The sequence below is a fragment of the Cololabis saira genome, chromosome 7, assembly GCF_033807715.1.
Source record: "Cololabis saira isolate AMF1-May2022 chromosome 7, fColSai1.1, whole genome shotgun sequence".
Classification (NCBI taxonomy): Eukaryota; Metazoa; Chordata; class Actinopteri; order Beloniformes; family Belonidae; genus Cololabis; species Cololabis saira.
In genome coordinates, this window is record NC_084593.1 from 6,246,641 (window position 1) to 6,375,068 (window position 128,428).

At 39.0% G+C, this 128,428-nt stretch overlaps 3 protein-coding genes across 3 annotated transcripts in view; 2 read left to right on the top strand and 1 right to left on the bottom strand.

Moving 5' to 3' along the window:
• Nucleotides 1–677: 677 nt before the first annotated feature.
• Nucleotides 678–63,628, top strand: sec24b (SEC24 homolog B, COPII coat complex component). Its single transcript, XM_061724757.1, has 24 exons — nucleotides 678–919; nucleotides 3,428–4,207; nucleotides 5,759–5,920; nucleotides 8,648–8,782; nucleotides 24,367–24,450; nucleotides 25,424–25,587; nucleotides 26,746–26,930; nucleotides 29,136–29,238; nucleotides 33,023–33,149; nucleotides 33,847–33,956; nucleotides 38,014–38,126; nucleotides 38,274–38,392; nucleotides 41,492–41,547; nucleotides 42,528–42,734; nucleotides 43,734–43,857; nucleotides 45,904–46,062; nucleotides 46,162–46,335; nucleotides 47,101–47,211; nucleotides 48,269–48,444; nucleotides 50,002–50,139; nucleotides 50,229–50,333; nucleotides 52,196–52,288; nucleotides 54,189–54,292; nucleotides 62,731–63,628. The coding sequence occupies exons 1-24, from the start codon at nucleotides 856–858 to the stop codon at nucleotides 62,840–62,842; spliced, it is 3,705 nt and encodes a 1,234-aa protein (XP_061580741.1). The 5' UTR covers nucleotides 678–855; the 3' UTR covers nucleotides 62,843–63,628.
• A 24,396-nt stretch (nucleotides 63,629–88,024) lies between these two features.
• On the top strand, nucleotides 88,025–101,146 carry hopx (HOP homeobox). The gene is made up of 2 exons (XM_061726118.1): nucleotides 88,025–88,382; nucleotides 100,848–101,146. The coding sequence occupies exons 1-2, from the start codon at nucleotides 88,233–88,235 to the stop codon at nucleotides 100,923–100,925; spliced, it is 228 nt and encodes a 75-aa protein (XP_061582102.1). The 5' UTR covers nucleotides 88,025–88,232; the 3' UTR covers nucleotides 100,926–101,146.
• A 26,312-nt stretch (nucleotides 101,147–127,458) lies between these two features.
• Nucleotides 127,459–128,428, bottom strand: part of LOC133447760 (sperm microtubule associated protein 2-like) — a 3,281-nt gene continuing 2,311 nt past the window's right edge. The window contains exons 3-4 of the mRNA XM_061726487.1: nucleotides 127,925–128,059; nucleotides 127,459–127,645 (exon numbers count right to left, since the gene is read on the bottom strand). Coding sequence (XP_061582471.1) covers nucleotides 127,514–127,645; nucleotides 127,925–128,059 — 267 coding nt within the window. The 3' untranslated portion in view covers nucleotides 127,459–127,513. The remainder of the gene's footprint in view (nucleotides 127,646–127,924; nucleotides 128,060–128,428) is intronic.

Sequence of the window (128,428 nt, forward strand, 5' to 3'; positions counted from 1 at the left end):
GGAGGATTTCCCATCGCTTTTTTTCTCAACATTTCGACTTTTTTCTCAACATTTCGAGTTTTTCTGAACATTTCGACTTTATTTACGAATTTTTTGACTTTTTTCTCAACATTTTGACTTTTTTCTCGACATTTTGACTTTTTTCTCGACATTTTGACTTTTTTCTCAAAATTGTACTTCAACATTAATCTCGACTTTTCTACCATTTTTCTCAACATTTCAACTTTTTTCTCGACATTTTGACTTTTTTCTCAACATTTCGACTTTTTCTCAACATTTTGACTTTTTTCTCGACATTTCGACTTTTTTCTCAACATTTCAACTTTATTCACGAAATTTCGACTTTTTTCTGGACATTTCGAATTTTTTCTGGACATTTCGACTTTTTTCTCAAAATTTCGACTTTATTCTCGACATTTCGACTTTTTTCTCAACATTTCAACTTTATTCACGAAATTCTGACTTTTTTCTCAACATTTCGACTTTTTTTTTGACATTTCGACTTTTTTCTCGAAGTGCATAATGAAAAAAAATCCTCCTCCTCTCACTATTATGTTTATTTTCCTCCTGCCTGGTCTTGATTCTCTTCCTCACCCTCTTAATTCCCCCTGATGTTTCTCCACCCCCTGCCCTTCCCTTCATCTCCACCAGGGGGCGTGATGGAGCAGGTCTCCGCCTGCTAAGCTGCTCATCCAGCCTCCCTACCGGACCGGAGGAACTTCCCACCGGGGGGTGAGGTGTCGGGCGGGGGGGGACCGGCCAGGACCGGGTTAGGACCAGGCTAGGACCAGGAGCAGGTGAGGACCAGGACCCTCCAGGACCCTCCGGGGACCAGAGCGGACCAGAGCGGGAGTGATGTCCGGCCAGGGCTTCACCAGCCCGGGCAGCTGCAGCCAGGACTCGCCGCCGGTGCAGAACGGTAACCCGGGGGGTCCAGGGTGCCCAGCCGGCCCCCTCCCGGCTTTATCACGCTAGACCGGTGCAAATGTGCAGATTAGACTCGTAGCATTTCATCTTGTTGCGTATTTAAGTTTAAATCGTGATGAAAACACGGATAAACGAGGATGAGTGTGTTAGCAGCAGCGGAGCTAACGGAGCTAACACCTGCTAACAGCAGCTCAATCTTCACCAGGACTCGATCTACGGGTTCATTAATGCACCAATCTGAGCAGCATTTTATTAGATTAAAATGAACCCAATGCTCGTGTTTTCCCGATCATTTAAAATAATAATAATATTCAGTCGCAGGTTTAGCTGGGAATTATCATGTGACATCAGGGGAAGTTTAAGTTTTATTTTTATCTTAAATAGTGATCATATTTAAGCCAAACATATCCATTTGACCTATTTTTATTTTTTTAAATTTTATTTGATAACCAAACAAATCAATAAACACACACACACACACACACACACACACACACACACACACACACACACACACACACACACACACACACACACACACACACACACACACTACATTCAATACAATTCAGTGAAAATGTTTTTTTATGATATTTGGCAACCAATATCATATCGTATTATTTATATTATTACATATTATTTTCTTTTTTGTATAGATGTCTTTATTGAGGGCATTAAAAAAAAGAAATAAGATTTACAATAACAATATAATTATCAATATTTTCCCCCCTTTTTTACTTTTCATACACCAAAATAAATAAATAAATTAATAATAATAATAATAATAATAATAATAATAAACAACAGCACACCCTCTCCCCTTCCCTCCCTCATATGGTCATTAGATTACATCGTTCAAAATTATTTAACATATGTCTATCAATACTGGAACAAAAATGAATAATAAATTAAATAATCAAGTCCTGCGTAAACACATTCATTAATATAGTAGATGATTCAGATCATTAGTCCAATAAAGGCAAAAAATCCAAAAAAGGTCCCCAAATAAGGTCAAAGTCTCTAGTTTTTTTCTAACGGAAAACAATATTTTTTCTGGAGTACTATATGATCCAAGTTCATTGATCCACTGTTTGGGTGCTGGGGGTTTTCTGACTTCCAGTTTTTTAAAATACAATTTTTTGCTGTGGTGCCGCCGGCAAGCAGAATGAAATACTTTTTATGATAATTCATATTTAATTAACTGATATCTCCCAGTATCCAGACTTTAGGATCAAGAATATGGGATTTTAAAATGTCAGAAATTGTTTTGATCACGTATTTCAAGAAAGCATCTATAATAGGACAGTTCCACATATTATTTTCTTAAATGTAAAAAAATATATACTCTATATGTATTTTATTTTATGTACACACTTTGAAACCCCACCTGTTGTCTTGTTATGTGTGTATATTTTGGTCTTTCTTATTTTTTGTGTATTTTTCATGTTGGTGATAATCAGAATCAGCTTTATTGGCCAAGTATGAACATGCCAGACAGGGAATTTGACTCCGGTTATTTCGCTCACTGTACCCATATTTAAATAGTCGCAAAAACAGTAAATAGACAAAGGACGGCTCTTATTAACATGTATACAATTTTTATTTATTTATTTTTTTTTTAAAGTGAAAGAAAAAGTGAAAGGTGCAGCAGTATGAGGTAGTCATGGTTATTGGAAGGAGCATCGTTACAGCATATGATTGTGGTTATTATTATTATTGTACAGTGATTGATTACTCTGAGACTATGAGTGATGAGATTCATCAGAGCAACAGCTTGGGGGAAGAAACTCTTCCGGAGAAAAAGAAATGAAAAAGTGATGACTAGGGATGGGCGATATGGACTAAAAAATGTATCACGATAATTTCTGGCATTTATCCCGATAACGATAAAAATTACGATTTAAAAAAAAAAAAAAAAAAAAAAACAATTCAACTCCACCTTTGTAACTATAAATCTATCACCACATTCAGTCTTTGGAGCCCCAAAACACTGCTCTAAAAGAATACTAAATACTACTAAACTACACCAATTAAATTGAATTAATAAAAAACAATTAAATGAGTTACACCTGTACTGCAAAACTGGAATGACTCAGATCTGCCATGTTTGTTACACAAACACGTATCAACGGGAATTTATCCTTTCTTTCTTTCTTTCTTTCTTTCTTTCTTTCTTTCTTTCTTTCTTTCTTTCTTTCTTTCTTTCTTTCTTTCTTTCTTTCTTTCTTTCAGGCTCATAGCCTTCCTTCCTTCCTTCCTTCCTTCCTTCCTTCCTGCACACGTACGTTGTGCGTGGATTTAACGCAGAACCATAAATCAGCTTTACACAAAAACGTTATCAACAGGAATTTATCGTTTTTACTGCGAGTTGACAAATTCTTACTGTGGGGAATTTTTTTGACGGTATATCATGAACGGTAAAATATCACCCATTCCTAGTGATGACTTACGCAGAAGGGTAGTAGTGTTTTGACATGCCCCGTGTGTCCGTGTCCTGCAGGTCCAGTGCAGACTTACTCATCCATGTACCCGCCTGCAGGCTACTACGGAGCCCCACCTCAGCAGCAGGGCTACCCCACCATCCCTGGCCATCGCACCTCTGCCCCCAGCAAAGCACCGGCCCCTCCCGGGGCCCACGGTGCTCACTACTACCCCAACAACCAGCAGCAGCAGCAGCAGCAGCCGCCTCAGCGTCATGTTGCTCCATACACAGCTCCGCCAGGCTCTGCCCCTCCTCCTTCCCAGCCTTACGCTACCCTCACCTCTCCAGCAGCCCCTCCATCAAATGCCCACTACAACCAACAGCCTTTCCAGCAGCAGCAGCAGCAGCAGCAGCAGCAGCAGCAGCAGCAGCAGCAGCAGCAGCAGCAGCAGCAGCAGCAGCAGCAGCAGCAGCAGCAGCAGCAGCAGCAGCAGCAGCATCCCTATGCCGCTCCAGGGTCCTACTATGGACAGCAGTTGTACCAAACCCCCCCAGCACAGCACCACCATCATCCACAGCAGCAGCAGTATCCCAGTTTGGTCCCAGCACCCGCTGGTAGCCAGGGCAACACCCTCTGCCCCATCGTTTCATACCCATCCGCTCCAGGAAGTAGCCAGTACGGCACCCTCAGTTCATCCCAGAACGCGTCCACACCTGGAGTCATGCCCATCCAGATGAGTGCACCCTTGCATCAGCACAGCGCGGCGCCGCCGCCCTCGGTGGCCGGAGTGCAGCCCGGGTACGGAGTGAGTCCTCACGGGCAGGTGGTGGCGACAGTCAACGGTCAAGGAAGCACAGGTATGTAGGTCAACATTAAGAATGTTGTGTACACACAAATTCATATAAAATTTTTAAATTAAGGGATTTCAGAGTTTTTTGTCAAGATGAATTGGCACTAGCCTTAAAAAAGGTCATGTGGTGCAACCGTGATTCATATTAAAATAAATACATTTCCTAATATCTTGACATCTTTTTTTTTTTTTACAAGTTTTCAGTATTATACAAAAATTGTTGTTTTTTTAATGGTCGCACCACATGATATTTCATAAATGGAAATATAAATACAAATGTGTTGCAATCTTACACACTACAAGACACTTCGGAAATCATGCCAGATAGAAGAAGATTGATTTAAAAACATTTAGAGTGATTTCAAAACAAGAGTCCTGGTCGGACGGTCGCACCACATGACATTTTGACGCTTAGAACAACAACATAATCCCAAATAACTAGTATTTTTTTTGTAAAATTCAAGTGAGTCCATATGTGGGAAAGGTAGGTCATATATATGGTATTTTATATCCATTTAAACTGAAAATAAAATAATAAAATAAAAATATTTTCTGAAAAAAAATCAGTTTTTCAGAAAATATAGGCGTCACGTCATTGACCCATGTATGTCCTGGTTGGTCGATATTTGGGTTTATTTGCTTATTGCTGCAAGCAGAGAAATAGTTTGTTTTTTTTTGTTATCAGAGTAGCAGAAGGATGGAAGGAAATGAGCCAGAAAGAAAGAAAGAAAGAAAGAAAGAAAGAAAGAAAGATATGAGCCTGAAAGAAAGAAAGATAGGAGCCTGAAAGAAAGATATGAGCCTGAAAGAAAGAAAGAAAGAAAGAAAGAAAGAAAGAAATGAGCCAGGAAGGAAAGAAAGAAAGAAATGAGCCTGAAAGAAAGAAAGATAGGAGCCTGAAAGAAAGAAAGAAAGAAAGAAAGAAAGAAAGAAAGAAAGAAAGAAAGAAAGAAAGAAAGAAAGAAAGAAAGAAAGAAAGAAAGAAAGAAAGAAAGAAAGAAAGAAAGAAAGAAAGAAAGAAAGAAAGAAAGAAAGAAAGAAATGAGCCAGGAAGAAAGAAAAAAAGAAAGAAAGAAATGAGCCAGGAAGAAAGAAAAAAAGAAAGAAAGAAATGAGCCAGGAAGGAAAGAAAGAAAGAAATGAGCCAGGAAGGAAAGAAAGAAAGAAATGAGCCAGAAAGAAGGAAGGAAGGAAAGAAAGAAAGATATGAGCCTGAAAGAAAAAAAGATATGAGCCTGAAAGAAAGAAAGAAAGAAAGAAAGAAAGAAAGAAAGAAAATAGATTTATAGTTAAAAAGATGGAGTTGAATTGGTATTTTTTTATCGTTATCGGGATAAATGCCAGAAATTATCGTGATACATTTTTTAGTCCATACCGCCCATCCCTACTGTTGATGCAGTTTTTCACATCCAGATTGCCATATTTCTGGTGCAAACTTTACTTAGAAGCTAAACCTATGTACGTTTTGACTTCCGGCTTCAGAATATGTTTTATTTTAGTCGTCTCCCAACTGGATCTTAAAGCTTCTGGGGGATTTTTGTTGTTTTCTTCTGTGTAGCCCAGAAGACCAACCACCAAGTCTACAACCAAAGCCACCAGGTCCCTCACGGCTACGAATCCCACCGCGGGGTCACACAGAACAGTGGGGGTGCAGACGCAGACCGGCCGCCCTCAGGAACCCCCTCCACGTCGGTGCATTCCTCCCCGGGACACCACCAAGGTGAGAGGGCACTGAATCCTGACCGGGACAACAAATATACTTAAGTTGTTTGGTGTTTTACAGGAAAGTCCTACCTAGAGTGCGTGTGTGTGTGTGTGTAAAGATGGAAGTTACTAACGGTTGGGTTTTTTCTCCACCAATGTGAAAATTGGTGCTTAAATTAACTGCTTGTACTTGAATGGAAAGATTGTGATCTCCCTGAATATTTACGATCAACAAGATTATATGTTTAAACACAACAATGTTAGATTGTAGTTCTTCTGTTTAGGGCTGGGAATCGATTCAAATGTCAAGAATCGATTCGATTCCGATTCTTAAGATTCAGAATCGATTATCAAGATTTGATTCGATTCGATACCGATATTGATTTGGGTTAGTGTTAGTAAAACTGTTTTTTGAGTTGTTGCATGAATTATATGACTGTAGTTCTGCAACATATTAATACTAGTATTATATTGAGATTAAACAGCAAGTATTGCAGCTAATGATGCTGTAAGGACCAATCAGCTCCCAGAATGCTGATGGAACTGCTTTCAGAAACATCGTGGGTCAGAATTACCAAACAGATCCAGGAGGAAACAGAGACGGATGAAATCGCTTTTATTTTTTCCCACATTCCGTTTTGATTTGTTCCATTTTCTGTCTATTTTGGTTTTTAATTTTTGAGCATTAGGTTTTTAGCATTTTTTGCAAATGTAACCCCAAGACAGTATATAAAGTAATGAAATATAGACAATTTATGCAATTATAACCTAACACTTTAATGTTTTCATACCTTTAAACATATTTAAAGGCAAAAACATGGCACCAGTTATTCTCGTGTCCAACAAAACATTCCTTTTTTGGGGATAAACAAAAAAATAACCAAAAGTTGTAATGTAATGATGAAAAAAAAAAATACATAAATAAATTAAAAAAAAAAAATCGATCTTTAGACATATGAATCGATTTTTAGGAATTAATATGAGAATCGACTTAGAATTGGGAAATCGATTTTTTTCAACACAGGCCTACTTCTGTTCTCTGAGTTAGATTTTTTTCTCTTCCAGTTTTGATAATCCTAAATTTAGTTAGTCAAAGTAGCGTATGTCAACAGTTTACGTGTTAGCAGGTGCACTTGAAGAACTAAGGACACGTCAACTGTGTGTGTCTGTGTACATGTACACACACAAGCACTTTCTAAAGTGCAGGTGTGAGCTTCTATGCAAATGTACAGGTTTCCGGGTCAGGAACTCGCTGACGGTTTACTTTTTCAGTTGTGATCCATTTACTTTGCAACCTATGTTCAGTAGTATGTGTTTATATAATACAGCTGACTCTTATTGCACTATTTAGATCCAAAAACCTCAGAGGTTTTCTTCACGTTGTGAAAACTCTTTGTTCAGAAGTTTTGCCTCCAACTCTGTCCATGTCAGCCTTGGGCAGCAAAGACACATGTTTGATAAGATGGGCAGAGTAATGAGACAAAAGTGTTTTTATTGTTGTATATGTTGTAAAACATGCTTCCATTAGCTTTGCATGCGTCTTTAAACAAGTGTCAAGTATTTTTGCATGTTTGTTTGTGATGAGATAAATAAGGGTTGTTGTTTTTGTAAATTGTGACTAGTTTAGTTTATTTCGGTCATGACACAAAAAATAAAAAATAAAAGAATAAAAATTACAACAAGAAAACGAATACACTATTCCAAGAAAGCATTACAAAAAAGTTTCCAATATACAAATAAACAAATAACATCTAGACCGAAAAAGGTGTAGCTGAAGCAAAGCTTATTATTTGCTTACCCTCAAAAAGATTAATTAAATTAATGAAATAAAAGTAAGGAGTAAGAGAAAGACTGCCAGTAAAACAAATTGCCTCCATGCGGATAACAAAAATTCCTCAAGAAATAAAAAAGATTTTTAAAATAAAGGTGCAGTCTACATGTTTCCTTTATCCTTAAAAAAATCAAAGCAAATCACCAATTAAATAAATACCCAAATCAACATAACAAGCATCACCACTCATTAATTTAATATAAGGAAATCCTCCTTCTTTTCAATGCTTTTTTAAATAAGGTTAAGGTTCTACATAATTAAAAATTCCTATCTAATTTATTCCATACATCCACCAGTCGTCCGACTATGGAACAGCATTTTCTTGGCGGCTGTAATAAAACCCCAAAGCTGTAAAGTAGCAACAGCCTCTAGATATATTTATACTCTGCTGAACATTTATTCTGCAATTTTCTTTTTTTTGTCATGATCATGATTTTTTTGAATAACAGGTTGTGGTTGAGTTGATGTTAAAACCTCGTCTAAGCAACATTCAAGTCATATTACACTTTCACCCTCTTTGTCATTACCAGAGAATTCAAAATATTTTTGCTGGAGGGTCTTTTAGATGTTGAGCAAATAAATGTCACGAGTGCTTTTGTCTGTCTGGTTTTAAATGTGGTTTGTCCCACGAAGTGGGGCCTTGTCAGCTACATGGATGGCTTTTCCTTTTTTGTAAATACTTTTTATTTTTGACCGTTTTTATAAGAAAAACTGTCAAGTTTGAGTGAACAAATAATATTGTTTATAAAGATAACTTGATTGCGAGATGGGGTTGATTGATTGTGCTGTTTATGCTGGCTGAAAACCTTTCCTGGGAGGCGCGGAGCGTACGAGCTGATCAGCCCCGACGGCTGCCGTCGTCCAGTCTGGAGCGTTTTTCTTACGAACCTTTCCCACTCCCCCTTCCAACAGGCATGCAGTATGGATATGTTGCTAATAGTGGAGCTAGCTCAGCCTCTGCCACCACCTCAGGCCCGGCAGCAGCCCCCTCTTCATCCAGCTCTGATGATGATGAGGAGGAGGAGGAGGATGAGGATGAGGAAGCAGGTCTGCTTTAGCTTTTACCTCCCCCTTTAACCCCATTGTTAACGCTTTTCTCCTCCCAACATCAACTCATCTGGTCCTCCTAAACCTTGTCATGCAGTGTCCGTGTTGATCCTTGCCACCCTTCTCCTGTGTTTGATGGTCATTTCAATCCTGCTGTGCGTGCAGTCGCTTTTAATCAGTTCACCGCTCATTAACTCCACCACCGCCTTTTAAATAGGCTACGGTAATCAGATTTCTCCCTGTTCATGTGGCTCCCTCTTCAGTAGCTTTTATACAATTCATCTTCTCTGAACCCCCCCCCCCACTTTCCACACACAAAATCATCAGTGTGAACTCTTTGTTTGACGTTTATCTTTAAAATTCTATGCAGTGCACATTAGAGATGTATTGTTTTATCATTTAAAAATGGTCTCTCTGATAAAAGTGTTGGGTAAGTAGATCAGCGTTTGGTTGGGATTCCAGTAGGGCTGGGTTTCGATTCAAATGTCAAGAATTGATTCTTCTTAAGATTCAGAATCGATTTGATAAGATTTGATTTGATTCCGATATTGATTTGGGTTAGTGTTATTAAAACTGTTTTTTGAGCTGTTGCATGAATTATATGACTGTAGTTATGCAAAATATTACTACTAGTATTATATTGATATTAAACAGCAAGTATTGCAGCTAATGATGCTGTAAGGACCAATCAGCTCCCAGAATGCTGATAGAACTGCTTTCAGAAACATCGTGGGTCAGAATGATCAAACAGATCCAGGGAGGAAACAGAGACGGATGAAATCGGTTTTATTTTTTCCCACATTCCGTTTTTATTTGTTCCATTTTTGGTCTATTTTGGTTTTTAATTTTTGAGCATTTGGTTTTTATCATTTTTTGCAAATGACAGTATATAAAGTAATGAAATATAGACAATTTATGCAATTATAACCTAACACTTTAATGTTTTCATACCTTTTAAACATATTTTAAAGGCAAAAACATGGAACCAGTTATTCTCGTTCCTTTTTTGGGGATAAACAAAAAAATAACCAAAAGTTGTATTTTAATGATGAAAAAAAAAAAAATCGATCTTTAGACATATGAATTGATTTTTAGGAATTAATATGAGAATCGATTTTAAAATTGGGAAATCGATTTTTTTTTTTCAACACAGGCCTAGATTCCAGGCTTCCGACAAGTTGGGCAATAAGCCCTCCTCGCGTCTTTTGTTTCCTCTTTCGCTCAATAATGTTGAGGTTATGATCCGTGGGGTTTCTTTTCTTCACTTACCAGCAGCCGTCCATGCTGCTGGTAAGGGGAGGGGGGGGAGATAAAAAGATCAATAATTAGCATTTTTATTTCCGTTGGGTTTACAGCTGTGGGTTGTAGCAGTGCACTGAAAGCTTCACATATGAGTTGAAATCTGATCAGTTTGTCTAACTCGGAGCTAATTTTCAAGTGTCGTGAGTCATAATTAAAGATGTACCAGCTGATATATCGGTAAGAACCGCCCCTGAAACCCGGATGAGCCAGTGGCTGTTGACTATCAGTCCCACAGGGACCTGGGCCCTCATGTACAAAGAGTGCGTGGATTTCAACGTGAATCCGTGCGTGGAATTCTTGCGTATGCAAAGAAATAAATAAAAAAATCAGATGTTCAAAACTGTGCGTACGCCCAAATCCACGCACGATTCTTTGAACATCACAATCAACGTGGATTTGTGCGCACATGCAGGACCGCAACACTCCTCCCTGTCTCCTCCCTCAAGTAGATATATTTGAATATGATAATGAAGATAATTATCCATTAAAAACCGCTCATCCTAACAAGGAACTTGCAAAAAAAATAATTAAAACAAATAAAAAAAACGGCAAGGAGAACGATACACAATCACATTATGGGCACTTTTTATTATTTCACTTTAGTTTATAATTCATTTTCATTGTGGCATCATATAACACTGTTTTTAGTCATTTTTGTGCACTTTTCGGCTCATATTGTATTTTTCTACATATTTGGGAAGACGAGGTTGCATCCACATGGGATTACGTCAGGTTTGTTTACATCAGGGGCCGCTGTTATTGGTCCAGCGCGATCAAGTGACGCAGCCGCAGCGCTCCTTTACACAGGCGCCGCAGGAAAGAGTCCCGCTATTAAAATAACGATTGTGAAAATACTTCCTAGAAATCCGAGTTCAACTTTTTATCCTATGCTTAACATAAATATTTTTTTTTTTTAAAGTGAAAAGAATGTACACACCAGAGGTGGGAGCGAGATCCTCTTTCTAAAGACATTTACGTGGTTGACCTGACGTCCTATGAGAAGATCAGCAAGGATGCCTACATTTGTTCAAGAGTTAATAAAAGCAACGATGCTTTTTAAGTCTAACATTACCTACAATGGTTTAATTCCAATTGTTATGCAACCCGTGCCTCCGATAAGTAAACCAGCTTGGTTTTGTTGGATAAAAGCTTCTTATTTGACCACGTATGTATGAATCAGGGACACGATGCTGCACTTAAACCATCTCATGTTCTGCACGCTGGTGCTCTGCTCATGGCGATCCCCCTGGAGCTGTGTCATCATCCAGAGGTTAACAGGTGTTTAAATATAGCCACTCCCCTGCCGACAGGTCCAGGCTCGCTGCGCGCTCTCCTGCTCCTGATGAGAAAGCATGCTGAGCACTCCTGCAGGTCATTAGTGCATCTCTCGCTAAGATGAAAAGCATGTTTTTAGTTTTGTTTTTGTCCCTCATGACCCCCTCCCCCCCCCATTCCCTCCACTATTGGTCGAATGTGCAGGTTGCCTTTTTTTTTTTTTAAAAAAGGTATTTATTTGGCAGTAAATGCCAGTTGCTGATGTCTCTAAGCCTTTCTAATCAGATTTAATATTGTGATTTGAAAAAACAAAATCTCTGAGACAAATTACGTTTCCAATCTCAAATGTTGGTGATTATGCAACTTTCAATAGATTAGATTTTCTAAATATTATTTTGGCGTTTTTTTATTTTTAAATTCTTATAACAAAACATTATTGATTGAAATGACTTGATTTTTCACGTAAGCCTATAATTAATTAAAAAAACATACATATGATGAAATCAAAACAAAACATTTAAAATGATTCAAAGTCCCAGCTTGACCAGCCATAATCATTCACTCTGGAAAAATCTCATAAAGTAGGTGTCAATAGGTATTAGGGGTGGGTAAGGACCTCACGATACGATGCACATCACAATATTTGAGTCACAATATGATATTGCAATATCCAAATTTTGCGATATATTGCAATGTTATACATAGTTCACTAAAATCAGTAAAACGCCTTATGTATCTTAAAATCTGAGTTGCACGTACATCAGATTATCGTGATAATTCACGGGACAAACAGAGTCAAAATAATGTAATTCAAATTATCCATGCCGTTTTATTACAACTATACAAACTAAAGTTACAACATACTTGCATATGTTTTTCACATTATTTACATATTAGGAAATTAAGATTAACAATATTATTTAAGACCATGTATACAATAAAGTCATACTGGATTTACAACCCGTCTGAAGTAAGATTTATTATTTGGAAGAAAAACAAACATCTATTCAAATTTTGGATATCGACTCGGCCGGCAAAGTCTCACGATATATTGTCAAATCGATATTTTGGCCCATCCCTCATAGGTATATACCATTTTATAAATCATTCACCATCATTTGAACCAATTTACTGGTTGTCAAAATATTTCTGAGCCTGTTATTGTCAGTTCCCATGCTGGCAGGTCCAAAACTAAAATCTAAACTCACATAAAACCCCAAATTTAATTGGCTTTTTGCAAATGTTACCGTTTGAAGAAGGCTGTCAGTGAGTGGATAGATTTTCTTTTTTTTTTTTTTTTTTTTTTCAATTATACTTTTTATTGTTTCCTTCACAGACATTCATCACGACAGTCCAATGCATCCACAGGTGCATAATCAGAGCAGCAAAAATATGCAAATAAAGAGGTATATAAAAATAAGTAAAAAAAAAATAAATAAATAAAAAAAATAAATAAAATAAAAAAATAGCAGATACAGCTGAATTCACCAAAGGTTGACATTGATGATAGAAACTAAAGACACAGAAAAAGTGAAATAATACTAAAAGATCAAAATTAACTAATGACTATACATAAAATTCTATACCTAGAAGTACATATAACATATGCCTGCTTTACATATACATATGAAGACGTGAAAAACTAACCCAGTGAATGTTTGATCTGGAAGGAATTTTTTTTTTTTTTTTTTCTCCCATCCCCTGACCCTATCCCCGCCCCGCCAGTCGAACATGGTGCACTGTTGACTTTGTTTCTGAATCCTCATCAGTCATTTTTATGTTAGTTTACATTTCCCTGATCCATGATCTGTGTTAGAAATGGGTCCCAGATTTCATTATAAGTGTCTAATTTGCCATTTATTTTATATATCAGACGTTCGTATGATGCAGTTTCTGACAGAGCTGTGAACCATTCTGAGTAAGTAGGGTCGTTACCCCCCGCCCAGTGTCTCAGTATAACCCTCTTAGCTGTAGTGAGTGCAACCTTAAGCCATTGTGCTTTTTTCCCGACTATTCTCATATTTTCTTTTAGGCTATTCAGGAGACAAAGCGCGGGTGTGAGAGCGACATCGGTGTTCAGGCTATCATTGATCTTTTTCATGACCCTATGCCAATAAATAGCTAAATTAGGACAGTCAAAGAACATATGGGTGATATCCCCTTGTGCCGTATGGCATCGCCAGCAGATGTTGGAAAGACTCAGTCCTGCCTTATGCTTTCTCACAGGTGTCCAATAGAGTCTGTTGAATATCTTGAATTGAACCAGTTTAGACCTGGCGTCCCTCATTGGTGTAAGCATGTCCTTCACCAGTTTGTGCCACTCATCATCCTCATATGTGATCCCCAAATCCCTTTCCCACGCAGCTTTTAGGCCCATGATAGCGTTATTAAGTCCATCCGTGAGGTAGTTATATATTTGACCTGCCAGGTGTGGAAGGGTACTCAGCAACTTCAATTTAGACCACATGGAAGACTGAGTAGGCAGCCTGGTGTCCATAGGGCCTACTTTAGATAGACAGTCTCTAAGTTGTAGAAATCTCCAGAAATCTTTCCTTTGTAAATCATAAAGTTCTCTTAATTCTTCAAATGTTCTCAGTGCATTATTATGGTAAAGATCTCCGATGTGCTCAATCCCCTTCCTATGCCACTCTTTCCAAAAGAACATCTTCCCTCCTATTCTCAATTTTGGATTATTCCATATCGAGGCCGACTCTATCAAGAAAGGGGATGCTCCCTCCCTTCTGTGCATGCGATGCCAGGTATTCCTAGTATGAGAGATTATTGGGTTCTGACTATCAGTCTTCAGATCCTGACTTAGGTAATCTGTTGCTCTGAATGGGGCGTTCACTTCTTCCTCCAAGTCTACCCACAGAGGTCTGTCCTCCCTACACGAGAAAAGGGAGACTATCTGAGCCCCTAAGAATGCTTCCTGGTAGAGCTTCATATTCGGAAGTCTTAGCCCCCCATGTTCTATCTTCACGTGTAGTCTTGATAACTTCATCCTAGCCTTTTTACCTGCCCAAATAAACTGACTGAACATCTTATCTATTGTCTGGAATGTAGTCACTGGCACGCTCAGGGGTAGCATGTTTAAAAGATAGTTCAGTTTGGGAGCTACCACCATTTTTATAACTTGGATTCTCCCCCATAATGAAATCTGCAATTTATCCCATCCCTTGAGGAGGAGTTCTATCTTATACAATACTGGGTCAAAATTATCAGATATAATATTTTCAAGTCCGGGGTTTAAAAGTATGCCTAAATATTTCAGATTTTTTGGCACCCACTGAAATTTCCAATTTTGAAAATTGCTTCTATAACAATGCTTCGACAGGGGCATCACCTCAGATTTGGCCCAATTTATTTTATACCCCGATATTTCCGAAAAAGAGTTGACCAGATCCAGCATTGGGGGTACAGATCTCTGCGGGTCCGACATCAGAACCAGAATATCATCTGCAAAAATTAACATTTTGTTTTCCCGGCCACCCATTGTGACACCCCTCACTGATTCATTTAGTCTTATAGCCTCTGCTAAGGGCTCCAGTGCAATAATGAACAATAGCGGTGAGAGTGGGTCTCCCTGCTTAGTCCCACGTCCGGGGGAGAAAGCAGTCGACCTCAGACCATTGGTTGTTACCATAGATTTAGGTTGACTGTATATAAGCTTTATGATATCTTGAAACATAGGTCCAAATCCAAATTCTTTTAAGGTAAAAATTAGATAACTCCAACTAACGCGATCAAACGCTTTGTCCGCGTCCAGAGACAACGCAGCTATTGGGGTGTCCATATCTTTGGACTTCCAAATTAAATGCAGGAGGCGTCTGAGGCTGTCTGAAGAGGTCCTGCCTTTCACAAACCCCACCTGGTCCGGATGTATAATTGTCCTTATTATATTATTCACTCTCATTGCGAAAAGCTTTGTAAATAACTTGGCATCACAGCACAGGAGACTAATGGGCCGATAACTCCCACATTCTAGAGGGTCTTTTCCTTTTTTCAATATCAGGGTTATTATTGACTCTGTCATTGAGGGTGGGAGTAGCCCTGTGTCAATAGCAGCATTGAATGTTTTTAAAATCTCAGGGGCAAGTTCCTCCGCAAATTTCTTATAGAATTCACTAGGTATGCCGTCAATACCTGGGGTCTTCCCACTAGGCAGCATCTTGATTGTTCTAGTCAGCTCCTCTAGAGTTATTGGGCTATCTAGCTTCCTCATGTCCTCTTCTGACAATTTAGGAAGATTTAAGCGTTTGAAAAAATCTTTTGCCTTAATTAAGTCCATCTGGCCCTCTGATCTGTAAAGTTCCTCATAAAACTCTCTAAACACATTATTAATTTCTTTATGATTAGTGACAAGCTTCCCATTTTTGTCTTTGATCCCCCCAATTTGGCAGGCAGCTTCTCGGGTTTTCAATTTACTAGCTAGCAATTTACTGGCTTTGTCGCCTGACTCATACCATTTCTGTTTCAGCCTATATAAGGAATATTCTGCTTTTTTTGTAAAGATAGTATTTAGTTCATACTTAGCCTTAACTAGACTAGCTAGGCAAGTATTGTTAGGATTTTCCCAGTATTCCTTTTCCAGCTCCTTAAGTTCTAGCTCATATTTAGATATTTTTAATTTGTCCTGTTTTTTTATTAGTGCCGTTTGTTGTATCAAGACCCCCCGTATGTAAGCCTTAAAGGCCTCCCATACATTACTCTGATTAGCCGTTCCATTATTAATTTCAAAAAATGTTTTAATGTGGTTTTGAAGGTTTGCACAGGATGTCTCACTCTGTAGGATACTAGTATTCATCCGCCAGCCTTTAGATCTTTCTCGTGCGTCTCCAAACGTGATAACTAAGTCAATAGGGGCGTGATCTGTCAGAGCTATCGTGCCTATACTGCAGGCTTCAGTGCTTTCAATAAGAGTGTGTGAAATCAAAAAATAATCAATCCGAGAAAAGACAGAATGTCTGTTTGAAAAGAATGTGTAATCACGCGCTGTGGGATTTTGAAGTCTCCATATATCATACAGTCCTGTATCCTTACATAAGGCCCTTATAGAGTCCTGAGTCCTAGATGGTCTGATAATGTTGGACCCAGATCTATCCAAAAACCCATCCAGTACTTGGTTATAATCACCACCCATAATTACAGGAAAGTTGCCGAAGTCCAAAATATATTTCTTAAGTTGAAGAAAGAAGTCTGGGTCCTCCACGTTAGGTGCATATAAATTGCCTAAAATTATATTTTGCCCTGATAAATTAACCAGTAGTATCAATAACCGCCCTTCTTTGTCTCTAAATTCCTTCTCTACCTTGACCTTCACTTTTTTTGAAAATAATATAGATACCCCCCGCTTTTTTTGATTAAAAGTGTTATGATAGGCACAGCCAATCCATCTGTCATGAATTCTAATAGTATCTTTTTCCAATAAATGTGTTTCTTGGAGCATCACCACCTCTGAGTTCTTTTGTTTCAGATAACTTAACACCTTTCGCCTTTTTACAAATGAGCCCAGACCGTTCACATTCCAGGAAGAAATCTTAATACTAGTCCCCATGGCTACTTAACTATGTAAGATAGAAAATCTGACCTGTGGATTCTGAACCGAGTAACTTTAAACCATGAATTATCTATACAGTGCAAAACAAAACATGACTGGCGTTCCCTCCCCTTGTAAATAACCATGAACCCCTCATATACCCCAGATTCCAGCCCCCCTCCCCCCACAAAAACCATGGTCCCAATGATGTGTCCCGAGGTCTTCCGAGTAACGACGCTCCAACTACATTGTAAACATATTGATCACCAAACTTATGGTCTAATAAAAATCTTATCAAATTTTTTTTTTTTTTTTTTTTTTTATATTTTAATAATGAACTCTCAAAGAGGACTTTTAATATCCCCTCCGCCAGCAATGAAAGCACAAAGGTAATAAAACTGCCCAAATCAAACAGCATCTGAACTTTTCCAGAAGAAAAACACTTAGTTTACCAGTGTAAAATATGAGCCTTGTAAAGGTATAAGGAAAAGAAGAAAAATGAAAACAGGGCGTACCAACGAGTAACTTGCTCAACATGAGACCAAAAAGACTGCTTTAGCAGCTAAGTTAGATGTGCTTATATAAACCGAACCATATCAGGAAATATGTAACCCAACTAAAATAAACATTGTACTCACATTGTCCCCGTTTAGTAGCATGGGCTACAAGATATAAAACACTGTCCTGTCGGCATCAGCTCCAGTCTATTCCGCTTCTCCAGCCGGGTGATGATTATCAACGCACCGTTTTGCTGCCTCTGCGTCCTCAAAGCGGCGTCTCGTTCCCCCGACCGTAACCCAGAACACCGCGGGATATTGCATTGAATATTGCAGACCCCGTTTCATGCATGTGCGTCTGACCTCCGTGAATTTGCTCCTCTTGTCTTGCACATCCTTAGTAAAATCCGGGAAGAAATCCACTTTGGTGCCTTTCCATTGAAATGTTCCCAGCTCCCTGGCTCTGAGTCGCACTTTTTCTCTGTCAGTAAACCGTAGGAATCTCGCCAGGATGTGGCGCGGGCCGGTGATGAGTCCATCCCGTGGGGTGCGTCTCGTTGCGGGCGTCCGATGCGCCCTCTCAACGGTCATGTTATCCACGTTTTCTGAAGTGTCTGAAAACAGACACCGAAGCACTTCTTTCACACAATCCATCACTCCGCGCCCATCCTCCGTGCCTTCTGGTATTCCTCTGATCCGAACGTTGTTTCTGCGACTGTAATTTTCCTGATATTCCAGGCGAGCCTCGAGCCGTGTGATCTTACCATCCATGCTCCGCGACAGGTCGGCCAGGCGCATATTCTCATCCTCCAGCTGCGAAATCCTCCCCTCGGCCTCGCTGGTTCTGAAGCCCAGTTTAGCCACGTCCGCTTTCAGTGAATCCAGGTTGTCTTTAATCGTCTTCACATCATCTCCCACTTTCTGTATTTTCAGTTGCAAACCTTGGTTCATGTTACGGATTTCGTCCAGTATCTCCGAATTGCCTCCCGCCGTCCTGCCCGCCATGGCCGCGCCGTCAGCTTCACCATCAGCTTCACTGCTCGCTTCGTTGCTAATTACCTTGCTGGCTCGGGTCTGTTTCGAAAATACTTCGTTGATTTTAGGACCAGGAGTATTTCCCACTCGAGATTTTTTAGGTTTGGTCATAAGGTCCATCTTTTTAGCCACTTTGTGTATAAATATTAATGAGTTTGGCGAATATTATTAAGTTAATTCAGTTGAAGCGTCTCTGCCTCTTCAGTGAGCAGCCGCTCCTCGCCACACCATCACCGGAAGTTCCAGTGGATAGATTTTCTTAATAAATATAGCAGTTATCATCATGTACCATTATTTCATCATTATCATCATTTTTCCTTTTATTTTGCTCAGCCTGCATTTTAATAATATGATGAGATGTTTTTATGGACGTGGTGTTCCTGGATTGTTTTTGCAACCTAAACGGACTCCTTGCACCTTTTTTTTTTTTTTTTTTTTTTTTTTTTTTTTACTTCCTTTTCCTTCTTGATTTTTCTTATAAACACATCACTCACTGTGAAAGACTTTTCATTATCAGCGATCTTTAAAATGATCATGTTGAGTAAATTTCAAGAGTAGAACTGAAGTCATATTGTGACACTTGTTGCATGTGAAAATATGTGGCTCCTGGTTAAAGTCTGCTCATTGCTTAGAAACTCAAACTGGGGTGAAGAAGAGGCTCAAGAGTCTCTGAGAAGTAAAACGAGGAAGGCTTAGCTGTCGTGGTGTCGTCCTCTCTTCCGCAGGACATAATCCAGTAGGCTGTTGTTCAGATTTAGTGGGAGATAATTGGATCCCGCTCTGTCCAATGAGCTCTGAACCTGAAGCTGAACCGTGTTTGGTTTGCTCTTCTTGATCCCTCCCTTTGACCCACATGGATTAAACGGCTCCATTCAAATATTCTGTCCGTGTAATCCTTTAGAAAAACCTGCTCGGAAGTTGACGTGTGCACAGAAGGAAAAAAAAAAACCCGGGAAATGCTGTTCTAAATTTTAAAAGCATCATAAAATGCTTTTTAGTAATAGCTATAATAAAAAAAAAAAGCTTAATAAAACTGTAATGACTGTAGTGTAGAATCGGACGTGGTGCTTGGTCGGTCTGTGGTTGTTGATCGTAAAGTTCTGCCGGTTATTTTTCCAAAAGGTTGCAAGATACGTTTGTAAGTTTGCAGAGGCCTTTCTAAATTTAACAAGAAAAGCAGGATGTTCATAAAAATAAAAAAATCCGGCTGCGGTGTATATTAAAATCTGATTCACAACAGTTTCTGATAAAAAATATTTCCAGAGCAATTTGGGTTCAGCCGTACATCGTTTTCAGCAGTAGTTTTACCCGGTATTTCATCACTCTGACAGAAACAAGTCTAACAAGAGGATTTTCTTTTTTCTTTGTAGTTAAATGCTCTAGTTTTTTTTTTTTTTTTTCCATGTTCTCGTGTTCCTGACTCATGCTGCTGTGCATCTATAAGTTGCTTGTGACTCAACTTTCCTCATGTTTTGGGAATGTTAAGTTAAAATAAGCTCTCTCCTGGAGCGCCGGTACTCACTAGAATACTATTCTGTTAATCTGTTACTCATTGCAACCTGGATGCCGAGACGAGTTAATATGCACCTGCAGTTTCTGTTTAATAACGGCACTATGCTCTGTTTTTAGCCTTCAAAGCAACTGTGCACGGGTCTGTTGAACGTCTCATAGGTGTGCAACACTTCACCAGTCAGACACACGTGCGTGCTGGAATCAGCGGCAGCGTTTCTGTCCGCTGAGTGTGGTGACATGAAGCAGCGCTGGTCTGAATCGTGTCTCTGTTGCGTTGTCTTGACAAAATCTGAGAAGAGTAAAACTTTTCAGCCCAGCGAGCGCTGAGTGGTCGGGGGTGGTACAGTAGTCTAGTGGCTGCAGAGGAGGGCTCGGGTCTGGAGGATCCAGCTTAATGGCACCAAGATGAGCCACCTTGGTCCCTTGAGCCCTTAAAGGTATTGTGACATCATTTTTAACATGCTTTTAACACTATTAAAAGTCTTGGCCAACATCCCTCAAATGTGTCTAAAAGAGTGTAACAAGAAAAACTTCACTCTAGTACTCTTTTCCTGGCTTTTTATTACAGTGTTTTTTTGCGCCGTGAAAAATGCTTCCTTTCCCCCCTTTCCTGTCAATCATTGCTCCGCTCCTCCTCCAAACCTCCTCCAGCCCAGCCATACGCTCACAGCGGCGTCGGAGCGACAGGCGAAGCATGCACGGAAAAGCAGGAGGGCGAACCACAGCAAACAATCATAAAAATAAAGGCATGCAAGCAGCACTGTCCCCTTATCTTAAGTCCAGTCAGTGGCCGCGGGTCTTCTTAGCAGTTTTCCTCCGGTGATTAGAACAAAAGAGGCTCTAAACAGCTCCGTGTTAAGCCTCATTTATGGTTCCGCGTTAAATCGACGCAGCGCCTACGCCGTAGGGTTCAGCGTACGGTGCGCGTCGCCGCGTAACCCTACACCGTAGGTTCTGCGTCGGTGTAACGCGGAACCATAAATCAGCCTTTATGGTGCGCTGGAGAGGAGAGGAGGCAGGGAGCTGGGTGGAGGGGGCGGTGATTTAGCGGATCGTTACGTAACGGCCCGCCACCAAACCACATGCGCCGTTTTTGCACAGTTATGCGGAAAATCCCAGAAAGCACACAATACACTGAATGTTAAAAGTCCATTGTTTTTTGGGTGTAATTGATGTCAAGACACCCAACAAAACACAAAAAATCAAGAAAAATGTGTTTTTCATGTCACAATCCCTTTAACCCTAATTGCTCCATGGTGTGTGTGTCTCAGATGTTGCTTTGGATAAATCACTGGTCCCCAACCTTTTCTGCACCGCGGACCGGTCTGACAATATTTTCACGGCCCAATCTTATTATTATGAATCTTTATTTCGGCTTGTACACACTTTTTTGCAGAACAAGATGAAAAGGTAAAAAAAAAAAAAAAAACATTTCTTTTGCCGAAAAGGTGTAGGCAGAAGCCGTAGCTTATACCCTTTTATTCTTATGATCAGCATAAATATGAGACATTAACTTTACTCCGTGGAAACAAACAATACATAAAGAAGACAAAATATAAAATTGACGTTTCACATTCTAGAATGTTTTAGATAGTATACTTTATAATTATAGTGTTTTATATTTATTTACAGTATTTTCTTTAAACATTTCCTTAAACTTGAAGATAGAACTACACATTTTTAGGTCGTTCCAAATTTCTCTAGCCTTAACTGATGTACATCTCTTTTTAATATTTGTTCTTGCTGTCGTCATCTCAAACATGAGTTTCCCCCTCAGGTCATAGCGGTTTCTTTTATTTGGAACAATTCCTGAATGCAGTTTGGAAGCAGTTTCTGCTGGGCTTTAAAGGCAAATAAAACAGTTTTCTGCTCTACTATATCATGGAATTTTAAAGTATTATATTTAATAAAATGATTATTTGTTGGTTTATAATAGTCAGATCTATTAATTATCCTTAACGCTCTAACGATCTAAAGGTATAGCTGATAAAAACTAAATAAAATGACAAGATCGGCATTAAAAACGGTGGTATTTTCTCTATAGTAGTAATAATAATAATAATAATAGTAATGCATAATAATAAAACATAATTTTCGAAAAAATAAAATAATGAAAATTATATATTACCTTTTAATGAGTATTTTTATAAAAAAATAAAAATAAATATTTAGCGGTTTTATTTTGAAGGCGTCTCGTTGAGACCTCGTCACGGACTTTAATGGTAAAAGTTTAACAGCAGTAGAAAGTGTGTCTGCAAGACTAAACGAGACTGACACAAAAAGCACCTAAAGATTTGTTTTCTTTGCAAATTTTATGCCGTATTTATGTCCAGCTTGATTCGGTTGCCATGGTTACTCATGTATTGTGGTTAACTGTTAGCTGTTATTACCGACCGAGCGAGCAGCTGTGTCGGTCTGTATTTGAGTTAAATGAAACTTATATGAATGTAGAAAGACTAACTCTATTTTATTTTATTCCTTTATAGCTCTTACGGTGTGTTTGCAGTGTGTTTACATCCAAGAAATAAAAACATTGTGAACCATCAGTTTGAGAGTCAACCATCATCAGTCGGGGATTCTACAGAAATTACTTTTTCTTTCTGTGCGGGGGTTGGAGATCACTGCGCTAAATGACAATAGTACCGTATTGGCCCGAATGTAAGATGACCGTGATTATAAGACGACCCCCTCTTTTTCAAGACTCAAGTTTGAAAAAATACTTTTTTGTGTGCAGACAAAAAAAAAAAGACCTTTTGAACATCAAATTCAATTTTCATACAGAAAATAATTACAGTACATCTGAAACAAATGATTATAACAATATATTCAAGAGAAAAAGCTTGTTATTTTGCCTCATTCAAATCATCATCTTGAAATTTGCATCATAACTTCTCCTCAGCTGTCGGTTACCCTGCCGATCTTCCACCCACTTTTCTCGTGGGTTTCATCTCTTCTCTTATTTTCTTCTCTTTTCTCTCTTAGCGCTATTTTTTTATTTTTCTTCTTCGTGACAGGAGTTCACTTTGGCCTGGGGAGTTTAATTCAGCATTCGCTTTAAAAAGATATCTGGCGCCATCTAGTGTTGTGAATGGGTATAACGTCTAGACCCCGAATGTAAGACGACCCCCACTTTTTCAGTCTTATTTCAATGCAAAAAACACCGTCTTATATTCGGGCCAATACGGTACTAGTAGTAGTAGAGTGTTGAACTGGACTGTGTCAAAGAACCGGGCTTTCTCTGGCACCGAGCACGAGGGAATTTGAGTAGTTTGTTGGTGTGATGAAGGGTCTGAGATGACTGACATCAAGCGTTGTCACAGCGTGTGTGTGTTTGGGCATTCTCGATATGGTAAATATTTCCTTTTTTTTCTTCTAAGGTTTTAAAATGATTAATAACAGAAATCTAAAAGGTAAACGAGTGTGTAAAGTAGGAATGGGCGATATTCTACCGTTCACGATAAACCGTCAAAAAAATTCTCCACGGTAAGAATTTGTCATCTCGAGGTAAAAACGATAAATTCCCGTTGGTGACGGAAGGAAGGAAAAAATGAGCCAGAAAGAAAGAAAGAAAAAAATAGAAATGAGCCAGAAAGAAAGAAAGAAAGAAAGAAAGAAAGAAAGAAAGAAAGAAAGAAAGAAAGAAGCCTAGAAAGAAAGAAAGAAAGAAATAGAAATGAGCCAGAAAGAAAGAAAGAAAGAAATGAGCCAGAAAGAAAGAAATGAGCCTAGAAAGAAAGAAAGAAAGAAAGAAAGAAAGAAAGAAAGAAAGAAATAGAAATGAGCAAAGAAAGAAAGAAAGATCAATGTAATTGGTGTAGTTTAGTAGTATTTAGTATCTTTTAGAGCAGTGTTTTGGGGGCTCCAAAGACTGAATGTGGTGATAGATTTATAGTTAAAAAGGTGGAGTTGAAATTGTATTTTTTTTATCGTAATTTTTATCATTATCGGGATAAATGCCAGAAATTATCGTGATAAATGTTTTAGTCCATACCGCCCATCCCTAGTGTAAAGGTGGGAAAGTGGAGGCTACTTCCGATAGGTGCTCATCACGTCTTTGTAAACGCTTGCCTCCCTCATCGCTCTCTTGGCCACGTTTCCTCCGTGCTCCATTCTTCCCTCGGAGGCCCGAGACCCGCAGAGCAACACATGCTCACTTGTTTAATCCTGTTACGTTTTCTTAGAGTCACTGCTTCTGGGAGGCCAGGGGGAGTTCAAGCCCGGCGCTTTCATGGTCACATTTCAGTCCCCTCCCATTATCTCATTCTATCTTTTATTCTTCCCTCTCGTTCTCTCAGGCCTTCCTTTCTTTTCATTTGTACCTTGATGGTTTTATTATGTCGTCCTTTCAGTCACTCTTTACCACGTTGATCTCATGCCTCAGCTTTACAGTCCAGTGTTTTATTTTTTCTCCTCTGTGCGTCTCTCAGGCGGCGACACTTCCTCCTCCACGACCGGCACCGCCTCCCCGGTGCCGAACAGCTACGATTCCCTCGAAGGAGGCAGCTATCCAGGTAGTTCCTCCATCACAGATGCAGTGAATAATCTGCTGCTTGGAGTCTGAGCCACCCGTAGTAAAACGATGCAACTGTGTCCCGATGGGGGGACATGGGAACATTTCTGTCTTATGATCTGAGGTGTCAAAAGTATTCACATTCCTACTCAGGTAGAAGTATAGATACTAGAGTTTAAAAATACTCCTGTAGAAGTTGAAGTATCAACTCAAGTTTTTTACTCAAGTAAAAGTATAAAAGTACTGGTTTCAAAACTACTTAAAGTATAAAAGTAAAAGTAATGTAAGGGGGAAAAAAGCCATTAAGGACAAAAGCCATTGAAAATGAATGTATCTTAGTATAATGTAAATATATTAAAGAACCATATATGTGTACTATTGAGCATGAACATGTGTTTCAGAGAGCAGCAGATATGATGACTAGTTGCCTATAAGTATTGTAATGGTGCAAAAAGTCAAACTTCAGAGGCATGTTATCATTTATCCTAACCTTTATTGGAATGTACATCCAAGTTTAGTTGCAGGAATCTGAGGGAACGGATGTAAGAACAAAACTGGACAAGAACATCTGAAACAACCACAACCAAATTCACTCTATCCAGATGGAGCAATTTAACTGGATAGTTTTTATTTAAAGGCCGAAATGAAATAGAGAAACGAGGCTGTTTTTTAAAATGTAAGAAGTAAAAAGTACAGATAATTGCGTGAAAATGTAAGGAGTAAAAGTAAAAAGTCGTCTGAAAAATAATTACTCCAGTGAAGTATAGATAACCAAAATTTCTACTTAAGTAAGGTAACAAAGTATTTGTACTTCGTTACTTGACACCTCTGCTTATGATGCTCTCCCTCGATATAGTGAGAGAGTGCATGTTTTCCGCATAGTTTCCAATGCTCTTCTCCAACACAACATTGACTCATACCTGTGGTTTTAATGTACATAACGCCGCTTCATTCCTGAATTGCCTCTCCCGCAGACTCCATGCCTCCTTCCAACGATATGGGCGACCCGTCTCACCCCTACAGTAGCTACGGTTACCAAAGCATGCAGTCGGCCTATCAGCAGGGACCGGCTCCCCACGCAGGCGCCTCCCCGTCCCACGACCCGTACGGCCAGTCCGGCTACCAGCAGTACCAGCAGGTGAGGCCACAGTAATTAATAATTGATTAATTAATCACGATGCATTAGAAAATAAAGCTGAGCTTGAAGCTTCCCATTTTGCAGCTCCCGTATCAAATAATCAGCTGGAACCCATGGATGTATTCTATGCTACGGAAGAGTATCAGGGCCAGGCAGGAGAAAAATAAAAATAATATTTTAGAGGAAGTTTTTTTTTTTCATTATGCACTTCGAGAAAAAAGTCGAAATGTCGAGAAAAAAGTCGAGATCAATGTTGAAGTAGAATTTCAAGACAAAAGTCGAAATGTTGAGAAAAAAGTCGAGATCAATGTTGAAGTAGAATTTCAAGACAAAAGTCGAAATGTTGAGAAAAAAGTCGAAATGTCGAGGAAAAAAGTTGAAATGTCGAGGAAAAAAGTTAAAAAGTCGAGATTAATGTTGAAGTAGAATTTCACGACAAAAGTCGAAATGTTGAGAAAAAAGTCGAAATGTCGAGAAAAAAGTCGAGATCAATGTTGAAGTAGAATTTCAAGACAAAAGTCGAAATGTTGAGGAAAAAAGTTGAAATGTCGAGGAAAAAAGTTGAAATGTCGAGGAAAAAGTCGAGATTAATGTTGAAGTAGAATTTCACGACAAAAGTCGAAATGTTGAGAAAAAAGTCGAAATGTCGAGAAAAAAGGCAAAATTTCAACTTTATTCACGAAATTTCAACTTTTTTCTCGAAATTGTACTTCAACATTAATCTCGACGTTTCGACTTTTTTCTCAACATTTCGACTTTTTTCTCAAAATTGTACTTCAACATTAATCTCGACTTTTTTCTCAACATTTTGACTTTATTCACGAAATTTCGACTTTTTTCTCGACATTTCGACTTTTTCCTCGACATTTCGACTTTTTTCTCAACATTTCGACTTTTGCACAATAAATGCACAATAAAAAAAAATCTTCCACTCTCAATTTTTTTTTCTCTTGCATGGCCCTGTATTATGCTTTGTAGTTTTTTGGTATGAATGTATTTGTTTATGCTTGACGAGCTACTTTAAGAAACTGTGAACTGTCCTCTCAGAAGCTCGTGCAGTGCAGCGCTCGGACTCGTAGTTAGATCTCGGACATTTCCACCTGCACTTGTCCAGGAGCAAAGAGTCACTGCGTCTCTCTGACCCGTCCTTCCCTGCAGCCGTTCCCCAACCTGTCCCAGCTGTCTGCGGCCCTGGGGGGGCTGAGCGGGGTGCCGGAGCTGGAGGTGGAGGCTCTTCAGCCGATCAACCTGCTGCAGGAGACGGTTCTGCTGCCGCCCCGGCCCTTGGAGGGCCCGGAACCAAACCTCAGCGCCGACCTGAAGAAGGTCAACTGCAGCCCACAGTAAGACACTTGTGGGGAAACTAAGTGTTTTGAGAGGAGGGGGGGGGGTTAAAAAATCTGTAAAATGAAACCATTTTAATGTAATTTCAAGTTTAATATTTGATCTTTATATCTTGCTTTATATCTTGCTCACTTGGCAATTTAAAGAAACTGTGTCACATTTAGTAGTAGTAGTTTATTTGGTCGATCAGTTTCAATTGATACAATACATTACATTTCATTTCCTTTTGTAGGAAAGAAATAATAAAAAAAGAAGTAAGGAATAAACCGACCAAAAGATGTAGGCTGAAGCCTGACCTTATTGTGCCTTCCCTTTTTAACTTTGTTTACTTCATAGTTGATACTAATGCAACAAGGACAATCTACAACAACAAAAAAACAGCAAAGTAAACACACATGCAAAACAAGAAGGAAGACAAACGTAAATATGACCGAAAAATCAAGTAAAAAACAAACAAACAGAAGACGGATCTCAGAAAAACAACTAACAGAAAGTAAATAATCAATGCTTAGAGGAAACAAAGAAAAAAACAATCTCTAGAAGAGTGAAAACAAAAGGAAACCAAAGACCAGTCATTACATTTTTTGGTATATAAATATTTTTATTACAACAACAATTATTCTTATTATTGTAATTGTTTCATATAGTATGGAGCATAATATATGTATGTGTATGTATATGTGTAAGTATTTTCACCATTACATCTTAATTATTAACAAGTAATAACAACCAAAATACACAGAGTCCGTGTTCATCCTGCTTGTGTGTGATTTTGATACCGGGAGTGAGTCGCGCCCACAGAAAGCAGTTTTATTTTGAAAACCAACCAGATTTTCTTGCATTCCAAAAGTCCGACTTCCGGTCCGCCAAAAGAAAAGATACAGTCAGTCAAATGAATTAAAAAATGAAAAGAATCCAGAGCAGCATATCCTCATATTTTACAGGATCACAAGCAAAAATCCAGAGAAAAAATGCGACAGAAGATGAAACAAGATCTGACATTGCTGATTGCAGCTCCCATGTTTTCTGTTAAACTGATATCGAGAAAGAATTAAAAAGATATTAATTTTGTTTATCTATTTTTATTTGTCACATTTTAAAAACAGTATTAGGAGAAAATATTTCTGCAAATGCAGTGGTTCAGTTCATGTTCAAAATAGGCCTACCGCCTACGTTATGTAGCTTAAGTGTAAAGTTTACACAAGAAACACGTTTTCATATAGCCTATACTGTTGTGTGGTAATTTTTCTGAATAAAAATATTTCTCAAAATTACCCCCCCCTCTGGTTTTTTCACAAATCGCACCCTGTATATATATATATATATATATATATATATATATATATATATATATATATATATATATATATTAGGGCTGCACGATTAATCGTTAAAAAATCGCGATCTCGATTCATGCTTGAACGCAATCTCATTTCCAAATGACGACGATTTTATAAATTTTTTTTTTTTTTTTTTTTTTTTTTTTTTTTTTTTAAAGATGGCTGCATAAAAAAAGGACTAGGCCTATGTTCTAGGTTGTTGTAGTCCTGTCATGGTCAACTATCATGTTGTCATGTTTGTTATATTTTGTTAATGATTGTGGATTACATTTGGAGAAACATCTACCTTTCTCATCACCTGACACATATTGCACATAAATATTGTTAAAATTGTTATTGTTAAAATTATTTAAAGACAAGAGAGATATTTATTGTTTTTATGTTCAATGTCAGCTGTTACAGCAAAAAGCAGCCAGAGGAATAATTTGTTGCCTCAGAACTACAGGATCTGTTACAAGTCCCCTTTCTGAAAGGGTGTTCAACTCAGGGAGGAACAAATATTGTTAAATTGTTATTATTGTTTAAATTATTCAAAGGTTTGTGTAAAGAAGACAAGAGATGTTTATTGTTATTATATTTTTGTTCAGCTGTTGCAAAGTTAAAGTAATAAGTGCAATAAATTTTATATTGGAAAAAAATCGTGAGAGAATCGTGATCTCAATTCTAAGCAAAAAAATCGTGATTCTCATTTTGTCCAGAATCGTGCAGCCCTAATAAATATATATATATATATATATATATATATATATATATATATATATATATATATATATATATATATATATATATATATATATATATATATATGGGGCATTAGGACATTCCTAATTTCTGCCCCGTGTCGTCATCTCTCCTGCTCTCCAGGACGTTCAGGTCGACCCTGACCAGCATCCCACAGACCCAGGCTTTACTCAACAAGGCCCGGCTCCCTCTCGGCCTCCTCCTGCACCCCTTCAGAGACCTGCAGGTACGAACGTCAGTGAAACTCAGTGAAACATTACTGCTCAAACGTGGGGATTTTTCTCTCAGATTTTAAGGATCAATCGGTTTCTAACATTCAGATTTATTGGCTGCAAGATTTTTTAACTTTGCCACGAATGGAGAATCTGAACCTTTGCCCTCAAATTAAAGTATGTAGGAGCTTTTTTCACTGGAAAGAAAAGTCTGTTCTGCCAATAAACAAAATAGTTGTTGCATTGTTGAGTTTTAGGGGGAAATGAATCTAAATGGTTCATTATTTTAACAGAGCTGGCTGTGCAGAGCCGTAAAAGTTAGTAATAATTTTCAATGTTTCCATAACTGGACCTTCAGAGGATGACGGTAATTATTAAGGTATTAACCCTAAAGTATTAACCCTTGTACTGTGTTTGGGTCGAAATGACCTAATTCTCCTGTTGCTTCTTTCCTCCTGCTCTCTCCTTCCTTCCTTCCTTTTTCCCTTCCTTCCTTCTTCCTCCTGCTCTCTCCTTCCTTCCTTCCTTCCTTCCTTCCTTCCTTCTTTTTCCCTTCCTTCCTTCTTCCTCCTGCTCTCTCCTTCCTTCCTTCCTTCCTTCCTTCCTTCTTTTTCCCTTCCTTCCTTCTTCCTCCTGCTCTCTCCTTCCTTCCTTCCTTCCTTCCTTCCTTCCTTCCTTCCTTCCTTCCTTCCTTCCTTCCTTCCTTACTTACTCCCTTCCTTCCTTCCTTCTTTTTCCCTTCCTTCCTTCTTCCTCCTGCTCTCTCCTTCCTTCCTTCCTTCCTTCCTTCCTTCCTTCCTTCCTTCCTTCCTTCCTTCCTTCCTTCCTTCCTTCCTTCCTTCCTTCCTTCCTTCCTTACTTACTCCCTTCCTTCCTTCCTTCCTCCTGCTCTCTCCTTCCTTCTTCCCTACCTTCCTTCCTTCCTTCTTTCTTTTCTCCCCTCTTTCCTTCCTTACTCCCTTCTTTTCTCCCTTCCTCTGTTTTTTCCTTCCTTCCTTCCTTCCTTCCTTCCTTCCTTCCTTCCTTCCTTCCTTCTTCCTCCTGCTCTCTCCTTCCTTCCTTACTCCCTTCTTTTCTCCTTATTTTCTCCCCTCCTTCCTTCCTTCCTTCCTTCCTTCCTTCTTTTTTCCCTTCCTTCCTTCTTCCTCCTTCTCTCTCCTTCCTTCCTTCCTTACTCCCTTCTTTTCTCCCTTCCTCTGTTTTTTCCTTCCTTCCTTCCTTCCTTCTTCCTCCTGCTCTCTCCTTCCTTCCTTCCTTCCTTCTTTTTCTCCTTCCTTCCTTCCTTCCTTCCTTCCTTCCTTCCTTCCTTCCTTCTTTTTTCCCTTCCTTCCTTCTTCCTCCTTCTCTCTCCTTCCTTGCTTCCTTCCTTCCTTCCTTCCTTCCTTCCTTCCTTCCTTCCTTCTTTTTTCCCTTCCTTCCTTCCTTCCTTCCTTCCTTCTTTTTTCCCTTCCTTCCTTCTTCCTCCTTCTCTCTCCTTCCTTGCTTCCTTCCTTCCTTCTTTTTTTCCTTCCTTCCTTCCTTCCTTCCTTCCTTCCTTCCTTCCTTCCTTCCTTCCTTCCTTCCTTCCTTCTTTTTTCCCTCCCTCCCTTCTTCCTTTCCTCCGTCCTTGACCCGAACACAGACCAAGGGTTAAAGCAGATTGTGTCTGCAGAGACGGCGGGATGAGCAGAAACGATGGGGATGAGTTTCAGAAAGATAGACGTGTGTATTTATAGAGCTGTTTGAGGAGCGGTTGGAAGGTATGAAGTGATGGAGAGCAGGGATGCAGTGACAGGACGAGGAAAGGAACGCAGGAAGTTATGACCAGTTAAACAGATATAAAACTAAATATGGCCCGATGGAAAATCGTTGTCTGACTGCTCTGTTTGTTATGAAGTTATAGGAGATCTTTGAGGCTCGTTCAGGCTGATTAACGGCGGTTAGCACTCCGGCGCTGCTGCTGCTGCCGCCCTTTCTCCTCCAGTTTTTACAGCCTTCGCAGTACGGCTGGGCGATATGGACCAAAAGTCATATCTCGATATTTTCTAGCTGAATGGCGATACTCGATATATATCGATATTTTTTCTGTGCCATAATTGGGGTTTCCCCCAAAGCATTATAGCATAGCATCTCTGTTAGCTTCATTTTTTTCTGAGGCAAACCCTTAAAAAAACAGTCAGTTTTAAATCAAAGCCTCGTGCCAAATGTCACACAGGTTCCTTTATTAACAGAGGCCTGCACAATATCAAAATTAGTGATGCACCGATAGTTCGGTAACCGAAATTGTTCGGCCGAAAATGGCAAAAAAACACTCGGTGTTCGGTGGAATAAGTGGGGAAAAAAACCGAACAATGAATAACGGCGTTGTAAAATAAGAAAATAGACTGGCCGCTCCGTCCCGTAACGTTGCGCACCACATAAATCGTTGGCCAACCAAAAACTAACCCCATAAGAATTTACCTAACATTCACCAGGAGGTGGAACCAAAACAACATAATGCTGGGAAATTAAAAAAATTTCATTTTTTTATGTTCAATAAATATTTTCTACCTTTTTAATTTTGTAAAAGATTTTTTTCTTTGAAAAGCATGCCTAAATCAAATTTATTTGATTTATGCAATGGTGAAAGAATTGGCAAAATAAATGAAAAACTGCTGAAGAACCATGTTCGGTATTGTTCGGTATTCGGCCAAGTGTCTTTTATTATTTTCGGTTTCGGTTTCGGTCACAAATTTTCATTTCGGTGCATCACTAATCAAAATGTATAAAACAAATGAAATAAAAATAAACTGCCTGCATATATAGAATAAAAATGCCTCTTGAATAAAATAAAACAAATATCCCTTTCCTGCATAACAATTAAATTAAAATACACTGTGCAATTAATACAATGTAGACAGTAACAGGCAGACTTTTCCACTGAGGTTGACAGTTGTGCAAATAACAAAACATTTGTGCAAATCTCAAATAAAACATTCAAGTCAATTTGTTACAAAATAAGCTATATAAAAATCATTTAAAAAAAAAAAAAAGCTATATCGATATAAACGATATTGTCTCGTAACCATATCGCGTTTGAAAAATATATCGATATATATTAAAATCTTGATATATCGCCCAGCCCTACCAGTCACCTGTTTTCCTACCGTAACAGTCGTACTGACTGGATCTGCTCCAGTATTCCACGTGATTATATCATGTTTCCTGTGATTCAGTTATGAGAGAGAAGAATATTGTGTGTGGTGTCTGTTTCTCTCTCGTTATAGCTGAGAGGAGTTTTAGCGTCTCATGACCGGGGAGAAGAAAGAGTTTCTGATCCGTTTCTCTGTAGAAAGCCACATGCTGCACCTCCATGTACCCTCAGCAAGGCTACGACTCCAAAAACTCATACAATCGTCTCTTATGTTTTGCAAAATTGGCAGCACTAGGTATAAATAATACATCACTACTTCTTTCTTTTCTACTAAAATGATGCCAAAATCTCATGGAGATGGGCGCCATTGACGTAATTACCTCAATTCCAAGTAAAAGGTCCCATTTGTAAACTATCTGAGGCTCTTCTGAGCAAAATCCTAGAAAGAAACAAGAGAAAGAGGAGAAAAAAGCACTATACTAGGTCACAGGACTGCAGAGATTCAAGCACGTCCTCGAGGGCTGGGGAACAAAGTGCTCAGTCATCTGCTGAGCCACGAGTACAGGGATGCTTGTGAAGTTCAATGCAAGGAAACATTATATGGAAGCTCAAAAACTGAAAAGAAGCATGAAAGTTAAAATGTTCTTCCTGTTCTTTGCCGAACACTTTCTCTCCCACCTCTGCAGCAGTTACCAGTGATCACATCCAACACAATCGTGCGCTGCCGCTCCTGTCGCACCTACATCAATCCGTTCGTGACCTTCTTGGACCAACGAAGGTGGAAGTGCAACCTCTGCTACCGGGTCAATGATGGTACGACTAGGCCTGTGTTGAAAAGATCAATTTTCTGATTCTAAATCGATTCTCATATTAATTCTTAAAAATCGATTCATATGTCTAAAAATCGATTTATTTTATTTTCAATTTTTTTCCCATCATTACAACTTTTGGTATTTTTTCTTATGCCCAAAAAAATAATGTTTTGTTGGACACGAGAATAACTAGTGCCATGTTTTTGTCTTTTAAATATGTTTAAAAGTATGAAAACATTAAAGTTTTCAGTTATAATTGCATAAATTGTCTATATTTCATCACTTTATATACTATCTTGGGGTTACATTTGCATAAAATGCTAAAAACTAAATTCTCATCAATGGGAAATGGGATAAATTGATAATTCTGCCCATGATGTTTCTGAAAGCAGTTCTATCAGCATTCTGGGAGCTGATTGGTCCTTACAGCATCATTAGCTGCAATACTTGCTGTTGAATCTCAATATAATACTAGTATTAATATGTTGCAGAACTACACTAACCCAAATCAATATCTGAATAGACTTGGATCGAATCAAATCTTGATAATCGATTCTGAATCTTAAGAATCGGAATCGATTCTTGACATTTGAATCGATCCCCAGCCCTAGTACGACGCCATACAGCTGTTTTATTTACTTCTGTTCCATGTTAGTCCTGCAGATGTCATACTTTTCTTTGTTTTCCATCTTTTTCAGTACCAGATGAGTTTATGTACAATCCAGTGACGAGGTCGTACGGTGAACCACACAAGAGACCAGAAGTCCAAAACTCCACCGTGGAGTTCATCGCCTCCTCGGACTACATGGTAAAACACCCGCCTGCTTTCTGCTTTTTTTTTTTTCTTTTTTTTTTTTACTTTTTTTTTTTTTACTTTTTCACAAATAACAGAACCATTCCCCCTACACACATACAATCAAAAAGTGCATATTAGGTCGACATTAATACAGACGGCAAGATTAATTATTAAGACAATTCCCCTTCTTTTACCACAACCCATTTCCACATCTCCCCATCTTTGGTCAAAAGTGTCCATTTTCGGGCCGCTCGGTGGCGCAGTGGGTTAGGCGGCGGCTCATATACTGAGGCTACAGTCCTCCTCCTGCAGCGGTCGCGGGTTCGAATCCAGCCCGCGCACTAGGAATGGGCGATATTTTACCGTTCACGATAAACCGTCAAAAAAATTCCCCATGGTAAGAATTTGTCATCTCGCGGTAAAAACGATAAATTCCTGTTGATGACGTTTTTGTGTAAAGCTGATTTATGGTTCTGTGTTAAATCGACGCACAACGTGGAAGGAAGGAAGGAAGGAAGGAAGGAAGGAAGGAAGGAAGGAAGGAAGGAAGGAAGGAAGGAAGGAAGGAAGGAAGGAAGGAAGGAAGGAAGGAAGGAAGGAAGGAAGGAAGGAAGGAAGGAAGGAAGGAAGGAAGGAAGGAAGGAAGGAAGGAAGGAAGGAAGGAAGGAAGGAAGGAAGGAAGGAAGGAAGGAAGGAAGGAAGGAAGGAAGGAAGGAAGGAAGGAAGGAAGGAAGGAAGGAAGGAAGGAAGGAAGGAAGGAAGGAAGGAAGGAAGGAAGGAAGGAAGGAAGGAAGGAAGGAAGGAAGGAAGGAAGGAAGGAAGGAAGGAAGGAAGGAAGGAAGGAAGGAAGGAAGGAAGGAAGGAAGGAAGGAAGGAAGGAAGGAAGGAAGGAAGGAAGGAAGGAAGGAAGGAAGGAAGGAAGGAAGGAAGGAAGGAAGGAAGGAAGGAAGGAAGGAAGGAAGGAAGGAAGGAAGGAGTCAGAAAGAAAGAAAGAAAGAAAGAAAGACGAATCTGAGAGCGAGGAGTCATTACAGTTTTGCAGTACAGGTGGACTAATTTAATTGTTTTTTATTAATTCAATTTAATTGGTGTAATTTAGTAGTATTTAGTATCTTTTAGAGCAGTGTTTTGGCTCCAAAGACTGAATGTGGTGGTAGATTTATAGTTAAAAAGATGGAGTTGAATTGGTATTTTTTTTATCGTCATTTTTATCGTTATCGGGATAAATGACAGAAATTATCGTGATAAATGTTTTAGTCCATACCGCCCATCCCTACCGCGCACCTTTGCTGCGTGTCTCCCCGTTCTCTCTCTCTACCCCTTTCCAGTCTGCATCTCAATAAAGGGCCACTAGAGCCCAAAAAAATCTTTAAAAAAAAAAGTGTCCATTTTCATTTGTAGCCTTGCGGTCATCTGTTCCACGATGTATACCTGCTTCAGTCTCTGCTTCCACTGTGTTACTGTCGCTGATTTACTGTCCTTCCAATTCACTGTAATCATTTTCTTGGCAATCAGTAACAAAATCCGCAGTATCTGTTCTTTGCTACAGCTCCCAACAAGTACACCATAAGATCTAGAGCAGGGGTCGGCAACCCAAAATGTTGAAAGAGCCATATTGGACCAAAAACACAAAAAACAAATATGTCTGGAGCCGCAAAAAATGAAAAGTCTTGTATAAGCCTTAGAATGAAGGCAACACATGCTGCATGAATCTATATTAGTTATAACTGGGGGAAGATTTTTTTTCATTATGCACTTCGAGAAAAAAATTGAAATGTCGAGAAAAAGTCGAAATGTCGAGAAAAAAGTCGAAATTCGAGAAAAGGTCGAAATGTCGAGATTAAAAAGGAAAGGAAAAAGGAAGAAAAAAAGAGAAAAAAGGGAAAAAAGAAGAAAAAGGAAAAAAAGAAAAAAAAGAGAAAAAGTCAAAATGTCGAGATTAATGTTGAAGTACAATCTCAAGAAAAAAGTCGAAATGTCGAGAAAAAAGGTGAAATGTCGAGAAAAAAGTCGAAATGTCGAGAAAAAAGTTGAAATTTCGAGAAAAAAGACTAAATGTCGGGGAAAAAAGACTAAATGTCGGGGAAAAAAGACTAAATGTCGGGGAAAAAGTCAAAATGTCGAGAAAAAAGTCGAAATGTCGAGATTAAAAAGGAAAGGAAAAAGGGAGAAAAAAAGGAAAAAAAGAAGAAAAAAGAAAAAAGGAAAAAAAGAGAAAAAAAATAGAAAAAAGGAAAACAAAGAAAAAAGAAAAAAAAAAAAGGAAAAAAGAAGAAAAAAAGAAAAAAAAAAGGTCAAACATTTTTGAAAAAGCTTCAGGAGCCACTAGGGCGGGGCTAAAGAGCCACATGCGGCTCTAGAGCCGCGGGTTGCCGACCCCTGATCTAGAGGAACATTTACTTTGACAATACTTTTCATTTCTGCTTCGACATTTTCTGCTTTATGCTTTTAAAGGGATTGTTTTCCCACTAGAGGGCAGTCTTTTATTATTGCAGCAAACTATGAAAGTGACTCTAAATCAATAAAGAGGGTTTCAATGTCTGGGGACACTAAACCATCCTGGCATGTGGACACATGTTATTCAATTTTCAATTGTATTTATATAGCGTCTATTACAACAGAAGTTGTCTCTAGGTGCTTTCCAGAGACCTAGAACACGACCCCGGAGCAATTATTACATGAACATAACATAAACAGTGGCAGGTAAAAACTCCCCTAGTGGGAGAAAAACCTAAAGCCAAACAGTGGAAAAGAAAAACTCAGGCTCATAAGGCCATGGTGGTTATTTTTCATTTGAAAGATGGTTTTTCGCTTTTCCTATGTGATCGATTGACTTTCCAAGGAAATACATATATATAAATAAACAACCCTATCAAAACAGTGGCACAGTGCCTAGATTGGACCTACAGGACTGTCTCAGAAAATTAGAATATTGTTATAAAGTCCTTTATTTTCTGTAATGCAAAAATGTCATATATTCTGGATTCATTACAAATCAACTGAAATATTGCAAGCGTTTTATTATTTTAATATTAGCGTTCGTCAAACACAAAGAGTTTCCCTCGATAGAAACCCTCTGGGAATTGTTCCAGGTACTTGTGAATCCCACCTTTCAGCTGGTAAATCTCTTTACACACATTCTGCAGGCAAAGCAGGAGAGATATATGTTAACCAGAACGTACACAGAGGACTGCAAAATGCTGTCAAATTTCACTGCTAAAAAAGAGATTACAACTGTACTATGTTGAATAAAACAAAAACACTCATCTCACTTTTGAACGGAGGTAAGCGGAGCCGCGCTCGCAGCGGATCCCTCCCGTGCAGTACATGAGAACCCTCTTGTCTTTGAACAGTTCCAGGTTCTGGTCCACGTACGCTGGGAAGTAACTGAACTTACGGATGTTTGGAGCCAAACACTGAGTGAACTGTCCCTGTTGTGACAAGAAAAGGATTGAATAAATCCGTATTGATCCCACAAAATACTACACAACCTATCAACTTCACTTTTCATCTGACTAAAACATTAAAAGCTTATGAAACATGCATTCAAAACATACAGGACTGTCTCAGAAAATTAGAATATTGTGATTTTCTGTAATGCAATTACAAAATGGCTTACAGTTTAAGAAAACTCAAATATCCTATCTCAAAAAATTAGAATATTCTGGGAATCTTAATCTTAAACTGTAAACCATAATCAGCAATATTAAAATAATAAAAGGCTTGCAATATTTCAGTTGAATTGTAATGAATCCAGAATGTATGACATTTTTGTTTTTTTTAATTGCATTACAGAAAATAAAGAACTTAATCACAATATTCTAATTTTCTGAGACAGTCCTGTAGGTCCTTGAGACCAGAGTGCAAGGAAAACTAAATTAAACACTATAATTTTGATCAAAATCATTAAAACATGTGATTTAGTTAAGATTTGCTTGGGTTTCAAGTTAAACCAATGCAAATAACTGGATCATGATATAGTGGCCCCATGTGAGCAGGATTGTAAATGGCTCCTGAAAATTTTCTGGTGTGTTTGGTGGTTATTTATCTCCTCCGTCGTGTGTTTTAGTTACGACCTCCGCAGCCGGCCGTCTATCTGTTTGTGCTCGACGTGTCTCACAACGCGGTGGAGGCGGGATACCTGAAGTACTTCTGCGATTCGCTTCTTGACAACCTGGATAAGTAAGAGCTAATTATCAAGTCAAATGGAATTCCCAAAACATAAATAAATGGATTTCTCTGATAAATAATTGGCGAATGCAGATACTTTCAGCATGGCCAGAGTTTTCCATGAAAGCGAGCGCTGACTCGGAGCACGGTGTGTTTCAGGTTACCCGGGGACGGTCGCACCAAGGTGGGATTCCTCACCTTCGACAGCACCGTCCACTTCTACAACCTGCAGGAGGGCTTGTCCCAGCCGCAGATGCTGGTGGTGTCGGACATCGACGGTACGTACGCTCCGGATCAGGGCAGAAGACTCCCTGCACTTTTTTTTTTTGTAATTTGAATTTATTCACAATACCATAATCGTTACAATAATACAGTCGAATTAAGGGGGTAGAGTGAATGGGTCCCCCAAGGAAGCTAGGAAAGCTTCTAGGTGGGGGCCCATAGTTCATATAAGGGTAGTGGTACAGTCAATGGAATAAGCAGTTACCAAAATCTTCCTCTGCTCAGAAGAAACTAGTACCGTTTTGCGGTCCCGTTTTGAGCTCTGAACCTTTACTTATGTAAGGCTGGTGTAGAGTTAAGCCTTACCTTATTAAATTAAACCTTTTAGTAGGATAAACACGGGGACAACTTCTGCTGAGTTCCAGTGTACTTTAATGTCCCTCAACAGTGTAGGATTTTAGAACATCAACACAGCACCTAGTGCCGTACTGTGGCGTATCACTCCGCCCAATCTAAAACAGACTAATCACTACAGATAAACTGACTAGTGTCATTATAGTCCCTGATTTACAGAATATAAAGAATATATTTATAAAATAATGAACCCTGAATTACCAAAATAACCTTCTTAACAAAAATAAATCTCCTCTTGACACTTAAAAGGTGAGCATGAATCATCTTTTTTATGATGTAAAATTGTATGTAATTATTTACTTTTTATTTAATTTTAGTTGTTAAATTTCTGGAAAAGAAAAAAAGTCAAATCATACATGAGAGAAACTATTCAGTTTGAGGCAAAATATTTGTACTTGTCTGAAACTGAAGATCATAATGCAAACCTGACATTTACTTTTAGTTCAGTTTGTGGAAAATGGTTGGCCTGGCTTTCTCTTTAAACTTAAACAGTTATAAATCATTACAAACTGTAACAATAGGGCAAACGCACAGCATTATTTTGTATTTGTGTCTTTCAAATAAAAGACAATTTCCTCATGACTACCTCATTCAAGGTTGTTAAAAAAATACTGCTATAATATCGTATCGTATCGTTATCGTGACCTCAATATCGTGTATCGTACCGTATCGTGAGATTAGTGTATCGTTACACCCCCTAGTTATTAATATTAATCTATTGTGTTGACTAGTAACGCGCATCCGACCGCGTGTGCCGGCCGCGACTCGACCCGCGGACCAAAATCTGACTCCGCTCAGAAGAAACTAGTCCCGTTTTGAGCTCTGAAACTTTACTTACGGTATGTAAGGCTGGTGTAGAGTTAAGCCTTACCTTATTAAATTAAACCTTTTTGGGGTGGTGAGTAGGATAAACACGGGGACAACTTCTGCTGAGCTCCAGTGTACTTTAATGTCCCTCAACAGTGTAGGATTTAGAACATCAACACAGCACCTAGTGCCGTACTGTGGCGTATCACTCCGCCCAATCTAAACAGACTAATCACTACAGATAAACTGACTAGTGTCATTATAGTCCCTGATTTACATCAGAATATAAAGAATATATTTATAAAATAATGAACCCTGAATTACCAAAATACCTTCTTAACAAAAATAAATCTCCTCTTACACTTATAAGGTGAGCATGAATCAATCTTTTTTATGATGTAAAATTGTATGTAATTATTTACTTTTTATTTAATTTTAGTTGTTAAATTTCTGGAAAAGAAAAAAAGTCAAATCATACATGAGAGAAACTATTCAGTTGAGGCAAAATATTTGTACTTGTATGAAACTGAAGATGCATAATGCAAACCTGACATTTACTTTTAGTTCAGTTTGTGGAAAATGGTTGGCCTGGCTTTCTCTTTAAAACTTAAACACTTATAAAGAATTACAAACTGTAACAATAGAGCAAACGCACAGCATTGTTTTGTATTTTGTGTATTTCAAATAAAAGACCATTTTTTCCAGTCATATGTTCCTCATTCAAGGTTGTTAAAAAAATACTGCTATAATATCGTATCGTTGTCGTGACCTCAATATCGTGTATCGTACCGTATCGTGAGATTAGTGTATCGTTACACCCCTAGTAAAAGATAATTTTTTAGTTGTCTTTTAAACTTGGAGATAGAAGGCAACACCTTGATCATCATCAATCCTATTCCAAATCTGCGGCCCCTGCAAACAACACTCATACTGGCGCGCACATGTCGGCGACATTTCCCTAATATGAGTGGTTTGATTCTTGTTTGGTATGTACTGGTAGTACTGGTACTACTGGTAGTACTGGTATGTGTGCTGAGGACTGGAGATTGGCACAAGACTACTAAGTCTAGGGTTGAGCCTGTTGACAATTTGAAACATAAGACAAGCGTTATGATAATCGTTTAGCTCAGTCAGTCTTAGTAACTCAAAGCGGTGAAATAGAGGGTGGGTGGGGAGTTTATCTCTGACCAAGACAGGGCCCGTATGACTTAACAAACTTGATTACTACGACACATCAACATCAGGGTTTTGTTCCGTTTAGACGTAGATGTTATTTCTTATTCTGAATTTGGTGCTATTGAATTTGGCTGTAATTTATATTTTCCTAAGACAACATTTCTGTATTTTTAGACAGAATTATAACGCACGATAAACTGTCTAGCAGTATTTTCAGTGAGGACGGATGTGATGGAGGAAAAGTGTCACTGTTCTTGAGGCGCTAAAATGCTGTGTTTCAGTGACTTTAAGCATTTTTTTCATTTATTAGGGCCTGAGCACTGACCCTATTGTATTTATGTATTGATTTTGTTTTTTTTTCTGCACTCAAAATAAGGAAAAAAAAAAAATATTTCACTCCTTTTACAGACATTTTTGTGACATTGAAAATGGGTATATAAATTATAAAATCCATATCTTGGAAATTGAATCAAGTGAATCTTGATGTTTTGATTAAGTTAAACTACTGTCAAACAGTCAAATGGTCTTGGAAAAGAGAAGTAAAGATGTAGATATACTTTATTGATCCCCCTGAGGGAAATTCCAGTATCCAGCATACAAAAGAAAGAAATACAGGGTTGAAAAAATAAAAAATATAAATAAATATATGCCAGCCAGGAAAGAGAGATGATGTCACACCTTCAGATGTTACTCAGGGAGAAACTTTGATGAAGCTTTCTGCTTTGGTTTCAATATAACTTGTTTCTATATCTTTGCAGATGTCTTCATCCCATCACATGACAGTCTCATGGTCAACCTAAAAGAGAGCAACGAGGTACTTTACTTAACTCTTCACTTGTACTCGTCTCTTCTGCCTGACGTTCAATCTTAATCATACCCCGATACCGAGAAGTAAAATGAACTAGTTATAGTCAGTACTGGAGTTGAGGAGGGGATGAGGGGGGATGAGGGGGGATGGCATCCCCCCCTGAAATAAAAACACTCAAGATCATCCCCCCTGTAAAACTGCCATCCCCATTTCCATCCTTATGTCATTTCATCAATGAATGTGGTTTTACTGCTATTTCAACATTTAGAGTCATCACCAGAAAAATAACACCAGAAAAATAACTTATTTGACAATTTTCACCTGTTTCAAGTACATTTTCACTTGAAATAAGTAGAAAAATCTGCAGTGGGACAAGATTTATCTTCTTATTACAAGCAAAAAAATCTTGAAATCTTGCGCCACTGGCAGATTTTTCTACTTATTTCAAGTGAAAATCTACTTGAAACAGGTGAAAATTGTTGTTTTTTCCAGTGATGAGTCTTGTTTTAAGTGTAATGAGATTTTTTTTACTAAAATGAGACATTTTAACTAGAAATAAGACAAATATTCTTGTTATGATTTTGAGTTTTTGCAGTGATCCATTTTACTTATCCTGTGAAGGACAGAGTCATATTGATAAGTTCAGAAAAGTGTTTTTTATTGTTGTGTTTTGATGTATTTGATGTAAGCCCAGTGGATATTTAAAGCTTACAGAAGGCTGCATTTAACTGCTGCTATGTCATTCCTGCAGTATTTCTGCAGCTGTTTTGGTCTTGGTATTATTTGTAATACATTATATTATTTGTAATCAGCACAAATTATCTGTCCCCATATGATAAAATCCAACATCCCCCCTGATTTTCTTTTTTACAACTCGAGTACTGGGTATAGTTATGCAAATGTGAGATGGGAAGTAGTTAGTTTAAGGCTTAGTTGTGGCTCGTAATTTCCTGACGGGAACGTCCGATCTCTCCGTCCTCCTCCAGCTGGTGAAGGACCTGCTGACGTCGCTGCCCGCCATGTTCAGTCAGACCAGGGAAACCGATAGCGCCCTGGGTCCCGCCTTGCAGGCCGTCTACAAGCTCATGTCCAGCACCGGCGGCCGCGTCACCGTGTTCCAGACTCAGCTGCCGACGCTGGGCGCCGGGAAGCTGCAGTCTCGAGAAGACCCCAACCAGCGCTCCAGCACCAAGGTTCATAACGCCCGCTTCCTTTTCACTTCCAGCTTTTACTTCTGTTGTAGGGCTGGGGATCGATTCAAATGTCAAGAATCGATTCGATTCCGATTCTTAATATTCAGAATCGATTATCACGATTTGATCCGATCCGATTCGATATTGATTTGGGTTAGTGTTATTTAAAATGTTTTTTGAGCTGTTGCCTGAATTATATGACTGTAAAATAACTAGTGAAATAATAATTTCACAATAATTATTGTGAAATAAATAACTCAAATAGGCCTTTCAATATCCATTTAAAGTGCAAAAAAAAGAAAGAAATTGCAACAGTTCATGCAGTAAACAGATCATAAGTCATGACAAACTGTGTGTCCGACTACTGGGATTAAAGTTCACCGGGCAAAACTGTAATGATGAATAAAAAAAAATAAATCTTTAGACATAAGAATCGATTTTTAGGAATTTATATGAGAATCGATTTAGAATCGGAAAATCTATTTTTTTCAACACAGGCCTATTCTGTTGGCTCTGGGTTCGATTGGCCTGAAACCTTTTTTCTTCGCAGAGTTCTTGATTTTTACCATCAACATTTTTCACATAGACTTGCAGGTCCAAATGTGTCATCTCGTAGAGATTTATGAAGCTTAAACCACGCCTCATGTCAGACGAATTACAGCCAGACATCTGCTGTTATGTGGATTTATACTCTGACATTTTCAGTGCCCGTATATTTACATCCCTGCCACAGATACTTTAATTTCCATCCACAACTTCACACATTTCAGCTGAGACTCGACACCATGATGGTCTAAGGTCGATGATTTTATCAGCCAGAGATTTAGCATTTATTGATGCTAAGAAGTCGCAGCTTGAGTTTCTGAAAATTATAAATAAACTGAGAGCAGATGTTTTTGTGAAATGTTTTCAGGATAGCTCTGAAGAAGATCTCAGTCTGCAGGATTTTCATTTTAACCCTTAAATCCATGAGAGAACAAGTGTGCTTGTGTGTTTCAGGGCGTGCAGCACCTCGGCCCGGCCACAGACTTCTACAAGAAGCTGGCGCTGGACTGCTCGGGACAGCAGATCGGAGTGGACCTGTTCCTGCTCAGCTCCCAGTACACCGACCTCGCATCACTGGGTAAAAACACCTCCCTGACCAGCTCTCTACGTCTGCTTCTGTCCTTCCTAGGCCTGTGTTGAAAAAAACGATTTCCCAATTCTAAATCGATTCTCATATTAATTCCTAAAAATCGATTCATATGTCTAAAGATCGATTTTTTTTATTTTTTTTTAAATTTTTTTTGGGGGGGGGGGGGTTATTTTCATTTATTTATTTATTTTTTATCATCATTACATTACAACTTTTGGTTATTTTTTTTGTTTATCCCCAAAAAAGGAATGTTTTGTTGGACAAGAATAACTGGTGCCATGTTTTTGCCTTTTAAATATGTTTAAAGGTATGAAAACATTAAAGTGTTAGGTTATAATTGCATAAATTGTCTATATTTCATTACTTTATATACTGTCTTGGGGTTACATTTGCAAAAAATGCTAAAAACCAAATTCTCAAAAATTAAAAAAACAAAATAGACCGAAAATGGAACAAATAAAAACGGAATGTGGGAAAAATTAAAACCGATTTCATCCGTCTCTGTTTGGTAATTCTGACCCACATGATGTTTCTGAAAGCAGTTCTATCAGCATTCTGGGAGCTGATTGGTCCTTACAGCATCATTAGCTGCCAATACTTGCTGTTGAATCTCAATATAATAGTATTCATATTTTGCATAACTACAGTCATATAATTCATGCAACAACTCAAAAAACAGTTTTAATAACACTAACCCAAATCAATATCGGAATCGAATCAAATCTTGATAATCGATTCTGAATCTTAAGAATCGGAATCGAATCAATTCTTGACATTTGAATGGATCCCCAGCCCTAGTCCTTCCAACACGTTTACCGTACTTCTGTAAGCGTGTTGCTGCTCTCTGCAGTTTCTAGCAGTTACGAGTCGGCCGTGTTTCTGTACCTGTAATAGGACACACACAAACATTCATGCATGCTCACGATCACTCTGTCGGTTCCTTTTAAAACCACATATCTACCAAACATGCATACTTTTTGGACAGTGGGAGAAGATTCAGGGAAATATGCAAACTCTTAATTGCAATTTTCCAAATCAGACGCGATTGAAATGTCCTAATAAATGGTTTTGACCAAATTTCCACAACTGTGCCGTGATTCTTCCTGATAGTTGTGCGAGTGTCTTGTTTAGTCCTGAATAGGGCTGGGTATCGATTCAAATGTCAAGAACCGATTCGATTCCGATTCTTAAGATTCAGAATCGATTATCAGGATTCGATATTGATTTGGGTTAGTGTTATAAAAATGTTTTCAGTTACCTGAATTATATCATTGTAAAATAACTAGTTAAATAATAATTTTACAATAATTATTGTGAAATAACTAAGAAATAAATAACTCAAATAGGCCTTTCAATAACCATTTAAAGTGCAGTGTCCCCGGCTTTTAGGGACCCCTCTTGGAGCATTTTGTCGAAAGAAAAGTTCATTTAGTTCAGGAGTTTTAAAAACCAGCGCTTTATTAACGCTACAGCTGCTCTCTGACGCCATGTTCATTGTTTGATAGTTTCACACCACGTGCATGTGTGAAATAAATTATGTGACTACTGGGATTAAAGTTCACAGGGCGAAAATGTAATAATGAAAAAAAAAAAAATATAAAAAAAAAATCAATAAAAAAAAAAATAAAAAAAATCGATCGTTAGACATAAGAATCAATTTTTAGGAATTAATATGAGAATCGATTTTGAATCGGAAAATCGATTTTTTTTCAACACTGGCCTAGTCCTGAAGACCTGATTGGGGCTCATATCCCCTGTAAATGTTGCTGTAAATGTCGGACAAATTCAAATATTTATTTATTACATTTTATTTTTGCACTGACTCATTTTATCCCATGTGAAAAGGCACAGCTATAACATCTTCTCCGACAGCAGAAATGATGTCTCTAAACCTTTGGCAACACTTCTGCATCATATCGACTGTAGTTTCCTTTTACATGACTGAGTTTTTTGTGTTGCAATCCTTCCATCTTTACCAAGCTGAAGGCAGCTCATGGAATGCTAAGTTAATGCAACTCTTCACCTCTTTTTCAGCCTGCATCTCCAAATATTCAGCAGGCAGCGTCTTTTACTACCCCTCCTTTCACTACATCCACAACCCGGCGCAGCTGGAGAAATTCCAGCGGGACCTTGAGCGCTACCTCACCAGAAAGATCGGCTTCGAGGCGGTCATGCGGATACGATGCACCAAAGGTAACCACATCAGTCTGACATGTGCAGACTTCTGGTTTGGAGAAGCTGTCCCTCTGAACGCAGATGTCGGATATAATCGTCCCTTTCATCGTCTGCCAGGTTTATCCATCCACACGTTCCACGGGAACTTCTTCGTGCGCTCCACTGACCTCCTGTCCCTGGCTAATGTGAACCCGGACACGGCCTTCGCCGTGCAGATGTCCATCGAAGACTCTCTGGCCGACTCGTCTCTGGCCTGTTTCCAGGCGGCGCTGCTCTACACGTCCAGCAAAGGTTCATGTCTAGTTCAACCACATCTTTTAAATGTGAATTAAATGAGATGATACATTTCTTTTAAAAATCTCTAGAGAAACAGAGCTTTTGATAATGTGAGATTTAGGGTTCCATATCTTTACACCACGATATCTGAGGGAAAACTGGCCGTGTTTAGTTTTATTAAAAGGAACATGAAGATGATTAATCTGTCTAGTATTATATGAATGTATTTGAGAATTATATTTGAAAAAATTACTAAACGATAGTGGTAAAGAAAAAGGCAAAATCACATGTTTGTATAAAAACACACATATCTGATGAATATTTACGTCGTATACTGAAAGAATTTAGAGTTTTCTGAACAGAGGAGTAGAGGGTTCCGCAGAGTTAGAAAAAGTTGCCAGTCTTACAAATAGTTTTTGCATTAAATAAAGTTGATGAAGACTGGAAGGGTTTGTATTTGCCCAAACAATATTACCATAAATCAAATAAGGATAAATCATAGAATAATATAGAGTTAATAAGCAAGAAATGTTAACGAGATTTCGCAGTTTGCTGATGATGCCCAATGACTTCACAGTTTTATTATGAATAAAATGTATATGATTTTTCCAATTCAATTTCTCATCAACCAAAATACCTAAAAAAAAAACGAGTATGTGAGACTTGGGAAATTTCATTTCCATTGGTTGATGAGAAGTTGAACCACAGCTTGGGGAAAACTGGTGTTCAAATGTTGGTGCAGGATTGTTGTATACTTTTATTTTTCATCTCTTTCTGTAGGAAAGAGACGCATCCGAGTCCACACGCTGTGTCTGCCGGTCGTCAGTCAGCTCAGTGACGTTTATGCTGGAGCCGACGTCCAAGCGATCACGTGTCTCCTGGCGAACATGGGTGAGTCTGTCGTGTTCGTTTCCCTCGGACTAAGTTTGGCTTAGCTAAGTTTGGCTTAGCTGACGAGGATCTGGGTTCACCAGTTCATTTTCTGGAGGTTTCATAGTCAGATACTTAGGTTTGATAATGTGCTCATCATTTTTATTCAAAAAGACTTGCTTTTAATTCTGTGCCCGTCCTTAATTTATGTTTAAAGTCGATTTACCATTGAAGGGCGTCCTTATTGACACATAAAATGAACATATAGTCAGAGGTGGGTAGTAACCAGTTACATTTACTTGAGTAAGTTTTGGGAAATGTTGTACTTTTAGGAGTAGTTTTGAATCACTATATTTTTACTTTTACTTGAGTAGATTTGTGAAGAAGAAACTGTTTCTCTTCCTCCGCTACATTAGGCTACGTTGAGCTGTTACTTTTCTTTTATCCCTTTTATCCACGTACGCGTCAATCTCATGACATCACTGAGTGATTCTTTGGGAAAAATGTTTGTTTTTGCTTGTTTTGTCACATTTACACAGACTCAAACACACACAGAGTTTCTATGAGTTCATGTTTGTTCTAGTTCTGCCTGGTTAAAAAAAAAAGTACAAAGGCTTGAAATTTTGTGCTACTTGTGCTTAATTTATTTTTTTATTCTGCTATTATTTTATTTATTTTATTATTTATTAAAGTACTTGAATTTACTTTAAGATTATTTTAATTTAAGCTATTTTTTTATTTTTTATTAATTTTAATTTATTTTATTATTTTATTGATGTAATTTGCCTGAAGATGATTATTTTGTACTTTTGTCTGTTTGAATGGTTGTGTTAAAAAAATAAATCAGACGTTACTCAACAGTAACTCAGTACTTGAGTAGTTTTTTCACCAAGTACTTTTTTACTTTTACTCAAGTAATTATTGGGATGAATACTTTTTACTTCTACTTGAGTCATATTATTCTGAAGTAACAGTACTTTTACTTGAGTACAATTTTGGGCTCCTCTACCACCTCTGCATATAGTATATAACCATATGCTTAATCACTTGTTGTTTTTATATTTCTGATATATTCCAGCCATTGACCGATCAGTATCATCCAGTCTGTCCGACGCTCGTGACGCCCTGGTGAACGCCGTCGTCGACTTCGTCAGCGCCTACAAGAGCAACGTGTCGAACCTGCAGCAGTCGGGACTGGTCGTTCCTGTTGCCATGCGGCTCTTCCCCCTGTACATCCTCGCCCTCCTCAAACAGGTTTGGCTGCTCGCCGCACGTAAAGACTCACCAACGTGCACGTGTGTTTGTGCTCCAAACTGCCAAAGAGTCACGAGTGTAGCAGGCTGCAGATGTGTGCATTTCCACAAATAATAACCTTTTAATGCGCTTCTTTTTTGTTGTTGGGGGGTTTCAAGGGACATTTTTCATTTTATTTTCACTTAATGGTTCCTAAACTTTGGTCAGTACAGTAGGGCTGGGGATTGATTCAAATGTCAAGATTCGATTCCGATTCTTAAGATTCAGAATTGATTATCAAGATTCGATTCGATTCCGATATTGATTTGGGTCAGTGTTATTAAAACTGTTTTTTGAGCTGTTGCATGAATTATATGACTATAGTTATGCAACATATTAATACTAGTATTATATTGAGATTAAACAGCAAGTATTGGCAGCTAATGATGCTGTAAGGACCAATCAGCTCCCAGAATGCTGATGGAACTGCTTTCAGAAACATCATGTGGGTCAGAATTACCAAACAGATCCAGGGAGGAAACAGAGACGGAGGAAATCGGTTTTATTTTTTCCCACATTCTGCTTTTATTTGTTCCATTTTCAGTCTATTTTGGTTTTTCATTTTTGAGAATTTGGTTTTTAGCATTTTTTGCAAATGTAACCCCAAGACAGTATATAAAGTAATGAAATATAGACAATTTATGCAATTATAACTGAAAACATTAAAGTTTTCAGTTATAATTGCATAAATTTATGCTCGTGTCCAATAAAACATTCCTTTTTTGGGGATAAACAAAAAAATAACCAAAAGATGTAATGTAATGATGAAAAAAAATAATAATACATAAATAAATAAAAGAAAAATTGAACCCCCCCCCCCCCCCCCCCCCCCCCCCCCCCCCCCCCCCCCCCCCCCCCCCCAAAAAAAAAAAAATAAAAAAAAAAATCGATCTTTAGACATGTGAATCGATTTTTAGGAATTAATATGAGAATCGATTTAGAATTGGGAAATCGATTTTTTTCAACACAGGCCTACTGCTCGCCTCACGTAAAGACCCACCAACGTACACGTGTGTTTGTGCTCCAAACTGCCAAAGAGTCACGAGTGTAGCAGGCTGCAGATGTGTGCATTTCCACAAATAATAACCTTTTTAATGCGCTTCTTTTTTGTGGTTGGGGGGGGTTTCATGGGATATTTTTCATATTACTTTCACTTAATGGTTCCTAGACTTTGCTCAGTACAGTGACGGGAGTTCCCCGTGAACTGGTGTGCAGTTTGAAGTTCCTTACTGATGAATAAAAACAAGCAGTCGGCTGTTTTCACTTGGCCAGTGACTGTAATCATCCACCCAGGACGTGTTCACATTTAAACACACACCCTCTTCTGAGAAAAACTCCTCTGTAAGTTAGAGGAGCCTTCATAGTTGACAACATTAACCTTTCATGAGTCCAAATGGAGCTTGAAAGGTTACTCCATCGCTTCACTGCCATTTTATAATCAACTCTCGGTGATGTAAGCTCAGATTGATCCTCCCTCGTATATTAAATGTATGAAGTAATTGTGCATTGTATTTCCAGAAAGCACTGCGGACGGGCACCAGCACGCGGCTGGACGAGCGCGTTTACGCCATGTGCGAGTTTAAGACGCAGCCGCTGCAGCAGCTGATGCGACTGGTTTATCCCGACTTGTACCGGCTGGACACCATTTCTGACCAGGTGGGTGACGGAGCAGCGGCGAGCAGCTCGACGCCAGCGACTGTAGAGACCCTGTACCGTAGTTACTCACTCTGTTGTCTGGCCTGCAGGGGGCGCTGCACCTGAATGACACCATCGTTCCCCAGCCTCCCCTGCTGCACCTGTCGGCCGAGAGGCTGAGCAGAGACGGGGCGTTCCTCATGGACTGTGGAAACGTACGCTTGCAGGATTTATTCAATTCAATTCATATTTATTTCGAGCAATACAACCAGTACTCGAGTTGTAAAAAAAAAATCAGGGGTGATGGTGGATTTGATCATATGGGGACAGATAATTTGTGCTGATTACAAATAATATAATATATTACAAATAATAGCAGTGACCAAAACAGCTGCAGAAATACTGCAGGAATGACATAGCAGCAGTTAAATGCAGCCTTCTGTAAGCTTTAAATATCCACTGGGCTTACATCAAATACATCAAAACACAACAATAAAAAACACTTTTCTGAACTTATCAATATGACTCTGTCCTTCACAGGAATAAGGAAAATGGATCACTGCAAAAACTCACAATCTTAACAAGAATATTTGTCTTATTTCTAGTTAAAATGTCTCATTTTAGTAAAGAAATCTCATTACACTTAAAACAAGACTCATCACTGGAAAAAACAACAATTTTCACCTGTTTCAAGTAGATTTTCACTTGAAATAAGTAGAAAAATCTGCCAGTGGAACAAGATTTCTTTGCTTGTAATGAGAAGATAAATCTTGTCCCACTGGCAGATTTTTCTACTTATTTCAAGTGAAAATTTACTTGAAACAGGTGAAAATTGTCAAATAAGTTATTTTTCTGGTGTTATTTTTCTGGTGATGACTCTAAATGTTGAAATAGCAGTAAAACCACATTCATTGATGAAATGACATAAGGGATGGAAAGGAGGGATGGCAGTTTTACAGGGGGGATGATTTGGACTGTTTTTATTTCAGGGGGGGATGCCGTCCCCCCTCATCCCCCCTCAACTCCAGTACTGAATACAACATAACATAAGTGACCTGCGTGCAACAGAAGATTAAACAAATACCTTTTATCAGGTGCAGGTTCAAAATACAAATTAATTTGTTAACTCTCGAAAGGGAGTGGGAAGAAGAAAATGTTTTTAATCCCACCCCTGTTTCTCATTAACAACTTGACAGATTTCTTTTAAGGCTTCCTCCTGTCTCAACATTTAAAGTTTAAACCAAAACAATGAACAAAATTATTCTACAGTTCACCTCACCTAAATTTACACACATTCTGGTTGTGCAGATGTATTTCACAACCACAATGTGTGCAAATCCAGGTACAATATATATTGTCATATTGTTACGCTTTCAGGATTATTCCCTCAGCAGGGAATCGGACCAGTCAAGGTTTACTGGACATTATCTAGATTATCTCTTCTGCTGCAGATTAACTGAGTGGTGCTGAATTTATTTGAAATGATCAACATGTAGTTTTAACAACAATAAGCAATCACCCTTTTATGTCAGCATTTATAGCTTAAAATAATTTCCCTTCTGGGATTGATAAAGTATTCTTGACTTCAATTGAATAATAAACACCAAGACAACGTCAGCTGCAGTGATAACCTGAAGTTTATATGTGCTTTTGACACTAAATAAATAAATACAAAGAGGAAATAGTTGACAAATATGAAATATTACTGTCATACATGGAAGGTAGTTGTAGATGTCTGAAGATAAATCTGTTTTTTTTTTTTTTACCTAGTTTTTATTTCGGTATCAGCAACTTATACATTCCTTTGCATACACATTGTCTACCTTTTTACATTTATTCCGTCTTTACCCACAGACTAGTTTGCACCATTTAATTAGCAAAGCAGTAGAGATAAGATCGAGACACATAAGGAGAGGTAAATAAATAAATAATCAAAGTAGATCAATCTGCTTTGATGTTTCAATGGCAGGTCATACGAGGTGCCGTATTGCTACAGAAAGCTTGTAAATGTCAATAATGAACAGCTTTTATTCAAAGCGCCTTCATCTAAAGATGTGTTGTCTTTTGTTCCTGGAAGGTGTTTTATCTTTGGATCGGCAAAAGCTGCAACGACATTTTCATCCAAGACGTTGTGGGCGTCCCCAGCTACGCGTCCATCCCTCCCAACATGGTCAGTGAGCACAAACATGGGCAGAAATGTTGTTTATGTTGTTCCTCTGAGGTGGTGCTGGTGGCTCAGGAGGTGTGTGAGTGTGTGTACGATGGAGGAAAAGAAGTACATAGAAAACAAACAACAAAAAGAATGTATGTATTAGGAATGGGCGATATTTTACCGTTCACGATAAAACGTCAAAAAATTCCCCACGGTAAGAATTTTTCATCTCGCAGTAAAAACGATAAATTCCGAAGGAAGGAAGGAAGGAAGGAAGGAAGGAAGGAAGGAAGGAAGGAAGGAAGGAAGGAAGGAAGGAAGGAAGGAAGGAAGGAAGGAAGGAAGGAAGGAAGGAAGGAAGGAAGGAAGGAAGGAAGGAAGGAAGGAAGGAAGGAAGGAAGGAAGGAAGGAAGGAAGGAAGGAAGGAAGGAAGGAAGGAAGGAAGGAAGGAAGGAAGGAAGGAAGGAAGGAAGGAAGGAAGGAAGGAAGGAAGGAAGGAAGGAAGGAAGGAAGGAAGGAAGGAAGGAAGGAAGGAAGGAAGGAAGGAAGGAAGGAAGGAAGGAAGGAAGGAAGGAAGGAAGGAAGGAAGGAAGGAAGGAAGGAAGGAAGGAAGGAAGGAAGGAAGGAAGGAAGGAAGGAAGGAAGGAAGGAAGGAAGGAAGGAAGGAAGGAAGGAAGGAAGGAAGGAAGGAAGGAAGGAAGGAAGGAAGGAAGGAAGGAAGGAAGGAAGGAAGGAAGGAAGGAAGGAAGGAAGGAAGGAAGGAAGGAAGGAAGGAAGGAAGGAAGGAAGGAAGGAAGGAAGGAAGGAAGGAAGGAAGGAAGGAAGGAAGGAAGGAAGGAAGGAAGGAAGGAAGGAAGGAAGGAAGGAAGGAAGGAAGGAAGGAAGGAAGGAAGGAAGGTTCGTTCGTTCGTTCGTTCGTTCGTTCGTTCGTTCGTTCGTTCGTTCGTTCGTTCGTTCGTTCGTTCGTTCGTTCGTTCGTTCGTTCGTTCGTTCGTTCGTTCGTTCGTTCGTTCGTTCGTTCGTTCGTTCGTTCGTTCGTTCGTTCGTTCGTTCGTTCGTTCGTTCGTTCGTTCCCAGTGATACGTGTTTGTGTAACAAACATGGCAGATCTGAGTCATTCCAGTTTTGCAGTACATGTAACTCATTTAATTGGTTTTTATTAATTCAATTTAATTGGTGTAGTTTAGTTTTGGCTCCAAAGACTGAATGTGGTGATAGATTTATAGTTACAAAGGTGGAGTTGAATTGGTATTTTTTTTATCGTCATTTTTATCGTTATCGGGATAAATGCCAGAAATTATCGTGATAAATGTTTTAGTTCATACCGCCCATCTCTAGTATGTATGATGTCATCTGTTTAGTTATTTTGATATCTGCAGATTGCAGTGACTCATGCGAGGCGGTGCTGTTCTGCATAACTACACCCCAAATACCGGTTTAATGTTGCAATGCATTGTTGTACACGTTTCCCAGAAAGTGACTCAGTTTAACCTCACGATGAACAACTGCTTTCCAGTTTGCCTTAAAAAGAAAAAAAGGAAAAAAAAAAAGAACAACAAAAAAAAAGACAAGTTGTGCAGAAAAGCAGATCTGCTGGTGCAGCTGTCCTGCTTTTGTTAGCAGCCGGTGCAATAACCTAGAAAGTGCTGTCACTACCACACCGTGGGCAGAACGGCAACACCCAGAATGAACAGCGAATGTCAGCACTTGTTTATGTGTGTTTTAATTGTTTTATTAGAACAATGGGGTCATGAATCCTGAACCTGCCTCAGGCCAAACACTCCCGACCGCAGGACGGTTTCTGTTTCTGTTTCTGTGGAACCTCATTGTGATCGTACATTCAGTGATGACGCTGAATGTACAGAACGCAGCGGTGCTGATGTTTTGCTTCTCATCTCGTCCTCTTTGTCAAACGCAGAGTCACATTCCTGAGCTGGAGACTCCTCTGTCGGAGAGGGTGCGCGCCTTCCTGGACTGGCTGCAGGACAACCGGGCGTTCAGCTCCACGCTTCATGTTGTCAAGTAAGCACAGCTGTAACCACACAAAAGTGTCACCGTGGGGGGCGCTAGACGCCAAAAAGCGCACCCCATTATTAACTATTGGGAGCACAGGAATGAATGCAATACAACCGTAAACACCTCAAACTGACATAGAACCACCCCAAACACAAATGACGATAAAGAAAATACCAATTCAACTCCATGTTTTTAACTATAAATCTATCGCCACATTCAGTCTTTGGAGCCCCCAAAACACTGCTCTAAAAGATACTAAATGCTACTAAACTACACCAATTATTACACCACTCTGGTGGAGACCTCAGCAGCAGCTGTTATATATAATAATATGTTATATACAGAGGTGGACAGAGTACTCAACCCCAGTACTTGAGTAAGAGTACAAATACTACTGGTCAAAATTTACTCCGTTAAAGTAAAAGTAGCTCAGTCAAAATATTACTCGAGTAAGAGTAGAAAAGTACTTGCTTTTAAAGGTACTTAAGTATCCAAAAGTAAATGCTTTTAAATTTACTTTAAGTAAAAGTAAGAGTAAGAGTAAATTTCTTATTTTCCACATCAGTAAATTACTATATATTTTTTCTAAATTAATCTAAGTTGTAAAGTTTAAGTTGTAAATGTCTGTGGTTTGTCTGTGCCCTCGTTTTTCACTCGGTCAACTCAAACATTGAGTTAAGATACGGCCAAGGATTTTGTGAAAGTCCCTGCTCCGAGTCCGGCTCATTATCAGACTCAGACGACTCTGCGGATTGTCTTTGTTCTCCTGACGCAGGCGTAGCCATTGTTGCAGCTCTGTCTTGACTTGTTGCAGCTCTGTCTTGACTTGTTGCAGCTCTGTCTTGACTTGTTGCAGCTCTGTCTTGACTTGTTGCAGCTCTGTCTTGACTTGTTGCAGCTCTGTCTTGACTTGTTGCAGCTCTGTCTTGACTTGTTGCAGCTCTGTCTTCACTTGTTGCGGCTCTGTCTTGACTTGTTGCAGCTCTGTCTTCACTTGTTGCGGCTCTGTCTTGACAAACGCAGGCTACTTTGGCGGTATCGCTTCGAGGAGGCTTGACGTATTTCCGCTTTACGTACATCCCAGTGGAGAGCGTGCACTGTGATAGGTCTCCTCCTTTGACAAAAACAGCTTGTGTCCAATAGGATTTTAGGGAAGAAGAAAAAGGAGCAGACCTGAAAGTAACGAGTACTTTTCAGCCTTCCTAGAAATTTACTCGAGTAAAAGTAAAAATATTTGTCTTGGAAATGTATTCAAGTAAGAGTAATAAGTACCAAAGAAATCTAATACTCAAGTAAAGTACAAATCCTCTGGATATGTACTTAAGTACAGTACTCAAGTAAATTTACTCCGTTACTGTCCAACACTGGTTATATATAATAATATATAATGTAAAATATATAATACATTACTTGTATTGCCATCCTCTCCACTGTTTTTTTTGCAGACTCTGCATATTATAGATGATGTTTGCTCCTCGTCACTCTTTTTAAATCCAAACCAGTTCCAGATAACAGAGCTGGAGCTTCGTTTAACAACGAGCTCCTCGCTCTCAGATCCGCCTTCCCGGCTCTGCGTCGATTTAACGCAGAACCATAAATCAGGCTTTATACAAAAACACATCAACGGGAATTTATCGTTTTTACCACAGGATGACAAATTCTTTTTTGACTGTATATCGTGAACGGTAAAATATCGCCCATTCCTACTCTCACTCACACTCCCACCTGTGTCAGCACGCTCATCTTGTCAAATTCAGGTTGTGGACGATGAAATAAACTCAGACGGGGGAGCATTCAGGAGCTTTAGGGGTCTTGTATTAGAAGTGGATGTTTAGTTTTTACATTGACTGCGTTTCCATGCATCAATAACCCTTTTAAAACCTGAATATTATTATCTGTTCACAAGGAATCCTGGTCTTTTGAGTCCAGGAAGTTCTTATAAACACGGAGAAACCAAGACCAGGAGGAGACTAATCACTTCATAAATGTAATGAAGGATATGAACATTTCTGCATTTGTAGACGGTAGAAAGTACCGGGATAGAAGATTTAAAAGAAGAGAGAAAAGTGAGAGAAAAGTTGCGCAAAGCAGCATTTGTTTTGAATTTGGATACAGGAAGAAGAAGCGGAAATGACGGTAATTGCGTCATGACGTTCTCCGTGCGTCGCTGGTTTGATCCAGATATCCTGAATGATTAATTACCATGTAAACGGAATATTCCCAATGTTTCAGTAACCGGAATTAGTGCTGGGCGGTATGACCAAAAATTTATATCACGGTATTTTTAAAAATTATATCGGTTTCACGGTATATCACAGTATTTTTTTTCATGCACAACTGGGTGTTAACCACATTTTCTAATGATTTGGAAAGGAATTGCTGCAGTAAATTGGCTTAGAATGGCCTATTTTACTGTCATGAGGAGGAAATATTGTAGAAAAACATTCATGTCCACACTAGTATAAATACAGGTTTGCATGGCCTCACAAAATGATGCCGTTTACAATGAGGTGGCGGCACTTATGATTCTAATGAAGTGAGAGAATCAGTCAGACAACACTTAAATACGTTAAGTGTTGTCTGACTGATCTTTTACAAAATTACAAGGTAGAAATATATTTATTGAACATAAAAAACTGAACATGTTTTAATTTCCCAGCATTATGTTGTTTTGGTTCCACCTTCTGGTGAATGTTAGGTAAAATTCTTATGTGGTTACTTTTTGGTTGGCCAACGATTTATGTTTGTGGTGCAACCGGTACGGGAGCGGCCAGTCTATTTCCTTATATTACAACGCCATTATTAATTTTTTTTGCCCACTTATTCCACCGAACACCGAAAGTGTTTTTTTTGCCATTTTAGGCTGAACAATTTTGGTTACTGAACAATCGTTGCATCACTACTGCTAAACAGTCCCCTCACAAACAGTGTCCAGCGGCGCTCCGTTCCGCCGCGCGGCGTTCCCAACGTTGTGTACGCTACTGTACATACTCACCGGTATTACGGTATATGAAAAATTCATATCATAAGAAAAATAAACACCGGTATTTGGTATGAACCGGTATACCGCCCAGCACTAACCGGAATATTAGCAATAACCCGAATTTTGACTGCATGTAAACGCAGTCACTGTTGACCTCAGATGACCTTAAAGGCAAATTGGGTTTCACTTCTCTCCGTCTGCAGCAAACGGGAAGGTTCTGATCAACATCTTCCCACAGACACCTGTTCAATCCGCTTCAGTCTGCTCTGGTTTCCAAGTCAGTTCTGGTTCTGCTTTAGGACCTTTGTAGGGACCGCTTTGATTTTTCTGTCAACGTAAAACATCTGTTCCAGCAGTGGTCGTATTCGTGCGCCTTCTAAACCTCCCTCTTTATATTTGTAAGGAGTAAAAGGAGCCGGTTTTAGCTCCTCACAGATCAGGCCGCGTCCTCGTTCTCTGAATATAGTCTGTTTGTGTTTATCAAAGCTGCTGCAGTCAGCAGTCGTGTGTTTGTGAACGCCCTTCTCCACCGCGCTTGACAGCCTAGTTTGTCACGATAATCCCGCCTCCATTCGCTGACATGATCTTAGATCTAAAGCAGAACAAACACTTGTCTGGAAGCAGTTGTCGTGGTCAAGAGCGGCTCAGACGATGGTTAGAAAGCAAACAGCTAACTGTTATTAGAGATGATTGAACACTAAACATCTGCTCTGCAGCCAGTATTCGTCTGTTGGAACATCACAGGGGCATCTTCTAATAAAAATATGAATTCCCAAGTCGCTATCACTCTTAATCTGCACTACAAAGATGGATGGATAAATGGATGGATACTTTATTAAACCCGAAGGAAATTTTGCTTAGTTTCTGTTTATAAACTTAAAGGGGACCTATTATGAAAACCAGGTTTTTTCTTTAACATATATATTTTATTTATTTAAAGGTTTAGATAACAGGGACAATGCACATTAATAACACATTTAAACACATGTAAAATGTGCCGGAATTAGCCAAAAAGGCTATTTTGCATCCGCTGTCCCTTGACTGGTGTAAAAATATTCAACCTAAAAGAAAGAATTATTAGATACAATCAATAAAACATTTCCGAATAAAAAGGCTATATCAGAATAAAGATTAAAAGGTAAAAACTACACACACAGGTTAACATAAGCTCAACAACAGACAATTGCTACAAACAAAAACAGAAACAACATGAAGCAGCAACAGGAACATCAACATGAATAACACAAGACACAGTAACACACTAACAGGCCAAAAACAAACAAGACAAAAGCACTAAACACAGAATAAAAAGCCATGCACAAAAAGCAACAGTGTAACTAGACAAAATAATAGGCAACATGACAGGTGGATCAGACAAACACCGACAATATAAAGTGGTCTCCCCTCAGCCTGCCAACTCAGAGAAGGAGGAAAGCAACCAAATTCTGCAGTGTCTGTACAGCCGCCCGGATGAGCCGTCCAGTGTGATGTGATCTACGAGCCAATAAGATTCTGCTCCCCAAAGTTACGGAACCAAAATGCAAACCACGCCCACAACTATAAAACCGTGTAACTGCATGAGCGTCCGACTATCGTAGCACTGCGTGACATCAGACGCTCTCTGTCCATCTCCCTCCAGCAGCTGCCACTTTATTGAGGTTTTTGTAGTGAAATGAGGAGGAATCATAGAGATAACTTCTCATTTCAACTAACTGGATCAGCCGTTCCTCATCCGTGACTGTTTCCTACAGCGCTTTCAACCGGCTTTCAACGCGAGCGACAGGAAGAAAATAGAAGCAGGACGTCCAACAAATGTTCAGCTCAAAACGGCCAGTTAGGACAGTCCAATAGAAAATAAAGCAATGGAATTGATTTTGTCGCTGACGCTCGCTCACATCGCATAAAGCCTGAATTATGGTTCCGCGTTAAATCGACGCAGAAACCTACGGCGCGCGTCGCTGCGTACCCTGGTGTAACGCAGAACCATAATTCAGGCACAACTCCGCCGGCCGGAGCTTCCACCATTTTTTCGTAGCGGTGTATCGTGTCATTCAGGCAGCCAATCAGCACAGAGCCTCATTATCATAGCCCCGCCCACTCAGAATCCTGCATAGATTATGAGGTTAGAAACGGTAAAGATAAAGACATGGCCCAGAGGCTGAATTTCTCATTTATTTAGCAAAAACAATCAAAAGCTTGTTTTTAAGACATTCAAGGCCTGTTTAAAATAGGGATTAAATGCCATAATAGGTCCTTTAATGCAAATCTGTCCATCAAGTTTGGAGCGGCAGCCAAACGTACTGATAAGTTTCCAACAGCAGAGGCGTCCTCAGTTTGCAAGTGTTGGGTCGTACACCCGTTGAAACTGGTCATATGAAGCTGATAGAGGGAAAGTCTCGAAGATCATCGCAAGTTTACTCCAGTTTTATGTAAACCACTTGATGGTATTTGAGATATCTGTATCTGTAGATGTGTATCTTGGTTTTTTTGCACCCAGAGACACAAAATACTGGCTGTACTGGCAGAAAATCTGTTTTCTCTTTTTGTTTCTTTTTGCAAAATGAGCCTAATATTTGTCCAGAAACACAAGAACATGAACATCTAAACAAATAATGCATGAAATAATAAATGTTGAACTAATAAACTGGAGACTTGCGAGCTCCTGCATGTACGCGACGTCCGTCTTGAAGGTTAAAATGTTGGTTTGTGCCTTATTCAGTCTGGAATCTGGATAGGATAACTAAAAAAAAAAAAATATATATATATATATATATATATATATATATATATATATATATATATATATATATATATATATATATATATATATATATATATATATATATATATTTTTTTTTTTTTTTTTTTAAATCGATTCCAAATCGTCATGTGACGCATCGCGATGCATCGACACATCAATGAATTGCACCCACCTCTAGCTGTGATCAGGTCTCTGAAAACGAACCTTTTTCACCAGAACTGAGCAGAAACTGGAGGGGGGACAGTTTCACGTTGAAGAAACTGGTTTGAGGTTCGACAGAAATCTATTTCAGTTGTAAACAGAGCCGTCGGGCCACAGCGGGGAAAAGTAAACCGACATTCACATGGAGCGCATTGTTTAAATATCTTCTGCTGTTGTTTGTGGCGCAGCATTGTTGCACAAGCACATTTACGCCGTGGCGTCATCGGCGGATGTGACCGCAGATGGGACTGTGTGGTATTTGAGTTGTTTGTGTGGGGAAATAAGATGACAGAAGATCTAGATAAAGAGGCGTGACGAAGGACTTAAAAATGTCTCCACGAGTGGTTTCCTCCCTCTCAACAGTTGCTCTTTCGACATTGATTAGTAAAGTTTCATCAGATTAATTTATTCAACTAGTACTTTACTGTACTTCGCTCTTTCTCAGTGAAGAAGTGATTTTTTTTAAGTCGGATCAATCAAGCAGATATAATCTAGATCAGGGGTGTCAAATGTGCGGCCCAAGAGAGATTTTCATGCAGCCCACGAGAAGTTTCCAACGCAAAAAAACGAAATGTTAATTTACTAAAAAAGAAGGCATAAATATTTGCCATGAATCGCAGCATATCCGATAATATATTTCTTCTACAAATCCATCGTTATTCCACAAAAAGAGCAGTTTTCGAAATTTTTTTAGTTTTCTAGAAGCATTTGCCGATTTTATTTCTTTGTAGACGGTCGTTTATTTTTATTAACTGACTACTATTATATATTTTCGCAGGAAAAATATCACTGCTAAAAAAGATGATAGAAGATATTTATTTGGAGAATTTCAGTTTTGAATACGAGGATAGTGACAAAGTAAAAAAGTTAAAAAAGAAGTACTGACTTTTTTCAGCACACTGGCGTAAATATCCGCGCCAATTTTTTTAAATAAATACACTTAATTGTACTGGAAAAATCTCTAAATCACAAAGAAACACTCTCGGATGTAATAAGAAAGATTTTTCTTTTAATTAAATTTCCTATAAAAAAGCGAAATATAAAACAATATACTTGTTTCTGTTTATCTTTGTAAAATGATATTAAAAGTATCTGACATAATTTGAAAAAAAACGAAAATTTCAAGAAAAGATCCTGAAGAAATATATTTTACATAATTAGAGTGTAAAAAAAGTGCATATTTCCTTTATAAATTAACTAAACTGATATTGGATTAGATAACAATAGTAAAAAGAAATGAATTAGAGAAAACATTTTCTGCACCATTTTTGTTATTTTGAGCGTGCGAGAAAAAAATTGGTCAAATCCGGCCCCGCCAAGCAAAATGAGTTTGACACCCCTGATCTATAAAGTCGTTTTATTGCAGTTCAGTTAAAGCAAACGGAAAAAATAAAACCCTTGGATCTAGTTAATTGAAGTTCTTTAAAAAAAACTAAACAGAATCAGCCAAGAAAACTGCAGTTGGTGCATCTGTGCTTTTTAATGATTTGAATTCCTTCAATTTGATATATTTAGCTGGAGCAGATGAATCATTGTACAAAATTGTGGTTTAAAAAGGTTTGGTTTATTTACCTCGGATAAACCCTGAGGCCTTTTTGACGGATGATCACTCATCACTGATCACAGCAGGAAGGAATCTTTAAACAGTTTCAACTAAACCTGTTTCAGCCTCCGTGGATCAACCTGACAAACAAACGTCTGACTGGAAACTCGTATATCTGCTCTGCTGTTCACTCAGAAATGTCGCTGCTGCTTTAAAATCCCCAGTTCAATCGTTTTATGGATGACTTTTCCGCGGGATTGGGGCTGGGCGATATATCGAGATTTTAATATATATATCTATTTATTTTCAAACGCGATATGGTACGAGACAATATCGTTTATATCGATTTTAAATTTTCTTTTTCTTTTTTTAATGATTTTGATATAGCTTATTTTGTGACAAATTGACTTGAATGTTTTATTTGAGATTTGCACAAATGTTTTGTTATTTGCACAACTGTCAACCTCAGTGGAAAAGTCTGCCTGTTACTGTCTACATTGTATTAATTGCACAGTGTATTTTAATTTAATTGTTATGCAGGAAAGGGATATTTGTTTTATTTTATTCAAGAAGCATTTTTATTCTATATATGCAGGCAGTTTATTTTTATTTCATTTGTTTTATACATTTTGATATTGTGCAGACCTCTGTTAATAAAGGAACCTGTGTGACATTTGGCACGAGGCTTTGTATTAAAACTGACTGTTTTTTTAAGGGTTTGCCTCAGAAAAAAAAGAGAAAAGAAGCTAACAGAGATGCTATGCTATAATGCTTTGGGGGAAACCCCAATTATGGCACAGAAAAAATATCGATATATATCGAGTATCGCCATTCAGCTAGAAAATATCGAGATATGACTTTTGGTCCATATCGCCCAGCCCTAGTATGAACCCTGTTTTTTTGTGGCGTAACGTTCTTTTCGCCTGAAATGTTGCCACTTCCTCTCTCTCCTGCAGAGACGACGCTTCAGCCAAGGCCACTTTGTTCGAGCACCTGGTGGAGGACCGGTCCGAATCCGCCTCGTCCTACCACGAGTTCCTGCAGCATGTCCATCAGCAGATGAAGTAGACTCCCGTCATTGCCGAGCAACAGTTCGGTCTCCACATTCCTGAAAAAAGAGCGAAAGAGACTTCATACCGGCTTGTCAAAGGAACAACTGGCCAGCGGTGGTGACGACCCGTCTTCATCGAGGTGGGTTCTTCCCCTTCCTGTCATCCGAAACCTCCACCACGTACGATCATTGATTAGCAACCTGCCCGAGGGGGGAGGAGGGGGAGTAAATGAAGGATCATGGGGGAGTAAATGAAGGATCATGGCATCGTTGGAAACTCTTACCTGCGGCAGCCGCTCGCCGTCTCTCGACCGCCGCTGAACTCGTTCAGCGTCGTAATCCGTCGTTCCCGAGAAGAGAAGTCAAGCCAAGAAGATGCCACTTCATCGTCCAGTTTGTTTTTTTGTAGGCCCGACATGTAGCTTGTGCTGTTTTTGTTTCGTTTTGTTCGTTGGACTTTGTTTCCCTCAGTTTTACTCGTCTCTTGAATACACTGGAGAGCAGGAAGAAGAATTCGGCATGCGCTTTGAAACGCGGAACGCATGCGACGGTTTTGTCCGCTGCCAGTCCGGCGACGGACGACCGTCGTCTGGGAACGTGATCCGACTGGACGTCTCGACTCTCCGTGGGCTCTCGCTTGATCCGCTCCACCGGCCGAACTTCTGACGTGAACTCAAACTCCTTCTCGTTTTCCTTTTTCCGGGCGCTGCCTGAAGTCGCTGTCCACTTTGTAACTACTGAAAAGAATCTTTTATGTGCGATAATTTATGAAACCAGCTTATTAAATAAAGACAAAAACAGAACTGTGCTCGTTTTACGAGATGTCGTATTGTGATTTGTCATTTAGTTATTAGTCTTCAGGACCCTGAAGTTAAAAATGAATCACAAGATTCATTTCCAGTTGCAGAGTGAAGAAATCACATACTGTGATCTCCTTTTTAGGTGGTTTTTAATTTAAAATGTTGATAAAATCCCTTTTTTCAGGTCTATATGAGGATCAATTCATCAAAAAATAAGAGAAAAGGAGTTTTATTCTCAGCTGAAAGTCAGGTTTCAAGATTCTTCATATTTCATAACAACGAAATTACAGGTGCTGATCCTTATGTAAAGTGCAAGATGAGTAAAAAAATAAATGAATAAATATAAATTGCAAGATAAGTAAAAAAAAAAAAAAAAAAAAGAATAAAGGGCAAGATAAGTAAGAAAAATAAGTAAATATAAAGTGCAAGATAAGTAGAAAAAATAAATATAAATTGCAAGATAAGTAAAAAAGAAAAAGAATAAATATAAAGGGCAAGATAAGTAAAAAAAATAAGTAAATATAAATTGCAAGATAAGTAAAAAAAATGAATAAATAAATTGCAAGATAAGTAAAAAAAAAAAAGAATAAATATAAAGAGCAAGTTAAGTAAAAAAATAAGTAAATATAAAGTGCAAGATGAGTAAAAAAAAAATGAATAAATATAAATTGCAAGATAAGTAAAAAAAATAAGTAAATATAAAGTGCAAGATAAGTGGGGGAAAAAAGAAAAACTGTTTTTGAGTCTGTCTGTTCTAGTTGAAGCTGCAGAACCAGCAGTTACACGCAAACTTTTGGTAAATTTTCTGTAAAAATTTCACACCAACAAACATAAATTTGATAAACGTAAAAAGAATAGTTCACTGCCTAAACCTCCACTTCCAAGCATCGTACCGACGGTATTTTTCTGCCTCCTGATTCCTATTATCAGGGAAGAATTTGCAGTCTACACATTTGTGCTGCTGGAGAATTGATGTAATCAAACCCAGTTGTGTAAAAACCCGATCTGTGCGATTCCAGACGGCAGGACGGGATTATTTTTCTTCATTCAAGTTATTTTGGGACTTGAGTGAACTTCTGCGCGGAAGAATGTGGTTTGTTTTGTCAGGCTGAGTGGATCCGCTTCAGAAGGAGCTGTGAAATGAGCTCTGAAGATAACGGCCTGCAGTTAACAAACGCTAAGAGAAGTTAAACGGGTCTGGTCTCCATATGGGGAAAAGAGGGAAAAACTGCAGCACGGAAATCTCAAATACTTTCTCTGACCGTGCGTTCGCTGCCAGCCCGGCGGACGGCCAAGAAATGCCTGCAGTGGTCTCGTGTTGTGAAACCGTAATACAGGGATATTCAAGTGGCGGCCCGCGGGCCACTTGCAGCCGCCAGGAGCTTTTATGTGGCCCCTGGTCCAGAGGTGTCTTCAGTATTCACATTCATTACTCAGGTAGAAGTATAGATACTAGAGTTTGAAAATACTCCTGTAGAAGTTGAAGTATCAACTCAAGTTTTTTACTCAAGTAAAAGTATAAAAGTACTGGTTTCAAAACTACTTAAAGTATAAAAGTAAAAGTAATGTAAGGGGGAAAAAAGCCATTAAGGACAAAAGCCATTGAAAATGAATGCATGTTAGTATAATGCAAATATATTAAAGAACCATATATGTGTACTATTGAGCATTAACATGTGTTTCAGAGAGCAGCAGATATGATGACTAGTTGCCTATAAGTATTGTAATGGTGCAAAAAGTCAAACTTCATGTTCATGTTATCATTTATCCTAACCTTTATTGGAATGTACATCCAAGTTTAGTTGCAGGAATCTGAGGGAACGGATGTAAGAACAAAACTGGACAAGAACATCTGAAACAACCACAACCAAATTCACTCTATCCGGATGGAGCAATTTAACTGGATAGTTTTGTTTTAAAGGCCGAAATGAATAGGGGTGGGTTAAATATATCGATATTTCATCGATATACATGTGTAGGAACGATTATCGATACATAAATCCAAGTATCGATTTAAATTTTTTATTTATTTATTTTTTTTAAATCCCAATTTTTTTCCCCCATTTTATCACCCAGTGCTCCTTCCTAAGTTAGTCCTGGGCATTGCTCCCTCTAACAGCCCCGGGAGGCCCTGCACTGAGCTCAAGTCTCGTCCTTAACCTGAGGATTGAGCAGGCTGCTTCTTTTCACCAGTCAGGATGGGGCTTCTCTGCAGGGCCGGATTTAGAGAGGCCCACTAGGGTGGGCAGACTGAAATGTAGGGTGGGCGAAAAAAATTTTGGGGGGTCAAACCCCCGAAATGCATTGAAAACTATGCTATCATCATATCAGTTCATCTATCTTCTCCACAGTATGCTATAACCCAATTGCCCTTCCTGACACTTCCCTCTGCATTTACCCGGGCTTGGGACCGGTGTTCTGCCAATCCTTGCTACCTGCCGAGAAATGCTACTTGTGGTTCTGCGCATGCGCACAGTAGATTTTCAAAGTTTGATTGCCACATCCATCATTTCTTGCACGATGTAAAATGGATAATATGGGATGTTGAGTATTTGATCCTTCAAAATACACGACCCATGACATGAATTGCATTACACTTTGTGAACATTATACGATAAAGAGAAAAAAAACAATTATATCGCTTTATTTGATATTCATTCAGTCATTCACCTTTATTTAACCAGGCAGGTCACTAATAACATTCTTATTTACAATGACGACCTGGCAAGAGACAAGGACCACTTGGGGGAAAGGAAGTGGTTTAGGGAGTAAAAAGCAGTAAAATTGTAGCTTTACAAAGGTAGAAAACCATTAGGGAGCATTTTTTGACAAAGCAGCAAAAAATGGCAGAACACCGGCACAAACAGGACACTGGCTTGTGCCCTGTTGAGGCTGCATTTATTTAATGTTTTTTTCTTTTTTTTTTTTTAATCAATCAATCGTACCCTACGGCGTAGGCTCTGCGTTGATTTAAAAGGTCCCGCGGCAGGCTGGCGGCTCCAGAGCCTGAAAGGCACCGCAGCACCGGCGCTCTCCGCCCTCGCCCTCACCGCTCTGCGTTGGTGTAACGCGGAACCATAAATCAGCCTTACGGCGTAGGGCACGCGGCGACGCGCAAGAACGGTGCGCGTCGCCGCGTACCCTACGCCATAGGCTCTGCGTTGGTGTAACGCGGAACCATAAATCAGCCTTCAGTGTGTGCTCTGTGTGCTGTTCTGAACACGTCTCACGTCTCCGAGACACAACTTTTGCGGTATGCGTTCATTGTTCTGTCTAAAAATGATGCGCAGTGCCCACCCAATCAGAAACGGTACAGATATTTTGTGATATTTTTATATATATATATAAAAAAAATTTAATTATAAAAAAATAAAGGATCCCCATAACTTTGATTGGGTGGGCAGGACACACGTTTGGGTGGGCACAGCCCACCCCTGCCCCCCCCTAGAACCGGCCTCGCTTCTCTGGCCGGACGTAGCGATGGAAGGATCGCGTTATTCCGTTATTGTAACTAGAATATCTATATCGAATCGTATCGGAAATCGTATCGTCTTGGGACCTAGTGTATCGGAATCGTATCGGGAGGTCAGTGATGATACCCAGCTCTAGAAATGAAATAGAGTAACGAGGCTGTTTTTAAAATGTAAGGAGTAAAAAGTACAGATAATTGCGTGAAAATGTAAGGAGTAAAAGTAAAAAGTCGTCTGAAAAATAATTACTCCAGTGAAATTTCTACTTAAGTAAGGTAATTTGAACTTCGTTACTTGACACCTCTGCCCTGGTCATATTTCAAAAAAGGGGGGGAAGTAGTGTCGTCCCGATCAATCGGACGTCACTTCCGGCCGGCAAGTGAAACTAGCATGGTATACATATCGCATTTTGTTAATTAATAAAAGTTCAAGATGCTTGGTGCCTTTTCAGTTGGTTAATGATTCATTGGACAGTGTTTGTACATGTTAATCTCTGTTGGAGATGTTTTTTACTACTTCAGATTTTTTGCCAGTTTTGCACAGTAATAATGTTTGTCACATTTGTTATTAACCTCCGTTGTAACGAGGACTTGTTTACATCATTAGGCTTCTAGGATAGGCCTGAAACTTTTTTCATTTGAATCTCTAAATGAGGACTTTGCATTTCAGATGAACTTCTAAACCTCCTATAATTTCATGCGATTGTTTTGTTTTGCTGATATAATGCACAGATGTGTCATAAATAAAGGAGCTTATGGTTAATATTTTGGTTCCTTATTTACAACATCAAACTGGCTACTATGGACTGAAATGCTTAATATAATATTCAAATAAGGAAATCTTGGTGGAAAGTGGTGCTTTGTCATTATGGCGTGTTTTATTAATAGTAGGTCAATATCAACTTTATTAAGTTTGCACAATGCATGGTTTCAAAATGAACTTGCATTTAAAATAATATTTCTTTATCTGAATATTATATTTAACATTCAGACTAAATCTGGAGACAATTAATACATAATTCATATGTAAACTAGACGGATATATTCTCCTGCTCATTCTTGAGCACAAATGTATTATATTTACATAAATCTTTGTCTTTGAGTACAAAATACATTTTGAAAACCCCCAAATTTTGTGCGTCCCTCTCCGTACAGTCTTTCTGCAGATGTGGCCCCTGAATAATCTAGTTTAAGACCCCTGCCATAATAGATGAGAGAAAATAAACTAAGATGCTTTCTTAAACCTTGTACTGTCTTTGGGTCAAAATGACCTAATTCTTCTATCCTTCTTTCCTCCTTTCCTCTTTTTCTCCTTTACTCCTTTTTCTTCCCACCTCCCTTTCGTCATTCGTTCCTTTATTACCTTCTTTGCTTTTCCTTCCTTCTTTCCTTATTTTCTCCATTCCCTCCTTCTTCCCTCCCTTCTTTCCTTTTCTCCCTTCCTTCTTTCCTTCTTTTGTCCTTTCTCCCTTCCTTCCATCTTTTCTTCCTTCTTCCCTCCCTTCTTTCCTTTCCTCCCTTCCATCTTTTCTCCCTTCCTTCTTTCCTTCTTTTCTCCTTTCTCCCTTCCTTCCATCTTTTCTTCCTTCTTCCCTCCCTTCTTTCCTTTTCTCCCTTCTTTCCTCCCTTCCATCTTTTCTCCCTTCCTTCCTCCCTTTCCTACTTCATTCCTTCTTTTCTCCTTTCTCCCTTCCTTCCATCTTTTCTTCCTCCTTCCCTCCCTTCTTTCCTTTTCTCCCTTCTTTCCTCCCTTCCATCTTTTCTCCCTTCTTTCCTCCCTTTCCTACTTCCTTCCTTCTTTTCTACTTCCTTCCTTACTTCCTTCTTTCCTCCCTTCCATTTGTTCTCCCTTCCTTCCTCCTTTTCCTACTTCCTTCCTTCTTTCCTTTTTTTCTACTTCCTTCCTTCCTTCCTTCTTTCCTTCCTTAAATCTGTTCTCCCTTCACCCTCCCTTGAACCAAAGACAGTACAATGGTTAAGGATGATGAAGAGGCCACATTCAGCTGCAAGCGGGGCGTTAAAAAGTTACGTTGAGCATTTTAAAACTTCATGCACTTTGCAGGTCTAAAAGCACAAACCCCCCCCCGTGATGCTGGATTATTGTCGCCGTGTCAGAAGAAAAACTCTGATTCTGCACCCGTCAGCAGCTGGGTTTTCTCACCCTGCACGACAACAAGAGAGGACTGTTCTCGCAGCTAATTTTAACGTCTCGTTTTGACTGGTCCGGCCCTTCACACCCCACTCCGGCGGGTGGAAACCCCACCCCTAACGGTTTCCTCCTGCACACACTCCGGGTTATTCACGACCATGAAGTCACCGTTTCCTCAAGCGTTGACTGTACATTTCCTGTCGCTGCTGAAATCATGAAGGAGGAGCAACTGAAAGCAGCTGAAATCTGCTCTGGTGGTACATTCAGGTTATATTCAACACTTTTTGGAGATTTGGATGATTTCAGAGTTGTTTATCTGAGCTTTTAGAAATGACATTTATTGACAATTACATAATATTTCCATTTAAAATCTTAACATTTGGGATGATTGACATTTTAACTAGGGCTGGGCATCGATTCAAATGTCAAGAATCGATTCGATTCCGATTCTTAAGATTCAGAATCGATTATCATATTTTTTCAGGTGTTGCATGAATTATATGACTGTCTAGTTCTGCAACATATTAATACTAGTATTATATTGAGATTCAATTCAGGAAGTATTGCAGCTAATGATGCTGTAAGGATTTGATTTTTAACATTTATGCAAATGTAACCCCAAAACAGTATATAAAGCAAAGAAATATAGACAATTTATGCAATTATAACTGAAAACTTTAATGTTTTCATACCTTTTAAACATATTTAAATGCAAAAACATGGCACCAATTATTCTTGTGTTCAACAAAATATTCCTTTTTTGGGGATAAACAAAAAAGTACCAAAAGTTGTAATGTGATGATGAAAAAAAAAAAAAAAAAAAACTTTTTTTTTTTTTTTTTAAATCGATCTTTAGACATATGAATCGGTTTTTAGGAATTAATATGAGAATCGATTTAAAATCGGAGAATTGATCTTTTCAACAAAGGCCTAATTTTAACTCGTATTGAATGGATCCTACAGTTATGCTCCAACTAGTTTCATGAAATTAGGCTTTTTTTCTCAGCAGTTCAATCTGCTTATTGATAGTTTCTTGGCATGGGTGCCTGGAAGAACACGGGGTCACCTTCTCTCATCTGACTAGATGCGTTTATTTTCAGAGCTGCGTCTCATCAGGTTTTTTCTGACTGTGATTAAAGAGGTTTGGTTTACTGGATGGAGGCGGGTCTTTCCGATTCTAATGACACATTTAAAACAACAGATTAATATCCAGCTGGAGCATCACTTTAAGTCCTGATAAGGTCAATAAATTAAGCAGTGTTGTGCAAGTTCATACTTCTCATGAACTAGTTCAAAGTTCAGTTCACATAGTTTAAAAATGAAAAGTTCACGTTCATAGTTCACCATTTTCATTTTGAACTAGTTCAAATTCAGTTCATTTCAATATGTTTAGGTGAGAAGTAGAGATGAAACGCCCCCCCAATCCTAAAACTGTTCACTGTAGGTGAACAGGACCTCCTGTCCTGCATGTTTTAGATATTTCCCCTCAGAACCCTGATATAAATGACTGTCATTAACAGACTTGTGCAGACCTGGATGACAAGCTGATGACGACCATTAATTACAGTCAGGTGTGATGATGCAAGGAAACATCTAAAACATGCATCGATTTAACGCGGAACCATAATTCAGGCTTCATTCGTAAAGACTGCACCGGGCTCGTTGAGTATTTTAAATGTGCGCGCCGCCCGCTGGTGAAATTGGACCTAAAAAGTGAAGCTGAAACTCACATAATCTGAACAGTTCAAATTCCAGTTCCTGATTTGCAGAATGAACAAGTTCACGTTCAAGTTCTTTATTTGCAAATGCTGCGTTCAGTTCAACGTTCTCACAGAAATTAACGCGTTCATTTGAACTCATTCATGCACAACACTGAAATTAAGACAACAGTATGACAGTTATTACTATATTGGGCGGTTAATTATTGATTCTATGAAAAGCCGACGTCACACAGGTATTACAAGGATGCACACCTGCTGAAAGAACCAACATTAATGGTGTAAATCCACCACTAATACACAGATTTTGTGCAGCGAGAGAGAGTTAAAGTTTACTGCCAACACCAACCTGCTCGTCCTCCGGTAGTTTTTACAAACCTTCCAGAACAACGACCAGTACTCGAGTTGTAAAAAAAAATCAGGGGGGATGGTGGATTTTATCATATGGGGACAGATAATTTGTGCTGATTACAAATAATATAATATATTACAAATAATAGCAGTGACCAAAACACCTGCAGAAATACTGCAGGAATGACATAGCAGCAGTTAAATGCAGCCTTCTGTAAGCTTTAAATATCCACTGGGCTTACATCAAATACATCAAAACACAACAATAAAAAACACTTTTCTGAACTTATCAATATGACTCTGTCCTTCACAGGATACGTAAAATGGATCACTGCAAAAACTCACAATCTTAACAAGAATATTTGTTTTATTTCTAGTTAAAATGTCTCATTTTAGTAAAAAAAATCTCATTACACTTAAAACAAGACTCATCACTGGAAAAAAACAACAGTTTTCACCTGTTTCTAGTAGATTTTCACTTGAAATAAGTAGAAAAATCTGCCAGTGGAACAAGATTTTTTTGCTTGTAATAAGAAGATAAATCTTGTCCCACTGGCAGATTTTTCTACTTATTTCAAGTGAAAATCTACTTGAAACAGGTGAAAATTGTCAAATAAGTTATTTTTCTGGTGTTGACTCTAAATGTTGAAATAGCAGTAAAACCACATTCATTGATGAAATGACATAAGGGATGGAAAGGAGGGATGGCAGTTTTACAGGGGGGATGATTTTGACTGTTTTTATTTCAGGGGGGGATGCCATCCCCCCTCAACGACCGACTCCCAGTCGCTGTTCATCGTAGCCTGGTTGATTCCATCCCTTTCCCGCTAACATGCAGCCCTTTTTTCACTTTAAAGCCTGATGTTTCATAAACTTGGCTCTTGTTTTAATCAGCAATATTTGGTTGATTGGTTAACAACATTTATTTTCTGTCAGATTCAGATTTTGGCATATTTTTCCTGCTTTACTCAGAAACTAGAAAGTGACGTTGTTAAAACCCTCACATGATTTTTATTTTTAACTTTGTGAACATGACCTCTGTCACTGAACAGTTCTGTATTTGATATTGAATCAATATCAGGACTGAAACTTTGATGGGCTGGGAGAAAATGCCGTCCTCTAGAGAGTCTGACTTCAGCTGCTGTAACGTCGTAACGAATGCGGTTCCAGCTGAGGAAGGATCTCTCTCTGATGAGGAATTCTCTTTGAAATAAAGTCGGCCGGGCTGCTTTGTTCGTCCTCCAGTGCGACCTGGAAAAGGCCTGACAGTTGGCCTTCGGAGGGTTGTCATAGTGCTGCGTCAAGCTGAACAAACAACTCTGTTTGTTCATCACAAAGAGGTGCTGCCATAAAGAGCTGAAAACATTAATGATGCTTTTGAAACCAGGCTGTCGCTGGCGCTCGTGGAAATGTTGATTTCTGGGTTTTCAACCGTAAATAATGAAGTCTTCAGGAGACAAAAAAAAAAAAAAGCCTATTTAAATGCAGAGGTGTCAAGTAACGAAGTACAAATACTTCGTTACCTTACTTAAATTTTGGTTATCTATACTTCACTGGAGTAATTATTTTTCAGACGACTTTTTACTTTTACTCCTTACATTTTCACGCAATTATCTGTACTTTTTACTCCTTACATTTTAAAAACAGCCTCGTTACTATACTTCATTTCGGCCTTTAATAAAAACTATCCAGTTAAATTGCTCCATCCGGATAGAGTGAATTTGGTTGTGGTTGTTTCAGATGTTCTTGTCCAGTTTTGTTCTTACATCCGTTCCCTCAGATTCCTGCAACTAAACTTGGATGTACATTCCAATAAAGGTTAGGATAAATGATAACATGCCTCTGAAGTTTGACTTTTTGCACCATTACAATACTTATAGGCAACTAGTCATCATATCTCCTGCTCTCTGAAACACATGTTAATGCTCAATAGTACACATATATGCTTCTTTAATATATTTGCATTATACTAAGATACATTCATTTTCAATGGCTTTTGTCCTTAATGACTTTTTTCCCCCTTACATTACTTTTACTTTTATACTTTAAGTAGTTTTGAAACCAGTACTTTTATACTTTTACTTGAGTAAAAAACTTGAGTTGATACTTCAACTTCTACAGGAGTATTTTTAAACTCTAGTATCTATACTTCTACCTGAGTAATGAATGTGAATACTGAAGACACCTCTGTTTAAAGGAGCAAGAGGCTCCTTTTAAGAAATGAGACTCTCTAGCGCCACCCTTCACCACGACGGCCGTTGGGGGTACTGCAGCCAACAGTGAAGCCGGCACGGGAGAACGGGGAGAACATGCATGCAGCGTCATGTGACGTCACATCCGCAGGACAGCGCGGGAAATTCGGCCCCACAATTGCAGCACATTTTGCAGCACACAGCCTGTTCAAGGCAACGGAGAGATACAGTAGAGGATCATTCTTTTTGGTTTGGAACGCTTCATCTGACATTATTACTAGAAAACTTAAAACGTATACACATTTTTTTCATAAATCCTGCCTCAATCCTGCCTCATGCTCCTTTAAATGTCCAACACACCCACGTATGAACTCTATGGAGATAAAAACAAGGCACATGCGGTTCTCATCCAACCTCTGACTCAAATATTTCCCCTCACTGACTACAAAAAAAAGATATTCTCTTATTTTGACTTCCAGCCGCGACTATCTGCGGCACATCCGGCGCAGCAATAACCCCTTTTGTTTGTGTACACGAGGAACACAGAAACCGCTTTCTACTGAAGCCAAGACTGCAGTTGCAAGGAAACAGTTCCCTGGAGTCTGCAGACCTGCATGTCCCCGTCAGATAACCCCGGACTGATCCGGACCCGGGCGGCCTCTGCGGCCAACTGTCTGCTTTTCATTTCTGTCTCTGAAGAGAGAGGGAGAGAGAGAGCGTGAAAACCAAAGCCTGCGTACAAAAATGCAACTCCACAGCTGCTGCTTCAGACAAAGATGTTTTCAGTCATTGTTTCCCCGGCGAGGAACGCTTTTATGTCTGCAAGCTGCATTGTTTTAGGGAAATATGTTGAGCCTTTGTACTGTTTAAGTTGGAATGTATGAAACCTTCCCGTTGCATGAGAAACCCTGCCCTCGCGCCGCCTCCTGCTCCCCCTGCACCGTTTGGACCTGCAGACGGACTCAGGAAGTCGTTTCCTGTTGTCAAGAAACACCACTTCCCTTTCCAACTATTTAAAACGTCCTCAACACTTCCTACATAGACGCCCGTGTGACCCAACTGAAAATATCCTGATAGAAATCTGGCCGTCCATGTTTGTGTATGGATTCAGTGTGCTGCTTATTTTAGTATGACTCGGCATCCAAGTGCAAAGAAAAGAAGAGAGAAATGTATCCACAGATGCTGCTGTAAGCCGTCCTGGATATGAAAACAGTCTGGATTGGTTGGACGTGTTTTCGAGGTGCAGTTTCAGCCAAAAAAGCTACATTTTTCTGGTTTTAATGAAGTCGGTCTGTTATCCAAATGTGCAGAAAAACCCTCCCAAAAATCCCCTGAACCGAAGACAGTTGGGGCATATTTAACTGTCGCACGTTTGAGTCGGCGCTCCGTTATTATCCAGACCTGTTTTTCCTGGCATTTCTGAAGGATCGCATGTGAGAACTAGTGGTGTGTGTTCGTTGCTCCTTCAGCAGCACTCGCTCAGACTCAGCACAAAAAAGGTTGGACGTTAATTTTCAATTTAAAGCTATTCATTTTGTGCTGTTGGTTCTTACTTTCAGAGAAAAAGGTATTAAAAGATTGAGGTTCTGAGGACTAAACCCTTTAAAGCCTTGGTGCATCATATTTGAGACTGCTGCACCCCCATAATCACAACAATTAAGAGGAAAAAGGTTCTGCACAATATTAAAAAATAAATAAATCTTTGATATAATAAATGCTCTCTACGTGACCGGGGTATAGATCAGGGCTCGGCAACCCAAAATGTTTTAGAGCCATATTGGAACAAAAACACAAAAAACAAATATGTCTGGAGCCGCAAAAAATGAAAAGTCTTGTATAAGCCTTAGAATGAAGGCAACACATGCTGCATGTTTTTATATTAGTTAGAACTGGGGGAAGTTTTTTTTTCATTATGCACTTCGAGAAAAAAGTCAAAATGTCGAGGAAAAAGTCGAAATGTCGAGGAAAAAGTCGAAATGTTGAGAAAAAAAGTCGAAATGTTGAGAAAAAAGTCGAAATGTTGAGAAAAAAAGTCGAAATGTTGAGAAAAAAGTCGAAATGTCGAGAAAAAAGTCGAAATGTCGAGAAAAAAGTCGAAATGTCGAGAAAAAAGTTGAAATGTCGAGAAAAAAGTCAATGTCGAGAAAAAAGTCAATGTCGAGAAAAAAGTCGAAGTCGAGAAAAAAGTCGAAATGTTGAGAAAAAAGTCGAAATGTTGAGAAAAAAGTCGAAATGTTGAGAAAAAAGTCAATGTCGAGAAAAAAGTCAATGTCAAGAAAAGTCAATGTCGAGAAAAAAGTCGAAATGTTGAGAAAAAAGTCGAAATGTTGAGAAAAAAGTCGAAATGTTGAGAAAAAAGTCGAAATGTTGAGAAAAAAGTCGAAATGTTGAGAAAAAAGTTGAAATGTTTAGAAAAAAGTTGAAATGTTGAGAAAAAAGTCGAAATGTCGAGAAAAAAGTCGAAATGTCGAGAAAAAAGTCAAAATGTCGAGAAAAAAGTCAAAATGTCGAGAAAAAAGTCAATGTCGAGAAAAAAGTCAATGTCGAGAAAAAAGTCGAAATGTCGAGAAAAAAGTCGAAATGTCGAGAAAAAAGTCAAAATGTCGAGATTAAAAAGAAGAAAGAAAAGAAGAAAGAAATAAAGGAAGAAAAGAAGAAAAAAGGACAAAAAGAAGAAAAAAAGAGAAAAAAGAAAAAGAAGAAAAAAAGGGTAAAGGTCAAACATTTTTGAAAAAGCTCCAGGAGCCACTAGGGCGGCGCTAAAGAGCCGCATGCGGACCATGTTGGTTCCATGTGAATTAATCATCATGGTTATGTTGATCGGCTGTGGGCCCGTCTGTCCGTCCGTCAGTGGTGCTTTAGCGATAAATATCTGGTTCATGTTGGTTAATCTTGAATTTAATGACAACTTCTTGCTTGTATCCAATACTAGCTTTTATTATAGTTTTTTTCTCCTGGTTCCTCATCTCAGATGAGCCATGAGTTCTGGTCCACTAGAACCTTCTCCACACGCGTAGTCAGGCCTGAAGGTGATAGATTTGTTCAGGATGTTCAGGTTCTTCCCGCCTCGTAGTAATTGAGAAAACGTGCAGAAAACCTCAGAGTCCTCTGACCATGTACGGTGTGTACGTTGTACGGTACTTAACTCTGGCCTTCAGTTATTGCAGATTCGGGCTTGATTCATTTCCTCCAAATCTCCATCTCCAGCAAAAGATCCTGCTCTACGAGACTGTACGACCGTCTGGACCTCGGCTTCTACACGTTTTCCAGACGGTACTCATCCGTGAAACTGGTTCAAGGGAAAATATGGTTATGATAAATGATCACTTGTCCTTCTCCATGCTCCTCCTTCAGGTTGGGACATCGTGTAATCTGAAGCAAGACTTATGAACAGAGGTGTCAAGTAACGAAGTACAAATACTTTGTTACCTTACTTAAGTAGAAATTTTGGTTATCTATACTTCACTGGAGTAATTATTTTTCAGACGACTTTTTACTTTTACTCCTTACATTTTCACGCAATTATCTGTACTTTTTACTCCTTACATTTTAAAAACAGCCTCGTTACTCTATTTCATTTCGGCCTTTAAATAAAAACTATCCAGTTAAATTGCTCCATCCGGATAGAGTGAATTTGGTTGTGGTTGGATGAGAAGTATAAACATAATACCATTCCGACACCCTATTGGTTTGTACGCGTCTGCTCTCTGAAACACATGTTAATGCTCAATAGTACACATATGGTTTTTTAATATATTTGCATTATACTAAGATACATTCATTTACAATGGCTTTTTTCCCCCTTACATTACTTTTACTTTTATACTTTAAGTAGTTTTGAAACCAGTACTTTTATACTTTTACTTGAGTAAAAAACTTGAGTTGATACTTCAACTTCTACAGGAGTATTTTTAAACTCTAGTATCTATACTTCTACCTGAGTAATGAATGTGAATACTGAAGACACCTCTGCTTATGAAGCTCCTCCAGGCTCAAACGTTTTGCTGATCGACTGGTTGAACTAGTCTTTAAGCATATTAGGTATTTAATCTTGTCTTCAATGAGGTTATTTTTGCATTGATTCTAACTTTGTCACCAACTCTTGCAGAGATGCTGCAGGGCAGGCTCGTCCGTCAGACGGATTCATCACCAACAGTCACGTTCCTGCCTCTCCCCCGTCGGCCTGGATTAGATTCTTCCCTCCCAGATGTTTCTGTTTGATGAGGGAGTGGCTGGAAGGGTGGGGGCTTCACTTATGTAAGAGCCATGTGCAGAGCTTGAACTTTGTCCAGCAAACGAGCAAAGGCATCAGTAATGACCTGCGGCCTGTCTGTCTGCGATGGAAACAGAGGGTTAGAAGAGGTGGAAGACTCGGAGGAGACGCCGTAGCTGCCGGGAGGAACCACAGATCTGTGTTTTCACCGGAGAGCCCCAGGCTTATTATTAGAAACCCGCTGTACATATCTGATTCTTGAGGACCCTTTTTTAACCCTAAAGCCAGTGTTTGTCTTGGATCTCCTCCATTTCCTCACAGCAGTCGGGTCGATGCCGAAACAGCCTTATGAAACGTCGTAGGTTCATTATTGAACTCTCTTAAAGGAGCTTGAGGCAGGATTTATGAAAAAAATTTGTATACATTTTAAGTTTTCTAGTAATAATGTCAGATGAAGCGTTCCAAACCAAAAAGAATGAGCCCTCTAGTGTATCTCTCCGTTGCCTTGAACAGGCTGTGTGCTGCAAAATGTGCTGCAGTGCTGGGGCCGAGTTTCCCGCGCTGCCCTGCAGATGTGACGTCACATGCGTGCATGCATATGACGCTGCATGCACGTTCTCCCCGTTCTCCCCTGCCGGTGTTCTGCCAATTTCTGCTGCTTTGCCAAAAAATGCTCCCTAATGGTTTTCTACCTTTGTAGAGCTACATTTTTACTGTTTTACTCCCTAAACACTTCCTTGTCTCTTGCCAGGCCGTCATTGTAAATAAGAATGTTCTTAATGACCTGCCTGGTTAAATAAAGGCGAATGTCTGAATGAATATCAAATAAAATGCTATAATTGGGTTTTTTTCTCTTTATCGTATAATAATCACAAAGTGCAAAGCAATTCATGTCATGGGTAGTTTATTTTGAAGGATCAAATACTCAACATCCCATATTATCCCTTTTACATCGTGCAAGAAATCATGGATGTGCCAATCAAACTTTGAAAATCCACTGTGCGCATGCGCAGAACCACAAAGTAGCATTTTCTGGCAGGTAGCAAAGATTGGCAGAACACCGGCTTCACTGTTGGCTGCAGTACCCCCGGCGGCCGTCGTGGTGAAGGGTGGCGCTAGAGAGTCTCATTTCTTAAAAGGAGCCTCATGATCCTTTAAAGCAGGGGTGTCAAATGTGCGGCCCGAGAGAGATTTTCATGCGGCCCGCGAGAAGTTTCCAACACAAAAAACCGAATTGTTAATTTACTTTAATTTACTGTTAATTGCCATGAATCGCAGCATATCCGATAATATATTTTTTCTACAAATCCATCGTTATTCCACAAAGAGAGCAGTTTGACATTTTTTTAGTTTTCTAGAATGCATTTGCCAATTTTATTTCTTTGTAGACGGTCGTTTATTTTTATTAACTGACTACTATTATATATTTTCGCAGGAAAAATATCACTGCTAAAAAAGATGATAGAAGATATTTATTCTGAGAATTTCAGTTTTGAATATGAGGATAGTGACAAAGTAAAACAATTAAAAAAGAAGTGCTGACTTTTTCGGCACACTGGCATAAATATCCGCGCCAATTTTTTAAAAATAAATACACTTAATTGTACTGGAAAAATCTCTAAATCACCAAAAACACTCTCGGATGTAATAAAGATTTTGCTTTTAATTAAATTTCCTAAAAAAGCTAAATATAAAAAAAAACATACTTGTTTCTGTTTATCTTTGTAAAATGGTATTAAAAGTATCTTACATAATTTGAAAAAAAACCGAGAAATTTCAAGAAAAGATCCTGAAGAAATATATTTTACATAATTAGTGTGTAAACAAAGTGCATATTTCCTTTAAAATTAACTAAACTGATATTGGATTAGATAACAATAGTAAAAAAAAGAATTAGGAAAAAAAAAATTGCACCGTTTTTGTTATTTTGAGCGTGCGGCCCGCAAGAAAGAAATTGGTCAAATCCGGCCCGCCAAGCAAAATGAGTTTGACACCCCTGCTTTAAAGCAATCGGTGAGCCAGTCACCTTGATAGACCTATTGGAAACAAAAACGCCTGTAAATATCGATCCTGCAGGAAAAAATGACACAAAACGGATCTAACCACTGATGAGATATTTGTTTTGAGCGGTTCCATTAGCCAATTTGAACATGTAATAATTATAATCGTATCACTGACATCCAGATTAAATGCCAAATTGGCATCGGCCTGCTATTAAAAGGTGTTTAAGCAAAGCTGCACAGTAAACGGCTAAATAAAAATGTTTAAAACATGGATACAAAATGTTTTACAAAGAAAAACTTTAACAACCAAACTGAAATTAAGCATATTAAGAACATTAACTGTACAAAAGCTGCACTAAAGCCTGTAATGTGGTTATTTCTTACAGCACATCCATCAATTATTGTTTTGACAATATCAGTACTTTTTGTAAATGTTTCTCAGTATTTTCTTGGGGTTCTGCTGGAGTTGAATCCATCCATCTTTTAGGCGATACGGCGTACGTACGTCCTGGGCACGTCGCCAGTCCATCGCAGATAATTATACCTCTTTAACCAGAAATAATGACTTGCATTTTAAATCTGGGATTCTGCTCTTTCCTTCTGGTTTAATGACCTGTGCAAACTAAAATACTGCCCTTCTGTGTATTATCTATTAACTAAATATAGCAGAAAATCACACTTAAGGGCCCTCAGAGTGAACTTTGGAACAGAGCGGTTATTTTTTCTTTCTTATCTTTTGAATACAACTGGACGGCCACCGGCGGCCAATCAGATGGGAACTCGTAACCTCACAGCTACGTATCTGCTCTGTGTGGATAGGCTGTGATACCGGGTGTGGAAAGGCCGGGACTGGCTCCACGGTGGGACCCTGGTACCCTGGTACCCCACGCCCGGGTCAGACTAAAACAAATAAAATAAAACAAATTATTTTTTTCCGTCAAAGAGCACAGTTTTTGATGTATAACTCACTCATAGTTCCATACATGACTTATTGTATGGAGTTATGGGGTAACACCTATAAAACAAATACAAACCCTATTTTCCTGTTACAGAAAAGAGCGTTAAGGATAATTAACAGATCTGACTATTATAAACCATCAAATAATCTCTTTATTAAATATATAACTTAAAATTCCATGATATAGCAGAGCAGAAAACTGTTTTATTTGCCTTTAAAGCCCAGCAGAAACTGCTTCCAAACTATATTCAGGATTTGTTGCAGATAAAAGAAACCGTTATGACCTGAGGAGGAAACTCATGTTTGAGACGACGACAGTAAGAACTAATATTAAAAAGAGATGGACATCAATTAAGGCTAGAGAAATTTGGAATAGTTGTAATAACAACCTAAAAATGTGTAGTTCTATCTTCAAGTTTAAGGAAATGTTTAAAGAAAATACTGTAAATAAATATAAAACACTATGAATATAGAGTATACGATCGGGAACATTCTAGAATAGAATTGTTTCAACGGAGTAAAGCTAATGTCTCATATTTAAGCTGATCATAAGAAAAAAAGGGTCGGTACTATAAGCTATGGCTTCAGCTACACCTTTTCGGCAAGGGAAATGTTTTTTTTTAATTACCTTTTCATCTTATTTTGTAAAAAGTGTGTACAAGCCGAGATAAAGAAAAAGAAAGACCGTCCTCTGCAGAAATGCAGAACGTGATGGAGAGAGTTGAGCCAAAGGGAAAAGCTCAGTTTACATTCCCGCCATCACCTTTGGTCATGAACTGTTGGTAGAAAGAATAAGATTGCGGACACAAGCAGTTGAAATTAGTTTCCCTCGTAAGGTGGCTGGATGCTTCTGTTCTGCAAGCTCCACCATTCAGAAGGAGCTGGAGTTGCTGCTCCTTCACAGTGACAGGAGCCACTGGTTTGGGCATCTGATTACGAAGCCTCCAGAACGCCTCCTTAGGGGTTTTGAGGGTTTCCAAATGGGCAGACGCGGGCAGAGCTGGGTAGAGTAGCCAAAAATTGTACTCAAGTAAAAGTACTGTTACTTCAGAATAATATGACTCAAGTAGAAGTAAAAAGTAGTCATCCAAATAATTACTTGAGTAAAAGTAAAAAAGTACTTGGTGAAAAAACTACTCAAGTACTGAGTAACTGTTGAGTAACGTCTGATTTATTAACACAACCATTCAAACAGACAAAAGTACAAAATAATCAAATTCAGGCAAATTAAATCAATAAAATAATAACATTAATTAAAATTAATAAAAATAAAAAAATAGCTTAAATTAAAATAATCTTAAAGTAAATTCAAGTACTTTAATAAATAATAAAATAAATAAAATAATAATAGAATAAAAAAATAAATTAAGCACAAGTAGCACAAAATTTCAAGCCTTTGTACTTTTCTTTTTTAACCAGAACTAGAACAAACTTGAACTCATAGAAACTCTGTGTGTGTTTGAGTCTGTGTAAATGTGACAAAACATGCAAAAACAAACATTTTTCCCAAAGAATCACCCAGTGATGTCATGAGATTGGCGCGTACGTGGATAAAAGGGATAAAAGAAAAGTAACAGCTCAACGTAGCCTAATGTAGCGGAGTAAGAGGAACAGTTTCTTCTTCACAAATCTACTCAAGTAAAAGTAAAAAGTATAGTGATTCAAAACTACTCCTAAAAGTACCACATTTCCCAAAACTTACTCAAGTAAATGTAACGGAGTAAATGTAACTCGTTACTACCCACCTCTGGACGTGGGGCATGCTGGTGGGCTTGTATCTCAGGCCCCGTTTACACGTAGCAAAAACGGTGGTGTTTTCGTGCGTTTTGGCCGTTCGTTTACACGAAAACGGAGCTCAAAGTCTCCAAAAACCATAATTTCTGAAAACTCCGGCCAAAGTGGAGATTTGGAAAATCTCCGTCTTCACGTTTGCTTGTAAACGGAGAGAAACGGAGATTTAGGCTTCAGAACGTCACATTATGCAACAGAAACGTCACCAGCGTCATGAGTGACACCTGTGTTTACAATTTGTTTGACCACCGTCAATATTTTCTTGTATCTAAATATTCATCTAAATAAATATATCTAAAATTATCTAAATATCATTGAAATCGAACACACAATTTGATGCCACAAAGAATGAAAAAATATTTTTAAACTAATTTTAACACAAACGCTTTCAGATCATTTAAAATGCAGTACAATTACAGCTGCTGGCGAGTTGTTCTGGTATTCTGACGAGATCTCCAAATATCTTCTTCACAGCTGTTCAGCTGTAGTTTCCACTTATTTTATTCTGGCTTGTTGGTGTCCAACGTGTCCTGACTGTCCATTTGAATGTTTGTCTGGCTTATTTTGGTCTGGAACTGTTGAAACAAGGTTTAACGCCCAACAACGTCTCCTTCATGAGGAAATATCGGACCCCTGCAGATGTGATGACCCACGATGCATGGACACCGCGCCCTAAATTGGAGGAAACGTTTATCATTCTGTACCTGTTGCAGACAAAATGCAAGTGCACTTTTTTGTACATGGTAACTAGCAAGTAGTAATGGATAAGAACACCTTGTGATTTATCTTAAAATGTGCTGTATCATATCTACCGCTCACAAATGTCCTTTTTCTGGCTTAGCAGGCAGGGGCGTCAATTGGGTATGAAGGTACGGCAGCCGCCACACCTCGGCTTCAAGGGAAAATGTAAATGTTTGTTTTTTAAATACATTTATGGAATTACTCTGTGTCTCTTTGTATTGATTATTCTATTACTTAATACATATAGAATAACTACAAATGCAAATCAGAACAACATGATCGATTTCACTAGTTATTATACACTGCAAAAACTCAAAATCTTAACAAGAATATTTGTCTTATTTCTAGTTAAAATGTCTAATTTTTAGTCAAAAAAAATCTCATTACATTTAAGACAAGACTCAAAAACAACCATTTTCACCTGTTTCAAGTAGATTTTCACTTAAAATAAGTAGAAAAATCTGCCAGTGGAACAAGATTTATTTGCTTGTAATGAGAAGATAAATCTTGTCCCACTGGCAGATTTTTCTACTTATTTCAAGTGAAAATTTACTTGAAACAGGTGAAAATGGTCAAACAAGTTATTTTTCTGGTGATGACTCTTGTTTTAAGTGTAATGAGATTTTTTGACTAAAAATGAGACATTTTAACTAGAAATAAGACAAATATTCCTGGTAAGATTTTGAGTTTTTGCAGTGAGCGAGACTGCATTTGAAAAAGTTCCAATTTTCTTGACCACACAGATTAGCTACATAGACTTCTGTGATGATTGATACTCCAGTTAAGTTCTGTGACTCGTAACCTTGCCATATCTTAGCTTCCACTGAACCTGCTAACCACTGTTAGCAGGTGCTCAAAACGATATTTTATAAAAGAGTTAAACCCACATGTGTTTCAGCATTAAGTTTTACGTCAATTTCACAAACTTCTGGGAGACAAGAAACAGCTTTAGACTGAACTTTTATTTCTTATTTGTAAAGGTGATGTTCCAACAATTAAAAAAAAAAATCATCACTGCGGTCCTGCTGGAAAGACATCTCACATTTACCAGAGTTTCTTTTAGGTAAGTGTAAATAACCTCTAAACCTCCGTTTAGGCGTTGCTTGGATACTTAAACCTAAAGTAAAGCTATTTTTCAGGATATACAAGTCTTGAAGCTGTATATGTTCCTACTCGTTTTGTTTTGCAGGCTTTGCAGTTGCATAAATCAAGCGTTTCAGTGAGGCTACCACGTAATTATGGCTTTTATCAAAATCCAAAGATGGCATCACAAGAAACTGAGCATGGACGCGAGGACATGGAAGAATGACGACAGCCCTGTTTATATTACGTAATATTCAACGAGCTGAGAGTGGATGTTTCAGCTCGCTGCTAAAACACAACAATCTTTCAGTCTGATCAAAGTGAACAGTGTCAGAACTCCCTCGTTACGGTGAAGCGCTGCAGACAAAACCCGTGTGACATCAGACAGTCTGGGTGGGAGCTTTCCTCCAATCACTCAACACTTTCACTACAAAGAAAAGGACTTGAAAGCATTGATTTAGAGGGAGGTGAGGATTTACAACTGTAATTCTTTATTCTTTTAGCTCAACAATTGGGGCTTAAATAAAATGGTTATGCATCATTTGGATAGGAATGACATAATAATTGCATAATATTCTCATTTCTGCTAATCATGTAAGTTCCTCGTGACCTTTGTCCCAAATCTTTTCCCTCAATTTATCACATATTTTATCTGAATGCAGCTCATTATAAACAAATCTGCTTGTTATATGTAAAGGTCACTATTTTCAGCCTGGTAATTCAGTTGATTGATGCACAAAGGGAAGTCTGAGCTTAGATGGGTCGGTCTCGCCACATTGGAGACTAAGAAAAGTGGAACGTGGATCTGGGGGTGACGATACCAGACACATTAGCACCTAATCTGAAAAATTAATAAGTAATAAGGGTCAGTGATCTTATGGGCAAATTTGGGCCAAAGGTCATGAGCTTTGATTAAATCATGTGTTGCCGAATTTGCCAGATTTGGCAACACGTGAATTCCCTTTGACATTGGTTATGAAAGGCTTTTTCCAAGTTCAAATATTAATAAGTAAATCAAATTTGAGTCCAACATCAGGTGATACGATGAGAAGTGTATTGGATGGAGTGGAGTGATGGAAATCCCCAGAGATCACATGAGCACATTGGGGTCTTGTGGCTGGTTATGCCACGTCCAGAGCTGGCAGGAATCGATGACTGTGTTTACATGCATCAATAACCCTTTTAAAACCTGAATATTAGCAATAACCCGGTTACACAGCCATGTAAACACCAATAACCCCTTTGAATAACCAGAATTTGCTCATATTCCGGTTTTTAAAAACCCGAATATGACCCCTGGGTTACTCCTTTTAAAACCCGGATATTTGGTCATGTAAACGCCAAACGGAATATCCCCATCAAACGGAACATGAATTTGTTTTCTGCACATGCTCTGTTCACAAGGAATCCTGGTCTTTTGAGTCCAGGAAGTTCTTATAAACACAGAGAAAACAAGACCAGGAGGAGACTAATCACTTCATAAATGTAATGAAGGATATGAACATTTCTGCATTTGTAGACGGTAGAAAGTACCGGGATAGAAGATTTACAAGAAGGAGAGAGAAAAGTTGCGCAAAGCAGCATTTGTTTTGAATTTGGATACAGGAAGAAGAAGCGGAAATGACGCTAATTGCGTCATGACGTTCTCCGTGCGTCGCTGGTTTGATCCAGATATCCTGAATGATTAATTACCATGTAAACAGAATATTCCCAATGTTTCAGTAACCGCAATATTAGCAATAACCCCAATTTTGACTGCATGTAAACGTAGTCATTGTTAAACTGCCTGGACAGAAACTCCCAGCAGCTCGGTACCCGTAGACGACACCATGCAGGTGTTGGACTTCTACACGATCTCTTTCAGTGAAAATCACAAGACTGTACTCCCAATTTTCCCTCTTTTCTTATCGGCGTAAGTACGTCCGGGACATTCACATTATTATGATCCCTATGTCAATGTGTTAACCTCAACCCTGTAAAATATGCTGTAAATATGATTAGTTTGATGCTGCCCCTAGTGGTCGAAGACATTTCTGCATCAATCTCAACGGTTTAACAGTAGCTAGAGTACATTAACAGAAGCTAACGGTAAATTAACGTCTGCTCAGCATCCTGACAAAACACACAAAAATAACGGTCAGAAACTTCCAGCTCTCTGTCCATCTCCCTCCAGCAGCTGCCACTTTATTGAGGTTTTTGTAGTGAAATGAGGAGGAATCATAGAGATAACTTCTCATTTCAACTAACTGGATCAGCCGTTCCTCATCCGTGACTGTTTCCTGCAGCGCTTTCAACCGGCTTTCAACGCGAGAGACAGGAAAGAAAATACAAGCAGGACGTCCGACAAATGTTCAGCTCAAAACGGCGCTGTGGCCAGTTAGGACAGTCCAATAGAAAATAAAACAATGGAATTGATTTTGTCACTGACGCTCGCTCGCTCGGAGCTTCCGCCATTTTTTCGTAGCGGTGTATCGCGTCATTCAGGCAGCCAATCAGCACAGAGCCTCATTATCATAGCCCCGCCCACTCAGAATCCTGCATAGATAATGAGGTTAGAGAATGGGAAGATAAAGACATGGCTCAGAGGCTGAATTTCTAATTTATTTAGCAAAAACAATCAAAAGCTTGTTTTTAAGACATTCAAGGCCTGTTTAAAATAGATATTAGATGCCATAATAGGTCCCTTTAAGCAGTACTGGAGTTGAGGGGGATGAGGGAGGACGGCATCCCCCCCTGAAATAAAAACGGTCCAAATCATCCCCCCTGTAAAACTGCCATCCCTCCTTTCCATCCCTTATGTCATTTCATCAATGAATGTGGTTTTACTGCTATTTCAACATTTAGAGTCATCACCAGAAAAATAACACCAGAAAAATAACTTATTTGACAATTTTCACCTGTTTCAAGTAAATTTTCACTTGAAATAAGTAGGAAAATCTGCCAGTGGGACAAGATTTATCTTCTCATTACAAGCAAAAAAATCTTGTTCCACTGGCAGATTTTTCTACTTATTTCAAGTGAAAATCTACTTGAAACAGGTGAAAATTGTTGTTTTTTCCAGTGATGAGTCTTGTTTTAAGTGTAATGAGATTTTTTTACTAAGATGAGACATTTTAACTAGAAATAAGACAAATATTCTTGTTAAGATTTTGAGTTTTTGCAGTGATCCATTTTACTTATCCTGTGAAGGACAGAGTCATATTGATAAGTTCAGAAAAGTGTTTTTTATTGTTGTGTTTGATGTATTTGATGTAAGCCCAGTGGATATTTAAAGCTTACAGAAGGCTGCATTTAACTGCTGCTATGTCATTCCTGCAGTATTTCTGCAGGTGTTTTGGTCACTGCTATTATTTGTAATATATCATATTATTTGTAATCAGCACAAATTATCTGTCACCATATGATAAAATCCACCATCCCCCCTGATTTTTTTTTTTTACCTTTAAGACTATGAGCTGAAATAACTAGCTGTGACTAAATAAGGTGGGCGTGGCCCCGCCTGCTGGCTCCACCCATTTGAACTGGTGTTGGTCAGTTCTTCTTATACAGTCTCTGACCAAAATCTGAGCTATTTAATTGTTAATTTCTATTAATAACCAATGATGCAGTGATGATAAAGAGATGACTCACACAGAGTCAGTAGTTGCTGCGGCTCCTCCCTGTGTTGGTGGGAGGACCGGCCTCATGACGCGCCTCTGTTGACAGTTGTAAAGCCTGCACACACACACATCCTGCACAGTCTCTCTCACACACACACTCCCTCTCACACACTCTCTCTCTCACACACACACACGCTCTCAAACAGCCGCAGCAGAACTGTCAACTCCAGTCTCAACTCCGCTCCAGCTGCGCGCACATCAGGATCTGCAGAGACAGAGGAGCGACCCGGGACCAGGACGGAGAGAGGACCCGATCACAGGAATAATCATAATTATAATAATGGCTTCTCAGACGACAGACGGGCTCAAACTGTCGGAGGATCAGATCAAAGTGCTGGAGGATAATTTCAACAGAGTCAGCAAACACCCGGACGGGATGACGCTCATTCTGATCGCTGCGGAGTGCGGGCTGTCGGAGCAGCAGACGCAGGTGAGTTCCCTGTTTATACTCAGATATGAGGGAATAAACCAGGATTATATAGGCTATGTTTATATATGTATATGTTTTCATGCGCCAGGATTATCAGCAGTGCCCTCCAGGTCTGAACTAAACTTTTAAAAATAAAGAAATAAATAAAAAAGAGCAGCCAAAAGCTACAGGACTGTCTCAGAAAATTTAAATATTGTGATAAAGTCCTTTTATTTTCTGTAATGCAAAAATGTCATACATTCTGGATTCATTACAAATCCACTGAAATATTGCAAGCCTTTTATTATTTTAATATTGCTGATCATGGCTTACAGCTTAAGAAAACCCAAATATCCTATCTCAAAAAATTAGAATATTCTGGGAGTCTTAATCTTAAACTGTAAACCATAATCAGCAATATTAAAATAATAAAAGGCTTGCAATATTTAAGTTGATTTGTAATGAATCCAGTTTTTTTTAATTGCATTACAGAAAATAAAGAACTTTATCACAATATTCTAATTTTCTGAGACAGTCCTGTATTTAAATTGTGTTTGGTGATTATTGGGGTTTTAGCATCTCCGAGGATAACAAAATAACATATTAATCAGGATAACCCCCTCTGATTAGAGTTTCCCCCTCTGTTTATGTTTAATGTTACTCATATATGAATGAATAAATGAGGATTATAAGGAATGAAACAGTGTTATAACATTTTCCGTCCTAATATGTTTTCATGCGCCTGATTATCGGCAGTGCCCTCCAGGTCTGAACTAAACCTTTAAAAATAAATAAATGAATAAAAAAGAGCAGTCAGTTAAAAGCTATTTACATTGTAATTGGTCATTATTGTGGTTTAAGGCAAGGCAAGTTTATTCATAATTCAACACAAGGTAATTCAAAGTGCTTTACATCAACATTAAAAGCGGCAAGATACAATTAAACAGTAAATAACAAATAAAATGAAATAAAATGATGAGAAAAGAAGGTAAAATAGTAGAAAGCACAAGTTGCTGAAAACTAATGGCATCTGAGAGGATAACAAAAGAACATATTAACCAGGCCCCCCCCTCTGATAAGATAAGACTGTAAATGGAACTACAGTAGGTGATACAGCTCCAAGTGTAAGTGTGTTGTCAGACTGGCTGTCAGATGACTGTGGAGAAAATAACCTCATACTACACAGTCATTCATCTGCTGCTCTCCTGCAAAGACAAGCCCTCGTGTGTGCGGGGCTCAAAGAGGAGTTTGTTGAGGATTTCTCACGCCATTCTGCAGGATCCTGCAGGATCTGAGCCAGCAGAGGCATCAGCAGCCGATCACCTGCTTTACTGAACTAGCAAACATGCTTTCATTCGTGCAGCAGGGAGGGCGAGAGCTGTAGGGACTTTAAATAGGAGCTGTCAGTCATGCAGGAAGTGCATGACTGTGCTGAGTTTCTGTTGAGAGATCATGCGGTCAGTAATATGGATTACAGTATGGAAAATGAGTCTCCCCTTCATCATTTGCATTTCATGTCAGAAGTAAAGCAAAATACGAATCTTTCTCTGATTTCAGCTGCACAAATATAAAACATTTGTGGCATTCTTGAGCCATTGTATGGTTCATTGATTATTTATTTTATGTTTGGCATGGAACAAAGTATTTAAAAGCATCACCTGAGATGCATTTTACACTAATTTACATGTAATAGTGATGGGGCAAGTTAAACCTTACCCAACCATCAAAATGTTAAGCCTACGCTGCAAAAACTCAAAATCTTAACAAGAATATTTGTCTTATTTCTAGTTAAATGTCTAATTTTTAGTCAAAGAAATCTCATTACACTTAAAACAAGACTTATCACTGGAAAAAACAACAATTTCCACCTGTTTCAAGTAGATTTTCACTTAAAATAAGTAGAAAAATCTGCCAGTGGAGCAAGATTTTTTTGCTTGTAATAAGAAGATAAATCTTGTCCCACTGGCAGATTTTTCTACTTATTTCAAGTGAAAATTTACTTGAAACAGGTGGAAATTGTCAAATAACAAGCTATTTTTCTGGTAATGACTCTTGTTTTAAGTGTAATGAGATATTTTGACAAAAAATTAGACATTTTAACTAGAAATAAGACAAATCTTCCTGGTAAGATTTTGAGTTTTTGCAGTGTATAATGAGTCAGTACACTCTTAGAAATGTGTTTTCCTGCTTCAGTTTAGCCCTGATAGACATTTAATAACCGCAAACGTCACTTTATTATTGAGGTATTTGGTCTTTATCGCCCATTTCCCCCGCGTGTAAACACTCCCACCACCTCTATCTGAGGAATTCCTCTGGACTACTGTAAAGTCCAAACATCTGTCACGCCAGGAGCCAGATGTGAAGTTTCAGAGGTCGGATAACAACACGAGACCAAGCAGGCACCTCTGGCAGATAAATCCTCTCAAAACACACTCTGAAACCGTACAAGTCTTAATTCCAAAGCCAAAAAATGGCCAACAAGGGTTCCTGTTCAGTATGGGAACATGGAGATTTGTTTAGCTGTAGGTTTGTCAAGTTTTATATGTAAATAGGGTCATTTGACTTGACGCTGCGTCAGATTCGTCTCGTAGGCAAATGTCTACGTGGTCCTACCTGGAGGTGTCAAGTAACGAAGTACAAATACTTTGTTACCTTACTTAAGTATAAATTTTGGTTATCTATACTTCACTGGAGTCATTATTTTTCAGACGACTTTTTACTTTTACTCCTTACATTTTCACGCAATTATCTGTACTTTTTACTCCTTACATTTTAAAAACAGCCTCGTTACTCTATTTCATTTCGGCCTTTAATAAAAAACTATCCAGTTAAATTGCTCCATCCGGATAGAGTGAATTTGGTTGTGGTTGTTTCAGATGTTCTTGTCCAGTTTTGTTCTTACATCCGTTCCCTCAGATTCCTGCAACTAAACTTGGATGTACATTCCAATAAAGGTTAGGATAAATGATAACATGAACATGAAGTTTGACTTTTTGCACCCTTACAATACTTATAGGCAACTAGTCATCATATCTCCTGCTCTCTGAAACACATGTTAATGCTCAATAGTACACATATATGGTTCTTTAATATATTTACATTATACTAAGATGCTTCATTTTCAATGGCTTTTGTCCTTAATGGCTTTTTCCCCCTTACATTACTTTTACTTTTATACTTTCAGTTTTGAAACCAGTACTTTTTTACTTTTACTTGAGTAAAAAACTTGAGTTGATACTTCAACTTCTACAGGAGTATTTTTAAACTCTAGTATCTATACTTCTACCTGAGTAATGCATGTGAATACTGTAGACACCTCTGGTCCTACCTGGCCAGGTTGACAGATGGCAGGTGAGCATGTTTGAGCAAACTATCCCTGGTTTACGTCAGACTTCAGCTTCCTCCTGTTTTCCTGCTTCAACCTCCCAAACCAGTTCCTCCACATTTCTCTCTGAGCGCCTCATTTCACTACGATGCAGTCACAGGTTTCTGTTTACACCTGTGCAGGTGTGGATGCGGTGTGGCACGATTAGACACTAAACTTACAACATTTACGCATATACATAGACACACATACACTTAGCTTGCACCATTTTCAATTGAAATATGAATAATTATATTGAATTAACCAATCAGGGAGGAAAAATGAAATAAATAAATTAAACAGAAATAAATAAATAAAAAATAAATAAATAAAAAGATATTTTCCACAATATTTACAAGTTATTTTCAGGTAAATCTTGCACTTTCATCTAAGAATGGGTGATATTTTACCGTTCACGATAAACCGTCAAAAAGATTCCCCACGGTAAGAATTTGTATCTCACGGTAAAAACGATAAATTCCCGTTGATGATGTTTTTGTGGAAAGCTGATTTATGGTTCTGCGTTAAGGAAGGAAGGAAAGAAATGAGCCAGAAAGAAAGAAAGAAAGAAAGAAAGAAAGAAAGAAAGAAAGAAAGAAAGAAAGAAAGAAAGAAAGAAAGAAAGAAAGAAAGAAAGAAAGAAAGAAATGAGCCTGAAAGAAAGAAAGAAAGAAAGAAAGAAAGAAAAAGGATAAATTCCCGTTGATGACGTTTTTGTGTAACAAACATGGCGGATCTGAGAGTGAGATAGATTTATAGTTAAAAAGGTGGAGTTGAATTGGTATTTTTTTATCGTCATTTTTATCGTTATCGGGATAAATGCCAGAAATTATCGTGATACATTTTACCGCCCATCCCAACTTTCATCTGTCATAATGTTCATGTATGGTTCCCAAAGTTCAACAAAGTCCTTTCGTTTTCCTTTAGCAATGTACATTAGTCTTTCCAGTTAGTCTTTTCCCTTATCAACATTCTCAATAGGAGCATCCGTATTCTTCCAACATTCTCCCGGCCTGAAGAAGTCCAAAGTCCAGAACTGTATATTGCTTTGAAGTTTGTAGGAAGTTCTTTGGGTTTATTCCAAGCATACACAGTTTGGCATTTAGGGGGACTTTAGCATTAAACATCTCTGACAAACAATTAATAACATCCTTCCAGAAGTTTTGGCTGTTACTGACTCTTAAAAGGGAAAATAAGTGTCGCTGAATGGACCTTAAAAGTCTAGAGTTGACCTGAATTTTGATTTTCAGTTTTGATAGGAGACTACAAAAAAAGTGAAAACTGGGTGTCCACCAAACAAACGCCAGGACCAGCTCTTAAAATCAACTGATATTGTTTACAGTTTAAGGCAGAGAAGGAGAAAAAAAAAGCATTTAAGTGAGGCTAGATGGGAAGTGAGGTCTAGAGATGACCAGAATACCATTTTAAATAGTCTCCAGAGCTTCACGATTAATGCTTATAGCAGGGGCCGTAGTTTACCTGCATCAACACACCTGATCTAGAAGCAGGGAAACATGTAAAACATGCAGGAGTTTGGCCCTGGAGGACCAGGGTTCCCACCCCTGGTGGAGTTGGGGCGCACGTTCCCATTTATTTGAAAGTGAACCTTTGACTGGTCGTGTTTAGATCAAACCACTGATGCTCTAAAGCTTTTAAGCCGAGGACACACCAACCCGACGTCGCCCGCTGTCGGCCGACTGCTGTGTCGCCTCGCGTCGCTTGTGTCGGGCTCAAAAAGAAGCACTAGACACACCGCAAAGACGACACCCAACGGCTGACTAGCACGTACGTTCTGCGCAGTCTGCGTTTCAATTTGCTGCAATGTTTTCGGAGAAGAGCCGCCGGTCCGGGGCGCAGCAGCAGCTCAGATCGCCAGGTCAACCTGTCGTCGTCCCGGGGAGAAACCTGCAGCTCTGTCGAGAATTACCACTGGCTGAAATAAATCATTTAGGAAGATAAATGTTGGTTTAATAGATGAAATCTAACAGTTGTAGCTACGCCTGTTAAGAAATTTGCTCTGAAAATTTCGGGATTTCTGCCTGCCTGCCGGCTCCAGAGCTGATTTATGGTTCCGCGTTAAATCGACGCAGAGCCTACGGCGTAGGGTACGCCGTACAGCTTGCGTCGCCGCGTAACCTACGCCGTAGGCTCTGCGTTGGTGTAACGCGGGACCATAAATCAGCCTTTATTCTGGCGAGGTTTGAAAAAGACTTCGCAACAACGGGCAAGCGAGTGATTATGTACATTCACTGAGTGAATATTATGAAGGTAAAATATATATTTCTCGCTAGAAATGTAATCAAAACGCATTTTTATGCAGAAACTAACACAAAATATTGATTTTATTCACTAAAAAATAAGAAATGTCCGCCATGTTTTTTTTAAAAATGAAGACGAAAAGCATTCTGGGAAATTCTGGGAACAGCCAATCACAGAGTGAGCTGTTTGACCGACCGCCGACGGCGATTCGACATGTCAAATCGGCTGAAAAGCTTCTGACGGGCGGCCGACCTGTGGCGACGTGCGGGACACACGGGGGAACTAGCCCGACAGACGCACCGACGCTCACCGACGGCCGAAAGTCGGCTTGGTGTGTCAGGGCCTTTAAAGATGTAACGTCTCTTGTCGGTGTTGGAGTAACATGGTTCTGATTTTGAAATACATACGTAAGTGAGGCTGAATGGGGTTAACACTTCCAGGCTGGTTTAAATACCATTTTATAGGCTCCCCAGCCTGTTAGGAGAGTGCAAATGTGCAGCTTTGGTTGAAAAAACCAAACAACAAAAACAAATATCTAGAACCGTCCAACATCTATTATACAACTATTCAGTATCCAATACCATCCAATATTCACAACTGAAACCAGATGTTCTCCTCACCAGCAAACATCTGCATATCCAAATATTTGGCTCCAGCCGTAGAAAAGTCATCTGATGTTTTCAAGGACTGTACATCAGCGGTAACGATTATAAAGTAGTTACACGAGGCCAGAGGGGCCGGAAGGTCTGGGACTGGCCTGAATACCCTTTTAAATAGATCGGCCGACAATTACAATGAATATTTGTGACCTTTGGTTGTGTCAGGGAATAAAAAGGAGAGTATGGAAACTGAGAACCAGATGTCCACCTAAAAAAACAAATATCAGATGATGGTTTTACTGCCCAAATATATTTACAGCTATATGTACATATATATTTCAAAGAAAACTGTTTTTGTTGTCAAGCAGAGGGAGAGCATTGAGGCGAATTCGCAACAACTGGGATATAATATGCCAGCGTTGCCAGCCTTTAGTTACCAGCATGGTAAAATTAAATAAAAGTTATGCACAGCTGAATTAAATTAAAAATATAAAAAAGTCTAAAGCTGGTCTGAATGTAATTTTATGGCCCCCGGAGCTTCAGTAGGAGATGTTATCGGCTTTGATTGAGAGGAAAAGAAGACTATTTGGGTATCGAAATTGAAACCCAGATGTTCCCGTTACCAACAGACATCTGGATATGCAGCTTAAGAAAGGTCAGCCCATGTTTTAAAGGGTTTTAAAGGGTTTTAAAGGTTCTGCGTCTGGTGTCGCTGCAGGACTGCTGCATGGTGCTAAATAAAAACAGTTACTGTAGTTGAGGCCAGATGGGACTAAAGAGAGAAGATCGACAACGCCATGTTGATGGACTCCAGAGTTTCAGTTGAGACGGGGGAAAAATCCAAAACACATCTGGATACCAACATTTTTAACTGCATGTCCCTCTCACTTTTATCTGACTGTTTGGGTCCAGTTGATGGTTTTCAGGGATGTAACGTTCTACCTGGTAATTTAGTCCCTTTTACCTCATTGTAAAGGTCCAAGGTTGAGTACGTAGGATCTAGACCAGGGGTCGGCAACCCAAAATGTTTTAGAGCCATATTGGACCAAAAACACAAAATACAAATGTCTGGAGCCGCAAAAAATAAGCCTTAGAATGAAGGCAACACATGCTGCATGTTTCTATATTAGTTATAACTGGGGGAAGATTATTTTTTTCATTATGCACTTCGAGAAAAAAGTCAAAATGTCGAGAAAGAAGTCGAAATGTCGAGAAAAAAGTCGAAATATCAAGAAAAAAGTCGAACTTTTCGAGAAAAAAGTCAAAATGTCGAGATTAATGTTGAAGTACAATCTCGAGAAAAAAGTCGAAATGCTGAGAAAAAAGTCGAAATGTTGAGAGAAAAAAGTCGAAATGTCGAGAAAAAAGTTGAAATATCGAGAAAAAAGTCGAAATGTCGAGAAAAAAGTCAAAATTTTGAGAAAAAAGTCGAAATGTCGCGATTAAAAAGGAAAGGAAAAAAGAAGAAAAAAAGAGAAAAAAAGGAAAAAAAGAAGAAAAAGGAAAAAAAGAAGAAAAAAAAGAGACTAAAAAGGAAAAAAAAGGTCAAACATTTTTGAAAAAGCTCCAGGAGCCACTAGGGCGGCGCTAAAGAGCCGCATGCGGCTCTAGAGCCGACCCCTGATCTAGAAAGTTTAAATGCAGTTTAAAATATGCAGCAGAGAAAAAAATAAAAAATACTCTTTACTTATATGTTTGCTTAATGATATTTTCAGTTTTGAAGCAAACTGAGTGTATTATGTCTCATGTTTCACTCAAACAGCAGCTGCTTTTATAAGGACGTGTGAGTCATTTGAAATGCAAAGATCCCATTTATAGAAAGATACTGACCATTCATTCGTCCAACTTCAAGTTACTATTGCCAGGGTTTCAGTGCCGTGACGTCATTAATATTAGATCACCGTGGTCCGGTTTCCAGTACACAAAGGTGGGAGTAACTGGTTCAGGCAGGCTGAGCTAAAGGTCTGGCCGCCCATCACTAGGCCCAACTTAACTCCAACCGGAAAGTTTTTGTGTTTTTTAACAAAGCACATACTGGAGAAGGTTTAACGAAGGAACCCAACCCGCCTGCCGCTCCCTCCTTCACATTAATAACATTAAAAACACGCTCTGGCCTTTGTGCTGCATGTTTGAGTTCCTGCCATTTACCGTTTTTTTGTTTTATTCGTCATGCTGCGGCCACAAAGTCATGTCACAATGACATCCTTATGTAACCCAGTGTGATTCAACAGGAAAAAATGTCACAAGGGAGATTGCATGGGCCAGCAGGATTATTAATCAAATCACATTGTTCGAAAATAGCTTCCGAGTTGCGCTTTTATGCGTCATTCAAAGTTCTTTTGTGTGCGTTGAACTTGGTCTGTAGATGAAGAAAAAAGTCAGAGTGCAGCGTGTTGAGCTACAGAGGGAGAGACACTGGTTCCTGAACTGATTTAAGTGGAATCCCAGACGGCTGCAGACCAGAATCGTTGTGTGTTTTCATTGCAGAATGTAGAAACCGTCCCTCCGGCCCGGCCTGGCGCGCGGCGGACGGACCTGGTCCCTCCCTCTCCCCTCTGACGTGATCAAGGTTGCGTCATGCTGTTGTGAATCCCTTGACAACGGGAACCACAGTTTGAGTTCAGATGCCGGCTGAGCGGCGAGAGGGCACGGAGCTCGCACAGCGAGCCGCTTTCAGAGACGCTGCACGGCCGCTCCGCGCCTGGGTTTCGCTGAAATGGAAAACATTAGTTTTCGTGGTCCCCGTGAATCAAGTTTGGCTCAGAGTCAGCGCTCAATAAACGCAATCACATGTATAACTGCCAGAGAAATGTGAATGTGGCGGGAATGTCGCCTCCCCTTAATCACAAACCACGTTTAAACAGATGTCGGAGTATGAAGTAGGAACTGGAGATCCCGTTGTTATTAAACCTCCTCTCCAGTTCTGCTCTGGTCCCACGGAGGTGCAGGATCAGCTCAGCAACAAGCCCTCACTGACTACGTTACATGCAGTCAAAATTCGGGTTATTGCTAATATTCCGGTTACTGAAACATTGGGAATATTCTGTATACATGGTAATTAATCATTTAGGATATCTGGATCAAACCAGCGACACGCGGAGAACATCATGACGCAATTCCCGTCATTTCCACTTCTTCTTCCTGTATCCAAATTCAAAACAAATGCTGCTTCGCGCAACTTTTCTCTCACCTTCTTGTAAATCTGGCTATCCCGGTACTTTCTACCGTCTACAAATGCCAAAATGTTCATATTCTTCATTACATTTATGAAGTGATTAGTCTCCTCCTCACTCCAAAAGTGTGGCGTGGTCTTGCGTTTCTCCGTGTTTATAAGAACTTCCTGGACTCAAAAGACCAAGGCCCCGTTTACACGGAGCAAAAATGGTGGTGTTTTCATGCGTTTTGGCCGTTCGTTTACACGAAAACGGAGCTCAAAGTCACCAAAAACGATCATTTCTGAAAACTCCAAACGCCAAAGTGGAGATTTTCAAAAACTCTGTTTTCACGTTTGCGTCTAAACAGAGGAAAACGGAGGCTTCAGAACGTCACATTATGCAACAGAAATGTCACCAGCATCATGTGTGCGACCCGTGTTTACAATTTGTTTGGCCACCGTCAATATTTTCTTGTATTTTACCTGTTTTATATTCTAACGTCACACTTAAAAGTAACGAAAGACTCTCTTGGAAGTAACTGGCAGTCAAGGCTGATTTATGGTTCCGCGTTACACCAACGCAGAGCCTACGGCGTAGGCTACGCGGCTACGCGGCGACGCGCAGCGTACGTACGTAGGCTACGCCGTCGATTTAACGCAGAACCATATTATTCAGGCTTCACACGTGTCATTTGTTGATGTTTTTTTCTAGGACTCTGATTGGCTAGCATGACTTTATCTTCTCGTTACACTGCCCCCTGCAGGTTTGGCTGCTCATAGCACCTTAACAGCGTATTTATGCCGGTTCGTGTAAACAAAGAGATTTTGAAAACGATCTTGTGTAAACGATGGAATTTTTCAAAACGTAGAGGGGGAAATATCCGTTTTTGTAAATACCCGGCTATGTGTAAATGGGCCCAAGATTCCTTGTGAACAGAACATGCGCAGAAAACAAATTCATGTTCCGTTTGATGGGGATATTCCGTTTGGCGTTTACATGACCCAATATTGGGTCTATTTTTAAAAGGAGTAACCCAGGGCTCATATTCAGGTTTTTAAAAACCAGAATACAGTATGAGCAAATTCCAGTTATTCAAAGGGGTTATTGGTGTTTACATGGCCATGCAAATTCGGGTTATTGCCAATATTCGGGTTTTAAAAGGGTTATTGATGCATGGAAACACAGTTAATGTCTGCTGAGTTTGTGTCGTTGCTGCAGCTGCAGGAGTGGAGACACCGGGTCAACTTGGTCGCCATGTTGCTAAGCAACAGGCCATCGCTGAGCGGCTACTGCCCAAATATGTTTCAATAAGACTTTCCGACACGAACAGTGGAGCCGGCGGCGTCGATGGGCTGCTCGTGACTCCGTCCCTTCAGGGACCGGGACTTCTAACAGCGACGTCTCTGATTGATCTCGGCCTCCGTGCCGAGTTCACAGACATTTTCACAGCTTTCCGGATTTTCAATTTAACACAGAGCTGTTATGGCTCCGTCACAGCTTCTCAGAAGTGTCGTAGGACGATATGCGGTCGCACCAACATGTGTTTCACACAACACGTCAAGGCCGAGTAAAGGCACGACATGCACAACGGACGGGCTGTCTGACAGAGATGCACCAGTTTTCTTTAGGGTCTAATCAGCTGATGACGATTCTGCTTTCTGATTTTCTGCCCCGAGAGCTATAAGCAGAGCTGGTAGAGTAGCCAAAAATTGTACTCAAGTAAAAGTACTGTTACTTCAGAATAATATGACTCAAGTAGAAGTAAAAAGTAGTCATCCAAATAATGACTTGAGTAAAAGTAAAAAAGTACTTGGTGAAAAAACTACTCAAGTACTGAGTAACTGTTGAGTAACGTCTGATTTATTTTTTAACACAACCATTCAAACAGACAAAAGTACAAAATAATCATCTTCAGGCAAATTAAATCAATAAAATGAATTTAAAAAAATTGCTTAAATTAAAATAATAATAATAATAAAGTGAATTCAAGTACTTTAATAAATAATAAAATAAATAAAATAATAACAGAATAAAAAAATAAATTAAGCACAAGTAGCACAAAATTTCAAGCCTTTGTACTTTTCTTTTTTAACCAGGCAGAACTAGAACAAACATGAACTCATAGAAACTCTGTGTGTGTTTGAGTCTGTGTAAATGTGACAAAACATGCAAAAACAAACATTTTTCCCAAAGAATCACCCAGTGATGTCATGAGATTGACGCGTACGTGGATAAAAGGGATAAAAGAAAAGTAACAGCTCAACGTAGCCTAATGTAGCGGAGTAAGAGGAACAGTTTCTTCTTCACAAATCTACTCAAGTAAAAGTAAAAAGTATAGTGATTCAAAACTACTCCTAAAAGTACAAAATCTCCCAAAACTTACTCAAGTAAATGTAACGGAGTAAATGTAACTCGTTACTACCCAACTCTGGCTATAACCAATTATATACAGTAAAATATACAGTTTAAATACAGTAGAGACTTCAGACTGCAAGCTCTAACCTTGTTTTCAACCTCATAACAGCAGGGTGCTGCTCTCTGTTCAGCTCTGGATGACTGTTGTGGATTTCAAAGGTTTTGGTTGATGCTTTAACTGCAAAAACAGCCCTGCTAGAAATAAGCCTAATATTCCTAAATCTAGTCAAATTTGTCTTATTATGAGCAAAAATATCTAGCCAACAAAAGTAAGAAAGATTTTCTTGACTAGAACTTTTAAAACCAGCAAAATAATCTGAAAACAGTCTTATTATTTCTTGAAACAAGGCTTTTTAACTTTCTAAAGTTGCCGTCTTTGGAGCTTTTGCTTTTAAATAAAAATCTTCCACAGCAAAGACACGCTTCATTCACTGAGCGGGTTATGGTTCTCCTGACTGAATGTCTCTGTCCAGTTGTTACAGTTTTCAGACTGAGTTTAGAGGAGCCTGGATTTATGTCACGGCAACACATTAAGTGCACGTGTGTGAATTCTCAGGACTATTCATGACATAAATTTCTCTCTGTGACGAGGAGGAGAATGGCGTCAGCGCTCTCGAGTTTCGCTGCCGAGCAGAACGTGCCACCTGTTTTTAACGGCTCCTCTGGGCGTGCTTGTCTCTCTTTTTTCCTACAGAAATGGTTCCAGCAACGCAACGCAAAGTGGAGGCAGGCGGAGGGTCTTCCAGCCGAACTGGGATCAGTGTTGGACTGAGACTTTTCCGATCACCTCCTGGACACACGACGCTCTTTGCTGAGCTTATTCCTCCCGGATGGACTTGACCTACCCTCCTCTTCCTTCCCCATTCCTTCTCTACCTGTACTTTCCTCAATTTTGTATCTATTAAGCTATTTTATCTTGCAGAATGTGAAGGTGTTTCTATTGTTGCCAATGTAACCTCCGTGTTTACAGAAATAAACATTATTGTAAGTAAACGGTGTCTTGCATGTGGAGACGTCGTCATGTGGACCGTGGAGGCCCAGAATCGAACCCCTGACCCTCTAAAGCGGGGGTCGGCAACCCGTGGCTCTAGAGCCGCATGCGGCTCTTTAGCGCCGCCCTAGTGGCTCCTGGAGCTTTTTCAAAATTTTTTGACCTTTTTCTTCCTTTTTTCTCTTTTTTTCCTTTTTTTCTTTTTTCTTTTTTTCTTTTTTTTCTTCCTTTTTTAATCTTGATATTTTTACTTTTTTCTCGAGATTGTACTTCAACATTAATCTCGACATTTCAACTTTTTTCTCGACATTTTGACTTTTTTCTCGCAATTCTGACTTTTCTGGACATTTTGACTTTTTTCTGGACATTTTGACTTATTTCTGGACATTTTGACTTTTTTCTGGATATTTTGACTTTTTTCTCGACATTTTAACTTTTTTCTCACAATTCTGACTTTTTTCTCAACATTTTGACTTTTCTCTCGACATTTCGACTTTTTTCTGGATATTTTGACTTTTTTCTCGACTTTTTGACTTTTTTCTCGACATTTCGACTTTTTTCTCGACATTTTGACTTTTTTCTCTGCATTTTAACTTTTTTCTGGACATTTTGACTTTTTTCTCGACATTTTGACTTTTCTGAATATTTTGACTTTTTTCTCAACATTTTAACTTTTTTCTGGATATTTTGACTTTTTTCTCGACATTTTGACTTTTTTCTCGTCATTTCGACTTTTTTCTCAAGATTATACTTCAACATTATTAATCTCGACATTTCGACTTTTTTCTCGACATTTCGCCTTTTTTCTCGAAGTGCATAGGCCTAATGAAAAAAAAACCTCTTCCCCAGTTATAAATAATATAGATACATACAGCACGTGTTGCCTTCATTCTAAGGCTTATACATACAAGACTTTTCATTTTTTGCGGCTCCAGACATATTAGTTTTTTGTGTTTTTGGTCCAACACGGCTCTTTCAACATTTTGGGTTGCAGACCGCTGCTCTAAAGTTTCCACCAACGCTGAGTTTGGCTGAGTTTGTGTTTCAGCCACGATGCATGCGGGAGTGGAGTTCACACAGGAAGCAGAATAGACAAAAGAGGGCTGCGTTTTAGTTATGGGGGGCTTTTGTTTTCATTGCTTTGTTTACATCCAGGCCTGTCAGCGGGGAGCAGAGCCGCGCTCCTGGCTGTTCACATGACTATAAAACAAGTAAGGAAGTACTCGCATATACAGTAGACGCTGCTGAAATCAGAGGAGTCCCGGGTGAACCTGGATCAGCGAACGGCGGGACAGGAAACCGACTGGTGTGGCATCACGAGCTAAACTAAAGGCAGCTGATGTCATTCCCATTGTCCACGTTCTCCCTCCGTGACCGATCATGTTAAAAAAGGATGTGATCTCACCAGAAAGTTGGAGTTTCAGGATGTAGAAGGTGTTGGTTCTGTGGACAAACACTGAAGACATCAGCTTAATTCGTGGATGCAAACCCTGATATGGATCATAGAGGTCAAATTTACCCAAAACACACCGATGCATCAAAGTGTTAGATCTGTAGCTGCTGACATTTATATTTTTTATTTTTTATTTATTTTATTGGTTTATTTGACAGGGACAATCCACATTAATAAACATTGCTGTAAATGTTTGAGGCTATTTTTCATCTGGACAGATGTTACAGAGTCAAAACAGAAATGTAAGATTGAAATAACAATTCATTTATAGGCATGCAGAACAATAATAAAAAGAAAAGAAGAAAAAATAAAATAATGTTAGCGAAAAAATATAATAAATAATGTTAGCGAGAACATCATTCAGGTCACCTTTGTATTACATTGTCAGGTACTGTTTAAACAGAGGTGTCTTCAGTATTCACATTCATTACTCAGGTAGAAGTATAGATACTAGATTTTAAAAATACTCTTGTAGAAGTTGAAGTATCAACTCAAGTTTTTTACTCAAGTAAAAGTATAAAAGTACTGGTTTCAAACCTACTTAAAGTATAAAAGTAAAAGTAATGTAAGGGGGAAAAAGCCATTAAGGACAAAAGCCATTGAAAATGAATGCATCTTAGTATAATGCAAATATATTAAAGAAGCATATATGTGTACTATTGAGCATTAACATGTGTTTCAGAGAGCAGCAGATATGATGACTAGTTGCCTATAAGTATTGTAATGGTGCAAAAAGTCAAACTTCATGTTCATGTTATCATTTATCCTAACCTTTATTGGAATGTACATCCAAGTTTAGTTGCAGGAATCTGAGGGAACGGATGTAAGAACAAAACTGGACAAGAACATCTGAAACAACCACAACCAAATTCACTCTATCCGGATGGAGCAATTTAACTGGATAGTTTTTTTTAAAGGCCGAAATGAAATAGAGTAACAAGGCTGTTTTTAAAATGTAAGGAGTAAAAAGTACAGATAATTGCGTGAAAATGTAAGGAGTAAAAGTAAAAAGTCGTCTGAAAAATAATGACTCCAGTGAAGTATAGATAACCAAAATTTCTACTTAAGTAAGGTAACGAAGTATTTTTACTTTGTTACTTGACACCTCTGTGTTTAAATATGCAACACGGATGCTCATAATGCAAGACAAGCAAAACAATGCAAGTGAGGGGTATTAAATATGCAAAGCAGGAGCTCAGGCGTAGTAAGCATGCACAGTATATACAATACATAAAACAGTCTGATTGCAAAAACCACAAGACATGCATACAGGTACATGAGGGCAGACCAGTGGTAGCAAGATAGCAAGCAGCGAAGGTGCAATTAAGTTTTAGTGCTGACAGAGCTGAGTATTAATCAACCATTTCTTTAAATGAACTCTAAATAAACTGTATTTTTATTTGTTTCACATTGAACAGGAAGACTTGATCCTGGAGCTGAGACCTTTTTCATTGGGTTTGTTGACAGTAACTGAGGTCAAAATTTAAATGAGACATTTTAGAAAATAAAGAAAAAGAAAATGGACAATTTTTTGAGGTCTTAAATGCTTTAATCCAAAAACAGTTTTCTTTTTTCTCCCTTTACAATAGTTTGTATACATTTATGATCATAATAGAAATAAAATATATAAGTAAATGAGATAAATGAACATCATGGTGATGTGGGCGTGCCCTCTATTACAAATGTGTGCAGCCCTGATCTCATCAAATCTCCTAATCTGTGGTGTCATCCCTTTTCTTTTATATTCTTTTTAATTTTTCCCACTTTGATTGAAATGTCACCTCCTGCCCCAACTGAGTGTTTTCCTGTTTCAGATACCAAGCATGTCTTTACTCTGAATGCCTTTCTGAATGACATATTTCCAGATTCAGTCGGCCCTAAACATGGTGACAGAAGTTGGCTTTCTCACAAAATAAACGCTCAAATTATATTTTTGATAATATATCACATTTATTTATATATATATATATATATATATATTTTATATATATATATATATATATATATATATATATATATATATATATATATATATATATATATATATATATATACACAGTACAGACCAGGAGTTTGGACACACTTCCCCATTTGTTTGAATGAGAAGTTGTGTCCAAACCTTTGGTCTGTACTGTGTGTATATATAATTTGAGCGTTTATTTTATATCACCCTTAAAAAGTAACTATAAAGTATTTAAACAATAATAACTTTCACTTTCCTTGCTCCTTACTAGTTTTTTCTTGATTTTGTAGGTTAATCAGTGCACGTGATGGCAAACGTTGTCAGTAACAAGAGTGTGGGTAGGTACTGTCTGCAGCAGGCGAGCTGTACCTGCTTAATCTGAGTCTTTACATAAAAAGGCATCAAACTTCAATTAGAAAGCTACCAAAATAAAACTTTAACTTAGTGCAAAACAAAGGCCATGTTAACATTGTGATGTGTCGTGCATGTCCATCACCTTCGTCCTCAGATGACACTCCTTTTTAAGAAAATGACTGTTCAAACAGCCAAACAATATATACTGTACTTTTGATCTTACATCGTATGCTCAGTGTGCATATAATGCCTCATGGGCAACATATATATATATATACAGATACAGTATTTACGTCTGTGACGCAGACGTTTCTTGTCTTAAAGGAGCATGAGGCAAGAATAAGAAATGAGACTCATTAGCGCCACGACGACCGTCGGGGTTCCTGCAGCCAACAGCGAAGCCGGCACGGGAGCGCCGTTCAAATCAAGCTCTAAATCAGACTTACAATGTTATCTTACCTGGTCAGTAGGAAATGAGCCATGTCAGCATCTGTTTTCAGTCCCAATTCAAGTTGAAGCTGCCTCCATGACTCAAACGCGTATCCAATTTTTACTCGTGCGCCGCCGAGAACGTGCATGCAGCGTCATGTGACGTCACATCCGCAGGACAGCGCAGGAAATTCCGGTCACAATTGCAGCACATTTTGCACAGTTCAAGGCAACGGAGAGATACACTAGAGGGCTCATTCTTTTGGGTTTGGAACGCTTCATCTGACATTATTACTAGAAAACTTAAAACGTATACGAATTATTTTCATAAATCCTGCCTCAATCCTGCCTCAAGCTCCTTTAAGCTACAACTGTGCAATGGTTATGTCTTCATAACTTTTACAGAGTAAAATGATTGTCCACACAGTAGCTGCACAAGAAAGCAGCAACAGAAAGGCTGGCAGTGTTGATGCAAACATGCAGCTGTGACACAGCAGCTAAAAAATGCTGGCGCAAGTCACACCGAGCTGTCAGTCCCTTTTTAAAGAAGTGGAAACCCGAGAGCCGCTTTTCTGCACCAACGGGTTGCACAAGCAAGTAAATAAATGATGCAACTATCTGTGAGGAAAAGTGAACCTGAGAGATTTAGAGTTCTGAAGTCAACAAAGTTGTTAAAGTAACAAAGAGGAGCCAGAAGAGACGGAGATTCTCAATTTACAGGACAGAAAAGTGCCTGAAGAAGGTAGAAGAGGAGAGGAGAGGATGATGTTTCCTGCCAAGTGGCCCGGAGTGAAAACGCTGCGATCGTGGGAAACTGTCAGACTGGACCGAAGGCGACACCGGCCCAGCAGGTACAGGAGTTCACATGCTCATTAAAACGCTGCTGCTCATGAATTATGAACTCATTAGCACCGGAGTTGATGTGTTCTCTCAGTTTCACTTTGAAATGAATGGTTAAAGCTCTACAGATGCCCCTCGCTCTGGAGGAGACAGAACACACACCGCGCTGTGTGTGTGTGTGTGTGTGTGTGTGTGTGTGTGTGTGTGTGTGTGTGTGTGTGTGTGTGTGTGTTTCCTGAGCTCGGTGGGCGTTTTCCTCTGTTCAGCCATGTGTGGAAGAAAAAAATGAAAAAAAGAAAGTCACACCCACTACAGGAAAAACAAGCACATGTTTTGTATTCCTCGTTGAGGACATGAATTATGTCTCCGAGCCGGCCACTCCTCCACACACTCATGAATCACTATCTCGTCTTCCAGTTTGAATTATTTCACGTTGTAAAGGGCTTTTCTTTGTCATCGATACAGCCTGAAGGGTTTAACTCTTGTTGGACAAGATTTTGCACATTTCTTGCTTTTAGTTTAGTTTATTTAGTTTATTTAGCACATAACATAAAAAAATAACATTACACAAATAAGTGCAGTTAAAAGAAACTGTGCAGGGAGGAGCGAGCAAGCCAGTAGGCTTATGAGGAGAACCCACCTAATAACATTTAACAAAATAGTTATGAGTATACAAAATCATAAAAATAAATAATATCATAAAAATTCCATGCACAACATGAATGAAAATTAAAAAAATAAAAAATAAAATAAAAAAATGACTGTAGACATGATTATGAAAATAGGATTATGCTGAACAAATGGCAACACAGAATATGAAGTGCAAAAGAACATTAACAGTGGGAAAGGCAAGAGCTTTTTTGACTACATTGTTGAATTAAATGCTCTCTTGAGCGACTTAAAAAGTCTGACTTTTAAAGTCCTGTTGGTAACGTAATTAAGTTCATCATTTGATAGACGTGCAGTCTAGAAAAAAAACGATTAACCTTCTTTTTCTCTTTTTTTGACAGCAAATTTAAGGAAACCTTTTCTGTTTTCATCCATTTCTTTTCTAAACTGTTCTAGATCAGTCGCCTCCACGTTCAGTAAGTTTACCTCACATATGCCGACATCTGTCACAAATTATTTGAACTCATTCAAGTCAAAGGTGAAAGCTGGAGAATCTCACAGATGTTTTCATGTAAAAGCGTATTTATCTGTGATTAAAAAAATATTACCACGCCAGTTTGGAGCATTTTTTTGCAGTATATTGTATATTATGTACTCAGATTCTGTTTCTAGTTTTTGGTTTAAATTAGTTTATCCTCCTTTTTTCGCTGCTGCCTCAACCAAAACTTTTCATCATCTGCATATTATTTATTTATTATTTATTATGAAGCTTTGACAGCATATTTACTGATGTTTTGTTCAGTCTCTGCAGAAATGAACACAAATGGAAAACCCTGGGACGTTTTCTATGAATGATATGTCGAGTTTATTGTACTATGCTTTACCCAGAAATATTTCATTTTTTAATCAACACACATTTCAGGTGTCTTGATTTAGTTTATGCCTGTAAACTCCGATCAGCCAGGAAAAATGCAAATATAAGACCCTATCTGGAGCTTTATGGGAATTGAACATCTATGTTCACAAATGAAGCCTTCAAAGAAAAGCCTGGATCTACTGTGAAACACGGAGGAACTCGGTTCTGTTCTGGAGCTCTGCTGAGTCAGGGTTTCCTGAATCTGTGCAGCATCAATAAAATCTCAACACTATCAAGACATTCTGCAGACAAATGAGTCAAAAACCCAGTGTCATTTTGAAAGTCTGTCTCTTGTTTGCTTTGACCTGTTTTAATTGCACTTGTGTCTCGCCAACCTCTGAGGATTTGTCTGTATACGTCTTTCCCTTCCTCCCTGGCCTGGTTTCTGTTCTTTTGATATGTTTTCCTATCATTTTTTTCACCAATCTGGAGTAGTTTGTTTGTGAGTGAACCAATAAGACCCTATCTTGACCAAGTAAGGATCTGTTGCTGCTGTGGCGTCTCCTTATCGATGGTTTACGTCCCTGAATCCGGGCTTTGTTATCTCCAACCCCATCAGTCTCCTTCAGGGTCACGGTAGCAGGAGTGGGAGTAAAGAAGCCGAGGCCTCCCCGTCTCCAGCAGCTCCCTCCGCCTCCTCCTGAAGATCCAGAGCTGCTCCCAAAGCAGCAAGTCAGTGGTTTTGACTTCCCAGCTGTTGGCAGCTGGTAAAACTCCCACGGGAGGCGAGTGTTATACTTCACCACCTAAAACCAGCTCAAAATTGTCTTTGAGGCTTTCTAACCAAACATGCTCCTCCGTTGCGTACTTCATACGGCCAGAGACATACAGTGCCTTGCAAAAGTATTTGGTCCCCTTGAACTTTGTGACCTTTTGCCACATTTCAGGCTTCAAACATAAAGATATAAAACTGCAATTTTTTGTGAAGAATCAACACCAAGTGGGACACGTGGCCAGGAGGCCCTCACCCTCCGGGCCAACGACCCCCACCCGGCGAGGGGCCAGCCTGCCCGGAGAGACAGAGCCGCCCCGGCCACCGACGCGGGCAGGTGCACCCGCCCCCACCAGCCCCCAGGTCTCGCACTCAGAAGGCACGCCGATTTTTTCCAGTGGCCAGCCGCGGTACTGCAACAAAAAATCCCATGGGGCCCAGAAAGCTTTTTTCCCATAGACCGCAATAGTAAAAGAGAAGCCTCTAAAACTGTTCACAGGAACCTCCAGCTGTAATCACCGGCAATTACTAATCTTTGTATTCTATATTTTTAAGTCATGGACTTTATATCCGTCAAAGATGTTTTATAACAGCCAGAAAAGTCAAAGAAAAGTCTCTTTCTGGGCGTGACGTCACGGCTGACGTCACAGCCGTGTCCGTGCATTCCACGGATGTATTATATTAATATATATTATGTAATTATATTATATTAATACATTAATAATATATGTAATACTATACATGTAATAATATACATTAATTCATATATTATATTAATACATATTATATTAATATTCGCGTCATTGCCCCGTGGCATGATGGGAGGCCCCAGAGCATCATGGGAGGTGACTCAACTGAGCATGCTCTATGGGCCCGTGTACGCGGAAGTAAACCCGGAAGTCAGAGATTTTTTCGGCATATGCGCTGAGTGAGCAAAATGCATTGAAATGAATGGGCGGCCATTTTCAATTTCCCATCCAGTTAATATTATAGATCCATGGCCCCCACGAAAAGTGGCGCTACAAAGTATTAACTTAAGGGGGCTGAATAATTTTGCACGCCCAATTTTTCAGTTTTTTATTTGTTAAAGTTTTAAATATCCAATAAATTTCGTTCCACTTCATGATTGTGTCCCACTTGTTGATTCTTCACAAAAAAATTACAGTTTTATATGTTTATTTATGTTTGAAGCCTGAAATGTGGCAAATGGTCACAAAGTTCAAGGGGGCCAAATACCTTTGCAAGGCACTGTACTGTAAATCAAAACCACTGACCAATTTCACAATGGCTGTTCCTCGTGTTCGGACTTACTTGGGAAAAAAAGCTTTTAGTTTCTCTGCACCGTCTGCTTGGAGTATCCTCCAATTTGAACTGAAAATGCCTGAACTTATTTCACTTGAATCCTCACTCGCTCTTTTCTAAAAGACCGACAACGAGAATCCTTTTGGCAGTGCCTGTGTTTTTAAACTACATGTGTCCGTGTTTTTTAAATTATTACTGAAGTTGTTGTTCTCTACATGTTACTGAAGTCACCACTACTGCACTTTAGTTGCTAAAATAGTTTGCACTCTCATTTTAATGTTTATTTTGTGATTGCTGTTATTTGTGTGTTATTTGTGGACGTGTTGCTGTTCCTTCCTTGGCCCGGTCACCCTGGTGAAAGAGGTCTTGGTGAATGTCCCATAAATACAAATCATAAAGTTTAGAGCTACTAAATTTATATAACTGCTGTTGCTACCAAGGACTTTGGAAGAGATGGGACGGATAAATGAGCCGACACTTCGTTTCCACGTCAACCAGGATTTCTCTCAGACGTGCTGGAGTTTGCCGTTCTTTGCTCGTTGTCTCCTCTGGATTAGTTCTCATGTACATGAAGAATTTTTCATTTTTTTGTGGTTTTCAAAGACACAAGCTTGTGGAAGGAAGTTTGTGGGGGGAAAAAACTCAGCTAAAATACTAGATTTATAATACAAATATTTTTTTAATACAACAAGCTGAATAAATCAATATTTTGTATAATAGTTTGTATAACCAGGCAATATTTTCACCATTAAATACATCACTCAACAGACAGACAGACTTTATAGACTCAAGACGGTCTCTTCCTCGCTTCTTCTCGTTTACTTACTTGGTCTTTACGACCTCTGCCGTGACCTCTAGTGCAGCTCTGTGAGGTGTTGATGTGTGAAATATTGCCGTGAAGTGAGAAGAGGTTGCCTTGAAAAAGGATCACGACCACGATGACAGTCCAAACTTACTTTGTCTGTTTTTTGCCGTTAAAACAGACCCTGTTAGGTAAACAACGCGTCCCAATAAGAATCAAAAACTCGTAAAACAAATAAAACTGAACGTGAAGCTAGACCAGCGGTCGGCAACCCAAAATGTTGAAAGAGCCATATTGGACCAAAAAAACAAAAAACAAATATGTCTGGAGCCGCAAAAAAAATGAAAAGTCTTGTATAAGCCTTAGAATGAAGGCAAACATTCTGCATGTTTCTATATTAGTTATTACTGGGGGAAGATTTTTTTTTTCATTATGCACTTCGAGAAAAAAGTCTAAATGTCGAGGAAAAAGTCAAAATTTCGAGAAAAAAGTCAAAATGTCGAGAAAAAAGTCAAGATGTCGAGATTAAAAAAGAAAGGAAAAAGGAAGAAAAAAAGAGAAAAAAAGGAAAAAAAGAAGAAAATAAGAAAAAAGAGAAGAAAAAAAGGAAAACAGAAAAAAAAGGAAAAAAAAAGGTCAAACGTTTTTGAAAAAGCTCCAGGAGCCACTAGGGCGGCGCTAAATAGCCGCATGCGGCTCTAGAGCCGTGGGTTGCCGACCCCCGAGCTAGACTATCTTTGGTGTTGCTTTAAGTCTAATTTTGCCAAATTAAGAGCATAAATAGATACAGGTGAGATCATAAATCAGTGTACAGTTTGAATTACCTGATTAAACTGATTTATTGATTCTCTTTAAGTAGGGTTTATCTTCAGCATTTTTTCTTCAGTATTATTGTTGTTTTCAATGATCTGCATGGATCTTCAAGCCCTGACTGCTCCAAGTGTACTCAAAGACCTGGAAGGGCTTTTCCTTTCCATCAATGATGTCCGTCGCTCTCAGATGCTCACATGATTTTGTTCGGACTCAGTTTATTCTGTTATAGATATCATTGCTCGTCTCTGACACGTTTCATTCCCCCGACAAAACAAAATTTGATAAATCTTACAAGGAACTTGCATTCAAAGCTTTCAATTTGCAGAAGGAAAGAAACAGTAACTATGTTACTGCACAACCTGAATGACTGTGGTAACTTTTAATTCTGTCCTCCGTTTTGTAAATGTGAAGGTGATTTAATATGCATTCATGCCTTTAGTAGGCAAGACAAGTTTATTTATATAGCACAATTCAACACAAGGTAATTCAAAGTGCTTTACATAGACATTAAAATCAGAAAGACATAATTAGACAGTAAATAACAAATCAAATGAAATAGAATTATGAGAAAAAGAAGGTCAAATGTAGCCAAGTTACTGTTTATTCTAAATGAAACTACATGGGAATATTGCCGGCTGATTATCCACTCAGCTGCCAAGTATCCTGGGATGGAGATCACTAATGCAGTTAGTAAATGAGTTTTTCCAGGAGTCTATAATCTCTGTGTTTATGTTGGGAGAAAACAACAAACTAGTGTGTAGCGCTGCAGAGAGCTCGCAAACACGTGGACACATTAGCTAGTTCCCTTCCAATTATCTTATTATTATTTTAGAAAGAAATAATTTGTGATAATTTACTGAACTTCGGTCAAAGAAAAACAAACATTTCTTTTGAACAACTGAAAAATTAGTATTAGTATCTCTACTATTACTATTCTACTATACTATTAGTATATAATGAAACTCACCCGGATAAAATAGCTTGAGAGTTAAAAAAAATAGTTGGATATCAGTGATTGACTCAAAATGTTGAGGGTCCCATCTTTTTTGTTTTTGTTTGTTTGTTTAATGACTTGAACCGAAGCAATGTCTTATTTTCATGGGCCAATGTGCAGAAACTTATTTATTTAGTCAGTTTCCAATTATTGGACCGGCCATCTTTGTTTCCCTTTTGTTTAAAGGGAGGGTATCAATTAATTTGTCCACATTCAAAGCACAGAAACCACATGCAAACAAATCTATATATTTTTTTGAAAGTGAGATGGGTCTCTACAGTAGGGATGGGCGGTACGGACTAAAAAATGTATCACGATAATTTCTGGAATTTATCCCGATAACGATAAAAATGACGATAAAAAAAATACCAATTCAACTCCATCTTTTTAACTATAAATCTATCTCACTCTCAGATCCGCCATGTTTGTTACACAAAAACGTCATCAATGGGAATTTATCCTGTTTTCTTTTTCTTTCTTTCTTTCTTTCTTTCTTTCTTTCTTTCTTTCTTTCTTTCTTTCTTTCTTTCTTTCTTTCTTTCTTTCTTTCTTTCTTTCTTTCTTTCTTTCTTTCTTTCTTTCTTTCTTTCTTTCTTTCTTTCTTTCTTTCTTTCTGACTCATTTCCTTCCATCCTTCTGCGTTGATTTAACGCAGAATCATAAATCAGTTTTACACAAAAACGTCATCAATGGGAATTTATAATTTTTACCGCGAGATGACAAATTCTTACCGTGGGGAATTTTTTTTACGGTATATCGTGAACGGTAAAATATCTCCCATTCCTACTCTACAGTAAAGTCAAGTTTTGTGCTGGGTGGTGTTTTAGTGAGGAAGTACTTGACGGCACCCTGCAGATGTGAACTTGGACGTTCCCACTCTGATCTTACATGGCAGGGAAACTGCTCCCACTTGTCCTCCAGTCACTTCAGCATGAAGGACGGCGTGACGAGATGCGAGTGTGTGCAGAATCTGAATGGAGTCCGGTTTTGTGGGTTGCTAAGAGGATTCTGGAGAGCTGCGAGGAATCCGTCCGGCTCCGTCTGCAGCAGCGACTTGTTGTTTCACTCGTCTGATTGTTTCAACGAGCAGCATAAAATCAACGAGCTCCCTCAATTCTTGATGAGTCATCTTGTGCAATTCAACATCTTCTCCTGGAGATTTTTTTTTTTTTATTTCTGTAACATTTGTTATAGAAAAACCTGTCAGACGAGAAAAAGGAAACCTGTTCAGGAAGAGTTGGCCCTGGTGAATTTAAGAGCCGCAGAAGGAGAACAGGTTCAACATCTGCAAGTGTCTCATCTTGGCAATTTTACAGGTGTGTGCTTAATAGTTTTCGGGGCCTTGTGCCCGAGGTGAGGTGATGCGAGTTATCCAATCAGAAAATCTATTTCACGCGTGATCCATCCATTTGTGGAGAAATGTGTGGCTGATTAGGTAAGTGTGTAGTTCTCAGGAAACCTTGAAAGTGTATCATCTCCTGCACAAAGAAGAAAAGATAAAGAAGGATGCGGCTGGAACAATTTTCTGTACAAAGGTTATATGATTACATGGTATTTTTTTTTATTTCACCTTTATTTAACCAGATAAAAAGACCCATTGAGACACTGTATTACACTGCGCTTCTCTTAAAAAGCAGTAAAGTATAAATGTGTATTAACATAATCGACCAACAGAAAAACCAGTTGATGACAGCAACTTCCATGATGAATTAATCTTACATTGTTTTTTAGGGTTAGGGTTTTTATTATGTATTTGTGTAAGTTGTGAGTGAGGACTCTTTTAAAAAAGAAAACTGATGTTTTATTGGCCAAACTTCTGTGAACGGTATTATTCGGTCTTTTAAACTGCATGTGTTCGGTGCTGGACAGGTGACAAACGCTCTGTTTCCACCAAGCAACGTGATAACATCTCTTACAGTGCATGTATGCAAGTATTTTGTTTTTCTATAATCAAAAGCTGTGAACCGCACCAATACAGGCATACGATTGCGGTACGGTAACAAAATGAAAACTGAGTTGGGATAGTGCCATCATGCTGCATATTTTTGAGAAATCTGCAGCTATGCGTCGGTATTTTGTTTCATAAATCAGACATGCAACCGTGGGAAGATGCTGTTGTTGTGTGGATTTGTACAGAAGTGCTTCACATGGTTGTAATTTAATAAAATAAGCTGCTGGGATAACTTTTCAGGGTTCTCCTGCCAGACGTATGTGGATATAAACATTTTAACCAATGCACTTTACTTCCAGCGAGCCCGTTTGTTTAACCCTTGTACTGTCTTTGGGTCAAAATGACCTGATTCTCCTGTTCCTTCTTTCCTCCTGCTCTCTCCTTCCTTCTCCCTTCCTCTTTTCTCCCTTCCTTCCTTCCTTCCTTCCTTCCTTCCTTCCTTCCTTCCTTCCTTCCTTCCTTCCTTCCTTCCTTCCTTCCTTCCTTCCTTCCTTCCTTCCTTCCTTCCTTCCTTCCTTCCTTCCTTCCTTCCTTCTTTTCTCCCTTCCTTTCTTCTTTTCTCCCTTCTTTACTTCCTTCCTTCCTTCCTTCCTTCCTTCCTTCCTTCCTTCCTTCCTTCCTTCCTTCCTTCCTTCCTTCCTTCCTTCCTTCCTTCCTTCCTTCCTTCCTTCCTTCCTTCCTTCCTTCTTTTCTCCCTTTCTTCTTTTCTCCCTTCTTTACTCCCTTCCTTCCTTCCTTCCTTCCTTCCTTCCTTCCTTCCTTCCTTCCTTCCTTCCTTCCTTCCTTCCTTCCTTCCTTCCTTCCTTCCTTCCTTCCCTCCTTCCTTCTTTTCTCCCTTCCTTCCTTCCTTCCTTCCTTCCTTCCTTCCTTCCTTCCTTCCTTCCTTCCTTCCTTCCTTCCTTCCTTCCTTCCTTCCTTCCTTCCTTCCTTCCTTCCTTCCTTCCTTCCTTCCTTCCTAATCTGACGTCCTCATGCATGACAAAGTCATCGGTAGGTTAGTTCTTTTTGCTGCTGCAGAGAAATTCAGCTACAGTTTCACTTGTTTACCCTGCTTAACTGAATCACGTCTACATAACAATGTTGTGATTAAAAGAGCTGTTTGTGTGACTGTTTGCTGTAATTTCATCTTTGTTTGCACCTAATTTATCCTTTATGGGTTTTTTTGGTTTAAGGGATCTAGCTGCACAAGACTTTGAAAACAGATGCAAATAAAACCATGCATATGCAAGAAGAGCTCCCTGCTCTGCTTGTAGACGATACATTAGGGCAGTTTTCACTTTAAAATTATAGAATGGCACCATCACCTCCCACAAGCCTCCATGGTTCTGATATTGCACTATTTTCTCCAAATGTGAATTAAGTGTTTGTTCATTATTTTCAATTTTTTTAAGAAGAAAAAATCTTTGTCTTTTAGCTTATAGCTTTTTTTTTCCAGAAAAAACAGGAAAATTAAATCAATAAAATCAGAAATCAGTTAACGCATTGAATAAATTCTATTTGCTTTTATCAAACATATTGCTGTAAAAAGAGCAGTGATGGCCTGTAGAAAGGTGAGAGAGTTAGAAAGCTGTAGTTCTGTGTTACGACAGCTAATACAAGGGAAATAATGTATTGCAATACCATATGTGTAATATCTGTCAGTCTACTTCTCATACATTTTACCTGCTTTTTTTGCACTGTTTTCTTTCTCTTGCACTACCTCTACTTCCATTGCATTATTATTGTTTATATCTCGTAATTCAGGGGTGTCCAAAGTGGGTCCTCGAGGGCCGGTGTCCTGCATGTTTTAGTTGTTTCCTGCATCAACACACCTGATTGTTATTAACCGTCGTCACCACCTTGTCATCAAAGTCTGGATAGTTCTGTTGATGACCAAGCTCCTTGTATCACGGTTTGATAAAAAAAGGGACACATCTAAAACATGCAGGACACCGGCCCTCGAGGACCGACTTTGGACACCCCTGTCGTAATTATATATATTTTCTACTTTTTTACTTTTTTTTTTACCCCTCCCCTGCATGTGTGTGTTAAGTGTACTGCTGCTAACAAGCAGAGGTGGGTAGTAACGAGTTACTTTTACTCCGTTACATTTACTTGAGTAAGTTTTGGGAAATGTTGTACTTTTAGGAGTAGTTTTGAATCACTATACTTTTTACTTTTACTTGAGTAGATTTGTGAAGAAGAAACTGTTCCTCTTACTCCGCTACATTAGGCTACGTTGAGCTGTTACTTTTCTTTTATCCCTTTTATCCGCGTACGCGTCAATCTCATGACATCACTGGGTGATTCTTTGGGAAAAATGTTTGTTTTTGCATGTTTTGTCACATTTACACAGACTCAAACACACACAGAGTTTCTATGAGTTCATGTTGTTCTAGTTCTGCCTGGTTAAAAAAGAAAAGTACAAAGGCTTGAAATTTTGTGCTACTTGTGCCTAATTTATTTTTTTATTCTTGTTATTATTTTATTATTTATTAAAGTACTTGAATTTACTTTAAGATTATTTTAATTTAAGCTATTTTTTATTTTTTATTAAGTTTAATTAATTTTATTATTTTATTGATTTAATTTGCCTGAAGATGATTATTTTGTACTTTTGTCTGTTTGAATGGTTGTTTTAAAAAAATAAATCAGACTTACTCAACAGTTACTCAGTACTTGGGTAGTTTTTTAGTACTTTTTTACTTTTACTCAAGTAATTATTTGGATGACTACTTTTGACTTCTACTTCAGTCATATTATTCTGAAGTAACAGTACTTTTACTTGAGTTCAATTTTTGGCTACTCTACCCAGCTCTGCTAACAAGTGAGTTTCCCCATTGAGGGAGAATAAAAGGATTATCTTATTTTATCTTATTTCTTAGAAAAGTCAGGATATCTGCAGGTTTCTGCTCGTCCAGGTTTTCAGAGGTTGTGATTAGAGAACAGCTGCCTCGTCATTTAGCTCCAGCTCAAGGTCAAACTACGGGGAAATCACCAAGAGGGGAGTCAGAGGAGGAATAAGGGAGGAATAAGGGAGGCAGATTAGGTGAGTTTTCTCTCGCAGCCTGTGAGAGAAAACTCCCACGAAGGGAGAGCCGAGTCGACACCACGTACACTCCACACCTTTTTCAACCAGTTACTGTATCTTATGCAAATGCATGTCATGCTGTAAAAGCTTTGTTCGCTCATGATGTTTTCATCCACATCTGGGAGTCTCACCCAATCAGAACCGGTTCCTTGTAGGCCTGCAAGTTTGGTTTGAAGCTCCAAATAAATCTCCTTAAATGAGAGAAGTTGTTTGTCCTCTTTGAAGCTTCATGTTTTAGACTCAGGTATTCTGTCGCCCTCCTGATCAGCTCACCCGGTGGATTCATGCACAAGGTGAACAAGATAAAATAAAACCCACTGGGTCTCAGCGGAGGTCGGAGGAGGGATCAGCGGCGTTTCTGACCTGTTATGGGTCTAAACCGGGGGTCGGCAACTCGCGGCTCTTTAGCGCCGCCCTAGTGGCTCCTGGAGCTTTTTCAAAAATGTTTGACCTTTTTTTTTCCATTTTCTCTTCTTTTTTTATTTTCTTTTTTTCCTTTTTTCTTCTTTTTTTCCTTTTTTTCTCTTTTTTTCTATCTTTTTTTCTTTCCTTTTTAATCTCAACATTTTTCACGAAATTTTGACTTTTTTCTCGACATTTCGACTTTTTTCTCAAAATTTCGACTTTTTTCTCAAAATTCCGACTTTTTTCTCGACATTTAGACTTTTTTCTCCAAGTGCATAAGGAAAAAAAATCTCCCCCCAGTTATAGCTAGTATAGCTACATGCAGCATGTGTTGCCTTCATTCTAAGGCTGATACGAGACTTTTCATTTTTTGTGGCTCCAAACATATTTGTTTTTTGTGTTTTTGGTCCAATATGGCTCTTTCAACATTTTGGGTTGCCGACCCCTGGGCTAAACAATTCAAACACTTCATCTTCTCCAAATAAGTCCATGTTGTGTTGTTGATAATTTGTCACATTTAACCAGTTTGCCCTATTTGTTTTTTTTTAATGACTTATCCTCTCTCAACTTGTTACTCCAGGTGTTTCCGAGCCCCGCCGTAGTTTTTAAGTCTCAGTCGATGTTTAATCTGTAAATACACTCCCAGGTTAGTAATATCGCAGAAGCATCACCCCTAGAACGTGTAAATATATAATGATATATAATTATCTTTGTATGTTCTTGCAGGCCAGAAAAAAAGAGGTGGGCCGGATTTGGCCCGCAGGCTTTGAGTTTGACATGTCTGCTTTAGACATAAAGCTTTCTGAAGCAACTCTGAACAACTTTCGTAGTAAGATCTGTCTTTCTCCGGCACCAGTGAAACCTTTTCCTTCTTTTAAAAAGAGGGACAAAAGTACAATGTTTCATCTTCTATTTGTCCAGTTCTGAACCATTTCGTCAGATGAATAAACCAAAGTAAAAACCACATGGATGTTCTGGCTTAACACAATCACGCCACAAACGGTGGTTAACTGAGAAAATACAGAGTTTTTCAGAGCGAAGTCCAGCAGATTCATTAGTCTCAAGCCGCAGCGGCATCATGCAGAGCTGCTGCTGCCAATTTCTCCCCGTTCGGGGAATATTTAGTAAAGGCCTTTTGTTTGGAGAAAGTTCCTGTTACTCCACCCTGATACGGTTGTCTGCAGTCTTGCTCTGCACAAAAGAAGAGGAGAAAAACCTAAAGTGGAGAGCTGCACTATTAAAACTATGCTTTCTCAACTGTTAATAACTGCAACGTTAAATATTTCTTTGAATCAGCTGTAAATGGGAGACTCTACGCTCTATATCTCAAACAGTTTGCCAAATGTGATAAACAGATGCTTAGTTATGGCAACTATCTGGTAAATTACATTTGTGCACAGATAAAGTCTGGGTTTGCCTGTGTTTAACAGGAGCAGGGGGGGAAGGAGGGGGTTCATTCTTGTGTAATTCACTTCCAGGGTTCAGGTCTGAATGCAACAATGACTGCGTTCAGTGTCGGAGGGTTTTATAAGGCGCTCCGGAGCCCATGTGGTTATACGAAGCTTGGCAGTGGACGTCAGCGCTGGATGTGTTGCAGGGAGGCGCCGGCGCGTTCTGACCCTGCAGCCAACGGCGGCAACAACAATACTGGCAGCGGGGTCGGCTTTTCCTGGTGCGGCTCCAGCTCAACGTGTTTATGAAATCCTAAAAGATGAAAGGATCCACGACCACAATGCTTCGCTTCCTCCGGTGTTTCCTGAGTCTTTTATGTATATTTGTATGTTGTGTCAGCGTCTGCGGAGCAGAACGGTTTTACAGTTAAACTACTGGACATAAAAGTAATTTAAGGTAAATTATTCAGTCGAACATGTAGTTTAGCATTTATGCATCGACTTCTTGAGTTTGAACATTTTAGCATTTAATCCCGTCATGTTGGCAGACTAAGGACGCAGTAACAAGACGTTTTCACCCTTTTTTTCTTAAATCACTACCTGTTTGTACACAGATCATGCATTGACAGCGACTGCTTGTGCTTTCATTGAGGAAATGTCTAGACCAGGGGTCGGCAACCTAAAATGATCATATTGGACCAAAAACACAAAAAACAAATATGCCTGGAGCCGTAAAAAATGAGATTGCCTTAGAATGAAGACAACACATGCTGCATGTTTCTATATTAGTTAGAACTGGGGGAAGATTTTTTTTTCATTATGCACTTCGAGAAAAAAGTCGAAATGTCGAGAAAAAAGTTGAAATGTCAAGAAAAAAGTCGAAATGTTGAGATTAATGTTGAAGTACAATCTCAAGAAAAAAGTTGAAATGTCGAGAAAAAAGGTTGCGATTAAAAAGGAAAAGGAAAAAGGAAGAAAAAACGAGAAAAAAAGGAAAAATAGAAGAAAATGGAAAAAAAGAAGGAAAAAAAAGATCAAACATTTTTTTAAAAGCTCCAGGAGCCACTAGGGCGGCACTATAGAGCAGCATGCGGCTCTAGAGCCGCGGGTTGCCGACCCTTGGTCTAGACGGATTTTTCCATTGTTAGATTTTGCTCATGTGAACAAACATTACAACACAGAAAGTTATTCCTCTCATGGCTTAAAAGTGAAAAATAAACCTCCTGTTACCTCACAGTCTCTCAGACACAGGTACTGCAACCATGGCAACCCAATATGGTGACTGACACCCATCATCACATGTTATCACACTGACGGTTTGATCAGTGTGTTGGAGCTGAGAGAATGAGAAAGATCTAAAACATGCAGCTCAGTGAGTCCCGAGGACCTGGACTGAAGGACATTTGAGTTTAGTGTTGAAGACGCTGAAAATTATTCAAGATTTCATTGCATTTTGGAAAACGTGTAATACTCTGATAAATTTCAGTGGCAGAGCCGTCTGGGAGATTTGCGAGGCCCTGTGCGAAATGGCCGGGGGGGGCCCTCGAAATTTTTGGGTTTTTCGGGTCGGATCGGGTGTCTATATGCGCAATTTTAACTCTCCAATTAGCAAAATACTGGATACCTTCCCCTGCCTCATCATCATCTCGTCTTGCCTCGACGCGGGGCCCCACGGCTGCTTGAGACCCGGCTGGATCGGTGATTTTTGTAACAAATTTATCAAACAAGCCTTTCAGAGAGACATTAAACTCTTCCATTTTCTTTAGTTTTTTTTCTTTTTTCATCCCCTGATGGAAATTTCCTGAATCTGTCTCGTTCTCTCGACATTGTGTGACAGTTTGTTCCAACTCCACCCGTCTGGATCAGAGCAGCTTGTGTCTGCGCTTGGTCTGATCAGTTGTATTGAACAACAGACACGCGCATCATTGCACATATATTTATTGATATGCACAGACTAGTACACATTTAGGTATGTTATGGAACGTGACTGTTGATATTTATAAGGGAAAAAATGAAAAAATTGGAAAAAAAAGAAAAAAAAATTGAAAAAAAAAAATTGGAAAAATTGGAAAAATTGAAAAAAAAAAAAAAACGGCCCATAGCGCGAGGCCCCTTGGGGCGCGAGGCCCTGATCAGTGGTATTTAATTTATTATTTCCATAGGAATAAATTGAGGATAAAATGCCAGTTCATGGTGAAGTTAAAATTTACTACTAACTATTTGATATAAAGAAAATGATCAAATATATAAATAATAAGCCACTGTAGAGAAAGGGCAGAACTGTGTGGTTCAGTTACTTTATGGCCTGGGGGAGTCGTCACGCTGACGGGTGCACCAAAGCTTCAGGGAGCGCCGAGCACTTAGACGATCCTCGCGGACTCACCTACAGTAATGACCCTGTGAATGAGTCACGGTTTTCTCAATTAACTCCAAGTAAGACCAGAGTTACAGACATCCACTGGTGTGATGACTAAGAAAATGACTGTTCTAGTCAGAAACATGTCGGCACGAGAAATGACCTTGACCAGAGGAATGATGACGGTAGCTCGTCTGTTTCATCTCCACCTGAAAAGAAAGAGTCTGATGTTGAGTCATCTTGAAAATTGACGCCCTTCTCTCTCAGCTTTGGAGACTCACCGGTTCCTAAGGAGTGGAAAGAAAGGTTGGTGACAAAAATTATTGAAAGGAGTAGGGCTGGGTATTGTTGAGAATCTAACGATTCGATTCGATTTTGATTCGTTAGGTCACGATTCGATTCGATAGCAATTCGATTTGATATTGAGTCAAATGATTCAATATCGATTTAGGCCCTGTTCCAATCCCCCCTAGTCCTACTTTTCAGTCCTACCCCTAAATTTTGCGTGTTCCCGTGAGGGTAGTGGTGTCCCAATTCCTCTTTTCACCTAGGGGGAGTGTGCTTATTTAGGAGTAGTGCTTATGAATCTGGCCCTTCACTGCGAGGGATTTCAGATGCTGACTCACCGACCGAGGGCTAGATAAATTTCCCAGAATGCTTTTCGTCGTCATTTGAGGACTGAATAAAAAAAAAAACATGGCGGACATTTCTAATTTTTTAGTAAATAAAATCAATATTTTGAGTTAGTTTCTGCATAAAAATGTGTTTTGATTACATTTCTAGCGAGAAATATATATTTTACCTTCATAATATTCACTCAGTGAATGTACATAATCACTCGTTTGCCCGTTATTGCGAAGTCTTTTTCAAACCTCGCCAGAATAAAGGCTGATTTATGGTTCCGCGTTACACCAACGCAGAGCCTACGGCGTAGGTTACGCGGCGACGCGCGCCGTACCCTACGCCGTAGGCTCTGCGTTGGTGTAACGCGGAACCATAAATCACCTCTCAAGCCGGCAGGCATCATCATTCCGAAATTTTCAGAGCAAATTTCTTAACAGGCGTAGCTACAACTGTTAGATTTCATCTATTAAACCAACATTTATTTTCCTAAATGATTTATTTCAGCCAGCGGTAATTCTCCACAGAGCTGCAGGTTTCTCCCCGGGACGACGGCGCAGGTTGGCCCGCCGATCACGTCTGTACTCCGGCTGCTGCTGCTCCGAGCCGGCGGCTCTTCTCCGAAAACATCAGATCAAATTTCTTAACAGGCGTTATTTGGATAAACTGAGCAAAGGTTGGGGATCTTAACGGTTACTTTTACGCCTGAAAAAATATTACAACGTAATAAAGTGGCATATTAACAGCGCTACAGCGGAAATTAAAACAGCTTTTAGCTCTCGGCTTCCTGATATGGTGTGACATTTGTACAAACGTAACTACGCAGTCGCTTACGTACCCGAACGTAAACCACGCAGTGAACTAGCACGCAAAATTTAGGGGTGGTGCTGAAAAGTAAAAGTGGGGGTATTGGGACAGGGCCCTGGGAAGATTTCAAGTGCCCTAAAATCTGTGGCTTCTTTTTTAGGGGTAGTAGTGGTAGAAAGTAGGGAGTGTATTGGGATTGGCCCTTAGTATCAAGTAGAAATAGACAAGAGTACCAGAAAATTATTTTAAATAATTATTCCCTGTGTTACTTTCGTGCAGGGCTCTAGTCTGCAGAACATGGTTTGGTCTAGTGTGGCCTCGTCCGTACAGCACGAACCACACAAGGGTGTTGCCTACAGCGCCCCCCACTGGCCAGGGAGTTGGATCGAGTCAGAAGATTGCTGATTCGATATTGAACTGCAGGGAAAATAATCGCAATGCATTGCTGAATCGAGATTTTTACCCACCCCTAGAAAGGAGCGAAGTTTTCTCTCTGTATGAGTTTGATGTAGGATGCAGTAAAAGCACCAGCACCCGATCAAAACCACTGACACTAACCATTTCATGAGAGGTCTCATCGGCTGACGCCTGCAGATGTGGAGGCGTTGAGACAGAATCTCTTGCAGCTAAACGACGCTGGTGTCATTACAGAGTCACGCCGTCGTTAGGCCTCACCCATTGTGTAGAAGAAGAATGGGAAAATAAGGATGTGTGTGGATTTAACCCTTGTGCTGTCTTCGGGTCAAGGAAGGAGGAAGGGAGGAAGGGAGGAAAGAAGGAAGGAAGGAAGAATGAAAGAAGAAAGAAAGAAGGGAGAAAAGAAGGATGGACGGAAGGAAGGAAGGAAGGAAGGGAGAAAGGAAGGAAGGAACGAAGGAAGGAAGAAAAGAAGGAAGGAAGGAAGGAAGGAAGGAAGGAAGGAAGGAAGGAAGGAAGGAAGGAAGGAAGGAAGGAAGGAAGGAAGGAAGGAAGGAAGGAAGGACGGAAGGAAGGAAGGACGGAAGGAAGGAAGGAAGGAAGGAAGGAAGGAAGGAGGAAAGAAGGAAGGAAGGAAGGAAGGAAACAACGAAAGAAGGTAGGAAGGAAGGAAGGAAGGAAGGAAGGAAGGAAGGAAGGAAGGAAGGAAGGAAGGAAGGAAGGAAGGAAGGAAGGAAGGAAGGAAGGAAGGAAGGAAGGAAGGAAGGAAGGAAGGAAGGGAGAAGAGAAGGAAGGAAGGAAGAATGAAAGAAGGAAGGGAGAAAAGAAGGATGGAAGGGAGAAAGGAAGTAAGGAAGGAAACAACGAAAGAAGGAAGGAAGGGAGAAAAGAAGGAAGAAAGGAAGGAAGGAAGGAAGGAAGGAAGGAAGGAAGGAAGGAAGGAAGGAAGGAAGGAAGGAAGGAAGGAAGGAAGGAAGGAAGGAAGGAAGGGAGAAAAGAGGAAGGGAGAAGGAAGGAGAAGGTTAAGGACTCTAATCTCTAATCTAATACACAGTGCCAAGAATTGAAGATGCTTTGACCCGTCTCAGTGGAAGGAAGTAGTTTAGTTTAGTTTAGTGCTCGACCTTGGGGCGATTACTATCAAGCGCCTATGACAGACTCTGACAAAGACAAGGACAGCTTTCCTCTGCCCGGCTGGATTCTTCCAGTTTGAAAGGATTCCACAGGGAGTGACGGGGGCTCCGCTACCTTCAGCGCATCATGAACCGACTGTCGGAGACATGAATTTGCTTGAGGTATTGGTTTATCTCAACGATCTCACTGTGTTTGAGCAACGCTCGAAGAGCATGAGACCAGATTGTTAAAGGTGCTTGACCAATTGAGAGATGAAAAACTGAAGTTGTCGCCGGATAAATGCCAGTTTTGTCAGCCATCGGTAACCTACATGTATGTTGGACACGTCATATCACAGATGGAGTATCTACTGATCCAAAGAAGACCGAAGCTGTAACCACCAGGCCGAGACCCACACTGTGACTGCTTTGCGGTCATTTTCTTGGATTCTGAGGGTACTACAGTTGCTTTGTGAAGATTATTCCAAAGTAGCGAGACCCGGGGCTTTCGTCAGTCGATGTTTGTGTATATGAAGTTTCTAATAAATACATTTTTTGAACTCAAGTTTTCACCTGGGAGTGAGTTTGTCTGCAAAGTTTTTTTCTTTTGCCTTTCTAATCTCCTTTCTTCGTATATGTCTCCATGTCCCCACCACCAGATCGTGATGATGTCGGACTAATCCCAGATTAAGATCCCAACGGGATGTTCGTTCAACCTCCTTTGATGTCTGGCTGGATGTGACCACAAACCCGTACTAACCTAATGATGTACCGGCTGCCACACACAAAAACACAAACTTTAATCGCTGTTTATTTAACACTTACTGACAATAAAAGTAGCTGAAGTGCAATTACAGGGGATTTTTTTTTAAATATACACTTTAACAGATACTGTTTTAAAGTTTTCACCCTTCAGTGACATTGTGTAAAAGTTCAAACACACATGTTGCAATAAAAACTCAGGATCCAGTGTAGCTGCGGGGTGAACCCGTGTGGATCATTGCATCACGCTGAGGCTCAGACGGAGACTGCAGATCATTGATGCAGACATCTATTTATCCCCAACATGACTCACTTTGTCCACCCAAAGATCAGATTTAAACCAGGTACGAGTCATAAGTCATGTTGCAACCCAACACCGGCTCATTCAGAGTTTCAGTCAGTGTAAATAAATCAAACAAAAGTTAAAATCCTTTTTATATTTATAGAAACTGTACTGTACCGTTTAGGTCCAGCTCCTTCAGTCAATCCTGTTTTTCAGTCAGAGCCACTCAGTTTTGGAACATCATACCAACTGATATAAATACTGTGCTACCTACCACACCTTTACAAAAAACTCAAGACCTGGCTATTAACAAATCAAACATGTGACCACATGTAATCAGTTTAATTGTGTATTGTATTATTGTTTATACTATTATTTTGGATTGTGTTCTAAATATGGTGTTTTACTTTTAATGCTTCTGTTTTAGGTGTAATGGTTTATAACATCTTGCCAAAAGGACTACAGTTGCGAATTAGCCAGTTGGCTAAAACTGGCGCATTTACAGTAATGTTGATTAATGTCTACTGTCCTTTTTTAAATAAACTGAAACTGAACTGAAACTGAAACTGAAAATGAAATACGGTATTAGGGGTTGCTCTGATAAGTTTTCTCATATTTGGGAACCTACTCTTTCTCTTGTTAATTCTTTGGCATCCTTGAAGATTAATTTAATTGGATTTAATTTAATTATAGGGAAGTATAATATTCCTAACCATTTCTATTTTATTTTTATTTAGGGTTCCTCTTATGTCTGTTTATTTTATTTTTTATTATTTCTATTTATTTCATTTCATTTTATTATTATTTTTGTTGTTTTTTTGTGTGTCCTGTATTTCATTTATTTCTTCATTTTTCCTATTATTGTCTTCAGTCAGAGTTGATTGGTAATTGGTACTTACCGTACTTTGGGACTTATGTATTTTATACATAAGTCCCAAAGTATTTTGGGGGGTTTGTTATGTAAGTCTTTATTTATTTACTTTTTTTTTTTTCCCTTTTTTGTGTGTGTGTGGCAAAATATAAAACGGGGTAATTTGTCGAATCCTTTTAAAAATGTTTATTGTGTAATATGCATTACATCGACTACCCAATAATGAAACATGAAAAAAAAAAAAAAGTTAAAATCCTCATATCCGGGTCAAAATACATAATCTCAGACTCTCATGTGGTTGAGATGCTGCAGGTTCAGGCAGGCGTTAGACTCCAGTACGACTGCGGGCAGTACTCGAGTTGTAAAAAAGAATCAGGGGGATGGTGGATTTATCATATGGGGACAGATAATTTGTGCTGATTACAAATAATATAATATATATTACAAATAATAGCAGTGACCAAAACACCTGCAGAAATACTGCAGGAATGACATAGCAGCAGTTAAATGCAGCCTTCTGTAAGCTTTAAATATCCACTGGGCTTACATCAAATACATCAAAACACAACAATAAAAACACTTTTCTGAACTTATCAATATGACTCTGTCCTTCACAGGATAAGTAACATGGATCACTGCAAAAACTCACAATCTTAACAAGAATATTTGTCTTATTTCTAGTTAAAATGTCTCATTTCAATAAAGAAATCTCATTACACTTAAAACAAGACTCATCACTGGATAAAAAACAACAATTTTCACCTGTTTCAAGTAGATTTTCACTTGAAATAAGTAGAAAAATCTGCCAGTGGAACAAGATTTTTTTGCTTGTACGGTAATAAAGAGATAAATCTTGTCCCACTGGCAGATTTTCCTACTTATTTCCAGTGAAAATTTACTTGAAACAGGTGAAAATGGAAAAGTAATTTTTCTGGTGATGACTGTAAATGTTGAAATATCAGTAAAACCACATTCATTGATGAAATGACATAAGGGATGGAAAGGAGGGATGGTAGTTTTACAGGGGGATGATTTGGACCGTTTTTATTTCAGGGGGGGATGCTGTCCCCCCTCATCCCCCCTCAACTCCAGTACTTCTGCTGGAGTCTCTGACTGGTCGTCCTCCCAGCGGGTGCTCAGGTGGACCGGGCATCTCTGCGACTCCACTCAGCTTCTCGTGGAGGAACGTAGTCCTCGGAGAGCCGCCTCGGCGCTGCCAGCATCTCCACGCGGACACTTGCCGTGGCTTTCTTCGCTGTACCAGAAACCTGATCAGATTTCAGAAACGTTGTAAAGTTTTAGTGCTAACTGCTCTTAAAAAGCAGAAAATGTGACACATATTCAACCGCAGCAGTTCCTCTGTCCTCCAAAGGGTTTTTGATTCGTCAAAATATAAAGAAAACAGTGAAAACTTACTACAAGTGCAGGATTCACCAACAGTTTCACATTTAATGATCATATAAAAAGTAGTTGCATGGTGTTGGTGGTGGTTCATCTAAATGGTTACAGTATTTTATGACATGATGACATTAGTTAGTGGGTCTTACGGTCCAGACGGGCTCCTCGGGGCGACCCAGCTGGCAGCAGATGTTGCTCTCCTTCAGTCTGGGCAGCGACAGCCGGACGAGTCTCTGAGAGACTCGAGCAGCTCGTGAAGCTGAAGACACGCTGGACGAAGCACTCTAGGAACAAAGAGATGGAGAAACTTGGAGTCTCTTCATGTTTGTGGATCTGTCAATATGAGGCCACGACAATTAACCCTTGTAGAGTCTTCGGGTCAAAATGACCTAATTCTCCTGTTCCTTCTTTCCTCCTGCTCTCTCCTTCCTTCCTTCCTTCCTTCCTTCCTTCCTTCCTTCCTTCCTTCCTTCCTTCCTTCCTTCCTTCCTTCCTTCCTTCCTTCCTTCCTTCCTTCCTTCCTTCCTTCTTTCCTTCCTTCCTTCCTTCCTTTCTTCCCTCCTTCCTTCCTTCCTTCCTTCCTTCCTTCCTTCCTTCCTTCCTTCCTTCCTTCCTTCCTTCCTTCCTTCCTTCCTTCCTTCCTTCCTTTCTTC

Coding starts and splice junctions, on each gene's coding strand:
- sec24b (XM_061724757.1), top strand. CDS start 856: ATGTCCGGCCAGGGCTTCACCAGCCCGGGCAGCTGCAGCCAGGACTCG. Junction 4,208..5,758: donor CAACGGTCAAGGAAGCACAG/GTATGTAGGTCA, acceptor TCTTCTGTGTAG/CCCAGAAGACCAACCACCAA. Junction 38,127..38,273: donor CTTCTTGACAACCTGGATAA/GTAAGAGCTAAT, acceptor GGTGTGTTTCAG/GTTACCCGGGGACGGTCGCA.
- hopx (XM_061726118.1), top strand. CDS start 88,233: ATGGCTTCTCAGACGACAGACGGGCTCAAACTGTCGGAGGATCAGATC. Junction 88,383..100,847: donor TGTCGGAGCAGCAGACGCAG/GTGAGTTCCCTG, acceptor TTTTTCCTACAG/AAATGGTTCCAGCAACGCAA.